The 116,729-nt window shown below is 39.7% G+C and overlaps 7 protein-coding genes across 21 annotated transcripts; 2 read left to right on the plus strand and 5 right to left on the minus strand.

Annotated features, from left to right (window-relative positions):
• Positions 1 to 4,268: 4,268 nt before the first annotated feature.
• LOC114548813 (WD repeat-containing protein 37) lies at positions 4,269 to 30,713 on the minus strand. Of its 9 annotated transcripts, none has more exons than XM_028568774.1 (14): positions 30,696 to 30,713; positions 24,361 to 24,635; positions 22,119 to 22,215; positions 21,860 to 21,955; positions 21,018 to 21,082; positions 17,200 to 17,338; positions 15,885 to 15,956; positions 15,537 to 15,581; positions 15,285 to 15,361; positions 14,800 to 15,034; positions 13,913 to 14,054; positions 6,437 to 6,571; positions 4,703 to 4,817; positions 4,269 to 4,623 (listed from the first exon to the last, which is right to left on the minus strand). In XM_028568774.1, exons 2-14 carry the CDS (start codon positions 24,511 to 24,513, stop codon positions 4,492 to 4,494), a joined length of 1,503 nt encoding a protein of 500 aa, XP_028424575.1. In that variant the 5' UTR covers positions 24,514 to 24,635; positions 30,696 to 30,713; the 3' UTR covers positions 4,269 to 4,491. The 9 variants fall into 9 exon arrangements, with proteins under 9 accessions (XP_028424575.1, XP_028424574.1, XP_028424567.1 ...); XM_028568773.1 differs by lacking the exon at positions 30,696 to 30,713 and adding an exon at positions 30,667 to 30,685; XM_028568766.1 differs by lacking the exon at positions 30,696 to 30,713 and adding an exon at positions 26,316 to 26,422.
• On the plus strand, positions 26,124 to 34,277 carry idi1 (isopentenyl-diphosphate delta isomerase 1). Its single transcript, XM_028568776.1, has 7 exons — positions 26,124 to 26,253; positions 30,819 to 30,973; positions 31,437 to 31,603; positions 31,688 to 31,780; positions 32,274 to 32,404; positions 32,682 to 32,786; positions 33,620 to 34,277. Exons 2-7 carry the CDS (start codon positions 30,822 to 30,824, stop codon positions 33,830 to 33,832), a joined length of 861 nt encoding a protein of 286 aa, XP_028424577.1. The 5' UTR covers positions 26,124 to 26,253; positions 30,819 to 30,821; the 3' UTR covers positions 33,833 to 34,277.
• On the minus strand, positions 34,274 to 47,871 carry LOC114548812 (copine-3-like). Of its 2 annotated transcripts, XM_028568765.1 has the most exons (17): positions 47,665 to 47,871; positions 46,814 to 46,962; positions 45,761 to 45,940; positions 45,229 to 45,303; positions 45,073 to 45,144; positions 44,901 to 44,981; positions 44,096 to 44,185; positions 43,048 to 43,146; positions 42,645 to 42,731; positions 42,084 to 42,143; positions 41,851 to 41,984; positions 40,062 to 40,116; positions 39,873 to 39,924; positions 39,608 to 39,741; positions 38,695 to 38,931; positions 38,310 to 38,422; positions 37,295 to 37,382 (listed from the first exon to the last, which is right to left on the minus strand). In XM_028568765.1, exons 2-16 carry the CDS (start codon positions 46,943 to 46,945, stop codon positions 38,312 to 38,314), a joined length of 1,599 nt encoding a protein of 532 aa, XP_028424566.1. In that variant the 5' UTR covers positions 46,946 to 46,962; positions 47,665 to 47,871; the 3' UTR covers positions 37,295 to 37,382; positions 38,310 to 38,311. The 2 variants fall into 2 exon arrangements, with proteins under 2 accessions (XP_028424565.1, XP_028424566.1); XM_028568764.1 differs by lacking the exon at positions 38,310 to 38,422 and having other exon boundaries at positions 34,274 to 37,382; positions 47,665 to 47,870.
• A 2,360-nt stretch (positions 47,872 to 50,231) lies between these two features.
• On the minus strand, positions 50,232 to 61,641 carry LOC114549105 (copine-3-like). Of its 3 annotated transcripts, XM_028569273.1 has the most exons (17): positions 61,559 to 61,641; positions 60,385 to 60,577; positions 59,995 to 60,174; positions 59,695 to 59,769; positions 59,084 to 59,155; positions 58,377 to 58,457; positions 58,170 to 58,259; positions 55,960 to 56,058; positions 55,718 to 55,804; positions 55,416 to 55,475; positions 55,079 to 55,212; positions 54,268 to 54,322; positions 54,097 to 54,148; positions 53,699 to 53,832; positions 53,221 to 53,457; positions 53,005 to 53,119; positions 51,084 to 51,171 (listed from the first exon to the last, which is right to left on the minus strand). In XM_028569273.1, exons 2-16 carry the CDS (start codon positions 60,541 to 60,543, stop codon positions 53,009 to 53,011), a joined length of 1,626 nt encoding a protein of 541 aa, XP_028425074.1. In that variant the 5' UTR covers positions 60,544 to 60,577; positions 61,559 to 61,641; the 3' UTR covers positions 51,084 to 51,171; positions 53,005 to 53,008. The 3 variants fall into 3 exon arrangements, with proteins under 3 accessions (XP_028425073.1, XP_028425074.1, XP_028425075.1); XM_028569272.1 differs by lacking the exon at positions 53,005 to 53,119 and having other exon boundaries at positions 50,232 to 51,171; XM_028569274.1 differs by lacking the exon at positions 51,084 to 51,171 and having other exon boundaries at positions 52,797 to 53,119.
• A 1,448-nt stretch (positions 61,642 to 63,089) lies between these two features.
• LOC114548937 (copine-3) lies at positions 63,090 to 71,567 on the minus strand. Of its 4 annotated transcripts, none has more exons than XM_028568967.1 (17): positions 71,332 to 71,567; positions 70,250 to 70,422; positions 69,857 to 70,036; positions 69,690 to 69,764; positions 69,208 to 69,279; positions 68,926 to 69,003; positions 68,752 to 68,841; positions 67,781 to 67,879; positions 67,375 to 67,458; positions 67,083 to 67,142; positions 66,644 to 66,777; positions 66,311 to 66,365; positions 65,362 to 65,413; positions 64,857 to 64,990; positions 64,303 to 64,536; positions 63,882 to 64,005; positions 63,090 to 63,559 (listed from the first exon to the last, which is right to left on the minus strand). In XM_028568967.1, the coding sequence occupies exons 2-16, from the start codon at positions 70,406 to 70,408 to the stop codon at positions 63,886 to 63,888; spliced, it is 1,626 nt and encodes a 541-aa protein (XP_028424768.1). In that variant the 5' UTR covers positions 70,409 to 70,422; positions 71,332 to 71,567; the 3' UTR covers positions 63,090 to 63,559; positions 63,882 to 63,885. The 4 variants fall into 4 exon arrangements, with proteins under 4 accessions (XP_028424768.1, XP_028424769.1, XP_028424770.1 ...); XM_028568968.1 differs by lacking the exon at positions 71,332 to 71,567 and adding an exon at positions 71,194 to 71,325; XM_028568969.1 differs by lacking the exon at positions 71,332 to 71,567 and adding an exon at positions 71,189 to 71,325.
• On the plus strand, positions 71,388 to 76,185 carry rmdn1 (regulator of microtubule dynamics 1). The gene is made up of 10 exons (XM_028568970.1): positions 71,388 to 71,895; positions 72,463 to 72,568; positions 73,364 to 73,448; positions 73,755 to 73,914; positions 74,133 to 74,222; positions 74,313 to 74,368; positions 74,803 to 74,890; positions 75,073 to 75,103; positions 75,279 to 75,412; positions 75,571 to 76,185. The coding sequence occupies exons 1-10, from the start codon at positions 71,773 to 71,775 to the stop codon at positions 75,610 to 75,612; spliced, it is 915 nt and encodes a 304-aa protein (XP_028424771.1). The 5' UTR covers positions 71,388 to 71,772; the 3' UTR covers positions 75,613 to 76,185.
• A 2,350-nt stretch (positions 76,186 to 78,535) lies between these two features.
• On the minus strand, positions 78,536 to 113,737 carry wwp1 (WW domain containing E3 ubiquitin protein ligase 1). Its single transcript, XM_028569768.1, has 25 exons — positions 113,461 to 113,737; positions 104,819 to 104,875; positions 104,410 to 104,501; positions 104,075 to 104,213; positions 101,182 to 101,306; positions 99,031 to 99,183; positions 98,710 to 98,782; positions 95,185 to 95,366; positions 93,112 to 93,535; positions 92,634 to 92,729; positions 91,166 to 91,340; positions 89,576 to 89,630; positions 89,112 to 89,196; positions 85,953 to 86,081; positions 85,491 to 85,563; positions 85,302 to 85,373; positions 85,049 to 85,137; positions 84,649 to 84,808; positions 83,101 to 83,234; positions 81,793 to 81,933; positions 81,577 to 81,697; positions 81,198 to 81,302; positions 79,719 to 79,815; positions 79,519 to 79,591; positions 78,536 to 79,220 (listed from the first exon to the last, which is right to left on the minus strand). Exons 3-25 carry the CDS (start codon positions 104,477 to 104,479, stop codon positions 79,121 to 79,123), a joined length of 2,871 nt encoding a protein of 956 aa, XP_028425569.1. The 5' UTR covers positions 104,480 to 104,501; positions 104,819 to 104,875; positions 113,461 to 113,737; the 3' UTR covers positions 78,536 to 79,120.
• Between the last annotated feature and the right edge of the window lie 2,992 nt (positions 113,738 to 116,729).

Consider the following 116,729-nt stretch of genomic DNA (forward strand, 5'->3'; position numbering starts at 1 on the left):
TTTTTTATGTCATACTATACTATGACTTTATGTCATACTATACTATGAATGTTTATGACATACTATCACATCAGCCATGTGTAAATAGTTAGGGTTAGTTCCTGTCTGCGTTCAGTACTCATACACCTTCTGGTTCCTTTTTCATTAACCCTCTGAGGTTCAAGCCATTTTTCCCCATCTTTGGTTTGTCTGGTCTCCTTGTGTAATAATGCTCATATATTCTTAACCCTGTGATGCACAATCAAGTTAAATAATTTCTTTAAGGGGAGAACCTGGGCTATCAGGATATGCAGGTTGCAGGGCCATGCAAAAGAAAAGATTAAACGGAAATGAAATGTATCATAATCACACAGAGAACAATAATGGCCCAGACTTTTGAAAAGTGTTCTTCTAGGTGTTGGCAATCAGGGGAAATAAAATAAACTCTGTAACAAACAAAAATATAAAACTAGGTTTTTTTCCCAGAAAAGTCCAAACTCTTTTATAAAAATGTTTAGTTGTGTCATCTCGAATAAATTTTCTGCCAGCTATCAGACATCATTACGCCAAATCACACTCATTTCAGCCTCCAGGCCTCTAGGGGTCCTCCTGGCCTGTCTGTGTCTATTTCCCCAATACACATACACTGAATACAAGTCCCTTCTGCTAGGGGTTTCTATTAGAGATGGCCCGATACCATTTTTTGCTTCCCGATACCGATTCCGATACCTGAACTTGTGTAACGGCCGATACCGAGTACCGATCCGATACCAGTGTGTCATATATTTTATTATGTTTTAACAACTGTATACTACTATCCCTGTATGGATGTGATATGATTTCTATCTCTGTTGTCTGTCTGGCTCAGGTTAAACTCTTTGTGAAACATTAACAAACACAAACAATGAATGCCACAGAACTTTCTTTTATTCTCCAGTTTGACAGTCAGTTATAACGGAAAAACAACATAAATAAACTACTTTAATGTAGATTTTCTTTAGGGTTTTATTACGAGGTATCGGATCGGTGCATAAACTCTAGTCCCGATACCGATACCAGCGTTTTAGGCAGTATCGGAGCCGATACCGATACTGGTATCGGACCATCTCTAGTTTCTATTGGCTGACTAAATGCATCTTTCAGCTGACAAACTGCACGTGATTGGTTCATAGACTCGTCATCTTGGATACTGGACGAATGGAGTGGAGTATTATTATTTTCATACATTACTATGACTAAACAGCCGTTCACGTTCAGATGTATTTATCGCTTTGCAATTACTCGTGCAAAGTCTCTGAAAAGTCCCTGTCTTCCAGGCCAGATTACTAAGCTTCTGGAAGGGCTACAAAGACACCAAACTAATTTCCTGACGCGGGGTTGATGGCCTACAATTGTCAGAGGACCTCATTGAAACGGCCGATTTAAGTAAGTAAGTCTCTACACACTATTGATCTGGAGATATTAAATAAGACATATGAAGTATGTTTTTCTGTCGTGGGCACCAACACCGACCTCACAGGACTTCATTATTACAAGCTACCAGATTTACATCCAGATGAATGAAGTGTGATTTTCAAAATTATAGATTTCTTTTTGAACTGAATAAAAGGGTGACAGGGGTTTGTGTTAAATAAGATGAAAAAGAGACGAGAGACTGGGAAAGGATATCACACATTTTATTGGAAAATGTCAGAGAGCACGTACCCGTTACAATAAAGTATGCAAAGTAGATCACATAATGAAGTTTGAGGTGAATGATTCGCTACAATGAAGCGAAGCCTATCCACATTTTACCCCCCTCAAATCTAGCACGCAATAATTTAATGTATCAATCCAAAATCATATTTCCTCAGAGTTGGAATTCATATGTGGGGTGCAAATCGGACTTGCCTTTCTACCTGCAGATTAAAATGACATTGATATCAGTAGGTGCGAGATTGAGTTCCATGAATGAAACAGGAATAAAAATCCTATCTGCATGGTGTGGTGGAACACAATTAGTTATTTAACAAGGATTTTGAAAAATGCATCAATGCTCAGATGGATAAGGCTAATGCACCCTTTTCAATGCAATGGTAAGGCATTTCAATATGTTAATTACATTTTTAGGTTCATGCTACTTTAAAATTCATCCTGACTCTATTGTTGGTAGACACAGCAGTAAAGTGTGAAGTCTGAAGCCAACTTTGGGGTAGGTTATGCATACTTGGCACCAGAAACATAAAGGAGCTGGGTTATTGCTTCTGAATTTGGATAAAAGAGTGCTTCTAACAGACTTAACAGCGCCATCTACAACAAAAGGTCCAACAGGTTTAAAAGTTCAATGAAAAGTGTAAACACTATAACTTTATATTGAAAGGCGTTACTGAAGCACAGCGATGACCAGTAATCAACAAGTTCACTTGATACATAACAGCAACACAGGGCTCTGAGTTAGCAACAGGATTCAGAGAATGGGTGCGTATTTCACTGAAACATGGGCTCATATTATGGCTAAAAGTAGTGACACCTAAACCTGCAACATATAGTAAATACTAAATTATGATAATTTTGAACGCATCCCAGTCAAAGACCTACAAAAGATTTGTCAACAACAGAAGTGCAGTTGTTTTCCCATTATTGCTATGCTCTTGACACATTGCAGTCTGACAGAGAGGCAGAATAAAGTAAAACTTTATAAATCATATCCTACTGTAAACATGGAACAAGGCAGAGTTACAGTATCATTTGAAATATTGACAACAAAATCTGGAAATATGGAGGCTGGCTATGAATTGAAAGCATCAAAAGGTAATAGGCAAAGGACTTGAGTCTTAAAGGGATTGCTCGGATTTTTTGAAGTGGGGTCATATGAGGTACTTATCCTTGTTCAGTGTATTACCTGAGTAGATGGAGGTCAGCACACCCCCAGTTTGGAGAAGCAGACAGGAGTATAGACACAGAAGCTAAGAAATATACTGCTATGGACGGGGGCCGCAGCAAAACGTAAAAAAGGGCTGTCTGAGGGCAGGGAAAAATATTCTAAATATAGTGTACAAAGATGCAGTAGGTAAGACTTCTAAAACTAACTTTCTGTCATATTTGCTGAAACTGACCCTATGTTCCAGTAGAACTACATGAAGCTGGTAATTAAAAAGAAATCTCTGGCACCACCTACAGCTTGTAGTGCGATTTGCAAAAATCCACCGCTCCCTGTTCAGATACACCAATCGGGGCCAGGGGGGGGGTCTGTGTGTGCACACGCATTCATTCTCCCTTGTTGGGGGAGGGGCTTAGGAGACTGTTTTGGGCTTTAGCGAAAAGGGGGGAGGGACTGAGAAGTTGTTGATTTTTTTGCTAAGTCCTGGATCTTCACAATCCTACCTACGGCACCTTTAAACTGATATTGATGTTTTTATGTGGCCATTTTTTAAAGTGGCTAAATTACTAAAAACTGGGGGGCCTGCCGCCTGTACTAATGTCATACACTGACTACGGATTAGTACCTCATACAACCCCACTTTAAAGAATCTGAACCTTCAGGCCTTCAGACAGGACAGCAGATCCAGTTTGAAACATTTTATGACAATTGAATGAACCATGCTGTGCAGGTAATCTGGTAGGCCAGAATATTATACGTTTTGTTCCATAATAACAAATATTTTACTAAAAAGGATAAAAACATTTCACAGAACCAAGCTATCTCTGCCAAACTCCACTTTCAAAATGTAGATAACTGTTAAGACACTTAATCCATGAAATAGCAACAACCTGCAACACAGGTCACTTAATCAGGCCATGACATAATATATACATAACTTCTTTCTATGATATTCTACACACTCTTCTGGCCTTTTAATTGTTCTCACATCTTTACAAGTAACATTTGCGAACAGAGATTATCTACATGCAGTAGCAACCATTCAGCAGTAACTAAACAACAGTGATGCGAACAGCAGCCTATGACTGTGGAGTCAAATATATACTTTTATACTTTAAAACAGAAAAGGCTAGGAATGAAAGAATCAGCCTAGCCACGTCACAATTCACAATGCATGCTAGATATGTGAAAGGGTCAAATGCAGGAGATCAACTCTGTGGCCTCGCACTCACTTAGACTTTAAAATGTTGGAACCGTGTCAGTCTTTTAACACCAGGAGATGTACTGCAGGATTTGACTGCAGATGTGCAAACTAAATGACGGACACACACACACACACACACACACACACACACACACACACACACACACACACACACACACACACACACACACACACACACACACACACACACACACACACACACACACACACACACACACACACACACACACACACACACACACACACACACACACATTCGCAGCAGCTGAAAATCTGTGAAATACATGACAACTAAAATTCTTCACTGGGTAAACACTTTAAAAATTCTGGCATGTGCGAGGCCACTGATTACAGTGTTCTGTCTCCTACTTTACTGTCTCCTACTTTACTGTGTGTTTCTGTTGTGTGTGTGTGTGTATCAGGGGCATCACTTCTCCTGGAGCAGGGCGGGGATGTTGATGTTCCAGCCGATGGCCTGTCGGTCGAAGCCGCAGGTGAACAGGTTGCACGACTGGTTCTCTTCATTCCACGCTGTACAACACACCATTCGCCTGTGACCCTGCACACGGACATTTAAAATGTTAGTTTTAATGATGCTGATTGACTGATCAAACACACACCTTCATGTCCTTTCTTACCATTCTGTTGCTGCGTGGAAGTCTGGCCAGCCTCACTCCACTCATGTCAAACAGTCGCACTTGACGATTGTCGTGTGGCAGAGCGATGATCCTCTGGTTGGCAGAGACGCTTATCCTGAAAGATTAGATAAAGTTCACTTTGAATCTGGATCACATTTTGTTTAATACTCCAAGATAAACTCTACTAAGCACTCCTGGACAACTGCAGTCGGGACTTTTATTCTACAGTATGTCACGTTTTGGTGACAGGAGTTACTGCATGGTGTACAATTCCGCACTAGATTTACAGAAAAATTTCAAGCACAAATTTACTTTCTAGTCTCCATGTGCATCAACAGCCCAACGCTGACATCTGCTGCCCCTGGAACCTGTATTCCCACACTGGCATTCAGGATAAATACTGACAATTGTTAATGGAGACATTTTCAGCACAACAAAAAGAACAAAAAGGTGTAGTAGTTCTACCGTTGGACTACTGCATAGAAACAGAGGGCATCGCGTCATACTCTGAAAGCCACACCCACCGTAGGGGAAAACAATCGGCGCCACAATGTACACAACTAAGGGCTGAAACCCTAACAAAGTGCCTGTAGCTAGCTAAAAACAACAGATTTACGCATGTCAAAGGATTATTTTAGCAACCTATGTCTACCAGAGAGGACAAGTTAGCTATTAGTAAGCTAATGTTAGCTAGGTGTTAGCAAGCTAAGGCACTTCAATTCAATTTTATCAAATATCAGTGGTATTTCAAGACACTTTACAGATAGAGTAGGTTTAGACCACACTCTATAATTTACAAAGACCCAACAATTCCAACATTACCCCCAAGAGCAAGCATTTAGTGCAACAGACCCAGGCACTTGCAAACATAATACTATAGCTTTCTGATTTATCTACATTCCACTATAACACGAGTTGCATACTGTGTACAAAATGCTTTAGCTAAATTACAGAAATATAGTCTATAGCCTAAAACTGATATATATTTATATATATTTGACTAGGTAACGAAATGCTTGCTGCACACGTAACGTTGGGCATAACGTTAGGTTAGTGTGAGGATCCCACCGTCTTCTCATTCTTCCTGCTGATTCCTCACTTCTGTATCCCCTTTTTTTTTTTTTTTTTTAAAATGTTTTTCGGTTTGGCAGCTTATAAAAACTTAGTTATGACTTCTTTACCTGACTTGCATCCCACCACACAGCACCTTTTAGCCATTTTTCTGTTGTTTGCTATCAGACTGAATTGACAAGGAGGCACCTTCACGCTATACAAAGTCGATAGAGGGCTGTTTTCCCACCGGTGGGGGGGCGGGTCTTAAATGCGCTCTGTCTCTATGCGGGACAGGACAGCTGATAATGGGGTCTCACTGATCATAAACCCTAAAGGGAGACAGTGGGCTTTAAAATGAGCACAGCAGCCTGGCCACACAGCAGCCATTAACGAGCTGTTTTTTTCCAACTTTTTTACCTAACTTTTTAAAAGAAGTATTTCAAGGAATTATATTTTTATCAGAAGTTTAAAACAGCAATTTTTTTGTTTACCTTGGACCAAACTATCTAACCTCAAAGTCCATTTAGTAGTTGATCTGGAGCTTTCGATCCTATCACATGATCATGAGCAACAAACAGTTGTCATGTTGTTGTAGATGTTCAAATTTCCAAACAAATGCGCAATAACAAATCAACCTACAGAGCCCGGCTCTCATCCAGTTGCATCCCTTCTTTCACCTACCTGTTCACAGCTGAGTCAGTGCGGATGGTTGCTATAGGCGATCTCATGTTCTTCAAATCCCACACCTTGACGGTGCGATCGTCACTCCCTGAAACCACATTGTCACCCACTGTGAACACTGCAGACGTCACCGTGCTACAAAAGATGGACAAACAGATACACACACACACAAAGAGAGGCCAGTTGTTACACAAAGAATGTAAAACGTGTTCAAACTGATTCACACTGTACTCCACAATCCAATTTAAGTACAGTGACGAAGGTTGATACAGCCAAAGTACCTCAAGTTCTCCCTATTAAGGAAAAGGAAGAAAGTTTCAGGAGTGAATATTATTTATAGCCAGTCTAGTCACCATCTCCCACAGACGCTAGAATTACTCATACACCTGAAAGATAAGACAGATCCACACATGCGTCACAGACAGTGTGACGCAATGTCAGGAATCCTTCTGAGCATTGACACTAGAACTTAAGAGAGGATGCATCAGCTGCCACTTTAGAAAGTTAACACTGTGTCGTTCTTGATTTAAAATGTGATTCTCCATTTTAAAACCTCATCATCACCTTCACACTGGAGAAAAAAATAAATGGAGGCAGGATCACACTCGTGCTGCGCTCAGCTAAAAAAACTCCTTGTTCAAACAATCAGCAGTAAACCTCAATTTCCAGTGGAAGCAACTGAAAGCTGAGAGCAACAGTACTGTACAAGCATTACATATAAAGGCAACTTAATATTCAAGATATGGAAGTATCTATATATGACGTATCTATATAGTATGATATAAGAACCTGCATGAGGTCTTTGGCTAATATTATCCAAACAGTAAAACAGTAAATGGTATTTACTTATTTCTGGCTATAAGCTGCCTGTAATTGCTTATGGTCTAATGGCAGCTGAAAAATCTGGATTTTGCTGAGGTCAGTATGCGAAGACAGCGCTGTAGGTGTAGTTACAGGCGTGTGAAAAAGCACAACTACGATCACATCCATCTTTGATGCTTGAAACTTTACACGAGGACAGTTTATAAAAAAAAAAAAAAAAAAAAAAACTTTAAAACAATGTTACTCTTTAAGTCTAATGCGAGCAGGATTTCCGCCTTTACATCAGGAGATAACTGATAAAAAAGATAATGATGCCAAATACACAATATATTTTGCTACATCGTATCATCAGCTATTTTGGGCACAATGGAGGCAGAAAGGTTCTATATATGAATACGACATCCCCCTCCTCCCACGCCCTTTATTCAACCAGCCGTGATGCACTGCTCCACATGATAGCACTACAGTCAGGCCTAGCCATTCATTTAATAGACCTTTAATACTTCCAATCTATTACGGTATGTCAGTCGCTCCTGTGAGGGATTTTTTCTTCTTTCCTTCCTTTTGTGCTTGTTCAATCGTGGAGGGAAGTTTAAAAAAGAAAAGAAAAAAAGCTCTGATTCTTGATTAAGATTAGGTTGAGCAGTGTGCCTTTACGCACAAGCATTGTCTAGAGTTCCACATCTAGTTTTTCTTTCTAAAACTGGCTTCCCTCCTAATTCAAATTGACGTGGCATTAAGGGCTAATTAGGGGACTAAACTTTGTCCTATTAGAGGGGCCGGGGCTCAATGAAACTGCTGTATCGTTACAGGCACCTTCTCACATTGCAGGGTACAGCCTACCTGGGAATACAAGAGGTCGAGAGAGACACACAGAGAGGGAGAGGGAGAGGGTGAGAGAGTGAGAGTGAGAGTGAGAGAGAGAGAGAGAGAGAGAGAGAGAGAGAGAGAGAGAGATAGGAGCTGTGCTAGGTGGGAGGTGTGTGGGGAGCGTAATCAGACAGGGTAATTGATTAAAAGGTTGATTAAGGTTAAAGGGTTTTTAGAATGGGTGGTGAGGATGGAGGGGAGTATTCAGTGGAACTTAATGGCATCTCTGCAGTGTGTCTGACAGCCAAGGGCAAGACTCCCTGCGAATGGCGACTTAGGGAGTTGGGAAGGAAGAGAAAGAGACATACAGAGCGTATCATGGGACCTCTCTACAGTTGGAGAAGTTAAGGTGAGCTGAATGAATTCCTAACCATAAAGCCCATGAGGTGGCGCATAAGAGGTATTTTTTTCATGGGTGGGCCGTGATTTTAAGAACAACCTGAAAGACAAGGAGACTTTATACCTCTTTTAGCAGTTCTCTTATTCCAGATTTTTTCTCCCCGAACTTTTCCACATCTAACACTGAAGTTATATTAGAGTGTAAAGTTAAGTGTTAAAGTATGCCAATCACACCTCAGCTCACATTTGGAGCTTCAGTCACTACAATGAAACAAACCTTTTATTTTATTGACCAACGATACAGACTGTGTGCAATTATGGCTTAAAATGACCTCCCTTTGTCTTTACGGAGAGAAGGAAAGCTCTTAAGTCTTACTCACTCCTCAAATGAAATAATGACTCTCACATCCATAGCTGATTGCCTCACGACATGCATTTGTATGCATGAACTTACGACTTATATTTAACAATGTTTTTACTTACACTTCATACAGTAAATTTACTTAATTACTTAATGCAATTACCATTGCATTAAATCCTTAGAACCCAATAGAACATTTTATATTGATACACAGGCAGAACAGAACAACAATAACAATCTGTGCTTTAAACATTCATATTGCAAAAATCAAAAGGAAATCCTATTATTTACTAACAACCAATTGGTACTTATTTATATTTCAAGCTTGTTTTCAGGAACCTCTTAAGCGGCTTTTTAAAACCTTTTGTTGTAGAGTCTTGAGATATAAATCATGGCAAACTGTTCCAGTGAGATATGACTCTTTTCATTACAGCTTGGTTGGTTGTGCTAACCCCTCTTTACCTGCCTTGTTTGAGGACTGTGTTTAGGTCCAGATAACAATATTTTCAAATACAGTGTGTGTGTGTGTGTGTGTGTGTGTGTGTGTGTGTGTGTGTGTGTGTGTGTGTGTACACACACACACACACACACACACACACACACACACACACACACACACACAGTGGTGCTCATAAGTTTATGAACACATGCTAAAGGTGACTAAAAAGAGGAATAAAAAAATCATCTTTTGGCCAGTTATTTCATGGATCCGGGATCCAGAGATTAGCATGGTTTTATTTAAGTTAGCCTAATAGCTGGTTTGATTTGCATTGAGAGATGAGCTTATGGAAAGTACCCCATGCCAATCTCTAGGTATGGTGAAGGGCATGTGATGATGTGGGGGGACTATTTTAATTCCAAAGGCCAAGGGAACTTTATCAGGATGCATAGTATCCTGGATCCATGAAATAACTGGCCTTTAAAAATAATAATAATCTGCCTGCCTCTATGGGAATTTAACATAAGGGTGTGTATACTTATGCCCCCTGTATTTTAAGGAAGAACATTTGTTATTTACGATACATTATTCATTCACAAAGAAAATTGGTGTCCTTAAAAGGTTGGATTTTTTAATTAAGGCATTAAGATCAATTTCCAAAAGATGATTTTTTTATTCCTATTTTTAGTCAACTTTAGCATGGGTTCATAAAATATATATAAACAATATGGTTGTTTCAAAACTATTATATTCCTTAACCTTCAGAGTTGAGAGATTGGCATGCATTTTATCTATACTGGCTTATACTGAACAGCAGAGTGTTTATCATGCTGCTCTTGACAAATGTTTTTAAGGGTTTCAGAAAATGTACTAATTAGAGAAATTACTAACTTTGACAAATATCCAACAATATCCAATCTCTCAATTACATCTCAGTGTAATTTAAAGAAACACTGGAACCAACAATGATGCAAAACAAAAAGAGACTGCAGGCAATGACCACCAACTCATCACAGTGGGACTGTGTTTTGTTGCGTGACTTTATGCCACATTTCCTGCCTGGATGTCATTTCTTTACCCACCAGCACATCTCCATCATGCATAAATCTGCTAGCTAAGCTGGAGTATTTGTTCTGGCACTGTGGCTTTGATCCGTATCCTTCTTCCAAAGGAGTGCTTTTAATGATTGATATATGAATTTATGAAAATCTCAAAGAATATTACAATGTACTCATTTGTAAGTGGATGAGCGTGTAAGCCAAATGCCTAAAAGGTAAAATTTAAAACAATTCAGGTACAGACAACTAAGAGGCTTTAGAGCACTCTGTTATTTTGCTGTGCTGCAGCAAAACTGACAGTCGCCGAGAACCTGGTAAGTGCTGGTGTATTCCTCCAGACACACACCCCACACAACACAGATGTGCATTTTCTATCAACCGCAATCAAATGTCTCCGAAAGCCACCGATGGCAGGAGAGACAAACGTGACATGGCATTCCGTTTGTTGAGCAAGTCTGCTGTCACTTCTCGTTTGCTCTCGGCTGTTTTGTTAGCTCAAGTGCAGTTGTCATTAATCTGCAATTATGGCGGAATGGTGGGATAGGGGCTGTATGCTGCACTTTTAGCTGCCACGGTTCACTGTCAGGAAGCGTTAGCTGTAATTACCAGTGAAGACTGTGGAAACGAGAGGCTGTCTCTCCTCCAGCTCTCAACCTCTGCTGCCTATTAAACCATTCACACTCTCCTCTCCTCTGCTGTTTTCACAGGAGGGAAGTGGAGATTGTGCCATTTATGCCACGTAACTGTGCCATATTGGAGATTCTGAAACATCAGCAAGAGAAATGGCAGGGAGACAGCCACGTGCTATTGTTGTAGGATCGGATTAAAATAAAAATGCTCACAAGTTGGAAAGTGAAAAATGCATGGCAATGAGTAAACTGTAAACTGTTTGGGTGACTGCTGATGCGACCTCTGACGATGGGACCCCAAACAAAAACACACATACAGTAAATAGTATCGCATGCACACGATGCTTGTTACTAGAGCTGGGCGATTTGTTTCCCTAAAAAAATCTGTGATTTTTTTATAAAAAACTCGATTTACGATTCCATTTAAAACAAAAAAACTGCAAACTGTAAATATATTTTAAAAATATATATTTATTGTATTTAATTAAAGTGCATCAACATAAACAAAATTGCACAGGCAAACCCTTTCTCTAACTGAAATGTCACTGTTCAGTGTGCAACAAAGATTGTTAAACATCCAAATTAGTTATACTGTATTTGGATTAAAAAAGAAAATCAATTTTTTGAAAATATGAATCGATTTGACCTACCAACTCGATTTTTAAATCAAATCGTTTTTTTTCCCAGCCCTACTTGTCACACACACACACACACACACACACGTGCAGCAGTATATAACAATGTGAAATAGTATTATGATATGATCTGCTCGTGCGCTTTCACTTCACGCACGAGCAGATCAGATTCTTCTCCTGGATATCTCTCCTTCCTGTTTAGCAAATCTGCCATCATAATAGCAATGCGCCAAGGTTCAAATGCGCCTGGCTTTTAAAGGGAATGGGAGATGACACTCTGGTTTATTGCATGTTAAGCTCAAAACACACCTATGATTAATTAAGACACTAAGTACAACCCTTTTGAAACAGGCACCTGGCGCACACTCTTTTTTTCTGCCGTTAAACCAGCAAAAGTGGATTCGTGCAGGCCCTAAACGCACCGGCGCTTCACGCTGTTAAAAGATCGTTAAAATAGGACCGTGTTCCTAATAAAAATTTGAATAAAAAAATTTATGAAAAATAGGGCCCAACATCTCCTTATTCACTGGTTCTCAAACTGTGGCATGTGAGCTGCCTCTAGGTGGCACGCGGATGAAATTTCGGATATTGTTTTTTTTTGTTTAAATGAAATAAATTCATTTAAAAACAATACTATGGAAATACTACAACATATCCAAAAATAATACTTAAAATACGATCAGTTAATAAGTGTTTAAGTGTAATCTTTTTGTTGTGATATCAGCTTGCTACATAGTTACGTTCATGGACAGAGTGCGCATACATCCGTAATTAGTTACGAGCTGTGATGGCAAGATAATAAGCAGAGGTAAAATGAATGGTTTAAAAACACTGCAATCGTGGCTCCAAACAGAAACTATTAGGAAGAGAAGTGTGGATGAGGAGGAGAATATTTCGAGCAGCCATGTTGAAACTAAAAGTGCTACTTAAGCAGCGGCTGTGAAGTCTCCACAGCACCTGCAAGTAACAAATGATGCAAAACAGTGAGGAGATATGACCCGAGTTACTTCCAATTTTAATTCAGTTGGAGCGGGAAAGAGGAAGTACAGTGTGGCTATGGCTGTCAACAATACATGTTTTTAGGAATAAACCTGCCCCCTGCGTGAACTGTCCGTAGCTGATTAGGGTAGGCCTATTCTACTCTATTTTAACGTGGGCCATGATGGTGGTTCTTAATGAGACTAATATTTTCTGAAGTGGTACATGGTGTAAAAAGTTTGAGAAATAATTAAAAATAAGCCAGTTCAGTTTAGTTACTAATTACCACCTCACTCAAACTTGCAAGTGTCAAGTGGCAGCACTACTCTAACACTAGAATACTGCAGCTAAGCTAAACAGCTTCTAAAGTTGTTTTTTTTTTCAGTCTTTCTGGAACTGATTTTATCAGTTTTTAAGCTAGACAGCAGTCTGTGTGTGTGTGCTGCTTTCAATGCACCACAGAAGGACAAGTAAGAAAGTTTTTACGTTAAAGACCATCAATGTCTATTCGGGAAGGAAAGGAGGAGGGCCATTAACTGTGAAACACTGGTGCTTAATCTCATTATACCAATTGTCTATGGGAGAGAATTAGAGTGGGATCTGCAGGAATTATACATGTTGGGGTCGTACATAATGAGCTCTATGTAATCCCCCCACTTGCAATCAAAGGCTGCCAGAGAGTACCAGCCAGCCAGCACACACATGTAGACATGCACATAAACAAACACACACACACACACACACACACACACACACACACACACACACACACACACACACACACACACACACACACACACACACACACACACACACACACACACACACACACACACACACACACACTTCTTAAGCCTTTTAAAGAGTGCTGCCATTGAAAGCCACAGACAAGCCTGACAGTCATCGTTTTGAAATAAGCGTCTGCAATTGAGTGTTAACAGCAAGCAAAGTGCCAAATTACACAGAGTGGGGGATTAACGCAGAAACGGACAGATATATGAACAGGAGAGTGACGGAAAGAGAGAGGAAGGAAGAGAAAGAGCGGGGGGGAGAAAGAGAAGCAAACCGTCGAAGTGAGGAGAAGTGCTCAGTAATGAATGAGAGGCAAGTGGAGGATTTGGCTTAGAGCAAAAGGTTCTGTAAATTAATGTGGCACAGAAAAAGGAAAAAAAAGCACACTGTACAGGAGGGAGTCACAGACCAGAGAAATGTTACAGCACCACCCTGTGGGCAAGATAAAGACTGCAGCAACCCAAACTGTTGAAACTTTCTTGTGTCAATTAATGATGTCTCAACCAAGGTTGAGTACACTCTGTGCGTGCGAGAGTGAGAGAGACAGACTTACTCAGTGTGTCCCTGGAAGACATTGACAGAGTGGATGGACGGGTCTCTAAAGTCCCACAGTCTGAAGGTGGTGTCTCTGGATGAAGTGACCACCAGCCGCTGGCTGGGATGGGTACAGCAGTGGGTCAGCTCCTGGTCATGTCCTGCATACACAGACACAAATTAGTAAACATAATCAACTCCTTGGGTTTGCACGTCATTAAATGAGATATATGGTGACTTGCTACAGTAAAAAAGTAGCAAGAGCATGTCAGTCAGAACTCTTCGAATTTGTGCAAACAAATTAACAGCACGTACAGTATCAGCGTATCTCGTTTCAATTGTTGAAAATAATTATGTTAAAAGTGCCAGAAGAGGCACTAACTGGCCATTCAATTTCTCTAACCAACTGCTTGGACTATTTCATTGTGCCGTCAAACTAAGTAGGGGCAAAAAGTGGTTTCTTCCGGTTTAGTCTGGGAACCAAAAAACACAACAGCCAATTTAGTTCACAACTGCTCCATAAAATGAACAGGCAGTCCATTTCGTCTGCCATTTGCACTCAGTTAGTCGTTACCTCGTCACTGAATACTACAAAAAGAGGTCAGTGTGGGGCCTTTTGGTCTCATGAGTTCGCAACAAAACATTGTGCTGTAGGCATTTCTGAAAAAATAAAATGCGTTTTTGCAGGAACTTCAAACCATGTTCGCTAATTTAGGATTGCTGGAAAGTATAAATTACTGGATCACATCTAATTGAATGACATGATAACATGACAAAATAAAAAAATAAAATAATATATCTGTAACAGAAGATACCCAAAGATATATACCGGAAGATTAAGATAACAGACACCATATTTTGCTATATATACACACTATGATATAATATGTCAGCCAGTTTACATACCAGTGAGTGTGTGAACCAGTTCAGACGTCTCCACCTCATACAGGTTGGCAGCACGATCCCAGGAAGCGGTCACCACCTGCCGGCCTCCCACCAACCAATCAGCTGCGATCACTACACCCTGGTGGCTCTTCAGGGTTGCTGTAGCGAGCCGGACGGTGGGCACCTCGCAAGGGCCCTCGCCATCCACCTCGCCTTCTTCTCTGTCTGACGAGTCCTGGTCGTCATCACACGGAGCCTATTGGTGTACAAATAAGGACACACTTTAGTTCAGTCAATGCACACAGATGCCTGCAGTGATACAGAATAAACTGACAGCTTAGTTTTGGTGATAAATTATGCAATGGGATGTTAAGTGACCTATTTGTAAACATACTTAATATTCACTGAATTGGTAATGTAATCAATCCTTTGACAGAAAACACACCTCTAAAAAAAAGGATGTTCCAGTAGAAACTCAGAGAAGGGAACAGTACAAAGATACTCACACTGACATCTGGTGGTGGCTGGGGGGCAGGAAGCTGCACCATGTAGCGCCAGATGTGAGCCGTCTGGTCCCCAGAGGCTGTGGAAACAAGAGTACACAAAGCAGACACACAGCACATTCAGATCTACAGGAAACTTGACTGATGGCGACAACAGTGGCAGGGAGAAGATAGTCAAATATTTCATTAAGAGAAATAAAATGTTCATACAAAACAGATCTACAAAAATAAACACACATGCATTTAAATACATACCTGTGAGGGCCATCTGCTCTGTAGGATGGAACTTGATGGAGTTGACTGTAGGCGAGAGAACAATGAGACATGCACATATGTTACATCACAAGTGATCAAATGTGGAAAGACACACTGTACAGTAACCAACAGCATATGTTTTAGACATAAGTTTAATAAAAAGAGATAGGACATGACAGAACCTGCAGCATGAATTGTCATCACATCCATTTAAGAAAGAAATGCCATTGTGTAGTTAGATTTCCTTAATATGAAAAGTACATATGCGGCACAGACTCATCGTGCACTGTGAAATGTCTCCATGGTTAGAGACAAATACAGTTATTTAAATTTCTTACGAATAATTACCTGATCCTGCATGGCCAGCATACCTCAGCAGACATTTCCCAGTCTCTATACTCCACAGCAGAGCTGAGTGATCTGTGAAGGGAGACCAGAGGTGGACCACATTAAGCCATTGACATGTTTTATAGTACTCAGGTAATGCTTTCATATTGTAATGTACTGTATCTACATAATGGAGTCTCTAGTTAGATTCAGTTCTGGACCACTCACTATGGTGAGACTGTGTACAACAAGATATAAGTAACACTAACTGAAGAGCTTATTTTCAGCTAGAGCTTCTAAAGTTTCAGCAATGGCAAATGACGAAGAAAAAAAAAATAAAATCATGTTTAACAAAACTAAAAAGCCATAAGAGTTCTGTCTTTTTTATTTCAACAGTATTAGCAGAACACTTCTGGTGTGCAATAGATGCTATCATGCAAATCAACTATATTCTCATATTTTGCTATTTGCACCAATGTATCACAATTAATGTGACAATGGTATAATGATGTAAATATTGCATGCAACGCCTTTAGTTCTGACCATTTTTTCATGGTGGAAACCACTATGTGACATGTAGGCTGTGTATAGAACAATAGTTGAGTGATTGAAATGTTTAAAGGAACACGCCGACTTATTGGGACTTTAGCTTATTCACCGTAACCCCCAGAGTTAGACAAGTCGATACATACCCTTCTCATCTCCGTGCGTGCTGTAACGCTGCCTGGCCAGTTCCAGCATTAAACTTAGCCTAGCACAGATCCTGCAGGTAACTGGTTCCAACTAGCCTACTGCTCCGAATTGTGACAAAAGTGACAAAATAACGCCAACATGTTCCTATTTACATGTTGTGATTTGTATAGTCACAGCGTGTACAAAAAAACAACATAACATGAAACACAGCCATCTTCTAACAGTAAACAAACCGGGAACTATATTCTCAGACAGGCTTGCTGCGAGCATATCACTCCGCCCAAGTACTATATTCTTCCGCCTGAGAATATAGTTCCCGGTTTGTTTACAGTTAGAAGACGGCTGTGTCTCATGTTATGTTGTTTTTTTTGTACACGCCAGACTCTATAAATCACAACATGTAAATAGGAACATGTTGGCGTGATTTTGTCACTTATTCGGAGCAGTAGGATTGCTGGAACCATTCACCTGCATGTTCTGTGCTGGCCTGATGCCGCTGGAGCCGTCAGACAGCATTACAGCACGCAGGGAGATGAGAAGGGTATGTATCGACTTGTCTAACTCTGGGGGTTACGGGGATTAAACTAAATTCCCAATAAGTCGGCGTGTTCCTTTAAATAGTCAGTAAAGTGACTTGGTGTACCTGCGGAGGCGGTGCCCAGGACTACTGGCTGAGTTCGGGTGATGCTGAGGTCCCAGATCCCATCCCGGTGGCCCACATACTCCTTGAGCAGCTGGCACAAAGCCCGGGACCCTGCTGTGGCTTTAAAACTGGACACAATCTGAGCAGGGAAGGAGGGAAGAGATGTGGGCATGATGGAGAAAAAAGAAATAGACAGAGGGATGAGCATTCCTCCTGGTGCTGAACCTCCTGACTTTCTGGTGATACAAAGCTGGCTCACTTTTTAACTGCACAGCTAAATTCCATGGTACAAGTGACTGTGATAATAAAGGTCTAAAGGTCGATATAATATCGATATATTGCCCAGCTTTATCCTTTACCCACCTAGTCATTATATCCACATTATTGGTGATTATTTATCAACACCTATCATTGTGTAAATATTTTGTGAAAGCACCAATAGTCAACCCTTCAATATCGACATTGATGTATTTGGTCAAAAATATCTTGATATTTGATTAGAGATGGTCCGATACCATTTTTTGCTTCCAGATACCAATTTTGATACCTAAACTTGAGTATCTTTCGATACCTAGTACCGATCCGATACCAGTGTGTCATATATTTTATTATGTTTTAACAGCTGTCCCTGTATGGATGTGATATGATTTATATCTTTGTTGTCAGTCTGGCTCAGGTTAAACTCTTTGTGAAACAAAAACAAACAATGAATGCCACAGAACTTTCTGTTATTATCCAGTTTGACAGTCAGTTATAACTCAAAAAGAACAGAAATAAACTACTTTAACGTAGATTTTCTTTAGGGCTTTATTACATGGTATCGGATCGGTGCATAAACTCCAGTACTTCCCAATACCGATACCAGCGTTTTAGGCAGTATCGGACCCAATACCGATACTGGTATCGGAACATCTCTATATTTGATTTTCTCCATATCGCTCAGCTCTACTGCAGAGCAGGCTAACTTCAGAGGATCAGATCAAAACCTGTCGAAAGCATGACAGCTCTCCTAAAAAACTGACTTATCATTCCTACAGGATCCTGACAGGGACATGAGTTTACAATCAAGTGAGAAGAAATAAAAACCAATAGAGACATTTTTATAGATTAGTAGAATCGTTTTGTTTTCCCTGGTAATTATGTCAGAGATAGAAAAAACTTTTTTTTGCACAATTATGTGTTCACTCTAGATTTACAACAAACAGAGAGATGGTTTACCACAGACTAATGAATGGCAGTTAATTAGCTCAGTTCATAATGAATGCAGCATTACGACATTATGAGCCATTCATTTCTTTTCCTCAGACATTATGTTTAATATGTGGATAATATTCCTAGTGTTTCTGCAGTTTTTTTCATCTATTTGACGTGTGTTATTATATTGCATATGTTTCACCTCACTGTAATTTGCCAGTTAACAGGTAAGTCAGGTAACCCAATGTTAAACTGGTCTTGTGATGCAGGCCCCTGATATGTTTTTATATCAGAGGATGTTTCTGCAACTGCCAAATGGGTAATGGTTTCACATTGCACCAAACTGTGTGTCAGTGGAGTATTAATATCAGGACTGCTCTAACACCAATTAAAGTATCAGGAAAATAGATCATCACTGTGAACGGATACTGCAAAAGAGGTGCACCTCTAAAAATATCTAGTGGTTAGATGTGGCCAGTAGTCACTGCAAGCTTCCATATGAACAAATTAAAGGCTGAATTGTAGTTTAAATTGTCACAGAGCTGTCACAACCTGTACTGTGCATGCTGCGGCAAGCAGACGGCTAACCGCCACAATAAGCTTAGATCATTGGTAGTCATTACATGCAGCAGCAAGCATCTGGTTCCCTTGTGTGTGAGACAGTGTTAATGTATGCTACCATTCTGTCCAGTGTGTTTACAGTCACATCACAACACAATACGATCTTATTTGTTTCCTGTCACTGAAACACAATGAGCACTGAGCAACAAGAAAAATAGCCCATTCCAGTCCAGGTAAATCCAGGAGTACAGATCATTAGTTTTAAGTACCATCATTCTTAACAAAATTAGTTTTTGGTCATGTTTCTTAGCCAGCTGATAGGGTTAGCTGTATATTATATAGCAGCTAGTTATGTTAATCTAAAAAGTCCTCCCTTGATCCTGTGTATCTTCTTTCCTAATTTTTATTTTTTTAATCAGAAGAGGATTGTGTCCCACTCTTAATCTAGCTCAGACTTCGGCTACATTCAGATTGTTTCTTTGCTTTAGAAAGGGAAACTTTTAGGTAAAGTGTAAAATAAGTAAAATAGGGAACAGAATAGAGAAGAGAAGTTCGAAGTAATGTTTAAAAGCCATACTACACTTACCTAAACATTTGAATGACACTAATACCATTACAGGGCTCTACAGGGCTTACATTTATATTTTAGGGGCACAGGGGCCCCTTAATGAAAAAAGATGTGGGGGCATAGTTACTTTAAAAAAAAAAAATAATAATAATAATAACATGAACGCAAAGAGTATGCAAAACAAACATAACTTAACTAGGAGATTACTAAAGAATTTTGAAACATAAGATGTATTTGGAACAAATGTTAAAACTGTATGCTGTAATTTTCACTTGCATTTGCAGCGAAGACATTTTGGGAAATTACTTAGTGGCTTTCTTGATAAGAGTTAGATAAGAAGATCAATACCACTCTCACATCTGTTTTTCGCTGTTTCACGGATGTTATATGCTGGACTATTTCTTGCATGGAAGCAGTTGCCAGCGGAGACAAGTTCCTGGTTCTGGTCAAGAAATAGTCCAGCACACCCCAGTTTTTGTAAGGAGTAAACAAGCTAGATATAACGTGTTAATAACTTGAGCTTTAAAGGTGCTGGTTGGCAAATTATTACCTTCAACAGGTTTACCCTAGTTTCCAATCTTTGTGTTAAGCTAAGATAAGTGACTGCTGGCGTTAGCTTCCAATTTAGCGTAAAGAAGACATTAAACATTTCCCAAAATGGTGAACTATTTCTTTTTGTCTAAACGTGACCATTCTGACTCCTGATAAACTTGTCTTGTGATGTGGGAAGAACAGCTTTTTTTTTACTATTGTAATTCCACATCACTTGTTTTGGCATTATGACAACAGACTGACCTATCGTTTTGCTTATGGTAAGGGACTCGAGTGGTCACCTGGGTAATTACGGTTTTACTCTATTGGTAGAAGATTTTGTTCAATGAATAAGTGACATAATGACACTGTAAAAATGTTGTTGTTGTTTTTTTTTACAAATGCAACCGTTCGCCCAAATGACTTCTGACAGGGTGCAGAGCAGAGAAGAGATGAGGAGTCAAGGTCAGACTGCAGTTAAAAACAGACTCAGCCCACAGCTGTCCCTGCACAATGTTTAGTGACAAACAGAGCATTCAGGAAGTTACCCATGAATCTCCTCCCCACAACTCCATTGGCCACACTGAAGTTGCGAGGTCCACCTATTCTGTCGTGGAACGTGTACAAGCGCTACATCGGCAAGAGATTCAAAAGGAAGAAGTCAAGGGAAATGTAATTTAGTGATAAACGCTTAATATCAAGTTTCCTTAACTTTCTGTAAGTCCAAAAATCTTTATAGGAATGCATCAGCACTTCAACAACAAAAGAATTTAACAGTAATGATTAATGGTCAAGTTTTAATTTGTGTCAGGACCTTAAAAAAAATCTTCCTTCTCCTCACTCAGCAACAAAAGGGGCTTTGGATAGTTTGATAGTTCTCATTACCCCCACAGCTCAAATAATTACACAGATGACAAATCTCAGGAGCTCTATAGAATAGGCTCAAATAGCTGGAGCCAGGTACCTTGCTGGTAGAGGCTTTGTAGGTTGTCTTCAGCTTCTGTGACAGTTGACTGGTGCTGTGGCTGGCTGTGTGATGGAAAGACAAAGAACAATGAACAAAATTCTCCACTGAGTGACAATCTCATTGGTTGCTTTCACTGCTGCCTTCTAAAATGCCAAAGCTTTTGACTGTGCACCCCACACCAGGGGCTTGTTTCATAAAACAGGATGACCCATTTAACCAGGCGTACTTCAGCAAACCAGGCTTGTTTTCAGTGAATTCTGTTTGGTGAAGGAGGTTTAAATAAGTCTGACCTAAGTCACCATGGAAACGTAACACTCCTGGTCAGGCTAGTTTTCAGGTTAAGCTTCACGTCACCCTTACAATCAATCTGCCAGACTGAAACACCTCTTCACTGAAGGTTCCTCTTCACTGCTGCACTATTAACATGAGTCCGTTTGTAGTACATGGCAGATTTATCACATTTTGACATAGGCTGCAATAATTGGGTACTTCACATCCGAGGTCATATTTTATCTGCACAGTATTCCAGTCAACATTTGGGCTTAAAAAAAACATGCTGCAATTTAAACTGCAATTAATATTAAGCTAGCTGTTGGTACTCTAAATCTGTTTATTGTATTAAAAACACAAGAGTGACAGACAGTCAGTCTGAAGGTTATTAAACTGTGTTTTCATCATATGGAGGCTTTTTCTTCATTGCGGCTGGTGCCCCCATAGAATGAGATATACAGCTTCATTTCAAAGCGACATCAATATTTTTCATTTGAAATTTTCAAAGAAGCAGAAGCATCTGCTAAATATATTGCGACCTGCAACAGATTGTTAAGGAAATACTGTACCTTTTGTTTTCAGAGCTCCCTTGGTGGGGTCTCCTCCCTCAATAGTCTGTCCATCTCCGGTCAGACGCTCATTCAGAGAGTCGATTTCCCGGCGTACTGTAACGTTAGCGCAGTGACAGGGCATCAGTAAGCAAACGCTGCCCAAGTTCGGAAACCATCTGGTTAGTCAATCAACACAATCAATACAGTAAGGTATGTGCCTAAGAAAGCTACATGCAATCTAAATACATTTGCTTGACTCTTTCGATCAGTCACTCACATTCAAGGTTTTCAATGTAAAGATTTTCAAACTCGCGCTCAATCTGGCCAAAAAGGTCAAGAAGGTTGTTCCGTACGGAGAGGGGCAGTTTCGAGTCCTGGACAGACAGATGAGAAAAAAAACAATGCTTGAATAAACCTGATGGTGAACTGGCATATAGGGCTACAAATTAGGAATCACATTGGCACAGGGAGCGGGAGAGCTCCACTGTGGTATTTCTCTTTTACTTACAGTATAATGATATACAGTATGTGCTTAAAAATCTGAACTTCAAGAACGTTTTAAAATATGTTCACAACTTAATATGTTCTAACATTAAAGCATCAAAACAATAAAATGCTGCTGACAGGCACAAATACAATTTTACAACGACAAACAAGTATCTAATGTATTACCACTATTCACAGAGAAGTGTGGGTAACTCATAAAATACACACCGCTTAAACAAACTGAAAGAAACATAAATCTCAAACACAGCATCACAGTGTCAAACACAGCCTGTATGTTTATCTTATTTAATCAGCCACCAATTGTGTAAAAACTCAGCCACATTTTGGGCTAACTACAACCTAAAAACCCTAACCACACAACAGCCAGGGTCCAACCATTTTAACGGATTTCAACTGACTTACCTCCATCGTGAACTCCTAAAGTACCCAGTTATCAGGTGATCACCAGTCTACACCAGACTAACATGGACGTAAAAAGCTGCCATGAAAACAAAGGATTCAAAAGGCTGCATTTGACAGCTCACCTTGCTGCTTTCTCTAGCCTCTCTGAAAGACGAGGAAACCAAATACTAAACTGTCACTCTTTCTTCTGGCACGCATTCAAAACCAACGGTTTGTCACAGAGACATTAACGCCTGACCATTTGGCTGTGCTGCATGTCAACACACTTAAATAACAATATATATTTTGTTCCATTAGCAAACAGGCCGCCCTTATGAATTTAAAGCTGCTTAGTTGTGGCCTTAAAACCTGCACCATACTCTGGCTAATAATGACAGCATTGAAAGTGTGGAAGAAAAGGCATTCTGTGTGTTATATATGGGTCTATAAAGCCGTCTGCGTGTGTGGAACTTTTGCTGTGGGGGGTAGACTAGGTGGTAGACACAAACAGAGCCAGCATGTCTTGGCAATAGATAAAAAGGCCTGGGGAAAAGACTAATCAGACCTGGACACACGGCCCCTATTAAATCTTGATGAGACAACAGGCCAGTGCAAGCTGAGCTGACATTGTCAAGCAGAGAAAGTAAAATGCTAAAGGACTTCCATGGCCAAAACTAGGACTGGGCCATACAATACACACACAATACCAACACAATAAAGCATCATGTTATCTGGACTGAATACTTTGTTCCAAAATCTGGATCATGAAAAAGGCACAGACAATGTTTTGTCATTCATTCTACCAGTTTGGTAGAATGGTGTATTTCCCATGACAGAAATACATCATGATACCATCTAAAATCACTCCCAAAACCTTTGCTCAGCTTATCAGAGAGATTCTGAATATGGTCACTCTACAGCCAACTCCCAAAGTTAACAAACAGGGTGTTCTTGATCAAACAAAAGCAACTTTTATTATCTCAGTAGTAAAGAAGCTGGACAGTTTGCTACAACTGGTTTGCATCAGGAAATGCCTCCTCATGTAAAGGCTTACGGTCTGTCTTCCCTTTCTGGGGGAAATAAAATCAATTGTAACTGTAATTTAAATAACCGCTTTGGAGATAGTTAATCACTAACGTGATGGCTTAAAAAGTCACAGTAGATCCCTTTGTTTTAACAAAAAGAAATCAGTAACCAACAACACGCAGTTCAGGTAAGTTTAGAGAATGTAAAATCTAGATGACATTAAAAAAAACTAAAATGCTACCTGAAAATAACTAACCTTTTCCCTAGGGGGAGAAACCACATCTCATTAATACATTACATTGGATGTTGCAACACCAGGCACGTACAAAATAAAAGCAGTGCTGCACAACCAGCTGGTACTGTACTTTTCTGACAAAAAAAAAAACAGCCTCACACCGCAACAAAATGACAATCAAATGCTTAGAGAATAACTCTCTGTATGTGTTTTTAGCAGATCCACAAGAGAGTCTGTGGGCCATGCCTACAAGATATGTTATCACGTTGTTTAATAAGCTGTATGTTTGCCAAAATGCTTGTCTGCAGCTGTCAGAGCATGCTTGTGTGTGAGTGTGAGAGAGAAAAAGCTGTTGGTGCATCTGCCTCACCTGTCCCTCCAGCATGTCTCCTCTTTGGAATCCTAGTGGCCTCTCCTCTGTGCTGTTGGTGCGCCGGATAGACAAACTGTGAGCCTTCCGCTTCTGCTTGGGGTGACGGGCGGCCGAAGCAGAGCCGCTGCTGCCTCCGCCCTCCACAGGCATCCCTCCTACTGGGTGGGTGGCCCTGCCCCCTGCTCCCCTTTTACCTGAGAGGCAGGTAAACAAAGGCCAGACTCCCTATTTGGCTGGAGGGTAGATTAGGTTGGTCTGTTCACCACCTGTCTCTGCAGATAAAAGGAAGTAAAGCTCAGGTTCACAGCCAATGAAGGAACTGTTCAAAGCAAAGGGTAAACTCCCCTTCATAGATCCAAACTACCAGCAAAAATTATATTTTTAAGAACCTGACTTAGACTTTTTTTTTTTTTTTTTTTTTTTTTTTTAAACAACAACATTTTGGCGAATACCTGATGTAATGAACCAAGCACTTTTTCCAATAAAAACCTCTTTTCGAAGTAATTCATGAAGATGACTAACGTTACGGAAATAACAGGTTAAATAAACGTAAATAAAAAGTTTGTCGGACAAACTGCCGTCCCTAGGTAAATTGTAAGTCATGCGAATTTACTATTGGCAGCCCAGGAAACCTGACAGACCTAAAGTCAATAAACCTGCATTTGACATGCGGTTTTGTGACATTCAATTCACAGTATCTGAATGAAGTTCAGCGTCACGGTCCTTAGACATGCTAAGAGGACGAGACATTTTGGGACTGTGCAGCTTCGTTTTATCGTTATGATGGCATATCACCATTTAACGTTATTGGACAATGCATACCAGAATTTAGCTAGCTAGCTGAGGACGAGACATTTTGGGACTGTGCAGCTTCGTTTTATCGTTATGATGGCATATCACCATTTAACGTTATTGGACAATGCATACCAGAATTTAGCTAGCTAGCTTAACGGTATCTTTCGCCCTGCATGGCTTCTTGAGAAAGTTTATTTTGTTGCTCTAGCTAGTTGGCTAGCTGTCTTTGTGGTGTCGTATTGACTTCTGTTTGTACACGTTCACCTGTGCTAATGTCGGTTTTCTGAAAATTAGCCGGCTTGCTAACACTGGCTCATTTACAGAAATGTTGATTAATGTGCGTTGTCCTTTATAAACAAAATAAAATGAAAATGAAAGTATACATTTACAAGCAAAATACTGAAACGTGCATGTATTTAACGTTAATCCCAGTAACTGCCAATATAAAATTAACAGGGTAGCTACGCTTTCAAAATTAATAATCGACGTTTCAACCTATCGCCGATTTGATTGACATATACAAAAAAAACAAAGACACTCACAGCTGTCACACTAACGTTACCTCAATAAATTCATACTTAGCTAGCACGGAGGTCTAGAAACGAAAGCTAAACGGTATAGCAGGCTACCTTCCCTATATGATCTTTATTCCGGGGAAACAGCAGTATCTAACCTTTACACATCACATAACGTTACTGTAGCAGCTAAACCACAGCACGGATGGGTTAACAGCCTCCCTAACTCGACATGCAAGTATGTAACGTTAGCGTTAAAGCTGTCAATTTGTAATTTTTAAAAGGTTGTCGACGTATGACATTGATATTGGACGGTAAAGTACCAGAATATCCAAAATTTGACACATCACGTATTTCATTGGTGCACCGACTTCCGTATCACGTGTTTTATGTTTGCACTTTGAAAGCCAATGGGTTGTCACACTCATGCTTAGGTATCCAATGAAAACCCGTGACCTCAGAAGCAGGGAGTGAAAGCTATGCTAGGTGGTTCAGTTTTCTGCTCTAAAATATCGTCGTGAGCAAACGCAAAATACGTTAAAATACGAGGTTTACCAACTTGAAACCGGACAATTGCTTTGTAAGTAATTTAACGTTATATCGGTTTCACTGTAGGTCATATATGTAGCAGACAATGCTTACTTATGTTCAGTTGTCAGAGGCCTAGGTGGTGCGAGCTGTGCAGTGGTCTGATGGCGTGTTAACGATCAGTGTTAGGAGGAAAACACGAAGTGGAGTCTGCTGGAATAGTACAGCAAGATCCCACCATGTTCTACTGTATGCTTTCATGTTAATGCATGCAAGTGATATCTAATTATATAATGCTATAATATACACTAGTGTAACCATAAAAAATAGAGTATAATCACAGGGGGCATTTTACTGGATTGAGAAGCCTACTTTTAACACATGAAATACACCACCTTGGTGATAACACATACGTACATCATTTTACTTGAGTAACAATTACAAGGCAGGACTTTTATTTGGCCATTAATTCACTTTTACCTAAATAAAAAACATGAAAGGTGCCCTAAGCAGTTGGGTGTACGATGCCCAGGAGGTCAAGTACCAGTCCACATTCTGTACTTGGTCCGCATGGGGACTTGAACCAGCAACCCTTTGGTTCCCAAACCAAGTCCTACAGACTAAGCTACTGCTACCCCCAACAGTCAAAAAATGTAGCAATTGATTTGGTGAATTAATTTAGCATGGCAAGCCGTTTTATCATTAATAGCTAGAATAGGTATTGCAAATATCCATTCAGTTCTTCCGAGTCAAAAAGAACATTTCAGATATCACAATGACATTCTTCCTATCCAGAATGAACATTTTAAATATTTGGAATAGAGTTCTTACTATAGTCCCAATTTTAATTTCCGATATCCACAATGTAATTTTCAATATCTAAAATGCATTTTAAATATATTTAAATAGTACAAATGTAATTACAGATATTCACAATTGACATTATGACTATTAAAAATGTAATTTTTTTCAGATATCTACAATTAGAATTATGACTACAAACAATGCAATGCAGATATCCACAAATGTACTGTTGGGGGAAAAAAATCTATTTGGATATCTAAAATTTAGGCAAATAGCAATGTTGACTGTTGACATATTGGTGCTAATACCATATGATATACCTTTATCAAACGCCTACCGTCTCCTGACATCTATGCAGCAGCTGAGTGACTCCTGGCACCCTGTGGCAACCAGGGGTATGGAGCTAGAACAGTCTCAATAAAGATAAATGCACACACTACATTCACACATGCACACACAGGATTCATACATGCACACACATGATTCATAAATACACACACAGGATACACAAATGCACACAAAATTCACAAATACACACAAAATTTAAAAAGCACAGAAGATTCACAAATGCATACAAAATTCACAAATGCACACAAAATTCATAAATGCACACACAATTCATAAATGCAAACAAAATTTACAAATGCACACAAAATTCATAAATGCACACACAATTCAGAAATGCAAACAAAATTTACAAATGCACACAAGATTCAGAAATGCACAGGACAAGATTCAGAAATGTATTTCTGATGCACACACAAATATATCTTGATTTACAAACTGCTTGCGGTCTGTGGACTTCTTTGCATTTGTGTGTGAATTTTGAGACTCCCCTGACGTGGCTCAACTCACAAATGCATTTTTTTAAACAGGGAATGATCTGCAACCAGATATCTCCCTTGATTTAGCCAATCACAAGAACGCACCCCACATGACATACGTCACGATTTGGGAGGTGCCTATGGCCTGAGCCCGTCCACCATTTCGGCATACCTACACTATCGGTAACCAGGGGCAACCATAGACTGTATAGGGGGCAACAGTGTGAATGCTGCATTTCAAAACACTTGAAGAAATGGATGTGGAACTGTGAACTGGGCTGTTTAATTTGTTTTGTTGAGATGGAGAAAGTGAATCAGCGTCAGTCTGCTTGCAGGAGGAGAATATTCTGTCGGCAACTTTGGCTGCAATGTGCAAAGGTAGGTAACGTTACTACCGTTTTCTCTTATTTATCCCATGTCAATGAATTAAAAACTTTTCAAACATTCATGTTTGTACTTTGTAGTTGTCATAACACTTACCGGTAAGGATAATTGCATTAATTAATCTAAATTACATTAAACTTACAGTAGCTAACAGTTTACATTAGCTTGTAGTTTACTGCATGTAACATTAGCTCATTGTCCAGTAGCTTCTAGCTTTCAAACAAATGCGGTGCAAAATATGATCAGCAACTACAACAAGGTAAACACTACCAGCTAATGAAGGTTGCCACAGGTAATATGATATGCAGTAAACTGTAAGTGAGAAAGGTTAAATAGTACTGTAAACGCACAAGCTACAAGGCTACAACCAACATAAGAGCTAGGTGTAGCTAAGTGTGTTAAATGATCAACAGTCAGTTAAGACCATAAACTACACCACTACACATTTACATGAAGTACCTTCATGTTACAGTATGCTAAAATATACTTGTGATACAATTCTAATCTTACCAGGACAGTTTGGATAACTACTGGACTAACCTAAAGCTTTCTCTTTCTGTCTGCAGCCTGGAAGCAACACCATAATCGGCAGCTGAGTCTGATCGTCGCTTCGTGTTGAATATACTTGTGTACAGTATATAGTCATGTTTGAATAAATGTTATAAAAAAGATACACGTTTCGTTAATGTCTTTTAAGAGCTTGTATACCTAACTAGTTATTAAAACAGGTAACATCTGAGTATAATTATTCAGCTAGAAGTTTCCTGTCTCCAGGTCACAATTTGATGGAAAGATAGACATTGAAAAACTGTTAACATTATATATATACACACAAAAGACACAGACAAATCAGTTAATTTGATGCATTTATTTTTTGAATAGCAATCTCTAATATAGCAAATAATCTATTCAACATCTTTTGCTTTCCCTCTCCTCCTCATCTCTCCCTTCTGGTGATGGTAGTGCAGCCTCCGTTTGTTCCTTAGTCCCTGTTAAAAGACAGCAGCAAATACAAGACAAATGTTTACCGTTATGAATTCACATGGGAAACTACTTATACATTTTAGCTTTCATTTAATGTTGCTAGTGAAGTAAACAAGGTGCAACTTTACTTCCCATCCTGCAGCTACAACTGATAAACACACATTTCTAAGTCACTGCTAACGTCACGCATATACAGTAACCGCTTATAAAAAGAGATGAAAATGCCACCGGACATTAAACTTTACAAACACAAATGGCACAAAAAACAGCGACCCAGCTAACAGCCTTGTGTTAAATGATTAGCATGGGTGTGTTCACTTATGCTTAGCAGGCAAGGCCACAACGTTAGCTAGGTGCACTTTATGGCTTTAAGAGCCGACAACATAAACACATTTTAAGAGAACTTACCCGAATGAATATGCAGAGAACACACTCCCATCGACTGGGAGATTAGGTCAAAAGTAAAGTCCTTTCTTCTAATTGCAGCCACCAGATAAATCCGACGTCTCTAGAATAAAGACCTCCACAACCAACATAAACAATGAACGTGAGCAGTTCAAAATGGAGGAAGGGGGATCTCTGGGGGCGGGGCGCTGTGCCGTGACAACACCTCCTCATTCTCAATTGGCTAATAAGTAAACAATCCCCCACGTGGGGTGCGTTCTTGTGATTGGCTAAAACAAGGGAGATATCTGATTGGTTGCAGATCATTCCCTGTTTAAAAAAATGCATTTGTGAGTTGAGCCATGTCAGGGGAGTCTCAAAATTCACACACAAATGCAAAAGAAGTTTACAGACCGCAAGCAGTTTGTAAATCAAGATATATTTGTGTATGCATCAGAAATACATTTCTGAATCTTGTCCTGTGCATTTCTGAATCTTGTGTGCATTTGTAAATTTTGTTTGCATTTCTGAATTGTGTGTGCATTTATGAATTTTGTGTGCATTTGTAAATTTTGTTTGCATTTATGAATTTTGTGTGCATTTGTGAATTTTGTATGCATTTGTGAATCTTCTGTGCTTTATAAATTTTGTGTGTGTATTTGTGAATTTTGTGTGCATTTGTGTATCCTGTGTGTATTTATGAATCATGTGTGTGCATGTATGAATCCTGTGTGTGCATGTGTGAATGTAGTGTGTGCATTTATCTTTATTGAGACTGTTCTAGCTCCATACAGGGGCACTCTGGCAGCTTTTGGCATTTACTGACTGGCCAAATCCTAGCCTATTGAAGTAATTCAATAAAATGAATGGAAAAACAAAAAAGTAGAGCTTTAAAAAAATCCTAAAAACCACTTATGGCAGCTGACCTGTAGCCTAAATGACAACAAACCATGCATGCATGTCACAAGTGTGACAGGTAACTGATCATGCTTTATGCTTTTCACTTTACTCAACCCATAAGCATATGTGTAAGGATTCAATGGGTTTTATCATTTATTCGATGTATAACATTTTCAAAAACTCACATTTTATGGGCATTCGTGTTAGCGTTTACCATCGGGCCCGACTTCAGTTCAGGAGCAATAGTATCTTCCGATCCTGACCGAGGGAACTCCTCTCCGGGTTTTGCCAACGCCCACACCTTCAGACGTTGTGATTGGTTTTCTGTTTTGGTCAGGCGATGGTGCGGGGTGTGTGGGCGGTGCTTCGGATGGTGTCCTGCGAGGGAGCCGCTGTGCTGAAATCAAACGTACCTGGCGCTGGAAGAGTTGCTACACCGCGACACGGATCTATTTACACACCTATTACTTACTGCTGCAGAGCTATATCAAGGTAAGGTAGCACTCTATAGGTTTCTAAAAACAGCTTCAAGTCATGGTTTGAGGTTTTAAAGAAGGCGAAGCCAGAGATAAGCCTGTTGTTGACCCTAAGCTGAGGAATGATGTTTGTCTGTGCTATTGATAGCTCAGCTCTACTGACTGTCTCTTTGGTTAGTAAGGAAACAATAGTCATGCCAAATTATACTTTACAAAGTCTTGCACTTCATGTGGCTTTGCGTATTGGTTAAAGTACAAACTTTCAAAATAGCAACGGAAAGCCTGAGGATATTCTCTTCAACAACTTAAGCAAGCTGCACTTAATGCTATAAAAAAAAGCTAGTAAGCCGTAGGCTTTTTGGTCAAGTACTACCTACCGTGTTCAGAATGTCATATTAAAAGTGCACAGCTTCTGTTTGGAAGTGAATACGCACTGGGCCTAACTGTTGTTTGCCTGCTCCTCTTCCTGTGCCCTGCAGTGAGGTGAGACCGTCTGCAGTCAGAATGCCCAAGATAACCACAGATCACCTGGACGAGAAGCAGGTACAGCTGCTGTCCGAGATGTGCATCCTCATCGACGAGAACGACCACAAGATTGGAGCGGACACGAAGAAAAACTGCCACCTCAACTCCAACATTGACAACGGTACCTGTCTGTCTAGTAGTTGAACTGTACACACCTGTCTCGCCTCTAGTAGCTTAAACATAAATTGTTTGCTCGTTTCACCAGGTTTATTACACAGAGCTTTCAGCGTGTTCATTTTCAACAGTGAGGAGAAGCTGCTCTTACAACAGAGGTCTGATGCCAAAATCACTTTTCCAGGTCAGTGACAAATCATCATCATCAGTTTAACCAATATCCTAAATCCCTTGTGATCCACCGCGATACACGAGGTATATCTCACTTTCCTTAAATTGCATCGCTCCTCCACTTGCCTCCCTTCCTTGCGTCTTAGTCCGTCCCACCTAGGAAGCACGGGAGTGACGCGAGGAAATCATGGGAGGGGGGAGGAAACGAGAAAATGTGTTTTTAGAGGGGTGAGACGTCCTGCACGGCTTCAGGGAAGGCTGCTCTCGTGTATCCTCGCTTATAGCTCCTCTGTGGTCCCTCCTCAATCCTCCCTCCTAGTTGAAGACATAAGAGCTTTAGGATGGCCTTCACGAAGGAGGGACAGAGCAACTGTTCAGCCGAGGATCGAGGAGCTATCAAATAAGGGATGTGAGATGGTGTCACACGTAGCATAGCAAGTGAACAAAACACTTCCGGCATTGGCACTGTGTTTAACCATCCCCTGCGTCCGTGTGTGTGTGCCCAGGCTGTTTCACAAACACATGTTGCAGTCACCCTTTACACACAGAGAGTGAGCTGGAGGAGAAGGAAGCAATAGGAGTGAGGAGAGCTGCTCAGAGGAGACTCAAAGCTGAACTGGGTATCCCTATGGAACAGGTATTGTGTGTGTGTGTGTGTGTGTGTGTGTGTGTGTGTGTGTGTGTGTGTGTGTGTGTGTGTGTGTGTGTGTGTGTGTGTGTGTGTGTGTGTGTGTGTGTGTGTGTGTGTGTGTGTGTGTGTGTGTGTGTGTGTGTGTGTGTGTGTGTGTGTGTGTGTGTGTGTGTGTGTGTGTGTGTGTTGAAGTCCCGGCTTCTGCACTTAATGGAGGATTATTGAGGATTGGGGAGAATCTTTTCTTGCGTCTGATCTCCTCTGCCTTCCTGTTGCTCCACAGGTGACACCAGATGAGATGACGTACCTGACAAGGATCCACTACAAGGCCCAGTCAGACGGTGTGTGGGGAGAACATGAGATTGACTACATCCTCTTCATGCAGAAGGTAGCGCTGTACTCTGTTGGACTTACAGCTGAGTTACATTAGGATTTGGGATGTATCTGGCCCCGGTTTGTGCCTCTTAAGCTTGCATTATGGTTCTGCGTTGGATCTACCTAGTAATGTAACTACACGCCGAGGCAACGCAGACCGCTGTGATTGGTCTGCTTGGCTGGGCTTGGTAGCGTCGCATTTCCTCTACTGATTTCTGGGTTCTCGGGAGAGGGTTAACTTTTTTCATGCTACAGCTTTCCGCGGTCAGAAAGCACAGGGGAGACACTTTGTTTCTCCGTCTGCTCTGCCGGAGTCAGTACTCACTCCGAAGCTAATCCCTGTCACTCTCTCCCTCGCTCTAACACACTCCCCACGCACACACACCGGCTCTGCTATTCTCTTAAAGAGATACGCTAGAACGACGCAGACACACCAGCGCACAAGTACAAATCCTCACAACAGCGGAGGCCACTTACGTAGGCTACAGCGTAGACTCTGCATAGAGCCTACGCTACTACATACTACTATAAATCAGCCTTTATTGTTTTATCACTACATTCAAGTCATAGAGATAGGCACCAGTTTTTCTGAAAAATGAATACCCGGCAATCTGTGAAAAACTCTTTACAAGGATCTTTAACCTTCTTCTCAAGTTGCTACTTTATTTCCTATCTGGGTAACCAGACATAATATCTCCTTGCTGGTTTTATACAACACAAAAAAATATAAACTTGTTATTTTGGTTCACCCTTATACAAATACCATCTACATTTGGCTGTGGATACCTTACATTATGGACAATAACATCTTTTTTTTTATTTTATTTTTTTTATGTTTCTCCGAAGGACGTGGAGTTGAATCCAGACCCCAATGAGATTAAAAGCCACTGCTATGTGAGCAAGGAGGAGATGAAGGAGATGTTAGAGAAGGCCAAGCGCAAAGAACTGGAGATCACACCCTGGTTCAGTCTCATTGCAGAGACCTTCCTGTTCCAGTGGTGGGACAACCTGCAGAACCTCAAGCAGTTCATGGATCACAACAATATCCACCGCATGTAACCAAAACCAGGATTGGGCTCTACCTTCAGTCATTTCAAACTAAAGGTTTAAGGTTAAGCTGCTAGAGACCCCTGACACTCTGAGGTGCATTCATCTACACGAGTTAATGCAAGGAGGGCTGTTAGGGTGACTCCCAGTATTTATGTAGTATTAAGAAAACATATACATCAGGTAGTCTGATAAGATGCACACTAAAGACATTCAACATCTTATTTTATTAGGAAGAAAAATGCAATCTTGTTATTAACAACTTAATGAAGAGAATAGCCTATTTTTATATAAAAACATAAAGTGCCTGAGTACAGGTCACTAGGTTAAGAAGAATAGTGTCTCCAAGTACTGAGGTGATGTCACAACTACTGTCAATTTTGTATATTGTCGACAATATCAGTGAACAAGCTTTGTCTTTGCACTCTTTTACACAATAAAGTGTTGTCATTGGAAACTTAAAGAAACTTTATTCGTCACATACACACAGTACAATGTAGTGAAATTGAATCACTGCATTTAACCCATCTTAAGTATTAGGATGCAGAGGACAGCTATACATACAGCATCTGGGGAGCAACTTGGGGTTCAGTGTCTTGCTCAGCCACACTTTGACATGTGGACGGAGGAGCCTGGGATCAAACCGCCAATATTGTGGGTGAGGGGCGACCACTCTACCTCTGAGCTTCAAGCCACCCTGGCAGTAGACGGCTGTATTTTGCATTGGATGGCTCTGATTTGGAAAGTCAGGAAGACCCGTATGATTAAATCATTTTATCCCCCATTTAAGTTAGCAGAATGCTAAACTGGAAGTAGCGGGCGAAAGTTTATGGGCCCCATAGTCAAGAAGGATAAGGGTAATTAGAGGAGATTGCACACGTCATATCATTGGGGTACAACACAGGCGCAGTAAAATCTGGTCTGCTCTTGCCAAAAGGCTCAATAGCTGGCGCACTCTTCAGTTACAATGTTGCAGGCTTAATATTACAGGGGCATCACTGTAGGAAATAGTTGAGTAAGGCAACCAGCTGCAAAGTATTTTTTGAATATATTTAAGGGACAATGTGTGCCAATTTAGGTTAAGAAGTTTGCACAAAGTGTTACCTTAAGTTCAAAAACGTAATACTGTTTAGATCTACAGATGAACTTGTGAATACTTGCATTTTTTTTTTTCCAAGAGAACCTTTCTTTTACCTACAAATGTTTTGTTACCTCACTTCACTGCACATTAGTTGAGTATATCAACTCAGAGTTCAGGATTAGGCTCAGAGTTTATTAAAGGTCTCATATGGTTCAAGTGAGATTTCAATGTTTTTTCAACACAAAAGCCCTTTTAACACAATGAGTTACATTTATATCTAAATAAAAACCAAAATACAAGTTAGAACCTGAAAATGAGCATGGGAGCACTATGGGACCTCTAAAGTTGTACCCATTAGGCCACTGCAGCTTTCTACAACTTCACATTATCAAACAAATAAAAAATAAAAAAACAATCACATTGTATCTTTTGTAAATTCATATGCTGCAGTTATCCCAATGACCACAAGTAAAGTTAACTTTTGGTCATTTCTGTTAGGTACACACTGTTGGTAGATATAATATACAAAGGGCAGTAGACATTTTCTTTTTTTTTTTAAAAAGGTGTTAAATTAAGGTCAAGTTCAATTTGTATTTATTAAGATGTTTTATTAGCAAGCTTATGTTGATAAGGCACATTGCCCATTTCTATCTGAGCACTAAAGCGGATATATGAGACATAATTTTTTACAGCTTGTCTTGTACAACCATATAAAAACAATTAAAAAAATAATAAACACTTGCACTAAACATGCATAGATTTCAATAAGCAGTACTGTATAGTTTCTATGGTGAAAGCATGTTTAATACTCGTGTGCATATATATATATATATATATATAAACAGAGATTAAGTCAACAGCCATATCATTGGAATAGAAACGTGTTAGTCCTTGTCCAGGGAACTACCCAACGGTGTCTTTGAAGGGAAAATAACCAAAAGTAACTGGCACAATGGTAGACCACAGTAAAACATACACAAGTGATAAGACTGGCACAAAACAAGCACATCTGACACTACTACAATGAGACTTTCTAGTTATTTCAAGATTACGGATTTATACTTAAGGTATAAATAGCTCTGAGTTTACTGGATTTATTACCCACACACAGAATTTAGTATTTCATTGAGTAAAACATTACTATAGGTAAGTGCATAGGAAAGCATGTGCGTCAAACATTAATGCAAATAAATTATCTGTGCCAAAACAGCAACAACGCTACTTGGCTACATGTACATAATTATGCTTCCTCCATTATGCTTTCACTGAGGATGTAAACCTCATATATGGGGTAGAGCTGTCTGTCTTCTTCTGTAATACTATTCAAATATAATTTTTTTGATATTCAAATAATAGTTGAATATTTATGCTCAAACGCAGCCTGTTATAAATATGTACTACGCTACTCAGGCTTATGCATTGTCAATGCCGCTATAAGCATGTGGTTGTTGTTACACGTTCTGTCCACTAGAGGGACCGCCAACATTAGCCTGGCCTTGAAGGGGAGCTACGTCATGGCGCATTACATTTCTGGCACACCGCTCGGTTTACATTCATTTCCCACCGCGAGCACACAGTGACAAACACATATCAACAGAGAACTCTGTAATGAAACACTATATAAGAAGTGTAGTGAAGCGGCTCTGTTGTAAAGGCTAACAATGCCCGGTTAGCACAATGACATTATGTTAGTAAGCGCAGCCGAAACCAATTTTCATAAACTAAGTAACAATATGAGTCACCTCACCGTTTATTGGTGCCATGATTAAAAGATCATCTTTGTTATCTTGTGTAAAAGTCTTTTACATAACTATTGTAACTTCATGTTGGCATAAAAATAAACTGCACACTCCTATGATGCATTAAAAGAAAAAACTAGCAGAAGCAGTGCAGTGTTACTGCAATGACAATTATTTTGATTTACTGTATCTTGTTTCAGTTAGTACTACAGAAACAACGAATGCTTCCTTGTTTATCTCGAATACTTAAAAAAAAAAAAAAAAAACTATTATTAAAAGTGCAATTCCCTGCCTATCAAATTTATCTATCAAAAATGATGGATGGAATGATTACTTTGTTTATTTTCAGGTTGCAGTAGCACTAAATAAAAGCTAAAATGAGCACACATCAATATTAATATTGTTGGCATAGTGTGGAGTGCTTACTTTTGCTGTATTGTGTGTGGTTTGGGTGGCTATCTTTGACTAAGCTGCATGCTGGTAGGAAGGACATTTGTCTAATTGAGTGATGAGATTATGCTGGGATCTGCTTTATATATGCAGGAGATGAAATTAGGTCTACTGTATGTCTGGTTTCCTCCTTGTAGTATCAGATGGTCCCCGCAGGGTTTGGTACAGGGTTTGGTGCAGAGTTTGCTGCGGGAATGGATGTGGGTGGACTCAGCTTCATTGTAGTGTAAAAGTCCACCAGCTGACCTGGTACTTCTGCCAACACACTCTTTGCCAGTGCTTCTTGAGGACCCTGCAGTACGAAAGACAGAGTTTAAAAAGCACAGTGCAGTGAACAGTGAAGAGATGTTTTAATATAATTAGCATGTGATAATTATCACAGCTGATTTAATTAGGCGAAGGGGAGCGTGAATGAGAAGTAGAAAGTCATACAGATGAAGAGTTTAAAAGGAAAAGTCCACACTTGCACTTTATTTTGAGAGTATTTTTGTCGGGATGCCACCTTTCTCTCACTTATTTTGGAAGCCTCCAGAGGAGTTGCTTATACTTGTTGCATTAACAGATGGAGGGAGCAACAACAGTGACAGCATTTGCAATTACAACAGCAATATTGTTTCGTCATTTCCTCATTTCCTCTTAGTTTAGGACTGTTGGCCAGTGATTGACTGAATAGGGTGTACTACAGCATAGTTGAACAGCTGTTGAGTTTGTGCCTGGTGCTCATTGAGGCTTGCAACATTTTGATTACAACCCAGCCATACAAACAATATTGATTGTGTGATAAGGCCTTAAATCCAATAACTCACACCACAACCTGAAATATACTGCTAATGGTGAAAATATGATGCTCTTACTGTAGCTGTGCTGCAAATATATTAACATTATGTTTGTCTATTAGAAACTAAAAACTGAAAATTGTATCACAAACTGATCTGTGTTTGTGATCTAGAGGGGACTTTTCCCTTTAATATAAACAAGAATGTTTCTGAGATCAGTCACAGTACTTCAGATCCTCAAACAGAAGGTACAGAATGTATTGTACTCTCTCTCACACACACAGCACTGACGATGGATCTTTAGCAAAACAGAGTTGGAAAAGTTGAAAGGAAAAAAGAAATGAGGATAGCACTACATGCTTCATGCAGTGAAGCAGTTATTGATATAGGCCAAGCAAAGGCTAGGGTGGTGGTGGGGTTTATGACTGAAATATTTGGGGTACCCCTATGAAGGACTGGGATCACGGGGAGGCTTCAGTTTGAATAAACTGAAGAAGGAGGCCACTTGCTGAGGTAACTCGGCCAATACGCTTTGGGCAAGAGCCTGGCTGGGCGCCTGAAAAGAAATAAATACACAAGTAAGCTAAGTGAGATTTACTAGGTTGACAGGCTGGGAACCCCTGGGTTTGGGCATGTATACTGGTTATTGGGTGGGTGGACACTACTATAGTTTGTTTGGATTTGTAATTTTGAAGCCAGTTAAACTGAAAATGACGGCATGAAATGCTTAGAAAAAAGGTTTGAAATGCATGCAATTTTTTAAAGAAATGAGCTAGCTTATGAAAAAAAAAAAAAAAAAAAAAAAAAAGTGTTTTCACTGGGACTTACATTTTGGAACTGCCTGAATGGCACAAACTGGACAATGTCTCGCATGGCAGTCTCGCCAGTCTGAGAGCGCAGACGTCCACTGTCTCCATCCAGGAACTCCATGGCACTGAAGTCCGCCCCCCCTACTCCAACAATGATGATGGACATGGGGAGACGAGAGGCGTTGACGATGGCACTGCGTGTATCATCCATGTCGGTGATCACTCCGTCAGTGATGATCAGCAGAACGAAGTATTGCTTCGGGAAGATAGCGGACAATGGTAGTAGATCATTAATTAAATGGCTGAAGGGTTTGCAAGATTTAAGGACCCAAATGCTTCTTACATTGTAGTCCGACATGATCAAGGTGTACTCGATTTCAAATCAAATCCAAATGTATTTGTTAGTTTCTTTCCATCCAATTCATTTAAGCCTAATTACTAACTAGCCACTGTCCATGGGTGGTATTCACCTGTTGTTAAGCAATGACATGCATGGAAGGCAAAGAGGCGAGTTGTACCAGAGCGAATATTTCAGACTATTATGACCATAATTTCATTCAACACAGGCATTACTTAACACTTTGAAGAAGTTATTATACCGGAAATCAAGGGGTTCACAGAGTTCCACGCATATCCAGCTAGTGTCAAGCATACAACTCAAGGCAGTGCCTCTCAGGGCATCCTAATGTAATACCTATGAGCCTGGCTTCTGAAAATAGCTTGAACAGGCAATCATTATGTTATAATTCTAAAACTCCTGTTGCTCTGGATCAAGCTATTATTGAATCATGTTGTTCCATTGTGAAAATAATGCACAAATATTAAAGGGAAAGGAGTACTGAAAGGCTCCTTTCCCCATCCTGCTCAATGTTGCACAACCACATGAGAGCCAACAGTCATAACTGGTGATGGCTGAACACACAAACACTCACCGATGCAGTGGTCTGCTGGATTGCTTGCTTAGCAAAGCAAGCTACGTGGTTGATGATAGGGGAGAAGTTGGTAGGACCGTAGAGTTTGACCTGGGGCAGACACACTCTGTAGGCCTCCACCACACCTTGAATGCCTAGAACACACATACACACATGTATAAACACACTACAAACAGTGTACTGCTGCATATTAAGCTGCCTATGGTCACTAGATAATATGCGTTTCATCGGTCTAAATTTACAGTGCAAAGATTTGTAAACATACCTGTACAAAATGGATTTGCTGGGTTGAAATTCAGGGGAAACTCATGGGAAACCTGTTAAGCAAAACACAATACCCTTATATATCAGTTCCTGTGCTAAACTATCAATTTACTTTTCAATCTGATCCATGCAAACAGCAGCCTTAACTTTTGCATGCATTTTTAGTTTCATATTTACATGTAAGTGTTACCTGCCACGTGGGAGGGATTTGGGCTCCAAAGCCAAAGGCAGGAAACATCTTGTCACTACACAGGAGGCACAGAAAACACTGGTACATAAGTGGCAGAATATATTTTTTAAACAATATTTTTTTATTAATTTTCTTTGCAAATACAATTGTCAACAACCTTTCCTGAAGATTGCTAAGAGTTTCTTAGACATTCCTGCAGGTGGCGCGAGAAGGATATTTTGAAATAAATACATGAATTTAGGCAAGATGTTCATTTTTAATAGATTTTAAATGATCAGTCTCCCCGTGTTGGTCCAAAAAGTGCCACAGAACACACCAAAGAGACAAGACGTAATATGCCTCCATAACAGCAGGCGGCGCTAATCTGTATTGTTGCCCAAAAAATGAAAACCGGCAGCTGATTGGACGAACGCATCACATGGGTTTGTTTTCTCCGGAAATTCAAAGCCAGACTGTCACGGCGGCCGTTCAGAATACAATATCATATTGTACTAAAATAGTTCACTGAAACATGTTTCTGAAAACATTTTAAGCGAGAAATAGGCAACAAAGGTCAGTTTAAAAGATTTTCGTCAGATTTTGAGAGACTCTTGTTACCCTCATTCCGCTCGCCATTCCCGGGTGAGTCCCGACTGCCCTGCTGCCTACTGAACATGTCAGGTTGGCCAAAATGAACGCCGATAGAGCCCCTAAGACTGACGACGGCACGGGACACACCAAACAGACTCGAGTCACTGACCTGGCCAGACGGTCCAATGGCCGTTTTTTCATCATCATTATTACTTCATAGTTTGTTGGTGCTCTAGTTTCTAAACAAGGTGTTATTTTGATGCCCAAATATGTCAAATTAGATGAGAGCTTGAAAGTAAATAAGTATTGGTTCATATATTGTCTTTAATTTCTATTAAGCAGCATTAGTAATGATTTTGAAGCATTAACTTTATATCAGGAGATACTACCAATTAGATCTGCTGGTATGGATGCGTTTAATTGTTTTAAGAATACAATTATGTCGTCAGCTAAAAAAGCTATTCTATGATCTCTGTTGCCAATTGTAATCCCCTGTATTCGCTTATTAGATCTCATTGCTATTGCTAGTGGTTCAATAGCTTGTATGAACAGAAGTGGTGATTGAGGTGAACCTTGGGGGCAACCTCTTGTAACAATGAAGGGCTCAGACACCACTTAATTTGTCAGAACCTCAGCTATTAGGGTTGAGATGTAATAGTTTGATCCACTTAAGGAAAGTATTTCCAAAACCAAATCGAGCTATAACGTCAAAGATATAAGTCCACTCAACCCTTATATTTTGTCAATTAAATGCAAACCATCCCAGCCATAGCTGGCACAAAGAAATGCAAGCTAAGCTGCCAATAGGTTGATACTCTCACCGTCACAGTTGTTCTGCTGTATTTATTCTTATTCTTTATTTTATAAAAGGACAACACACATTAATCAACATTTCTGTAAATGTGCCAGTGTTAGCCAGCTGGCTAATTTTCAACTGTAGTCCTTTGGCCAGATAATTTTAGACCAGAGCAACAGAAAAAAGCAAGACATTAGGACAGGTTATTTCATTAATGCTTCTGTCATCATGGCATCTCAGACAATTAGGCAAAGATCTGTATACAACTAATGGGAACTTTGATGATGGGTTATTTCTTCAAAATATTTGGAAGTTAGCACTAATTTGCATTAGTATATTACATAGTATTACAAATAATAATACTATGATAATTCTGTCTGAAGTTTTGAATGTACAAGACTGCGTTTTATGTGTCATACATACCTGTCATAGTCCTGGATGACATTGCCAACAGACCAGATAGCAGAAAGGTATTCGTTAACGCCCTGAGGACTAATGTAATGCAGAGACTGAGGAGACTTGGGATCCCCGTTGGAGCCTGTGAAGTCAATAGCCACCTGACATTCAGCGAGCCAGCAGACACAAAGGACTGATTAGTGACCCAGGAATACATATGAATAACAAAAAGAGGCATTAATAGAGAAGCCAAAACTTACAGTGAAGTTGATTTGACAGCCTCCCATAATATAATCCAGGAAGGTATACTCCTTCACCACCTAAAAGATAAAACATTTGTTTTATAGAAGTGTATTGGAGCACATGTAATCTCAAATCCAAACGGCTAATTGAAGTCCCTGACAAACCAAGCCGACGGCCAGGAACTAGAGGCGACGAAGGCTGACAGTGGCGTCGGCCCTCGTCATCTTTGTCAAAAATTAGCACTGGAATACACTGCACAGACTACAGCCGACGGCCAAGTACCACGTACGTTCTGTGCCTGTGGTAGAGGAAATAACTCTCCACACCAGCAGGCGGCGGTAACTGGATAAAAACGTTGCTATGATACCCACAACAAACAGCATTTGCTTGATCAGCAGCAGAACCAAACAGAGCCTACGGTCCCTCTGCTTCACACCCTGCCGGGAAGAGAGCTGACACTGGGAGATGGCTAACCGGACTGTCCCTCTCCCAGCCTGACATCCAATCCTGTCCAAGGATTAATTGCACAAGTTAGCACATTCAACATCCAAAAAAAAAAAAAAAAAACAGTACTATACCTCGCAGAGCTTCACGCTCACAACACCAGAGTTCTTGTAGCCTTTCTTCTTCTGTTTCTTTTTACTGTTGATACATTCAAACTCTGCCTGAGGACAAAACACAACAGCATAGGTGTCAATGCCAGAAGACCTTATAACTAAAGTAGTGTGTTGTACATTTTGCTTGGAACTAGTCGGTGCTCTAACGCTAGACTAATTCACTATGACTAGTAGGTTCTGACCATCACCAAGATTATTAGAAACAACATTTGAAATGTTAGTTATTACATCCAAACAATGTAAACACACATAAATACATACATACATACATACATAGGGTTATGTTTTTAGATTTGCAATCCTAACTCTAACCCCCTAACCCTAACCCCCACATACATACATACATACATACATACATACATACCGGAGAGGTTCGTGATGCTTGTTTGAAGCGTGTCATTGTTGTCTCAAAGGATCCAATAAGATCATGTGAGCCATCGTTGTCATAATCATAACACTCAACCTGGAAACAGGTAAAAACAAAAAGTGATGTGGCAAATAAGAAAACTGTTTTACAAAGAGAATACAAATATCAATCAATCGATTGTATTTTTCACATGAAATGGTACGAGGAACAATTCCAGTGAAATGTAATCCCATCAGCTGCTTCAACTAAAGGGTCCGTTCACCAAAACTAGAAAAAAAAATTATGCAACAGTGTTCACAGCGAGATCTATGCATTATCCAAAGTAACTGGGACACTTCAAAATTCCATTCGCCTCCATTGTATTGGGCTGGAAGCAGATCCTAAAAAAAACTGGGAAAATAAAACCAAAACTATCTGCAAAGCAGTGGGAAAAGGTTTTTTGGAATTTGTGCAAGCTGACCCTTTGAGTTAAAAACTTGGGACTGGAGACGTAGAAAACAGAAGAAACAAAAACATGCAGAAGTGATATTCCAAACATAACGGTTTGTCCTACTAGATAAAAGCTGGTAGCAAAATGACTACAAGAAGAATGTGTAGTTTCAGACATGCGTTCTGTGTCAGGATTAAGTTGGATGAAGAAAACTCCAGAGGACCAGAGACCTTACTCTGGCTTTTTCCATTCACACACTTCACCCATTAAGTGATGGTAAGATGATAAAAAAGACAAACACTGTAACACGCTGGTAACTCACTTGTACTGTATAGTTGAAAACAGCTTCCTTCCTGACATGCTTGCTTCAGAAGTTAAAAAACATACATATCATCAAGCTAGTACTAAATACACTACAATCATGTTTTAAAATATCTGAAAGGGTCAACATAATCGGGCTCTGAAAACTATTTACACCTTCAAGAAAGGTTGTATTACTGTATGTCATGCCCATGTAAACACATAGTACCACTGAATGCAATTCCCGAAGAAAGCGTCAGAAACACATTCCAGATGTGCACGTAGTTACAGTTAGAAAAAAAGTATTAAGGGTACTTTTATAGGTGTGTCCATGTCTCCTCCACAGAGAGACTGCAGGGGAATTCGAAAGGGTTTCCATGTTGGATTCAAGTTGTTGTTCACCACCTGAGGACAGAATTAAGGAAAATTATACAGGTGCAGACTACCCCATCAACAACAAATTCATATGGAACTTAAGCACATTCTTAATTTGGTCATCCTTTTTGCAGTCAAAATTAATGTCAACTTGCTTTTAAATTTGTTAATTCATTTTTACTATCAAAACGGGGAGAAAAAGAGATTAGCGGGCATTACTTTCCCCCGGTGAATGTTTGTTTGATCGTTCAGGACAATATAAATCTGTGGTTCTGGAGTTGTGTAGCAGGCTGCCGTCTGGATTAGTGTGACCATCTGCCTGATGCAACACGGACGTTGCTGCTTTGTGCAAATATGCTTTGAATTTTATTGATTTGATTGGCTGTTCTCTAATTCAATCACACCCGTAAATGTGATTTGTGTGCTCCCTCATTCTAAATAACATCAGATTTAACATTCAATCGTAAAAATCAATTGGTCCCAGGGGGTCTGTCAGTGCAGCTGCTGAGTGAGGGCACAGGAAGACGGCTACAGTCGTCTTCTGTTCCGCTGGGCACTTATTCCAACACAGATGTGAGTTTTTTGTTCACACAAACAGTTATGAGTGAAAACCAAAATGTGTCATTAAGTTATAAAAGAAAAGAAATTAAAGGTTAATATAACAATACTTGTATAAGAATTGTAACTTTCTTTCCATCGCTGTTACACAGCCATTAGCAGCAATGGGATTTGCATTAGGGTTTACCTCGGTCCTGTGAGCCAGCTGCCATCCAGTCGCTGTCTGCTTGTAGAATTCCAGGTAAGGGTCGGACTTCCCAAAGAAATCCTGTAAATGAAAAACTCCAATAAGTAAAATGCACCCGAATATTTATAAATGAATGACAGCATTTAATATTTAAACAAACAATCACCCGTACCTTGTTATCTAGTTTCCTTGCTTCAACTTCAAAATTTGCCACTCGGTTATCTTTTATTTCTTCTGCACTAATCTAGCAGAAGAATAGAAGAGAAAATAAATAGAGAGAAAAACTACAACACTGCAACATTTCTCTTTAGTTCTCTCTGCCACTCACTGTGATGGTCCCTTTTCCTGCAGGGGAATTGTTCTTCAAGACAAGTGGCCGGGTCAGTTTTTTACTGGACACAACCTGAAACAAAGTACAAAAGCAAGCAGTTAAAGAAGCAGCAGCCGCAGCGAAAGCAGCGGGTGAGTACAACGCAGCAGCCTCCTGACCACGAGGCAAACATCCATAAAGCCAGGCAGAACAAACATATGGGGTCAGATTACACTGAGATCGCCTACACAGCAAATACTTATCAGGGATGATAACTCGTGATCTGTAACAATAGTATGTTATTACAGCACAGGATCTGTCCTGCACCTGTCTGACTGACTCCACTGTGATGTCAGTTTATAATAAATCGTTATACTGCTGGGAAATGGGAACCAAACATAAACCAAAACTAAAAGTAAGGAATTGAAACATTTAGCACACCACAGAGCCAAACACCCACAAGTGGATGTATCTATTGTCTTTAGAAGCTAAAAGACGCCCTTGTATGAACATGTATTGTGTCCTTCTGTAAGAAGACAGAAAGCCTTACCTGGCCCAAGGTGCACTCCAGTTGCCCCAGGAAGTCATCGTCACTCAGGTCAATAGTTTTGTTGTCGATGTCATAAATCCCAAACTTCAGTTTCTGCACTATTTCAAAGAAGTAGTCGACAACAAACTTTGTTGCAAACTTTGGGCAGAGGCAATTCTGGACTTTCTCCGTGCGCCCCACCTGTTAGGAAAGGATGGAATGCTTTGTTGTGTTTTTTTTGCAACATGCACCCATTTAAAGAGATCCAGAGGTCTGAACAAAGGTATATAAAGTAGTACGTATTGGCACACATGCACTGATGAAACAGGAAATGGACATGATGTGAATGCTCTTTTACAAAACACTGACTTTTCCATTTGAGGGTTTACAAGGGTTTTCTCTAGCACAAGCAACAGATTACTGTAACTGCCACACCTAGGTAAAGCGTATGTTTAAAATATCCAGTATAACTAGTTTCTTAGAGCAGGGAACACCTTTTTTCCTTTTCAAAATAAATGTTATTTTGGAGGGTCATGACCGAAAGAACGAGATCCAGGGTACAAGCGGCCGAAATGGGTTTCCTCAGGAGGGTGGCTGGCGTCTCCCTTAGAGATAGGGTGAGAAGCTCAGTCATCCGTGAGGAGCTCGGAGTAGAGCCGCTGCTCCTTTGCGTCGAAAGGAGCCAGTTGAGGTGGTTCGGGCATCTGGTAAGGATGCCCCCTGGGCGCCTCCCTAGGGAGGTGTTCCAGGCACGTCCAGCTGGGAGGAGGCCTCGGGGAAGACCCAGGACTAGGTGGAGGGATTATATCTCCAACCTGGCCTGGGAACGCCTCGGGATCCCCCAGTCGGAGCTGGTTAATGTGGCTCTGGAAAGGGAAGTTTGGGGTCCCCTGCTGGAGCTGCTACCCCCGCGACCCGACACCGGATAAGCGGACGAAGATGGATGGATGGATGGATGGATGTTATTTTGGAATATCGACTGATCGCGGTGTTTGACATTCAGACAAAATTAAATGAAACTGATTTTAACAGCTCTATACAAGTCATGAATCCAGATCCAGCCATCCTACCTACCTCATACCACTGGGAATCAGAGCTGCTCATTAACAGGACACACAGCGGGTCGGACTTTGAGCCGATGTCTTTGTCCAGAAGATTCTCACAGGACACGGTCAGCTCCACCTTGGTTACACACTGGGCAGCCATGTCTGTGTGGTAACAAGCTGGGGAAACAAAACAGACAGAGAGGGACTTTACCGTGTGAACATAACGCATTAAAATGCATTCGTTTAGGCTTGTTCGCGGCACAAACTTGATATAACGATGTGAGAATTGTTTAGATGCTGGTCAAGATTTGTTAGAAGGTGGAGGACATAACGTAAGGTTACTTCTGCGAATACAAATGTGTTAAAACTTGCAGTGACGTTACAACTAAAAGGTAAATTACATTAAACATATATTTTTAAAAGATTTTTACCATGCATTCAGGTGCTGGCAACACTAACAATAAGTTGTGACAGACGTACAGTAAATGTCCTGATATCATCTAGGGCTGCTACATACCCGACGTTAATGTGACGTGACGCCACAAACATCAATGTAATTTTAGGATTAGGGTTATTAGGACGTTTAGTATGACTCTAGGTTTAACGTGAGCTATTAACGTTAACGTTACAACACGTAGCTAGCTAGCACAACACAGTGGGGAGTATCGTGGATAATGCGACAACTCAAGCACTATAGCTGGGTCTTCTAGTCGGTGTGAAGGGGAAAAGCTGATGGGTTAACATTAGCTACACTAAAAGAGAAAGTACAATGGCTAGCTAACGTTAACTGGGCTAGAAAATGCTAAAAAAAAAAAAATACATTGGCAAACCACGTTAACTTCCACACACAAGCAGCCGCTGATTTAAATTCAAACTTACCGTTAAAAGTGTTTGGACGCGTTACAGGACTCAAAACTAGAAAATACTTTGTGAGGCGGTGTTAGTAGCTCGAAACGTTAACGTTACACTGTAGCAGTATGGTATCGCCCTTTCAAAAGTATCGCGACTTTGCTTGGCTGCTCTGTCTACTCTGCAGTACCTTGACATGCCAAAATTAAGACCACGCCCACCAAAACGAGATCGTGACGTCTGCTCTACAACTGGGAGGAGGATGATGACGATGATGATGATGATGATGATGATGATGTTGTTGTTGTTGTTTTGACAACCCCGTTTTATCGTGAATTTATAACTCCTAATCTGAAAAATGAATCTTTAATTTATTTACCGGAAGTTGTAGTAAACTATTATCTGCCTGCCACTCTGTTTAATCACGTGAAGTTAGGTCACGAGAGTTTCATTTTTGAAGGGATTACCAGAAGAGTGATCAGCCTACTACTTTTCCCCAGTGGTGTGTGCAACATTAAACAAGTAACGTAAATCACTGTGACCACTGGAAAGCAATATCAAGATCAATATCATGATTTATAAATGCGCTTATCTCAACCATCAGCTTTACACTGCAACAAAAACCTAATGTCAAATTCACAGTATATAAGTGGCAGCAATCGGCAAGTAACTTACTAAGTTACTTGTCAATTTCTGCAACTACAGTATCACTGAATAAATGTTATTTCATATGTATTAAAAAAACTGAGTGAAGTATGTTCATTTTCTTTTGGATGCGCATAAGAAGACAAAGTCCCAAGTCTGTTACAATTTGGTTGTGTGACAAAATTGGTTGTGAAAATACATTCAGTATTTCTTTATTTGCATGACAAGAAGACAGCATCAAACATAAATAAAAAAAACGTTTGACATATTTGACATACAAATATTGAAGTAGAAGCTGGCTATGGTTTTGTAGGTTAAATTTGATTTTTTATTTGTACTTGCATTGCATCTCATATTTACGATAAAATTAAAATATGAATAAAATCAAAGTCCATGACCAAAACATAAACAAAACATAAGAAGAAAAATGTATTAAGCCATTTCCATAACAGTCAGTACATTTTTACGACCTGCTCTTAAGACAGAGTGAACTTCTAGTGTACATCGTTGTAAACATGCGTTTTACCAAATGAAGCTTAGGCTACTGATGATAATCGCTTCCAGGGATTCTCCTTATTTAACATTTCTAGCACCAAATAGTATATCAAATCAATCATATAACAATAAACTTTATTTATAAAGCACTTTTCAAAACAATGTTACAAAGTGGTTAAAGTAGTAAATGGTTGAACCAGGTTTAAAAACCAGGATGTAGGCAAATAAACCAGACCAACCTTCGTTACCTAACTTAAGTAGACATTTTGGGTATCCATACTTTACATATTTTACAGCAGACTTTTTACTTCTACTCCTTACATTTTCACGCAATTATCTGTACTTTCTACTCCTTACATTTTAAAAATAGCCTCCTTACTCCTATTTCAGTTTGGCTTGTTTTCATTCCGGCTTGTCATCGTTCCAAAACACACACACACAAAAAACCTATCCAGATAAATCACGCCATCCGGAGAGAGTGAATTTGATTGTGGTCAGATGAGAAGTATAAACATATACCATTCCGACACCCTATTGGTTTGTACGCGATCCATCGCACCTGCAGACCCGGTGCTAATACGGCACCGGTGCCTCAACGACCGTTATCTACCTATTTAGGTGCCACTTAAATGACTGCGCTTCTCTCTGATGCTCTGAAAACGGACGTTAGAGGGAACTGAAACATCGCCGCAAGGGACGCTAGTTGACAGCAGCTAACGTTAGCCTACCATTAGCTAGCAGCTGGAGTAAACACGGTTAAAATGCTGACAGCTAAACGGTGTTAAAGTGTGTCCGTATTTCACTCAGACGAGTAACTATCGGTAAGCAGGATAAGCGGTGCTTACAGGCCCGGACCAATCAGGGGACCGAATCACTGGAAGATATTGATTGACAGCTGGGGCCCCCTATCGCATTTTCATTACTCGCAACAATCCCAGCAGGACTCGAACTTCTCACATTTACCAACAAAACGTACAGACCGTGCAAAACTTTTCAGATGGCATTTTTTTCGCCTTACATTACTTTTACTTGTATACTTTAAGTAGTTTTGAAACCAGTACTTTTACACTTTTACTTGAGTAAAAAGCTTGAGTTGATACTTCAACTTCTACAGAAGTCTTTTCAAACCCTAGTATCTATACTTCTACTTGAGTAATGAATGCAAATACTTGACACCTCTTGACATTTTAAGTAATACAAAAATTGCTTGTGTCATCTGCATAACAATGGTACTGGAATTTGTGTTTGTTTATAATATGTCCTAGGATGGAGCCTTGGGGAACACCACAGGTCAGATCAGTGATGAGGAGGCATTGTCCATTGCTACGCAGAAACACGTGTCTGATAAGTACAATTTTAAACATTTTAGTGTAGTATACCTCAAGGCCATCCAATACTGAGTGATCCACAGTGTCAAATGCAGAGCTCAAAGAATTCAAAATGAACAATCCTCAGCATTAGCTTTAAGTAAAGGGTCAATTGTTACTTTGATTAGAGAAGATTCAGTACTATGACGTTCACGGAAACCTGATTGAATATTGTCTCAAATATTATACGTATTCAACTCTAAGTAAACAATATGGAACTGAATACATTTTTTTTTTAAAGAAACTGACTAAAGTACAAAACCACAGTGGGGACACAGTGTACGTTTTTTTGTGTGTAAAATCTACAAAAGGCATTTAGGCAAACTTATTAATCCATTATGTAAACATTAGCAAATTGTATCTGATATAGTCATTGCTTTGTCCAATGTCTATGATTTCATTAGAAATGTGTACAGCTTCATTTCCCAGGGACCAACAAACAAGTGGACATTGTAATATGATGACATGCTGGAGGAAACACCGATATTAGCAGAACCATGGAGAACACATTAAGTACTCCCACCCTTTCATGTAGACATTCTGACTAATGAGATAGATGTTACTAGCTGCTGCAATTTTTCCACAAAAACCAAAGACCTCGAGTCAAGCCACACTAGTTTCAATTAATGCCTTGGAGACTGTGCAGTCCAATCAAACTGTGCACCTAACAAACTGTTACCTAAAGTCTTAATAATATTGGCACTTGAGTTACATAAAGTCATATGTTAGTGTCACATTAACTATCTACATGTTAGGATGTTTGACAATATCAGTATCCTATGGCTTTATACTATTGGAACATAGTATATATAAATTGTAGCATGGCAGCCAGAGTAGATGTTGCATGCTCATGCGGTATTCTGAGGAGAATCGTTGGTCCTCAGGATACATCACTGGAAGGGGCAGATGCTGAGAGGTCAGGGAGAGGTGTGTCGCTGTGAGGTGGCCTTAAACTCATCATACTGAAGAAGCTCACCACCTGACCTGGTACTTCTGCCAAGACGCTCTGAGCAAGCATTTCTTGAGGACACTAAAGAGGAGTAGAAAGAGACAGAATGATAAAAATATACAACAAAATTTACAAGGAAATAGCATCCCTACAGATGTTCCTATGGTTACAGGCTTAATAAAAAAAAATTTGGCAGAAGATTGGAAAAAAAGCCTTAGCTTTAAATTAAGTAAATATATCATTTAAAAAAAGAAGCAGTTGGACTGCAAAATTATCCTGCAAAAATGAGTTATGCTAATGAGGTCAGTGACTACACTAGATATAGATCATAAAAGTGTAACATATAAATGGTATTCGTATGTATTCTGATCACCCAAGGTGAAACAGCTTATATCTTGTATCTTGTTTGTTTAATTTGTACAAAAACAAACAAGGGGTGTTAAAGGGTAACTTTGGTTTTTCTCAACCTGGACCCTATTTTAGTTTTTGTGTGAAAGTAACTGATGTGAACAACAATCTTTGAAATTGGTCCAGTATTGAACGAGAATGCTGTGACCCAGCAGCCACAAACCAGGCTGCAATATAATCCTACGGGGCAAATGTGCATTGTCAATTTCGTCACATAAAAGTTCTGTTTTTGACACTGACAGGCTCAGATTACTATTATTATAAGTGTCTGACACCATCATGGAAAGGATCACTAGAGAGATATACCTTTTTTAAAGAGTAAAATCTCTTATTTAACCAGAAACAGCTTAGGGATCGCTATTGTTAAACCCACCAGACTCCATTTGAATAATCAATACTTTTAGTGTGTATAGAGCCAGCATATTTCCACATGTGAATGGGTGAATTAAGGGTTTATTTCAACCAAACCAGAATGGTGATTGTTGGAACACTCGACAGGAAGTGCTTGCAGGCCGGGTTGAAACTGTAAACAAAAAAGGAGGAAGACTGAGGGCTAAAGACTAGGCTAGTGCTAGTCTCGCTTTGCCAGACCTTCCTTTACAGCGTTGCGGAGGAGGGTCTGGCTAGTCCACACAGCATTCCGGGATGGAAGAAAAACATGCTTTGGTTTATTGCCATTTCTTTAAACCAATCACAATCGTCATGGGCGGCGCTAAATTTGCACGGAGCTGCTGCAAAATAGCCTTGGGAAGGAACTTGTTTTGGTGGAACGTGTGTACATTCAAAAGTTGTTTTAGTCGTGCAACAGAAAACTCAGATTGGACAGATAGTCTAGTTAGCGCTCATAAAATTAAAATTAAAAACAAAGAAAGCGGAAGGTACCAGACATCGGCAAAAATACATGCATCCGGCGGAATTTCCTGCGGCACCGGAGCAATCCCAGTAGTGGAACTTTGTGGATATAGACTAGGCTAGAGCTAATTCCTTATCAGCAATTACTACGCAGCAGTCTGTATTAGGCAATATCTAGGTTATCGGTAGGGGAAAAAAACAATTTGTTGAAGTTGTGAATCAATTCAGAATCTTAGAAGATAAGACTGGCAATTCTTCTAATGGATTCTTTCCAACACCCCTAGTGAAAACCACTATTTGCAGTTTTATGGAGCATTATGTGGCGGACTATATCTAGGTTCTGAGCAGTCTCCAGGAAACCACCGAGAAATAGTCCTGCAAGTAATCCCACTGTAAAAGCATTCTTGAGTTAGAATTTTAAGCAGAGTATGTCCACGCCCTGACAGTCACACTTATATATAGACCCACAGTACATGATGACATAATGTCCTACATACTGTGAATAGGAAAGGATATTAACAAAAAAGAAAAAACAGGATGGTGAATTAAGCCAACTGGGTTGCATAACTATGCTTCTACTGAAACGTATTCAGCTTTGGACAGATGCAGGGAAGAAGAGGAATGGAGTTAGTTAGGTGCTGGAGGTCCTCCTACATTTCTAGGAAGGAGTGGGTTCGCTGGGGGGCTTCAGGTCAAATAATTTGAAGAAGGATGCCACTTGGTCAGGCAACTCTGCCAGTACGCTTTGGGCAAGGGCTGCATTGCCTGCCTGAAATAAGATGTTTAGACATTCAAATGTATGCAGTAATTAAGAAATTAATTTTAAAGAAACTTATGTCTAAAAACACTTTGCTTCATGATATAGCTTACATTCTGGAACTGCCTGAATGGCACGAACTGCACGATGTCCCGCAGGGCAGCCTCGCCTGCAGCAGAGCGTAACATTCCATCGTCTCCATCCAGGAACTCCATGGCACTGAAGTCCGCCCCCCCTACTCCAACAATGATGATGGACATGGGCAGACGAGAGGCGTTGACGATGGCACTGCGCGTCTGATCCATGTCTGTGATCACTCCATCAGTGATGATCAGCAGAACAAAGTATTGCTGTGAAACATTGACACAAGAGGGAACAACAAGAGGGGACAACACAAGAAACAGCATGAATTAAGTGGAAGTGGCTTTCACCTTCACTCACTCGTATTGTGTGGAAAAGAAGAACTGATTACTGAGATTATTCTGTCTCTGTTTGGTGGCTACTTTCAAGCCAAAACTACGGGAACAAACATTTGTGCACAACAGCCACAACTATACTACTTTGATTGATTTGAAACTTCCAGCAACTCACAGAGGCCGTCTTCTGCTGTAAGGCTTGTAGGCCAAAATTGGCTACGTGGTTGATGATTGGGGAAAAGTTTGTGGGACCGTAAAGCTTCACCTGGGGCAGGCACTGCTGGTAGGCTTGGACAACACCCTCTATACCTAAAACACACACACACACACACACACAGGTTAACAAAAGTAAGTCTTACGGGACATTGAGAACCATTTTATACATATTTCCATGTAATTCAGCACAATTGCAAATTGACAGCCCTCTGCTACATGATGATCCATTTATAGGACAAACTGCTGAGTATTTCAAATTTCTGGTGAAATGTTGAAACAGAACAGCGAAATGTCCTACATGTCACGTTCTGTCTCATGAAACACTCAGAGCAGTGAATTCACAGCGTCTATTATTACCTGCACAAAACGGATTTGATGGGTTGAAGTTGATGGGAAACTCGTGGGAGACCTGCAAAACACAACAATTTATCTGAGATGACCTTAGTTGCATCGATACATATCAATATCCAAGTATGTTTTGAACTAACTACCACAAACAATAACTAAATAAATAACACAAACAATCACCTGCCACGAAGGAGGAAGCTGGGCTCCAAATCCAAAAGCAGGGAACAACTTGTCACTACAGGAGGTGAAACCAAATAGGTGTTATTGTCAAAGTAAGTTTACACATACAAAGGATTCGACTGGAGCCCTTGTGAGGGACATTTAAGGAAAGAGCTGCAGGCTCTAAATGACATTCCTGCTTCTCATAGTGAAATAGTCAATACATTTTCACATTGATTTCATCATTGAACATTACAGAAGGAATTTGGTTGCGTGTTTTATAATATCCAAAAGAACACAAACATTGAATGTCGGGACGTTAAAGCTATAGTGCGTAGTTTCTGTCTCCACCATGAGGAATTCTAAGTAATGATAACAAAACTGTTGGCGCGTCCACATTACACAAGCCTTCTGTGACCGTGCACCGCCCCCTCCTCCACGCAGTTACCAGTAGCCAAGGAGGACACGGAGGATTAAAAAAATATGATGGGCTCTTCAGAAGAGGTCATTATCTTCACTCGAGTTTCTGCGCAGGAAAGTCACAGGATGCCACAATCTTCTGAACATAGTCATACTGAGATATACAGAGAGAGTTGTGTGGAGCTGATAGTCTTAATTAGCTTTGTAGCAACTCATTTGGCAATGGTTTGAATGTAACAGACGTTCATTAATGTCAAAAAGTTACGCACTAAAGCTTTAAATATTCTAAATTGGTCTGTCTGACTAATCTGCACAGGGTAGAAAAAGAAAATGTTATGCCTAAATGATTTATGGTGTATTTTTAGTCTACTTTGATACCAAAATAATACTTAATGTGTAACAATTTATGCACCTGTCGTAGTCCTGGATGACATTACCCACTGCCCAGATAGCTGCCAGGTATTCATTATAGCCCTGAGGGTTGATGTAATGGAGGGACTGAGGGGAGGTGGGAGCCCCGTTGGAGCCTGTGAAATCAATAGCAATCTGGCCCGGATAAAAAAGGAGAATATTATTAGATAATGCTTTGCCAACATCATTATAAATGTTTCCTGAACACATTAAATCCTCAATATGTACTGTAATAAAAATAAATACATTAACATGTAAATATTAGAGATATTTTTCGTTGTTTCTTCAAAGATTCATTAAAAAAAAGACAGAAGTTCACAAAAATGTGTAGTACTCACAGTGAAGTTAATCTGACAGCCGCCCATTATGTAATCCAGAAAGGTATAGTCCTTCACTATCTGAAAGTAAGTATTGGTGACAGAAAAATATTTATTTGTTCAAAAATAAGCAAGATAAAAACACTATATATATATATATATACATCTGTATACAATATTTTAAATAATTTCGTGGTGTAAAAAAATCCCAGGTCAATTGTTTAAGTCATCTGAACATCTCTAGATATTGTAACTGTCTTCATGTGGAGTATGTATGTACTGAACAAAGAAAACAAATACAGAAATATATGAAACCACAGTACCTTGCATTTTTTTACAACGATAATACCAGAGTTTTTGTATCCTTTCTTCTTCTGTTTCTTCTTACTATTGGTGCATTCAAACTCAGCCTGAGAGGAACACAAACACACCACACAACTGTCAGACACAACTACTTTAGCTTGGAGAGAATCCCTTTTTGTTGTTGTTTATGCATCAGGAAAAATTCCCAAACTGACAAACATGCACACAGAGCGCGAGAGAGAGAGAGAGAGAGAGAGCTCACCGCATATGTTTGTGTTGCCTGCTGTATTTGGGAGAGTGTGGTCTCAAAGGATCCAATAAAGTCGTGAGATCCGCTGCTGTTGTAGTCATAACACTCTACCTGGGAAACGTGACAGTTAGGAGAAACAAGACAAATCCAGTCAATTCTTTTGAGCAAAACAATATGTTTATATTTAACTGATAAACTATCATCAGTGTGTAATACATCAAAGCAGATGGGATGTGAAGCTTCAAATGTGAGGCAACACCCTGATATTAAAAGAAATCTAATAAAAACACACACACACACACACACACAAGCCTCCTATTTGACAGAAGGGTAAAGGTCCCACTACCTCCCCCTATCTGCACACTGCAGCTACTGAGTGCTGTCAATGTTGGGAGAGCAGACAAAAGACAAACAAGTCTAGACAGCGTATGGAGCAACAAGTACGGATTAGACAAGCTGTGTGATGCTACAGTCAATCTACAAGATGAATAGCTAAGAAAGTTCATGAATAACTATAAAAAAGGATCCATCTTAACGGAAAGCATCTACCTTTAGGGAAATTGTCCCGTTGGTTGACTTAAATGTTGATCCATATAATTACTTTTTTTAATCAGGTCATTTAAATAATAAATATGCTGAATGTACCGAGTCGATTGTTCTCTGGGATATGTTTTCATGCTAATCGAATGTGACCAGTTTTAGCGCAAACCACTAATTAGCTTATAACACTAGTTGTCCGGGCACGGGTAAAGTAAAAAGAAATCGCTATTTCGATACCACTAACAACGCCATGCTTGAGCTATGTTACTGGTTACTGGTTGCACGGCGTTCGTCGTTTCGACTGGTCATGACTGTTTTCCCAAGATGGCATCTTTCTGTAAACGTGAACCGTACTGTCTTTATAAACTGTCTTTTCAACAAACTGTACTGTCTGTACACTTACAAAGTTCTCAATGCTTCGGTATACATGTAGGGACCCTCATTATGCTACCGTGGAAGTGTGGTGTTATTTTGAGCCTTGTTAGTGGTATAGAAATAGCGATTTCTTTTTACTTTACCCTCTGCCCCAACGACTAGCTTTATTAGCTAATTAGCGGTTTGCGCTAAAACTGGTCCCAGAAAAATCCCAGAGAACAGTCAACTTTGTAACACGTTATTAACCCATAGGTTCATTTTGCGCCGGATTTGTCCTTTAATGTTCTTGTTCAGTCCATTTTGAATTAATGATAGTGCCTCGCTGTGTCATCAAATTGTCAACATGGACCACTGAATAGTCAATGTTCAACCAGGGACACAAGATGATTGTGGTGACAATGCTTTAACAGGTAAGTTGACCAGTGAGCCAAACTCCTCAAGTTGTTTGAAGTATTCCTTTAAGATAGATTTATAGATGCGTCAAGGACTTAGGCCCGTCCTATCACAGACACTGCATCCTTCACGTGAAGGGCACTCACGGTGGAGACAGTAAACTCACTTGCACTGTTGACTGGAAAGCATCTCTTCCTGACAAGTGTGCTTTTACAGGGTTAGAGGATGGAAACAAAACACAACATACATAAACTAATGCTAAAATACATGTCCTTATTTGTACCAAGATTATCAGACCCTTAGATATGCAAAAGAGGCAACCAATAAAACATAGGCAGGGCTCCCATTGTGGCCTTGATTTGGTCTTTCTGTGATTTTACATGACAAAATGAAAATGCTTCAGTGATCGAAAATGTTTTTTCATTGTTGATGTTCAAGCAAAAAAAAATCAACCTTGATTTCCACTGCAGCTGGGATAAAAAAATAAAAAAACATCTTTCACCTTCATGTATGAAACAAGAATCTGTAAAATACATTTGGTCTATTCTTTAAGCTGATCCTATTGGTGACATTCCCCTTATCAGTTTTTGCCAAATCTCACAGGCTTCTGCACATCACTTTTGCTTGGAAAAGAAAACAACTTCAACTCAAACAAATTCTAATAAAGCTAATAAATAAGAGACTGCCATTAGTAATTAGTAGCCTATAAACTTTTACATTCTAAAAATTTCATAAATTTCATATAAATGTACACGACTAAAGCCAGCATGAAACTCCTCCCAATAGCAACCCTGCATATGAGAACATATTGTCTGTAAGAAGACAGACAGTAGAAAAAGGCTGCTGTGTCATTGGTCACAAAGCCATACATTCAATATGTGTGTGTGTGTGTGTGTGTGTGTGTGTGTGTGTACCTTTATCGATTTCTCCACGTCACCTCCACAGAGTGACTGCAGTGGGATTCGGAATGGTCTCCATACTGGGTTTAGGGTATTTTTGATCACCTGCATAACAGCACGGATTAAAAACACCTTTGACAGTTGTAATGCATGCAACTGTAAAAAAAAAAAATGTGTCGATAAAAATTCTAGTTATGAGAGTTAGGGTTAGTATATCCATACCTCTGTCCTGTGAGCAAGCTGCCATCCAGTTTCTGTCGGCTTGTAAAATTCCAGGAACGGGTCGGACTTGCCAAAGAAATCCTGGAAATATGTAAGAAAATAATATGCAGCTGAATCAAATTAATTACTTACTACTGCTTAGTAATTAGGTAATGTGTTAGCATTTGCGGAATGAAAATTCCAAAGTGGTGAGCGGCAGCCTCGCCATAGATACCTAGGGCAGAGGTTATAATTTATAGTTCAACATCAGATTTCATGTGTTGATAGCAGCACTGCAACACTCGACGGATGAATAATAACCCTTTCAATCATTCATTAACTGTTCTATATCAAATGAGCTGAAGGTTAGCAATGGAATGGCTTTTCTAGATGTGTGTTACAAAAAAAGCAACAGATAACTGAGCCTTTTTTTTCTAAACTTGCTTAATTTGCCTTCACTGTCAACAAACTTGTAGGAGAAAGCCCCAAAAAGCCAAGCTGACCAATCACAGGCCTTACAATCTCCACATGGTGTGGTTGAAGCTGCCGTAGCCCTGAAGTGTAGTTGTTTATGTAGTGAAAATAACAATTTAGAGAATACTTTTCTATTCATAAAAACGTATCTCCAGTAGCAAAGACCACAGCAACACTTCAGATTCTCTCCAGTAGGATCTTCTACAATATTTTAATATTTCTGAATTCCTACAAATGTGCAATAGCAATCATACCTTTTTATCCAGTTTTCTACCTTGAACTTCAAAATCCACCACTCTGTTGTCTGTTCTTTCTTCGGCACATATCTACAAAACATGACACAGCATTGTGTTAAAAATGTCAAATAAGGTGCAAATACACCAAGGGACACATGTACATTTACACTCAAATAGCTTTAATGCTCTACAGTAGTGGTTCCCAACCTGGGGTCCGGGCACCCCCAGGGGGGGCGGCAAAGATCACAGGGGGGGCGCGAGTCTTTATCTGGTTTAAGGTTGAGGTAAAAAATAAATATTTGCACGTTAAACAAATTATGATAATACACTAAAATATATTATGTATACAAAAGTCTGTATGAAAACTATATATTTTGTTGTATCCTCGTCTTTCCTGCCGCCTCGGCATCACTATTTTATGAATGAAACATGGCGGAGAAACGTAACAGTGCTGATAACTGCTCTGTATCAAAAAAGAAAGTAAGGCTCTATCTCGAGAGTTACCTCAACTTCGGTTTTTGGGGGGGCTCAGCTTTTCTCAGACATGAGTAGGGGGGGCCAAGGAAAAAAGGTTGGGAACCTCTGCTCTACAGTAAATGTCAGTGCCAATCTGAATGAAAGTGACTTACAGTAATGGTACCCTTCCCTGCAGGTTTCTTGTCCTTCATGACAAGTGGTCTTGTTAGTTTACTTGAGGACACAACCTGGACAGAAAAACACTTTTCTGAACAACAGAGTTATCTTATTAATCACTGGAAATGCCACAGCCCCAACACCACTTCCAATGATAATTCTACAGAATAGGAAAATGACTTATATGTGTTCTTTTGATATGCTTAACCCGGATGAAGAGAACGAAGCATGCTGAATAAGCATTTGTGATTGAATGACTATTTGTTAAAAAAAAAAAAAAAAAAAAGGGGGCTAACCTGTCCCAAGGTACACTCCAGTTCTCCCAGGAAGTCAGCATCTTTCAGACTGCAGTTGACGGTGTCAATGTCGTATATTTCAAACCTCAGCTTCTGCACCATCTCAAAGTAGTAGTCAACGACAAAAGTCTTGGAAAACTTGGGATTGAGGCAGTTCTCGATTTTCTCTGTCCGGCCAATCTAACACAGATACATGTTTCAGAGTCAAGGACTTTTCTTGTACATAATCAAACCCCCTTTGACTCACAGCAGCTACCGACATTTCCAAAGTGACAAAAAAACAGTTGAGGTATCTCCCTTCAAAAATGTCTCTAAATACTGGAAACACTTCATTTTTTTGAATGAGGAGAATAATTCTGGCCTTGTAGATCAGCCTTTTGACCTACTAACCTCACACCAGTGAGGCCCAGAGCTGTTCATGAAGAGCACACACTGAGGGTCAGACTTTGAGAATGCATCCATGTCGAGCAGATTCTCACAGGTGATGCTCAGCGCCACCTTGGTCACACAGTCAGTGACCTTTGGCGCCGGGGTTCCAACTGCTGCCATCACAGCCTGGAGGACACACACTCACACACACAAACTGACCAACAGAAACACAAATAAACAGTCATACAAAAACGGAAGGGAACATACACACACCTAGTGCCCTATACTACACACACCCATAAAATTTGTCATCCAGGTTATGACTGAGCTATGACTATACTGAGAGCAGCAGCCATCTGCATTTTGTGAGAGTGAGACACTTGTTCCATCCTCTTGTTTATTTAGCAGACGTTATATTGTTTAGCCTTACAACATTACTTTTCGAGTTTTTACCTATCTTATGTGTAGCCTACAGTTTCCAAGGTTTGGCAGTTGACACGCCCAGATGGAGCCAAAATGTTGTTATACATGTGTTTATTAATATAAATGTATAGCGTGTAGAACACATAAGAGATCGTATGATTCGTTTTGTAAATTCGCAAACACATAATGTAGGCCTACTTACCGCCCCTTTAGTTTAAATAAAAATGTGACGTTAGGATTTTTATAACGCCAGTGCGCAGTGGTGACTACCGGGAGTTGCGATCCAGTAAATGAGTCATGTGATCGTACCAACCCAACTAGCGTTAGCGGATGCCTGAATACATGTCGAAATCAAAGTAAAACATTCGCCCTTGTTTTATGTGGTATGTCCCATAGATGTAGCTATCTAGCTACATATGCTCTGTCCATTAAAAATAGAATTGTCAACGCTAGTTACTTAACTTAAGGAGCGTTACGTTACAGCGGCCGTCCCGAAAGACACTTCACAAGCGTTTATTGCTGTTAAAATAGATAAAGTGTAACTGGTAACTTGTGTGTAACGTGAACGAGTTTACAATGCCTATTTTGTTTCAGCAAACGTTAACGTTAACGGCCAGATACGTAACGTAGCATGACGTAAAGTATCGTTACAATTTCAGTCCTTTAAGTAACATAGTAACGTTAGATAGTAAAACCTTTAACGTTACATCTATATTTATTTTGGGAACGAAAACGACACATTGTAAAAATTAGTCTTTATTTTATGTCTTACCTTGTTAGCTAACTTAGCTAGCTGTGTGTGCTGTGGTTTGGTGTTTGTAGTGTTAACAGAAGAGCTGGCAAGCTAAGTGGGCGGTGCCTTGTGTACTGTTTCCAGTAAAGAGACATCCGCTGCAGACAAGAGCAAGAGAGCACTTATTTTGTAGGTTTTAACCATAGGAAAGCTTGTCAAAAAAGTATAAATTACATCATTCGGTGTATAAAATGGTCATAAACACAGCTTCAGAGAAGTGGAAATTTGATTTAATATTAAAAATGTGCAGAGACTGTGTAGTTTCACTTTGAGAAAGTCATGCGGTGAACCCAAAGGCCTAATTTTCCCAGTCATACCTTAATTTTACTGTCTATGAGTCATACAGAATTACCTGGATATGACAATCAGTCAAAGCTGTGATCATGTCAGACAAAAAGGGCGCTCCACAGACCATAAGATGCCCCACATAAAAATGAGCACCAAGAGGAGAACTGTTTTTTTTAATTATTATTATTTTTATTATCAGAATCTGAAAAGATTTATTGCCAGGTAAGTAGTACTTACTTGGAATTTGCTTTGGTTTGGTGCATACATATACACATATTTAAACATTAATATGAAATAAACAAACAATAAATACAGAAACAAATAACATTGATTATCTTTCTTGATTTCTTCCTGCCAGCCATCAACTTGTACCCCCAACCATCTTGGTATAACAATCCAAAGACTACAGATACAAATTAATTCAATAGTAGTAGACTATGTCGTTTTAAATAACATTTGAATAGTGTGTAATATATTCTGTTAGAAAGCTATTTGACCTAAATAAAGCTTACTGGACTGTGATGTTATGTCTACTAGCTGCAACAATCATATTGATAATAGTGTTCCATTATTAAGAGAGCTCACAGTGGAATGTTTTTCCTAAGGCAGTTAACCAAACTGAACGTCTCCAGCTCTGTTCGGTCTAGGTTTTACAGAGCCACTGTGGAAAGCCTTCTGTCAACATCCATTACTGTATGATTTGCCTCAGCATCGGCCCAGGCGAAGAACAAACTGCAGCACATTGTGCGCACAGCAGAGAGGCTGACTGGACAGAGGCAGCTGTCCATCAGTGACCTGTATGAGGCCAGAGTGAGGAAGAGGGCAGCTAAAATTGCTGCTGATCAGTCCCATCCAGCAGGTGACATTTTTAGGCTGCTTCCCTCAGGAAGAAGGTACAGTGCAATGAGGACAAGGACCTCACGCCACCTCAATAGCTTTTTTCCAAGAGCCATTTCCCTCCTGAATAGCTGATCCACTTTTTGGTTTTGGTATAGTCTGCTCATTTTTTACTTTTTCATTTGGCACACTCAGTTTTGTAGGCGTTGTTGAACTTATTCAACAATAAAGTGTTAGACTCAGACGTCTTGGCGGACCTCATCATTTGCACCATTAAAGTTGGAAATGTCTTCAAATTCCCTCCAGTGGCATTTTTTGTTATTACATTGCCACAACAAGTTCAGTGTCTTTGTGGTGAACATACATTAGTTGACAGCACTGATGGTATAGTGAAAAAAAGATATATTTACACTTTTTAGAACTGCTTACACATGTTTCCTAAAATGTAACATCTGCCAAAAACCCACAGTATCAGGGAAAAGCTCAAACTTGGTACTAAATTAAACATCACGTTAAAAATTAAATAATCTTATAGATATATTAAATTTTGGTCAAATGTACAGAAGCAACCAGGACTTGTGAACAAGTTCTGAAAAAACAGTGTCATATCAGGGTGATGGTGCTGACACAACATGTAAGAAATGTTTTAAAAAAAGATATGCACATCCCCATGCCAAATAGGATGGGTGCTGGATCAAAGACATATCATTTAAATAAATAGATCCTCAAACCAAATAGCTCCCGTTAGAAGGATTTTTAATGCTGTGAAACATTTCGGGCACCAGGCTCTTCCTCAGACTTCTCGCTGACACAACCGGTCCAACGCCCGACCACGACCCTTTCCCAGCTCAGTGCCTGGACAGACAGAAAACACCACAGATTAGGACACAGAATTCATCTCTAAGAAATATGGATTACAGCGTAGAGAGATTGTGCAAAGAAACAAGAAAGTAATACAGCGGAAAAGAAAGAGAAATAATGACATTTATTCAACAAAGCCATACCACGTATCAAGTGTTCCATTTGTAGAGTTACATGCATTATGCAAACTACTATATCTCACCCACATTCATTTCTTGGCATTTATCCACACCATTTCATACACTCAATGCAGAAAGAGGGTGCGGGAGATGCAGACAAGTACTAAGTGTGAGGTATTTGAGTTGATTTAACCAACCTTTCTAGGACGTGTCAGAAACACTGAATGTATTAGGGGGTTTCAGCTTGTAAGATCTGAAGAAGGAGGCCACTTGATCAGGCAGCTCCGCCAGGACACTCTGGGCAAGGGCCACGCTGTTTCCCTGCAATGGCAATGTTACAAGAATTATAGCTACTGTAGTCTTAGCCATGTGGGACCATGCTTGCTAACATTAAAGTGTGCATATGTCTGTGCTATTGACAGCTCATTCTGATCAATGAAATCAAAGGAAGCCTAAGAGAGAAGGCAGGTGGGCTGGGCAGTGTTACATTAATGTGAAGAGCAATTAGCAGGGAGGGGCAGTGGGAGCCACTGCCAAAAACAATAATAACATCAACCTGAATAGTGAAATGTGTGATTGTACATGTATTGCATCATATTGGTATGGGCTGCTGCTTACTTGGAAATCTCTGAAGGGCACAAACTGGACGATGTCTCTTGAAGCAACATCGCCCCTGGCTGAACACAGCAATTTGTCATCACTATCAAGGGCCTCCATTTCGCTGAAGTCTGCCCCGCCCACACCCACTATAATGATAGACATGGGAAGACGTGAGGCCTCCACAATAGCAGTGCGTGTCTGATCCAGGTCTGTGATCACTCCATCTGTGATGATGAGCAGCACAAAGTATTGCTACAGATGGAGAGAGAAAATAAATTAGACAACGTCTAATTACTGAGAGAGAGATCAGGAGAGATCAAAATATGCTAGATCAAAAAAGCATGCTTCAGTGCTAATACAGGGAACAAACTGTCTGATACCATGTGAATAAGGCAAGTTAACGGGTATTACCTATCCATTTTCAAGATTGTTAGTTTTTCTATCAGCTAAGCTTGCTCTCAAAATGGAATCTATTGAACAAATATTTGATTGGAAAAGAGTCCTGAGATTTTACATTGACCACAGTATTTAAACAAGTTTTCTTTAGAGAAAAAAAGAATTTGGCTACTTACTGAGGCCATATTCTGCCGGAGAGCTTGTCTGGCGAAGTAGGCTACATGGTTGATAATCGGAGAGAAGTTGGTGGGGCCCCAGAGCTTCAACTGGGGTAGACAGTGCCGGTAGGCCTGCACCACACCCTCTATGCCTGTCTCGCACGCACGCACGCACGCACGCACGCACGCACGCACGCACGCACGCACGCACGCACGCACGCACGCACGCACGCACGCACGCACGCACGCACGCACACACACACACACACACACACACACACACACACACACACACACACACACACACACACACACACACACACACACACACACACACACACACACACACACACACACACACACACACACACACACACACACACACACACACACACACACACACACACACACACACACACACACACACACACACACACAAATGAGAATAAGGCAACTCCAATGCCACATAACTGAACAACTTTTAACAACCAAACACAATCTTCTGACATAAGGTTTGACTTACCGGCGCAGAATGGATTTGCTGGATTGAAATTGATAGGAAATTCATGGGAAACCTGTAAGCATGATTCATAAATATATATATATATATATATATAAGCTTTAAAATACAGTCCATGACCATTTTACACCAACTTTTGAATGCAATGTCCTTGAATATTAATTTTATAAGAAACCTGTAGTCTTACCTACTGTATAAAAATGATTTCACATCTGACACAGCTAAAATCACAAAGAGACCAATAATTGTGAGCTGTTATGAAAGTACAATGCACTGCCAGCCAGGTAAGTCTGCGTGACGATAGTATGAGTGTTACCTAAATGAGTCATTTAAAGGTACAATATGTAATATTTCTGCATTAAAATGTTTAAAAAGGACCATACCTATGGTATATATTTTCAACACTGGGCTAACCCACAAATAAGTTCACCAGTAACGTTAGCTGTATAGATAAACAACAACTCTAATACTAATTTAGCCAGGTAGCACACCGCGGTCGGTCTGCCTCACTACCCCGGCGCAGAGAGACTTCAGTCGGGATGAGACATAAAATATATTGTGATAGTGTGGTTTTAGCTGCTGCTAAAACCACAATGTTAGCTTGCTTGTTCACTAGTTAGCTAACTGGTCAGCTACCAATACAAATCAAATCAAGAAAAACATAATTATGTTGGAGAAACTGCAGCTATTTTATTAGAATGACATGAATAAACTTGAATGGGTAAACTCGTCCGTGAACAGATGCATTCTAATCGGTGACGGTGTTTAACAATAAAAACTACAACTCCCATAATTCCACGCAACTTCCCAATGTCATCAAAAGTCTGTGTTTACCATCCATTGTTTTGATTGAGACCCCTAGCGGCAGAAACATATAGTATGTTTAAATGTCTAATGTCTAGTCTCTCTAATGACGGTTAGGATTTTAAAGTTTTTTAGGATGTTTTTATACCTGCCCAGAGGGAGGGACCTGGGCTCCAAAACCAAAGACAGGAAACATCTTGTTACTACATAGAAAGACAGAAAAAATACATGTATAGGAATAACATTAATTAATAACACACATTACACAGGGCCCATCAGTCAGTAGAGTGTGATCACTGTAAGCAAGCAAACTTTATCATACAGATGTTTTCAAATCAGAAGTTAGAAAATGGCAAGTTACATGGAATCTGACTGGCTTAACTCTTGCTTGGCTTTGCTTCAACATATTTTGTAAGCTCTGCAAAAGTCACGGAGAGAATTAAAGAGCTAGGATAACGTAGGACAAAGCAGTTTAGTTTACCTGTCATAGTCCTGGATGATATTACCCACTGCCCAGATGGCTGTCAGGTATTCATTATAGCCTTCAGGGTTGATGTAATGGAGGGACTGGGGAGAGCTGGGATGCCCGTTAGAGCCCGTGAAGTCGATGGCGATCTGGACAGGGTCCGAGAGAGGATAAGGATCAAGATATGAGGAGTTGCTTGCTCAGTTACCAAATGACAATAAGAGATATTTAGCACAGTATATACCGGTACTATGATTCTGCAAGGGTCATAGAGGCACAACACCTGGATATCATTTGGGCTCATTAAAAGAAAAATCTAATCAAATAAAACAATTCATTTTACTTATAAGACAGTACAGTCAGTTAGTATGTGTGGTGTGCCGATTAAAACAATGTGAACATAATTAAAAGTATTAAAGTAATAACATCTTGGGTCTGACATTTCCAAACTCACAGTGAAGTTGATTTGACAACCCCCCATTATATAATCCAGGAAGGTGTACTCCTTCACCACCTGAAAGGGTAAACATTGTGTTAACTGTTTGCAGCAGTGCACAATGTGCTGTGATGCAATCAAAATCAGTAAGAGTGGTAACCTATTTACGAGTCAACAAGAGATGTTTCTGGTTGTCTTAAAAATGCATGTTCTAATAATGAAAGAGAAGATGCGATTGCTCAGCGAGAGAAAATATACTAAAAATGAAGGTAGAGTTAGATTTTAAATGTCCTAATTTATAAATGATTACCTGACAGTTCTTGATGCAAATGACCCCAGAGTTTTTATAGTTTCTCTTCTTTAACTTTTTGGGGGAAATGCACTCAAATTCAGCCTGCAAGTGAGAACATGAATCATATTTATGCCAGTTAAAATAACAGGCCTTTTATTGGTAGTGCTGTAATCACACACACACACACACACACACACACACACACACACACACACACACACACACACACACACACACACACACACACACACACACACACACACACACACACACACACACACACACACACACACACACACACACACACACACACACACACACACACACACACACACACACACACACACACACACACACACACACACACACACACACACACACACACACACACACACACACACACACACACACACACACAACCCACCGGGGAAATGTGTGTTCCCATTTGCATCTCCGCAAGTGTGGCTTTAAAGCTCCCAATAAGGTCATGGGAGCCGTTGACATGGTGATCAAAACAATCAACCTGCAGACAAATGGAAAGATTTTCTGTAGTGGTTGACAAAATAAATAACCATTGTCCTCTTAGTCATATGTCTCCATTTTAATAAAAAAACTGTGCACATTTTTTTGCCGACATGTAAACATTTTTGAAATTGGATGTAGATAGTGTGTCTTTTTTTGGACTACTAAGGAAAATAGACCTATACTACAATGGCAAGATGTAATATAAACATAATTAAAACATACAGTATTCACTATTTGTGGTCAGCAAGGAAGCTTCATCATATTTTCAGTGCACTCTACAGGTGTTAATCTTCAATGATGTTACGATTTGATTCGATTACGATTATCATTATAATTATTATTATTATAAAATCAACAAGTAACATCAGTAGGCAATAATCCATTATGGTTTGTCACTGCATCGATGCTGAATCACCCAGGTCCGCATCACGATGCAGTGATTCATTTTAACACCCCTAGTGCACAAGTGGTCCAATACCAGTCACACCTCACATGCACAAATAACAAATCACATTTCACCCTTAGTTATCAATGCAAATACAGTAAATTCAATGGAAGTAACTCAAGTGACTAAAAAGAACATAGCAAAAATGCACACCTTCAGGTGGGGATGTCAAGAATTGTGCATAAATACACACATCACTTTTCCAGCTGGGTCGCAGCATGTTTTTAAGTTTGGAAGCATTGTAAGATGAAAAGAAAATGCAATTACAAGATAAATCATTAGTATGTTAGAGTAACATGGTCAATCAAGCTGATCCAAAAAATTAAAGGGACTAAATAAAATCTACTGTTAAGGGAACAGGTATGGACTACATTTTACAGGGCTAACACACTTAGACAAATAATTACAATGGTAAACAAAATTACCTTTATAGGTCTCTCCACATCTCCTCCACAGAGAGATCGCAATGAGATGCGGAAGGGTCTCCATATTGGGTTGAGGTTGTCCTTTACCACCTGTATAAATGGGTAACGATGAGCCAAAAGTCAAATAATAATTCTGTGCAAGCAGAGGAATGAGCTGTTGGTAAATATGTGTACCTCTGTTCTGTGAGCCAGCTGCCATCCAGTTTCTGTATGCTTGTAGAATTCCAGGAAAGGGTCGGACCACCACAAAAACTTCAAGATATTTCAAGTAAATCAAAAGGCAGATGAAATAATAAAGAACCCAAATGTCAGACTTAACTCATTAAAGTTATAGTGAGTAGTTTCTGTCGCCCCCATGAGGAACTCTAAGTAACAACAACAAAACTTCCGGCAAGTCCACATGAGACGAGCCTTCCTTGACCGTCCTGCCCTCCACTTTAAAGTGATCTTCATTACCTTTTTGTCCAGCCTGCGGGCTGACACCTCAAAGTTTACCACTCTGTTATCGGTTATTTCTTCAGCACAGATCTATTTGAAAAAAAAGAAGAGAAATCAAAACTCTTGGACAGTGACATAACTCTTTTTTAATTTGTTGGTCTTTTCACACCCAGAAATTGTGTAAGTTTACATTAGCTGAGCAGTGATGTTGTATTGTATTGTTTTTCTTTTCTATTGTACTAAAAAGTAAGAAGCAATGAATCAAAGGTCACTATAACCAACAAAACGATGCTGATATATAATTGTCTAATCCCAGAATGATTGTGCTATTTTTTATAACTATCTGGTGAAGTGATTTCCTTTAACAAACACAACTAGGATCCTTGAGTCATGGCTGTCTGAGCACCTTGCAGCCATTCTGTCCAGATTGTCTATGGCCACAAAGAGAGTGCCTCAATCGCAGCTGACAGCTTAGAACAAATGAGAAAAAATCCACTCACTGTGATGGTCCCATGACCTGCAGGCCTCTTGTCCTCCAGCAATAAAGATCGAGTTATCTGCCTGCTAGAAACAATCTGACCACAAAATACTGGCAGTGTCAAAGAACAATGAAAAAGTGGCGAAAAGCCCAATGTTTTCTCTTATAACTGTACAAAGTGAAGCTCACCTGGCCCAGGGTACATTCAAGCTCCCCCAGAAAATCATCATCACTCAGGTCATAGGTGGTATTGTCAATATCATACACGCAAAACTTCAGCCTCTGCACCACCTCGAAATAGTAGTCTATCACAAACTTCTTGGCAAACTTTGGATTCAGGCAGTTCAGGATCATCTCTGTGCGTCCAAACTTCACAAAGAAGGAACATACAGTATGTATAATCTAAGATGTCAGATCAGAAGCCAAATACATCCATTGAAATATATAACAGGCACATCATCAGCTACCCTGCCAACAATGCATACAGGTATGTCCGTTAGATTTTTAGGTTTATATAGATTGCTTATTCAAAATAAGGCCTTACTCATATACATAGCCACCCACCCATGACCTAATACAGACCTCATGCCAGTGGGAGCCTGAAGTGTTGATGTACAAGGCACACAGAGGGTCAGACTTAGACAAGATGTCCATGTCCATGAGGTTCTCACAGGAGATGGTCAGCTCCACCTTGGTGGCTAAATGGGTGGCCCCTGGCACTGGGGCCCCACCTGAGGCCATGGCAGCTGGTAATACTAAGATGATCAAACAGATTCACCACAGATAATCAACAAATATCGTCAGAAGTCAGAGTGACTAAGTAGGCTACATTACTCGACCTCATTTTGAGGTATTTGTACATTACTTAAATATTTCCATTGTCTGCTAGTTTATACTTCTAATCCACTACATTTCAGAAGGAAATATTGTACTTTTTCTACTTCATTGACAGGAGCTACTCATCTTTTAATAACTGCTTTAACTAACTGTTACTTAAAATGGTGTTACTTCTGTAGGATACTTTTACTCTTTCAGCTTGTGACCTGTGACGGAGTATTTTTACTAGTGGTTAACGTTACTTTAAAATAATGGTAATTAGCTAATCTGAGTACTTATTTTACCACTGGATATTGTACCGACAGTTTACAATAAAAAACGGAAATAAGGACAGCAATAATTACGGATTATTATTTGTACTGTTATATGAGCTAACCCCCGTTTTAGCTAGCTGATGACATGCAGACAGTGCCTTAAGTGGGTGTGTTGATACTTAGAGCACCAAAACTAATACCAATTTATACAGTCTCCTCCCAAGTTACACAGCATTTTCTTATATCAGTTGAAAGCTTACTCAGACTTATTTACCTGTTGAGTTTTTGAAAAATAAACAATTTTGCCTGCCTCTGGTTATACATGAATGCGTAACGTTAAACGGTTATCTGACAAGAACAGCTGAGCAACCTGGGGGTGGAGCCGAGTCTCAGCTAGCTAGCTAAGCTAACAGTTAGTGACGTTAGCAACCTCACGTCTTCTGGTCGCATTAGTCGTCCATTCCAACTCGCGACTAATTTCTGTGTGTCTGGTATACTTGTGCTAAAATGTATGAAACTTTGTAGTGTCACTGCGTATCAATAAACATGGTAAAATTACGACGGAACTCTCACAAGTTTTGGTTGTTTCTTGTCGACTACGTTACATCAAAGGGAAAGACTCCGGGTGCATTTACGGGTTGCATGCTGCATGTAAAGCTAAAACCGCCGTATTGTCTGGTTAACACATACTGTCTATGGGTTAACAGGGATACATAAAGCTAATTAATTCATCACATACAGAAACAGTAGTGAACTTGGATGTATTAAGAGAACGGTGGGAACGTGAAATGTTGCACGCTGCGGTTGTGCTAAACCGTGTGAAAAACATAGGTGAAAAATATAGAGGCGAGAGTTCCTCCCTTTCCGGTGGACCTCGGACGCATCCTACTGGATATTACTTCGAAACGTTTTCTGTTTGTCATCTTGAATGTTTCCTGTTTGTATTTGCGGACCAGCCTCTTTTTCGATGTCGTCTAAAGTTCCCGATCATTGTGCGTTTGGGCTTTGACACAAATGGCTGGAATAATTCTCAGGAGATGTGTGAGCAGGACTTTACTGTCAGCATCTGGTGCAAAAGGCATGAGAATAAGAGGGACAAGCCGGTACCACTGGACAACTTTAAGAAGGACTGTCACTGTAATTATAACTATACCTTTTTATTAGTACTCATCGGACAGTGCTGTTATCCTGCATGGAACTGTTAGAATCATTCACTTTTACCTACTTACAGATGCGCAAATGTATGAATTTATGTTTTGGAAGAAAATGGTGCCATTGTAAAAGCGATTGCTTATATGCTTATGTAGGTAAAAGGGCAGTAGGGATTTAGTACTGTCAGAGAGCTGCTTTAGCCCTTTGTATCAGGATCTGTCATCGCTGTCCATGCGTAAGGTTTAGCATAACTGGTAAGGAAGATTGTGTATGAGTTAACACATTTAACATACTTAAGTTTAACTGATAATAGTCTAATTCAAACTCTACACTGGGTGCAGTGACCCGCCCGATGCCTTCTAACGTTACTGCTTTTCAGGTAGTGTCAGGTTACCTTGGGTCAACTGATACTGGTCATTGTAAATAATAGCCATGAGTCAGAAATCACTTTTAAGTCCCATTTTGTGCGTGTCTTTTTTGTCTCTATATCTGAAGTAGTTCCTGCATAGGTTTCCCTATGTGTCTTTATCTCACTTCCTTTCTTGTGTACAGACTGGAGGAGCTGCATTCCTCCTCGGGTTCCCCACACTATCCTGTCTGGGTTATGAAGCTTATCACAAAGTGCAGAGTTCGGCTGTGGTCCACGCTTTAGAAAAAGGTACTAGGCAAACTGTGTGATGTCTTTCAAATACAGATTTAGGCAAACAAACATGTTTGCTTTTCAGGAATTAGGTGTAGAATACCACAATCCTAATCAACATGTCATTTAAGGTCCCATGACATGGTGCTCTTTGGATGCTTTTATATAGACCTTAGTGGTCCCCTAATACTGTATCTGAAGTCTCTTTTATTTAGACCTTAGTGGTCCCCTAATACTGTATCTGAAGTCTCTTTCCCGGAATTCAGCGTTGGTGCAGAATTACAGCCACTAGAGCCAGTCCCACAATGAGCTTTCCTTAGGATGTGTCATTTCTGTGTCTCAAGCTATTTAGGAGGAGAGAGGGGGGGTGGGGGGGGGCAAGGTGGAGGGTGGGGGTGTGACCTTGACCAACTGCCACTTTGCTAGTTTGAAAGCCATGATGTCTCTCTCTCTCATGGGTGGGCCAAATTCTCTGGGCGGGCAAAGCAGAGAAAGGGGAGGTAACCTTGCTCCTTATGACCTCATAAGGAGAAGATTCCAGATCGGCCCATCTGAGCTTTCATTTTCTCAAAGGCAGAGCAGGATACCCAGGGCTCGGTTTACACCTATCACCATTTCTAGCCACTGGGGGACCATAGGCAGACTGGGGGAACGCATATTAATGTTAAAAGAAACCTCATAAAGTGAAAGTTTCATGCCATGGGACCTTTAATAAATGTACTTGAGTTTTTTTCAATGAGAACTTTAAGTTAAGGTTTAGTCTAGTGAGACCATCTTTGGCTGAATTTGCTGCTGTGTTTTGTGTCTGTGCAGAGGAGGTTTTGGAGCAGGCTGACTACCTGTACAGCTGTGCAGAGACAGAGAAGCTTTACCAGCTGCTGCTGCAGTACAAGGACAGGCAAGGAGAGCGTTTAATCCCCATAACCAGCTCTTCTCTGTTCTCTCTTTTCATATCGTCTCTATTTTCTTCTGTTCTCACTAGAAGTTGTTGGAATGAACCATGTTTTGGTGCATTGTATTATTTATCGGATATGTTTTTACCCATGCTTACTGTTTTTTTGTATTATTTATTATTCAAAGTTGGGTGCATTACCCTCTGCCTCAGTGTCTTTTTGTAATACAATAAATCACCAGAGAGCACCCGAAGTTTAACATTGTATACACATTGTGGGTCTAAGTTGTGATTTTGTTTCCGTCCATCCAGTGATGATGCAGAGTTCCTGTGGAGGCTGGCCCGGGCGTCTCGTGACCTGTCCGAAATGCCCAACATGGAGGACGGACGGAAAAAGCAGCTGGTATTCGAGGGCTTTGAATACGCAAAGAAGGCCCTGGAGAAGGATGAGAAGTGTTTCGCAGCACACAAAGTAAGACGACTGGTTTCACTCAGAAGGCACTACTGATTCACCTCCATCAGGGCTTTAATCATCACAGTCCAACTAACTTAACTCTTTGCACACATTTGCACCTGCAGCGTTGTTGCCGAGTTCATCAAAACATGACGTGACGCGGGACAGTTTCTTTTTAAAAGAGCTTTAAAAGGTCTGATTGGACCAAGCTGTCGTCACTCTTTCTCTCCTAACAGTGGTACGCAGTATGTCTCAGTGATGTCGGGGAATACGAGGGGGTCAAGGTGAAAATAGGAAATTCGTACATCATCAGGGAACATTTAGAGGTGAGAGGACATTATGGTCAGTGTTATATTATCATTGTGTGACAGTTAACTACAGTATATTCTGAAGTGAAGCATGTTTCTTTGTCCTAGAAAGCCATCGAGCTCAATCCCAAAGACGCCACTTCGTTACATATTTTGGGTTACTGGTGAGTAAACCATGGGTGTAAGATTATTATTTTTCTTTTTTTTATAATACAGCTGCTACATCAAGTCAAACATGGATACAAGCTTGGATTAGCCAAGTCTGTTACACTTGTAAACTCAGTCTTCCAAGACGGCAGAGGCTAAAGGAAAAGGAATTTGGCAGTAAGTTGTTGCGTTTTAGGCCCAAAGAATGCAAACAGAATGGGGTGTAAACCAGATGAAAAGAAACTGTGTGTGCATGAGACTTAAATGTGCCCTGTCACACTTATTTCATTACTTTGTGGTTATGTCTGAAGTTCTACCATGGACTCTGTAACATTTTTTTGCAGTCGCAATCTCAGACCTTTTGTCCAAGACGTAGCTATTGTGCCAAATAATTCTACGTTCTATCATTAGAGCTTTAATTCACTAAGGCTTTATGTCTTCTCCCTCTTAGGTGCTTTGCCTTTGCTGAGCTGCCTTGGTATCAACGCAAGGTTGCGGCTGTCATTTTTTCATCACCACCTACATCCACATATGAGGAGGTGAGGACTGCTCTGTCTCGATCTCTTTCCTTTGTTTTTTGTTACTAACTGCACAATAGCGGACTGTTCCAACCGCTTCAGGCTGTAATGACCAGTTCATTGTTACTTTTTGGTTTGGGCTTGGAGAGATAAACATTTTAACAAAGTTGGATGAAGTCATGTTTTTTTCTGCCCCTTTTCAGGCTTTGGTATTCTTTTTGAAAGCCGAAGAAGGTAAAAACGCAGCATACTCATAAAGTCACTGAGACATTTACTGAAATATTGCTGATCTCTTGTTGGCCGCGGCTCAGATTCTTAGATCAAAACAGCACTGTGCTTGTACGTGATTTCTTTAAACGGTTAAAAATGCATTCAACTAACATACATTTCTTTTTTTTTTTTCTCTCAGTTGATCCAAACTTCTATAGTAAAAACCTGCTAATGCTCGGGAAAACCTACATGGGCATGAAAGACAAACAGAAAGCACTGCTCTATCTAACCAAAGCAAAAGAGTACCCTGCTCACACACTGGAAGACAAAGAGGTACATAAACTAAGACTACTAGCTTTGGATTACTTGTGTTTTCATATCTACTTGACCCAGATGTATTATAGTTTAATTTCAGGATTCTTGATGCATGAATCATAACATGCTGATGTGAACATCCTCAGTTGGTTTACATTCGATTTGTTCCTTTGCAGGTCCATAAAGAGGCTGTTGACCTCTTGAAGAAACTAGGATGAAGCCGTTATTACCACTGAGTGGAACAGGATGCCTTTGGGGACTTTTGGACTCTTAAAAATAGCAAAAGAATGCTCCGTTTTAAAATGGGATTCTGTTATTATTAATACAATAGAACCACAGTATTTGTAATCATTCAGCTTTTAGTTAAATTAAACCAACACCATGCAACGTTTGATATTGCAGACATATCGTAGATATCGTAGACAGGATGTACATGGTCTATGTATTATTTCATGCCTGAATTCCTCTTCCACTGAAAGCTAGCTTAGGGGGGAGCACATGCTGGGCTAAATGTTTTAAAATGTGAATTTTGTCCCATTTTTTTTTTTAATTCAGATTGGTGTTCTGATGGAGGAAACATGTGGGACGGTGAAGCATACAACAGATATTATACTTTGGGAAAAAAAAAAAGGATTTTAAACTTAGCAGTTTGACTCAAGAAATGTAACCAATTTCATTACCAAAATGTAACTGGTTTGGCAAATCAAATGTCGATTTTATTTAAGTTGGCTATACACATGCATATTTTTTTCAGATCAAAAATAATAAAATAAATGTTGGCCACAAATGCACCTTCAGCTTAACTATGAATGCTGTTTTCCTCACCAGCATAAGGTGAACTGAGCCAGTTTCATGAGACGTTAATCATGTCATACTGACCGAGCTAAAAGTAAACTCAACCAGCTGTAAACATGGTCAGATATACATTTATTAAATGTTTTTCCACAGGCAAGATCCAATCAAAACAAAGGATAAACCAAGAACACATTTGGTTTTTGTTTTTTAAATTTAAGAACAGAAAACAATTGCCAACAGTTTTGTTGTGAAAGCTGAGCAGAAGGCCTCTCATTCCCCCCGATTATGACACAACAAAAAAAGAAAAGAAAGAAAGCATGGTCGTGGAGGGCGGTTTATTCACTTTTTTTATTTGTATCTCATAAATCCATCTCTCTTCATTAAAATGGGTCAAAGCAGATAAAAAAATGAATCTTCTATACACATCGTCTCCAGTAAAGGGGCATTCTGTACAGTGTAGTTGGTGTTTACAGTGTGTATCTACACGCGATATGTTACAGTTTGGATGCGTTTCAGATGGCCTAAACTGCAGTCAGCACAGAAATAATGTCCCTGCTGCATTATCATGTACTGAAATGATGTGCAGTATCATGAATCAGCTTTGCATTGAGAGAACTGTCCAGGTGATACTTCATCTTGTTACAGGCTACACTGAAGGCAACCTGAAACGTCCCATCTATTTCTGATAAGAACAAAGGCATCACAGATTTCCATCAACGGAGCGGCGGCTCTGTGTAATTAATTATAATATTTAAGTACTTTATTTACTTTCATTATCTTTATACAATGAATATTCACATACACAGTTGATTTTTCTTTGATTACACGTTTCTGTTCAAAAGGAAGCACAGAGTTATGCAGATTTGACCTCTTTAAAAGTCGGCTCCTTTTGCTACAGTAAATGGTTTTTCTTCATACTGTCGTCCCGCCTTCCAGCTGAATACAAGTTATATACATGACTGATAACTTTGAGTAATCGCAAGCTACTCCTAGAAAAAGTCTAAAGCAGCTTGCTGCTGTTTGCAGTGGTCTGAAAAAAACACATTGCTAGAGAAAAACAAGGAGATTGGCCTGCCACTGCCATAGCTGCGTTTAGACCACTGACTGAAAGAATACGCACCATAGTTTAGAGACAATGGAGTTAGACGCGACGCTGTGGAAAAACAAAGGACATGTCCCCTGAAGCATTAAAAGGAAAGAAAGGACAAGGGGGAAGTAGGGGGGTGCAAAAACAAAAACACACAACATGTAGCACTGCAAATGCTGCGTCAGGCTCCAAACAGGCCTTGGGCTGCTGAGCGAGTTGCGCCGTGGAAGGTTTCCACTTCTTATTTGGTCTGTGGCACTTTAGTGTCTTATAAATCACTACGTTTTCAGCACTATGGCGACTACGCGACAGAATCATTGTTTTCTAACAATACCGTGCAAGTTTATGACCCAGGTAATACTTTCAGCAAAATTCTATTTTATTTTACTTGGCCAGTTTCCACTGTGCGCTGCCTGCATGCGACGTTTGTGTATGTTGCTTTCGAGACATGACATTTTATATATATATTTTTTAGTCCATAATCTCCTTTATGACCACTGACCAAAAACTGAAAGAACCATAGAACTTTGAAAGACAATTAGTGCAATGATAATGAGATTTTTTTACAACAATGCTAAGATTTCTATGCAGCATTGGCTTCATTTGTAATTTAGTTTAATGGTTGGTAATAAGTTAAGCTGAGAACAGCTTCTTTCAGTACATGTTCAAATGTACATTCATATGAATCAGATAGTACAACACAAGATGGCCAAATATATGCTGTCTTTGATTTTTATGATTAATATGTCAGTTTTATGTGCTGTATGGGTATTTGTCTATTGTGATACCTATAACTGAGAAGTACATGTGATGTTTCATGTTATCATATAAGCATAATCATGTTTGTCGCTCTGTAAACCACAGTGACTTCATGGGACTGGAGACACTTTACAGTCCAAGATCACAAATCAAAAGAGGCAAAAGAGAAATCAGCCAAGCACACACAACCCATTGAGACGGAGTCGGTCATTTGTCTCTTTTGTGACAATTTTCCAAACAGCTCAATCTTTCAATGAAAACTGTGAGTGTGTGATCCCTGTGTGGATCTCACTTGCCAACTGAAGCAGGTGGCCTGGGATATGTCCAGTGTCCATGGCTTAAACAACAACTATAAACCACAGGCACCGAAGGACTATCCAATTGCGTACGGGTGTATGTGTGTGTGTGTGTGTGTGTGTGTGTGTGTGTGTGTGTGTGTGTGTGTGTGTGTGTGTGTGTGTGTGTGTGTGTGTGTGTGTGTGTGTGTGTGTGTGTGTGTGTGTGTGTGTGTGTGTATGTATGTATGTATGTATGTATGTATGTATGTATGTATGTATGTATGTATGTATAGGTGATGGTAGTGGGTGGTCACAGCAGTCTTATCTTCAGAGGCAGCCATGCAAGCACACAAAATTTGCAACAATTACTATGGGTCCATTTGGGGGAGAGGTGGGGGGAGGGGGGTAATCAGGCACCAGACCCCAATACTACTCTCGCTATTTAGAAGCTCTATAGAACTAGAGCTTTAAAAGAAGATTGCTCATCAACTATAAAATCCTCTCGAAAAACACTTTTAAGTCTCTTTTAAAATGCCAGACAGCAGTGGGGGAGGAAATTAAAAAAATATCCATGAGTTCTGTTTTCAAACAGAGGAGCAAAAATGCTGAAATGCTTGCATATTTCATGATGGGGTATCATATAATATTTAAGGGCTGGAGGACAGGATTGCGGCAAAAATGATGCTGCAAATTAAGATTTGGTTTTAAATGACAAAATAGCTTATATACATTGGTGGTTATCTTGTGCAATTCTTTTTTTAGTTTGTTTTACTTGGGGAGGGGAGAGAAATACGAGGACTCCTCCCTTTATTCTTGGCCAAATCCTTCCGTTTCCTCGATGGCAAAGAGCAGCTTCTCTTTCAGCTGTTCGAAGCTCTTGTAAGGAGGCAAGTCAAGACGGTTGAAACTGAAAGACAAAGAGTGGACGAAATATTAATATCAAGGGTCAGATGCTTAAAACATGAATTGGTTATAAACAGTGTTGCCATACTGATTACATATTCCCTCGGGGACATTAACAGCTTTCTAAGTAAATTGCGGCTGCTATAATTAACTTTTCTGCCAAACTTCATGAACCAGTGTCAGTGATTGCAATAAGTCACTAAGTCACAGTCCACAATAATATACTGGAGTAACCTTCATTGTGGGCAAATCTGTGAGGGGGGAATGAATCCCATAAATCAGAGGTAAAACATTCTACTCACCAAGTGTGGCTCCGAGGAAGCCATGTGTCCTTCCCCACCTTCTCAATGCAGAACTTCTGGGGCCCGTTACTTCCTGCAATGCAAAAGAAGAGGAACGGGTGAGAACACTGTAACAGAAAACAGTATGCATCTGTAGCTCTTAGTGTCTGAATGATTATGCCCTGCATGGGTCACTCTTCGTGTGTCTGTCTGTCACTGACCCATGAGTTCAGCGAAGCCGCCCAGAGGAAGCCTGCAGGTTCCAGTGACAAACTGCATGAGCCGCAGTCGCACTTCGTTGTCCACTTCTTTCACCAGCTGCAGGGGAAGAAGTGGAGACACACACACACACACACACAGTCAGTGACCACATACTTAAATAAACATTAAAAAGGAGTAACAAACTCAAAAGAAATGTCATCTAGAGTACAGGGTAACAATATAGAAAAAAGTCTGCTTCTGACAGGATTGCTGCGGGAGTTGCTGTTACCAGTGTTACTCCGATTTTCCACATCGTGTCTGTGCTGCGTTCTGGTTTTGTTCCGTCCTCCGCCACGCGCCACACCACACCGGGAGCGTCTCTGAAGCGGAGCGTCTTGCTGCTCGACTCTCAGATTATATTGTCTCTACAAGTACTTTACAGAACAATGACTTGTTTATTAAACTAGTATCTACCTTCCACTCCAAGCACTCCTCCAAATAAACTCCAAGCCTTCTCTTTACTGGCGTTGTCCTGATGAAAAAGGATCTGTGATGTCGTATTATGTTTTTCCACCTCCAAGATGAATCTCTCGTTGTCCGTGGTGTTGTAAAGCCAAAAACGATATTTGGGGATGTATTTTGATAAACTGACTGGATGTTCTCGCTGTTTCACTTCCTGACCAGCTGTCCGAATGGCCTGCGGCTCGCATGACAATAGACGCAGCGCGTATCTTCAGCAGAGTGGAGAGCTGCTTCACACACACTTCTAGGACGCGCTGTGGCGCGGCTGGTGGAATATAAAGCATCGACTTGAATGGCAGCGATTGCTCGCGGCGTCTCCGGAACTCAGCGCAGACGCACGCACCAGGTGGAAAATAGGGGTGACATGGTGTTCAGGCATACACGATTACATTGCTTGACCACCGCCGTCCCTCCCTCGGGCCCTCCCTCGGGCCCTCCCTCGTCGCTTTTCTTCTTTTTTTTTATAGAAATAAAACCCATGGGGCGCCCTGGTAGCATGCGCCCCATATACTGAGGCCCAGTCCTTCCCGCAGCGGCCCAGGTTCGAGTCTGACGACGCAGCCCTTTGCTGCATGTCAGCCACCCCCCTTTCTTTTATTCAGCTATCCTATTTTATAAAACGCCCCAAAGCCCAACAAAAAAAGAAAGAAAACACATTTAGTTCATTTTGCAAAATGCTACACTTCTGAAACGCTCCCAGTGTGATATGAAGCCGTGCACAAGAAAAAACTGCACACAGTAAGATTCTAAACTAAAAGGGTCTGCTCTGTACAGCAGCAATAGAGTCACAGCACACAGATTTGGTATCAAAGCCAAAAGCAAAAGCACCTATTTGGCAATATTTCGGGTTGTAGACCCAATCCAAGAATATCTTTTCTATTAAAATGCTTGGTGTAATCGACAACACTGGTGTTGTGACAAGTTTATTAACCAGAGGGAAAATTTCCTGGCATCCCAAGTGTTTTGTATGACCGTACCTGCCAGAACCAGATGATCTGTTTGCTGTTCCTTGTGTAGTGACGGTACACGGTGTTCCTCTGCCAGTCTTGAAGATCTACTTCCTGCATGCCACACAGCATCACCTGGGCATCACAAGTACATAAATGATACGTAGAACACAAAGCAAATAAACTGAAGTAGAAAGAATTCTCCCACAAGGAGCGAGTTCTACAAACAACCATAGTATTTCATCTTATTTGAGTAATGACTAATGGGTTGAAAGCTCTGTGGAGTGGGGTAGGCTATTGGGATTAAAACAAAAATATGACACCACAGGTCATTAACATCACCAAATAGAACAGGGCTTGTTCTATTATCTAGGCTTGTGCATTACCAGCATCAGGTTAAGCTGCTCACCTCAAGCTCCTTTTCGTCAAAGTACTGGAGCCACTGAAGTGGGACCACCTCGTTGAAACCGTCCAGGAAAGCTTTGGTCTGACCTTCCACCCCGCGGGAGAACCTCCACTCTGCCATTAGACTGCAAGCAGGATAACAAAAATGGATTTACTTCATATGATATCCTGATGTCAGACATAGTTGCTGTTAATGATGAAAACAGTGGTTATACTGAACCCAATATATTCCTCCTTGTTCTCTTCAGTAACTAGAACATTGACGCCATCAGGTTTGAGGTCATGAGAAGTGATCTTTCCCAGGATCTCCATGTCCACTGAGAAGTACATCTCCAGACCACACTCTTCAATGTTGTTGTCCCTGAGGAGAGATGATATTGTGTTGCTGCCACAGCATAATCAAGTGTGAACAGCTCATTATATCCAAAAGTTTATGAATAAATAAATATGTCACACTGGCCAAGTCTCCAGCGTTTGTGCCTTCTTATTCAAAACTGTACTTGCATCTCGTGGAGTCTGCAAATAACTGCTTCATCCCCTCGTAACATCTGTTCTCTTCTCCCTTTGTGTTTTACCCCTTCAGAAGCATTCATATTGAATAAATAAATAAATAAATAAAATGATACCGTGATATAAATTTTAGGCCATACCAGTCAGCCCTAGTTGGTTCTAAGTATTAGGTGAAACTGCAAGTGGAATGGCCTAAGACAAACCATGATCTCTGTGCGCTAGTTTGACCACCTACAGTGTTCAATAAAAACAGTATATCTGTCTAAATAAATTGAATTAATAGTGCACTCACACAAGAGGGAGGTCAAGGGACCTTGGGAGATTATCAAAGCAAATTTATTTAAGAATGCACATAGTGGCTCTTTAATCAAAAGGTTACACTCAGACTAATGGCGTTTTTTCATTACAGGATACTTGCTCGACTCGCCTCGACTCTACTCGCCTTTTATAGTTTTCCATTACGAAAAAAAGTCCCTGGTATTAGCTAACAGGTCCTTTTGTTAGTATCACATCCGTCGAGGTTCCAAGCGAGCTGAGGTGATACCAAAAGGTGACGTGAAAACCTGTAGACTACCGATTGGTCAGAGAGAATTGTCGTTTTTTTTCTGCCTCCAGCTTCTTTTGAAACAAAATGTTTCTTCTGGCTGTGGCAACAGCCACACACCAAGAGTAAAAAACAACACACCTTCGACGTTGTGTGTGTGTGTGTGTGTCGCATTAGGTCACGGCAGTTTCCTGCGGCGTTGCTATGACGACCAGCCACGCTCGCCTCAGGCGGTACTAAATCTGCAATGGAAAAAGGAGGACGGGGCACCGCGGTCGAGTTGAGCCGAGTAGAGTCGAGCAGGAGCATGTAATGGAAAACCGCCATAAAGTGCTGTCAAAGCAACAATAAAAAACTGGCTTTCACTCATTAAAATTAGCATACGCGCATGTTCATTTCCGTGCCATGCTCTCTACGGTCAGAAAAATACACATATACATTCTGAAGGCTGTGTAGACTGAAGACCCAAATTACCTGATCCATATAAGTGAGTTGTAGAACTCTGGGTCGATGGACTCCAGGTCTTTGAGTATTAGCTTCTTGTTCAGCATGCGTTTGTAGAAAGGCAGAGAGAAGCCTGTGTCGATGAACTTGCCGTGGAAAAGTGCCTGTGGCAAGAGATAAATAAAAAGAACTTTTTTTCACTGTGCTGGTCAATCTGAAAATATGCCATCTATGGTGATATATCGATCACATGACAGATTTATGTATTATGTATACAGAGAAGAGTTGTGCGATGTGTCTCAACTTTCTGAATCTGAACAAATATGAACACATGCAGATTGTGCACAGCGTCAAAGTACATTTGAGTTTGTAACAAAATAAACCTCAACTGTTTTTGTTTGGACAAGTTTTATTAACTAGAAATGCATTTCCTGCAGAAAATGGGGGAATGCTGAATAGCTGAATTGCTAAAGCTAAACTGGATGAATAGCTAAAATATGTAAGAAGAAGTTGAAGTAGTGAGAATAGTTGAAAAAGTGGAAATCGTTTGAATCATTAAAAACTTAAAAGCTTATGCTAAACTGAACTGTTGGCTTTAAAAGTTGAATAATGACAAAATATGTAGAACACTGAGGTCTGAGTATATTTTCTAACTGATAATGACTCACAAATGCAGAAATTTGTGATGGGGCCTTCCCGTGGGGTGTGATGTAAGTGCTGTATTTTTCGTTTGTTTTTTTTGTTACTATTTGCCTGTTTTTGCCTGGGATGGAGTTTGAGATTGAGGATTTTGTTGGTGACCCAACATGGGGCAAGTTGGATGCATGCACTAAGGAGAATCCGAAACTCGTTGCGGTCAGATTTGAGATTGTTATCAGTAAGCATGGCAAGAAGCAGGTGATTAGGGATCAGCTTGGGTCTGCCTTGTTGGAGCAGGGGGTGCTGTCAGCTGCTGGGGGCATGGTTACGTCTCACAAGGTTGAGGATTCATTCTCTGATCAGGTGAAATTAAAGGAGCTTGAATTGCAGTTGCGTTGGGTGGATGTTAAGGAAAAGGAAATTGATTGTAATTTTCAGATACGGATGCTGGAGGAGGAGACTAAGCATGTTGTGTGTTTGAAAGAATTGGAAGTTAATTCGTTGGGGTCTCAACAGGTGCCGCAAATGTCATCTGGAAAATCAGCTGATTTTGACGTGAGTAAATGCATTTGTCTTGTTCCAGTGTTTCGAGAAGACAATGTCGATAAATATTTCACTCTTTTTGTGCGTGTAGCGACAACTTTAAAGTGGCCTGTAAATGTGTGGACGCTGTTATTGCAGTGCGCACTTACGGGTAAAGCTCAGGAGGCTTACGCAGCATTGTCTCCTGAAAGTTGGCTCAATTTGTGAATAAACTTTGATTTGCTTTTACTACCCTCGGGTTTGGTGTTAAAATATGTTGATGGTCACATTTTCCATAGTGTTTATCTGCTGTGGCCGTAACAATCTGAAAAAAATGTCAGCTTGTTTCCCATATGTTTGCGTAGGTGTAACGGTATCAGGATTGTTTGCATGTGTGTGGGCAGTATGTGAACTTGCCATTGCAATGAAGCGGCCTATGAAGCAGAAGTAGGAGAGGTGGTCCGGGTTGATAGCAGAGGCCGGATTGATCTGCAGACAGTAGTTGCTCTTTCCAGCATACTCAAACAGACAGTACATGGGGTTCAGCACTTCATGGGACAACAAGAAGAACCACTCTCTGCAAAGTGAGGTGTGGGACAGAAAAACAGAAGCAAGGAGAGAGGACGATTGTATGTGAATTAGAATAGAAATGGGGATGAAATGAGAGGAAAAAAGGATGGAAAATGAGAGAAGAGAGGGGGAGACAAGAGTTCCACATAATCATTACTGCTTATGTTTAGTAAAAAGCTAGTTTGAGCCAAAAAAAATAATAATTATATATGAAATAACATTATACAATTTTTATTGTCTTTATTACCGGGCTAAGCCACCATAGTCTAGACCCTCCTCGCCTCTGAAGATAACATAGAGTCTCCTCCTCAAGTCGTAAGGCTTCAGGGCCATAATCTAATAAACAGAGAAAACAGAAGATCAGCTAAAACACAACATCAGCAAAAGACAAATGCACAGTTGGCCGAAATGTTTGAATGTATTCTTTTAAATAAACAATGCACGTAGGCTGTGATGCATTTCTGCACTTGAACCGGACAGCAGTTGAAGGACCCTCTTACTTGCTGGAAAGAGTCTTCAAACAACGTCTGTCTGGAGACTGTGATCTTCACATGGCTAGGGAGAGCATTGGACTGAGCAAAGACAGGAAAAAACATGAATGCATTTAGGGGGGAGAAATAAGATTAAGAAGAATGATCAAAAGCAAGAAATTACTGCAGTGATTGCATACGAGAGAAAAAAACACATACCTGGCACAAGTAGCGAAAATGGGCAAGCTTCCATCGAAAGCTGCGCTCATAAGCAATCTGAGGGCCTTTGGTGCTAAGGGGAACAAAAAAAATTAATTCATCACAGCGTTCTCCTAGGTTGGCTGTTGAACGGTAGGGGAAACAGGCATCATAAAATGAAAAACAAATGTGGTGCAACGTCCTTGCGTAAAATAGAACCCTTGAAATGAAATACCAGTGGGAACAATTTATTTTCTGAAACAATATACAGTATATTTTCTTTAACTTACTTAAGCAGTATGTACAAAATTAAAGCAAAACATGACTCCATCTGGTCCCAGTTAACATGTTCTCTTAAACTATGCACAAGCTCCCATAGCTGCAGCGCTTCAGGCTACTGGCAAAACACAGCTTCTAGCATGGCTTCCTGTTATGTAATGTAGAACACATGAACAAGTAAATTGTCTAAGAATGCATTCTTACACAGAGGACTTTCCAGTGCGGGGGTCGCTGAAAGTGGTGGTTCGGGTGTTGTGATCCACAAAGTAGCGAACCCCTTCCCTTGTGTAACGGATCTCCCAACCTTCAGGAAGAGGGTCCTCATTCTGTAGCCTACACACACACACACACACACACACACACACACACACACACACACACACACACACACACACACACACACACACACACACACACACACACACACACACACACACACACACACACACACACACACACACACACACACACACACACACACACACACACACACACACACACACACACACACACACACACACACACACACACACACACACACACACACACTATTTACATGGACTGAAACATGTGGAAAATGGAAACTATGTCCAAGGACAAGTCTTAAAATCCAAAACATTACAAAAGACTTTAGCCCTATACTAGTTCATGAACTTGTTTTTGTCAAACTATAACTTTGGTAAAATCGAGACAGGCCAGCAACAGTTGACACAAAGCTACTACAAAAAAAATTTCCCTTAGGGTAATGTGTGAAAATAACATAATGAAAATATTGCCTTAAAAGTGAATGTGGGAAAACCAATTAATTGCTGAACAGGTTTTATCTTTTAAATGGTATTCCAGTATATGATGCATTGCCTTAAAGGATAATTCCGGCGCAAAACGAACCTAGGGGTTATTAGCTGATGTGTGGAACTTTGACGAGGCTACCGCGGACCGCTGGTTAGCTTACAATGCTAGTATTTGGGGCATGGGGACACTCAAATTAAATCGTTATTTAATACCACTAAAAAGGCTCGAAATATCACCACACCAAAACGTTAGCATAATGAGGGTCCCTAAATGTGAACCGAAGCATTGACAACATTGTAAGTGTACAGATAGTTTATTAAAAAGATAGATTATAAAAGACAGTCGTGTTCATGTTTACTTGCGGGAGCCATCTTGGAAACCAGTCATGACTGGAAAAACGAGCGCCGTGCAAATGAGTCTGAGATTCCCATACGGTCTATAGAGATTCCACGTTGCACGGCTAGTTCCAAACTTATGTCCTCTTATACTGACATTGTAGAAAAAGACCATAGGTACATTTGAAATTTGAAGGAAATTAGCAAAATGTGCTTTGAGGATAGCAGGTCGGTCTTTTACTGTAAATCATAACATGTTGTATGTTGTGCTAAAATACTACTAACATTTGTTTCAAGAATGTATTCTTAGACTACTGATTGGTCAAATTGTTGCACAGTAAAGTTCATGGTTTAGACCAGTGTTTCTCAACGGGGGCGTTCAGAGGATGACGGGAGGCGCTGGAAGCAATATTTTGGAAAGGGGGGCATTGAGGTGCCCTTCGGGGGTGTTTGTTTGAAGGCTAGTTTAAACCAAAGGTTGACAATAACATTACATGTTTATACTTTAAACTATTTGCAAAAAAACAGTGGATTGCAACATTAAAACCTGCCAGTTTACGGCACTGCAACTGGATGAGACGGTGTATCATAACTCCTCTTCTGTCAGCTTCGTTTGGCGCAGCTCCGTACTGCCTTCATGGAAACGGGACGTCAGAGAATCATTACATTTGAGCGCCGTACTTATTTACTACGTTGTGTTCTTTAACAAATATAGTTTTATAGATAGAGGCAGTGATGTAACCGTTTACTGTACGGGATTCTCACACCTCCTCAAAACGCAGCACGACGTGGGGTTGCGTTTCTCCAAAAGATTTTTCCAGCTATTTACTCGCAAGACAGGCGATAGCAAACATATACTCTTCTAAGCACCATAAAACTTGTAAACAAATAAAAGCTGAGTCCGAATGAATCGCCTGTCACTGGCATGGTGTGCCTGCAGGTGAGTGAAGCTGTATAGCATATTATTATTATTATTATACAGTATGTTTAAACTTTTGTCAATATATGCATGCCGCACCTCGTTATGATAGTTAGATTCTACATATTTAGGTTCTTCAGTTAATTTTACGGAAACAGAGTATAATTTTTAACTAGCATAGTAAACATGAGACCGAAAAAAAAATGGTAGCTTCATAATTTTGAAGCATCATTAAGTCTGAATAATTGTTGATTCCTCAATTATGTCTTTGAATGTCAAATGGTTGCATTTTGTAAATATAATTTTTATTCAGATGGATTTTTTTGATCCCTGGGAAACTAATAAATCTGTTGTTTGTCATTCAATGATATGATTTTTTTATTATGTTTTATAACAATAGTAACAACAATAATAGGCCTAATATTAGGGTGTAAATCATTAACATTCAGGGCAATTAGCCTACATCTTATTTGATGGGTTAGGGATCTGGATAATGGATAGGGGGGCGCTGGCCCAAAAAAGGTTGAGAACCACTGGTTTAGACCCTGATACTAATTTGCATCATGACTGATTTACCTTTCGACAAATCCAAAAACAAGAGGTATTGTTAAAGGATTTTGTACTATGTGTATCTGAAGCTCAAAAGAGTTATCTGTATAGGAATCTGCATATCCTGTTCTTGTAGATTAAATGTTACCGTACATCATGGTGTGTCACAAGGATTTCTTGACATTCTGTTTTGATATAATAACTGTAATTACTAATCTTGGCTTCATTGAAAGCATGTCAGACAAGCAGATGTTTCCCCTCCTACATCACACATTCAATGAACTCACTATACCACAGTTGCTGCCTCAGGATTTTCTTTGCTGAATATTTATTCAACAACTTAGTAAAATTATAGATGGATTTGAGAGTTATGCCAAAGTTCCTTTTAAGCTTTTATATCCCCAAAGGAGGGGAAAAGAGTCCTTATGGATTGAGTATTTCTGTCTGAGTAAATACTAAGACATTTATAGAAAGTAGACTTCAGCCAATAGACAGTAAATACAGAATATAATTTGAACCCTTTCTGGGGGAGCCCAACTATAAAAAGTTATTAGTAAAAATATTGTACAACTGGTGAACACTGTTCTAAGAAAGAAATATTCTATTTTAGCACACCAGTTTCAGCTACTGCGAACATGGCCAGTAAAATCACTGTTAAACCTCAGAGAGAACTGTGCAATCAATGTGGCACAGAACAGGAAAAGCCCAATAACTTCTAGATGGCCTTTCATATTAACAAATATAATCTTTAAAAGATCCTTCGCTTACCCTTGGGTTCGGGGGTCTTCCCACTGTGTTGTCTTGGTGTTATGGTTGACAAAGTACACTCTGTCATTGGAGTCCACACGCCTCTCTAAAGTTGATGAAAACGCAGAGAGGAATCTGTAGCTTAATAGACCGAATGGCCACTAGGCCCCACAAAGTGGCAACACATGTCAGATTATCATCAGCGCTGACTCATGCTATAAACATAGACTTATTCCACTAGCTGCAATTTGTAATATTTGTGAACAGCGAGCAGTGACAGCAGAGGGAAGGATTTAAAGGGGAGGACGTTGAGAGCAGTGTCAAAATTGTGGAGTCAACAAAACAATTTTGGCATGGAAATGGGTTAAATGTAAATTGATACAACTGTGTGCTTTTCTTATCAGCAAAACTTCTATTTCCCATTTAAAAAACAGTACATACTGACAAAATATGTACAGTATTTAGAAGAAAGAATGTGAACTCACCCCATCCAGGAGGCAGCGGGCCAAGAGGATCATTCTCAGCAGACATCATGGATGCCTGAAAACGAGGGATGCACACATATACATCCATTTAAAAAAACAAAGAAGACACAAATGTGGTAAAAAAAATAAAAAATAAAATAAAAAAAAATAGATATATTCCAAATATGTATATTTATATAAAAAAAATGTAAAATAGACTCCAACAGCCTCTACAAGCATTGGGATAATAAGAACATTTCCAAATGAAAACTGTGAAATGTGAAGGCAAGAAGGCCTCTGTGGCTGGTTACTGCTCAATACTTCTCAGCTGTCTGTCTTTGATTTGTGTTGTAAGCTAATCATCATCAGTGAAGATGACATCACTGCTGAGATCAAAGATTTAGGAGAGGGAGCCTCACCAAGATAACCAGATTAGGTTTGAGGCTAGGGTGTGAATATTTTAAATTCTGGCAAGGTAAAGTTCTCACCTTCAGGCTAAATGAGTTGAGCTGTGTATTGAGTGAGTGGGGTTGCACCCAGAGAAAGAGATGAGATTCATTAGGCAAAAAAATGGAAAGGACATAAGTTACATAATTTGTAACCACCATCAAAAGCTGGGATTTGATTTCTAAGCTCATCATGATGAAAAGATTGACATTGACTTGTTTACCCTTGCCAATTAGGAGAGAAAAAACATATTGGGGTGAGAAAATAAAAATGTTTACTTTTCTTTGATATACTCTAAAATACTTTACAATAAACTTTACAGTAAGGCTAATCATTTTCAAAGCCTTCTGTATGTAGGGTTTTGGAATGTCTTTTTACCACCTGTAATGTAGTTGCTGGTTTTCATTAATTTCACTTTAGTATGAAAATCAACTTGCAATGACTTGAAACTTGCTCGAGTTAGGTATAGCAATAAAGTAATTTCGGGTTTCACTGTTATCAAAAGGTTTCAGTCAGAGACACATGTCTTCTGTAGTACTGTCTAAGTACCGAGGAATGGTTTGGGCTAAATGCACACTTAAAAAGGCGACGAGCTGATAAAAGCTAAAACTGGATAAATCCAGTGTGGTCAGGTGACACAAAAATCCATACAGGTTCTTTGAGTGTAAGAGCTAAAGATTGGAGTTTTGCAGACTGAAAGCATGTATATTTGGTCACCAAAATTGGAATTATATAGTGGCAATTACAAATTTACTGAAGGTGTTTATTTATTTATTTATTTATTTTTTTAAATAGGTACAAATTCACAGGTTGTACATAATTGCAAAGATGTTTCAGTCCATGTGGACTTTCCTCAGTGCCTTTTGAAAAGTGACATGAATAGGATTACAAGACCATGTACTAATATTCTAAAGTAATTCTGAAGTAATCTAAATTTTACAAATTTACAAATGGAGGACACACTGGCCATAATGCTTTTTGCATGCACTAGTGTGGCCTCTCTTTTAAAGGGGTATGTCCATACTTCTTGATTATTAGTGTGTGAAATGTTTGTTTTTTTACAGTTAAACTAAAACTGAAAAGTAATAATGTTGACAAACTGAATTACTAGTAGGCATGAAAACAGTAAAAAAAATAATAATCTTGGGGTGAAAATTGTCTTACAGAGTAGAGGTATCTCTGGTTAAACTGGTGCATAGCTCCCTGCAACTGGCTGCGCTGGCTCTGCCACTGCTCAAAATTGCGAACTGATTCCATAGTGGGACGCTGCCATGTGGTAGTGCGGGTGTTGTGGTCCACATAATAGATCCTCCCCCGGTCATCCACTCGGCGCTCCCATCTGGCAGAGCGAAGGAGATGCGGTACAATAAACAAACACAAAAAGCAAGCTGGTAAGCAAATGAATGAGCCAGTCTGGACTGTCCAAAGTTTTAAATAAAGGTTTATTTTGTTATTGATATCATAGAAACAATAGTTCTTTGTTAGTGCGTTACAAGACAACAGTAAAAATACCAGGGGTGGGAATCTCTTGGCAACTCAAGATTCGATTCCGAGGCCAACGATTTGATTCTAAACGGATTATCGATGCAACAATTTTTTAATGTACATTTCCGTGTGATTTAAAAAAATATTCATATAAATCCAAGTTTGCTACTCAGTTTGTTGTAGCAGTGTCTTGCCATTGAGAACGAGCTAGCATGCTACGGTTAACCACCTCCTTTCGGCTACTGACGTAGAAAGCCCTGCAGATTTTGAACAGCTCACCCGGAGACTGAAGGCAGGACACATTAAGGAAACTGTATCTCACTCAAAACAGCATGGATGGATTTTTTTCAAAGTTTGTATGTGTGTGGAAGCACCAGAGACACAAAAAAACACCCCAAATACCAGAAAAAGTGATTTTTTCATAATCTGGGCACTTGAAACATGCTTGTGAAAGTCACTTTCTCTCACAGTAATCTTCCATGTCAGAGGCTGTCATGTTTAAAGGTGGATAATTGGCTTCTTAGAACATGAAGGTGTCTGATGTAATGTCATACAGTAGATGAACAGCCTGTATGTGTTTTGCCTAATTATTTTATGTATGTCTTATTAGATCATGTGTATATATACAAAAAAAACAAAAAATGTCTTCCTTTTGGCCATTTTTGTGTGTTTTTTTTGTTGTTGTCCATTATCCCATCCTCTTTCAGTTACTCCGTTTTCTGATTTGTACTTGTCTGGAGACAGTAACTTTTAAATAAAAATCAACACATTTAAAAAACAAAAAACAAAACAACTATTATTAACTTATCTGAATCGAGAATCTAATCATTCTAGAGAGAATCGCAATGCATCGAAGAATCTATTATTTTTCCCATCCCTAAAAAATACCACGGCACTTCATGGGACTCTTTTCATTCAGCAAATTGGTTATATTCATTTATCAGAACACTTCATTATGTAGTATCAGAATTTTAAATATGTCTTAATCTATAGAGACTAAACACAAGTGCAAAAATATTAATTTGGAATAATGGAGACTTATGTATAAAAGCCCAAAAGAGACTTCTAAAACGGCCAGATGAACCTGGTAAAGTTACAGATACAGAAGGGGCGAAAACAGAACGTCAGAAAGAGATAGATAACTCACCCTGGTGGTAGTGGCTGTGGTCTTTCCCAGGTTGTAGTTCTGGTGTTGTGGTCTACATAATAAGTTCTTCCATGTGGGTCTTTCCTCTGCTCCCACCTGAAAGACACAACAATGAACAACAAAAATAAGCAGGATGCAAACAAAAAGCTACAGAAGTTTGTGCAAAAGGACAGAGACGGATAAAAATAAAATGACAGTCAATATACAACCGATTTTGCTACATTATTGTTAAATATGAGTGTGCGTGCGTCTGTGCGTGTTTGATACTCAAATGATTTTGGCTCAAATCTCACCATAAAGTGGCAGCCGCATCTTTACTGGGAGGCTTTACTATATTAATCCTTATGTTATTGAAGTTGTTAGACAACAACTAAAATACAGTAAATGCCTCGTAATGTAATACTAGCTAAGAAGAAGAAGAAGAAGAATGTAACAACAGTTAGGGAATGCAGAAAAAGCAGCTGATGGTGTTTTTTACCCCGGTGGCAGAGGATCTGAGGCTCCAGCATTGGGGGCCTGCTGCCTGGGCTTGGCCCCGTCTGTAGTTACAGTTGCACTGCTACTACAGCTACCACCACCACCGCCTCCTGAAGCATTCGCTTCTCCCATTGCTGGGGGGGAAGAGGACGATGATGAGGAGGTTGTGATGGTGGGGGCTCCCTGTGCTGGGGAGTTGAATGTGGAGGAATCAGCAGCAGTGCCATCAATAGGCTTAGCAGCAGAAGAGGAGGATGGAACCTGTGTGGAGGTTGGCAGGGTTTGAGATATGCTATCTGGGGCCATTTCAGGGTCTGGCAGGGCGGCATCTTGATTGCAGTCCTCGTGGTTATCTGCAGGGGGCAGCCCATCACCTGTTGTAGCAGACGACGGCCTGAGAGCAGCATCACAGGACTCACCATTGACTGTAGAGAAAGACATTGGGGCTATTAACGTGCATGGACTAAACACTTTATCCATCCATGACTTGATATTAGTGACGACATGCGGAAAATAATTGCCTTAAATGGCTGACTGGACAACAAGAGCCCATTAGTCTAGTAGTTAGGAATCTAAATACATACTGTATAAATGCATCAACTAATAGCAAATGGTTGATCAGCAGGTGTCTCTCTGAATGTAAACATATCAATTCACAGAAGGAATTAAGCCATCAAGTTCTTAACTCAACATTAACTTTTTAATTGAAATTCGAAATGTGCATTCAAAAGTGTGGAAAAAAATAAATACTCTCAAATATATTATAACACCAATCCATTTAACAAGTTATGTGTAAAAGTATTTTGGACCCAACACTATAGCTATATTAAGGTAAGGCTATTTGCTGCCTTTTAAAAATGCAACAGTAACAATACCACAACAAAGTGAAAGTGAGTGACTTTCTAGCAGTATAGGCACCACAAATAAGGGAAATAATGCCAATTCTTTTGATTAGGTAACTTTTTTTTTTTTTTTTTTAGCGTAGCCCTAACTTAGATGTATGTAAATAATTGATATTGTCTCATCAACCTAGGCTTAATGTGCTATTGGTGCCCTGCCTGTTCTCCATAGCATACTACACTCTGCCTTCTTTTCAATTGGTTTATCTCTCCAGGGAGTTTTCTACAGAGGAGCTGACAGAAGCTGAGATTATAGGCCTCACTTAATAAAAATAAATCTACTGTTATACTCTACTGTTTACTAGGACAAAGTTAGTCTCGCATTGCCAGACCTTCCTCCACAGTGCTGCGGAGGAGGATCTGGCGAGTCCACACAGCATTCCGCAATGGGAGAAAAACGTGCTCTGGTTTATTGGCATTGCTTTAAACCAATCACAATTGTCTTGGGCGGTGCTATGTGCCAAGCGGAGCCACGGTGCCTCTGCAAAATAGCCTCGGAAGGGAACTTGTTTTGGTGGAACTTGTACATTCAAAGTTTGTTTTAGTTGTGCAACAGAAAACTCAGATTGGACAGATAGTCTAGCTAGCTGTCTGGATTTACCCTGCAGAGATCGGGAGGAGCAGTTAACCATAGTCCTCAGAAATCCACCAGAGTTTAAAATTACAACACAAAGAAAGTGGAAGGTAACGGGACATCCGAAAACGGCTATCCAAAAAGAGTGACATCCGGCGGAATTTCCGGCAGAACGAGAGCAATCCCGGAAGTGGAACATCGTGGATGTAGACTAGAACGAAGTGAACACTAAAGAAGTAAAACTTAAAGTGGCCTGAGCCCTGCCCAGGCAACATAATGAATACCTGCTGGAAATATGCACATGTATAACTGAGGTGTTCTGATTATGGTTTGCATTAGTCCATCTTTTACATTAGCATATGGTTATCAAATAAAATCAGGAAAAACTGAATTCTCAAGTGAATCATATTTATATACTGTATATTCATATACAACGACATTACCACTGAAAGGGGATTAAGTTGTAAATGACACAACAAAGCATTTTAAAAGGTCAGACCACCACATACAAACACACCATACAAATCTGGGATTCCATTTTAAACCATCCAAGGTACTGTAATTCAGACACTGTGAAATGCAAACTAAAGATCAAGCTCACCCGTCCTACTCTCTGTGTCACTGTCTGAGGGTTGGTGGACTGGGGTGGAGTTGGGTGTGGCGTCTCCATTGACGACGTGACCAAGGGCAGGGCTGCAGGAGCTGGAGGGCACCGGACTATCCACACCATTGGAGACCGAATAGGAACTTGACCTCGGGACCAAGTCTGTACCATTCACTGTGCTTTAAGAGAAAACACAAAGGAATTCAAAATTATTTTATCAAATCTGAATCTGGGGATGCACACAACAATTCCTTAACTACACAAATAGATCTTAATTCTAAGAATTAAAAAACTCAAGTTTTGATTGTTTGTCTGCGGGTGCCAGATAAAAGACCGACTTGTGACATTGAGACCATTGTCTTGCAGGGGTAAGGACAGCACGTAATAGGATGACGTAGTGACATAATGGGCCTAGCTGAAGAGGTCCTTTTGTGAGCTGGCATAGTTCAGACGGTGCCACAGACGTGCCCACACTAAGACCAATACAAAATCAGCCATATGACTTAAGTCCAGGCTTTGTCTAGGCAAAAGGTGGGTAGGCAGTCAGCAATCAGACCAGCAAGCAAGCAACCAAAAAGAAAGACAACTAAGATTAATGTTGATTGACTACTCAGCATGTCCACAAATCATAAAAGCTCTTACTATACTTAATACACAATATCCAGTATGCTGCATTGCACAGAAAGTGATGCCAACTAATTTCTCACCATATCTGCCACAGTTTAGGGTTATTTGTTCATTTCTATCTATATCTTTAATATTTTATTTTTTACCATTATACTGATGTTTCAATATTTATAAGTTAACTACAAATACTTAGCCAAGGGCAACTGGACTTGGTGTTTTAGAATTTAAATCTGATGGAGAGAAATAAATAAGGTACAAAGACAAAACAGACTTACAGCAATTACTGGAATTATATAAGAAGGAACACACATGGTTTGAACCAAATACAACATTGTACTCCTGTAGCCGGCATGGAGGCCAGTATCAAATGTTTGGACAGGCTGTGAGACCAGGCGCCTTGGGCTCCAAAGGAAGGGTCTCGCTACTTGACCGTCTGAGAAAAAAGTAGCAACACAACCTAACTGAAATGGAGGGAAAGAACGAAGAAAAAGCAACAAACCAAAGCGGAGCAGAGTAAAAAGGAAAAATTAAGAGAAATTAAAGGCACAGGCAAGGTGAGATTTCAGAAGTGAAAAATAAATAAAGGGAGGTATGTTGAAAGAGGTGAACAGAAAAGAGAGGAGAGGCAACGAAGTGAAGACTGACAGTTAAAGCAACACTAAAGCACTTTTCCTCTTCGGTCCCCCTAAGAGGACGCAGAATTGTCCATTACCGCTGTCGTAATGTCTCATTAGGTCTCATTCGAACTACAGATCCGCTACCCGATCTGGCAAACTTGCATAATGTAATGTAATGGACAATTCTGCTTACAACCTGTAAGGGGGCCAAAGCGGAAAAAGTTATAGTGTTGCTTTAACATCCAAGCATAACAGTGATGTAAGACCATGAAGGACGATAGGAGAGTAAAGAAGTAGGGCAACGAGTGCCCCAAGAATCGTCACCCAGCTAAATAGTAGACTCACCCCTGCTTTTATAAGCTGCAAGTGAAGTCACATTTTTGGGGAGAAGCAGGGAGGCTAAGGCCAAGTTCAGATTGAAACTACACTTTAAAAAAATCCAAGGGGGGGATAAATGCATCCACAATTGTAGTTCCAATTTTGAAGGCCTTCTTTTTGTAAATCAATTGTTTTATTTTGAACCAGAGCTAATCCTCTGTTTTATGTTTAAATTCTATTATTGTTATTTGAATAATTTTGCTTTCATAAACAAGATTTCATAATTAAGGTAACAATAACAAGGGAAAAATTAGTCTCGCCAGCACAAATACCCCTCTGATAGCTACCTTTCCTGTCTGGCTGACTAACATTTTGGGGACTCCCAGGGAGGAAAAATGCTACCAAGTTTTAAATATACCAGTTTGTGTATTGCAGTCCTGCAACTGCAATGCAGAGAGGAGCCAGAGAGAAGCATTTCTTTTTTTAAGGATTAGCATGCTCCATGGTTTCAAGGAGTTATTCTAACCAGGCCAACAACCATTTTAGGAAAAGTCAAGTGGACAGAATCTTCCTCATGAAATACGTGGAGCAGAATAAAATGACCCAAAAAGGCTGGTTCGTTCCCACCAATGATCAGGGTTAGACCAAGTTTATATGGCCCGTGATCAACCATTTTTTGTCAGTTCAAACCAAGCCAGTCAACACAGGTAGATCTCTGGCCATGACAATTCAGATCCTACCAGGGTAACAACCCAGGAGCAATGCCTGCCAATGACCTCAGGTTTTGGAAATCGGCAGGGGGAATTGTATGTCATATTCATTGAACAGCTAACGTTGCATACTCCAGTCCAGCTGTACTAGTGTTTTGTACTTAAATTCCTCATTGCGCAGTAACAACTAGAACATCACAATTAAAACACAGTTAACTTTGACATTAAAAAATAATGAACTGGTTTGGCTTGTAATATTATGATTACTTCATTTCAAACAACATTTCAACATCAAAATCAAAAAACAACCACAGACTTGATAGGTTCGGAGGGTTTATTCAGCACTAGCTATGTAGGGTATGTTTTACAAACACAAAAATGTGCCAGTGTTGTTACATGTATAGACATAATCAGTGGCTTTCTTACCCTGTTTTAAGCACAGAGTAGGATGCAATTTATTTTTACTGCTAGACTGCGGTTGCAATGTAATTTAGACAGCAGCATCACAATTAGATAGGGAAAAAAAATGCAATGTTATGTAACAGTTGTTATGATTGAAGCAAAGCATTTGACATAATATCACAGACCCTATTACATGTAACTTTAATTCCATCATTTCTACTGGCGATGGCGTTTCTACGCTTGCCTGTCCGACCGGAGCTGGAGGAGAGCGGACCAGATTAACGAGAGCAGTCTGTCAATGCCTTGTTATGGTAACATATCCCACGTTGCCCCTCGCCTTCCCAGTCATCTGCCGCTTAATTTCTTCCTCACTGCTGACTGCCAGGAGCTCCCGCAACTTAAAGTTTTACCACGTATCCAGGTTGTTCAAATTGTCACTCGTTCACCTCTAGTGTAGCTGAAAACATGCTGCTGGTTTGTTTATGAGCTAAGGCGACCTGAGACAATTGCGTGACAACCATTTGCAACTGACAGATAATTTGTCACACCCCCTGATGAATTTACCTGATGAAGGTCTGAGACCGAAACGTTGTATTTTTCAAAATAAATTATTGCTTACGTAATGGTCAGTGTGCGGGACTTTCTCTAAGCTTTTGATCTGCTACTTTTGATCATATTCTACGCACCTGCCCGACAAAAGAGGTGTGCAAAAAAGTTTTCCTACATTACATGATAAATTAAATGAAATTATGAATGAAGCTGACCTGCATCGGTTAATGTGGGTTAACCTTTATAAACACAAAGTCAACCCTGGTTCAACCCTACGTGTAAAAGGGGTATTAGTTTACCTGTTGGCAGCCCTTGAGGAAGAAGAAGATGAGTCGCCATTTTCATGGATGGCATCGCCATTCTGTTGGACTTCTAGAGTGGATTGAGAAAATAATGTTAGCCTACACATATGTGTAAGTATATATTAAGTAAATCACTTCAAAGAAGAATTGGTAAGTGCTTGATTGTACAAAATAATAGTGTACCAGTATTTTTCAGGACATCTGTGTCATTTTTCTCTCAGTGTGCTTGCTTGTTGACTGTCATTCACCAGTACACATGGTAAATAAAATTGGTAACGCCACTATCACCCACCCCTAACAAATAAATACTCAGCTCACTGGTGCCATTTGCCGCATTGCCGTTGGTAAGCGGTGCCAGTTCCTCCTGGTCAGTGACAGTCAGGCCATCTAGGTAGACAGTCAGCTCCCCAGTGGGAACCAGAGCTCCCTTCTGCTCCACGCTCAGTTTCAGCACCTCCTTCACATTCTCCACTGTAGAGCCAAAACAAGGATGGTGTGGGAGGAGGCATTACAATAGAGTAACATCCAAGCAAAAACATCCAATCAAAAATAAACAAACCACTTCCATAGAAATGCTTCATTTAATAATGTTCACATTAAAGAAAAACACGTCGACAACAAACTTGTGTTATAGTGATTCTGATTAGGGCTGCAACAACAAATCGATAAAATTGATAAAATTCGATTACTTAAAAAGTTGGCAACGAATTTAATTATCGTTTCGTTGTGTCGCGCAACTATTAGGCAACCTAGTCGCGGAGATAAAAAAAGCGATAAATTGAGTTGAGCGCAGTCGCGGAGCAGAGCAGCGCAGAGCGAAAGAAAAGAAAAAAAGAGCAGAGCGGCGGTAGAGGAAATACGGAGAGAGACCGGAGAGACCCGTAACATTGTTCTGAAACACTCGGCGGAGGCAGAGAAATCAGTACGACCTAATATAAGTCATCCGAGGTGTGGGAGCATTTCACACTAAATAAATCAGAAACGTGTTAATTGCAAGATAAGCAAAAGCGACACGGCATGGCACGGGCGCACCACGGTGATGAGTCAGCACCTAAAACGTAAACATGTTGGAGTCCTTGATGAGGAGGAAGGGAGTTCAACAGCAGGGTAAAGTCACTACACTATCCTCCTTCTGTTCCGGTCTGAAGTGAGGAACGTACCGTCCCTCCAGTAGCTCTTCTGGTGCTTCCGTTTACTCGTTATCCAGCAGACTAGCATGACAAGCTAGCGTTAGCTCGGTAATAACAGTAGTAAAGCAGGGGTGGTATACTTTGCAAGACTAAAGACATGGTTTTATTCACTCGCCTTTTTTGGCCCATTAATTTTTCAATCTGTTGTCATGTATAGATTATGTGCTTTGTCCCATATCAGTTATTGTTGACAAATATAATAGTGTGTGGTGTATAAACTAACTTAACTTGCACTTACTACAATGATGGTAATAATTTAATGAATAAGTGTGCGTGTGTCTGTCTGTCTGTCTGTGTGTCTTGTCTGTATCTGCTATTTGGGTTACTTACCTTTACACAACTATTAACTAAAACAACAAGTATGTATGAATTGAGTTGATGTAAATTAATGCTTTTTTATTTTTATCCGATTCATCGATTAATCGAAAAAATAATCAACAGATTAATCGATTATTAAAATAATCGTTAGTTGCAGCCCTAATTCTGATTTTAACAAACTAACAATACCTAATATAAATCAAGAGATAAGGGTATGTAAAATAGACATGACAAGTTCAGAATACGTTTTACTGATGCTGACTAATCTACATAAATAGTACTTCATGAGTCTGCTGTTGTCTGGTACTAGGGAAGCAAATTTTGAGAATTTTTTTTAACCAAAAGTCCGCCGCCTTAACAATCAATAATAGATTTATTTATAATTCATGAAATACGTTGGATGTTTTTCCATTATAAAACCGTTTTAACAACCGACCTATGTTCAATGCTATATCACAGTAGGACACATTAGGAGTTAAAAGAACAGATCACGTAAACAGCAAGTTTCTTAAATGATAAACTAAATAAAACTAAATAATGACTTTTGACGGAGCTCCCGTGTTTCACTTTTTCTGCTGCTGAAAACAGCTGCTCAGCTATGCGGATGTCCCGGGGACAAACAATACTATTATTCCGACTTTATCTATCCATTTATCACCACTGCTGAAATGCATTTATAGGAACTAAACTAAACTGCACAGACACCAAACAACAACTCCATCATAAGTTCATCAACAGGACTGCCTCAGTAAGCTCCTTTGAGGGCAGGGAGGTGCATTTGTTTTACAGTTTGTGCCGCAATCAATCTAATTAAAAAGTGAGAGGCTCCACCAAGTGGCGCAACTGCAAACAACAGCAAAACTACATATTTTCTGAAAGTTACACCACATTGATAAATAATGAACACATGCCACCTTGTATTATAATATGGTTCTGTATGTTTGATGTAGCTTAATCATACATTTTCTGTCATGCTGCTCCAAGGCTTGACATAGGTCCAGAGTGGCTTTGCCCAGCAGAGCGTCTGCCTTCAGGGTATGGTGACTCCATACTTTGAAATCCACCTGTGTGTGCCGTGTTACATTCCTAAAAAAGGTCAGACAAACAAACAAAGACATGGAATTCTTAAAACGTTTAAAACACAAATCACACAAATTTACATTTTCAGAAAAAAGGACAAAAGAAAAAAAAAATAGCATTGCTAAAGCATAGACTAGCTCATTGTGTTACAAATATTTTAACACCGATATGCATTTAGCTCCTGTTTACTCGATTAGTAGTATATTTAACTTTATCCAGGTTGGATTTACTAAGCACAATGGATTATATGTTAAAGATTAATTAAGTATAATATGTGTTTTATAACCCTGTGAGACTTCACTGTGACAATTCTATAGATGTTTGAATGTGAATACATTTTTTTGTGTGGAGAACAAAGACCAAAACACGTGGTGACATATGTATATTTAACAAATAGAATCACCATTCCCAACATCCTACTTTCAGCATCTGCTCCCCATCAGAAAAGAAAAAAAGTGACAAAGAAAACAATTATTTAGCTGCTTCTCATTCTGCTCTCCTCCTAAAAAAACTCTTGCCCTTGCTGCAGGCTGAGCGACTGATGTACTCAGCTCACATAACGCTGCTTCCTTGCGTTTTCTGTGCTTACACAAAATGAAGACTACAGCACACTCATTGTATTCACGGATGAGCAAAAAAGCCTAAAGAAAAACATTATTTTTCTCTAAGTTGTAGCTTAGATACCATGTGCAGGACTCATCACAGCTTGCAAAAGATCCATGGGGCAAACACAGGATCACAAAGACAGCATCACTCTCTCGTTAGCAATAATTACCCAATCAAGACAATTAGCATTTGCAATGACATGTCTCTGGCATTTAGCCGGGCTATTCGGAAGCCAGAGAGCTGTAAAAGTCTCAAATGGTACAGAGAACTCGGTGTGTTGCCATTCAGCCTTTTCCCTTATAATCCCCAATAATTATCAGATGAACCACCAAGCTTATGTTTGTTACATAAGGTATACACTGTCAGACAGATATAATTCCTGCACCAAAGCCAGCATACTAAAAGATAGGGGTGCACCGATCCGATATTTGGATCGGGTATCGGCCCTGATATTGACAAAATAGCTGGATCGGTAAATCGGAAAAATTTTATAGTTTTTCTTTTTTTTTTTTCCCACTCTGTCGCAGCACCGGGACCCCTGTTAACTGCGTAGCCTTTTCACTCATGATAACTTCATAACACAACTATTAATAACCCACAACTAACTCTCTTTAAAAGGATAAAACGCCATAGCATATAACAATTTGAGACAAACAGTTTCTAACACTAATAATTTTACATTTACAAATATAGCTACACCGCCGAATGGCATGCTGGGTAACATTACAGCTGCTAGCCTAGCTAGCCAGGTAGCATAACAGTCTGTTAAGCTGGGAGAGGCTCCGGTCGCTACACATTCAAGAACCGAGAAGAAAGTTAGCTAGAGGATGAAGAAAGACCGGAGATACACCAGAACAACTATGCTCAAGAGAGGAGCCGTCTGTTTTTTGTTTCTAACAAATCGGACATAATTTAGCCACTGTTGTTGCCCGTCGCTCTAACGTTACTCGGCCGTGCTAACGTTAAAGACGTGTCACTTCAAGCATGCAGCGGAGCAACATTATGAACGCAATCCACCTCCGGTCCCGCTACAGACCGTTGAGAAAGACGGGTTTAGAGCAATGATTAAAACTCTGGATTTAAGATGTCTCGCCTCGCTGAAATACGTCCGCCAACCTGCTAACATTATTCATACAGCGAAGGAGGCCGACAGCGGAGCTCCGTTCACTAGCCCACTACAACACTACAACCTAACTTACCTATGGCCAAGGTAGTGTTTATACAACTAGCTTACAACTATTTTGTTTTGAAAGGGAAACAATGTTAAAGTTGTTTGTATGCGTCTTCATTCAATTTGAGTTTATTTGACTACTTTGCAGTTTGCACAATACAAATAGTTTAGCTTCTGTAACGGTTTCATTGATTCCCCTTCATATAAAGTTATTGCATAATGTCGTGGAGCCAAACCCTTTAGTAATAAAAGCTTTTAGTAAACATGATGACATTAACCTGTTTTTGAGATATTCTATGTACTCCTGACAGTAGAATATGCCATTATAAACCTATATAAAGGTGGCCCATTATTATTTATTTAAATTTATTTTAAGAAGTTTGATTACATTTTATTTTCGATTTGAATGCACAGTTGTTTTTTTAAATAACAAATAAATAAGAATTCAATACATTACATCTATGTTATTTTGTCTTAGTTAGGAAGGTCTGGTACCTTTAGTCTCTTCCACATGGTGGAAGGAAGGTATAAGGTGGAAGGTATACAGTTTATTATTAATTCAGCAACGGTATCGGATCGGTATTGGGTGTCGACAGATACACAAAGCCCTGGCATCGGTATCGGGACTGAAAAAGTTGGATCGGTGCATCCCTACTAAAAGACCTAGAGAAGAGGACAGAACTGTTGCTCCATCTTTCTCTCACAACAGCTTTTCATATGAGCATGGGCTATTTGGAGATGAATATGCTATCTCTAGGAACATTCTCTTGATGGGGGAGTATGAAAAGACAGATGTCTGTGGTAGATTAGACTCAGAAAACTTCAAAGTCTGTTTCTCATTTTATCTTCTGCAAATATTAAAGTGACAGGGCATTCATGAGTTGTCCCAACATTTATAAAGCAGACTGTGAACATAAACTTGTGTATATAACATGCTATGACACACACATAGACACAGACTGTCAGCTACAGAGGAGGCAAAAATGTTGCTTCTTACAGAGTGAGCCTTTCATCCCATTTAGGACTGGAGGAACTGTGAGACTTCGCTGTGCGGCGCGACTCCCCCTCCGCTGTCACCTCCACATAAATGGCAGTCCCAAACAGGCTCTTCTTCCTCTTGATTTTGGCACAGGAAACTGGCGGTGAGTACATGAAGGAAGTGATCAGAATTCTTCTTTTCAACATTTTACATTTTCAGCATGAAGTTGACACTCTTGTTCATATAATTGGTAACAGTGTTTCAATGTGAGCTCTCTGAGGGAGGGACTTGGTCAAGACCCTGAGGCCACCCTGCCACTCCCATACATTCTAACCTACTGTGTTTGGACTCACCAATGGCATGGAGCTGTGAAGTTCCCCTGTGGTTATGGCTAGACTCTGCTCTAGATGAGGCCGTGGCCATGTCATACACCACAGTGGGAAACCTTCAAAACCATACACACACAGTCAGACAAATAAAACAAACATCAAACATACAAGACATATACCCAGTAAAATCCCAAATAGGAAACAGGTGAACTTAAAAATGGGTTCTAATAAAAATATAGATGAGAAGTCATAGAAGCGTTTTTTGCATATTCTGAACATTTTTTTCAGGTTTGTGATCAAGGTCCTAACAGCTCTTAGCTAGTAATATTTACCTAATTTAAGTGGAATATTACTTTATTTACCTAATGTTTTCATTGTTTCCCATACTATAATTCTACATGGACATAATGCCGTAAAAATAATTTATACTCACAATTGGGGTGTGCTGCTAGACCCTCTGGTTCAGCCCACTCCGTGTCCCATGGTTCCTCTGAAACCGAAAAGACTTCATTTTTAGGACAAGGCACAGCACAATCGGTGCAAACTGCAGCAATTCAAAGAATGACCTCTGATTAAGACACTTATTTATTATTTTGCATGTATATTTCATATAGCAGCAATTGTTTCACATATACCAACTGTGGTGTTCCCCAACATGGACAAATAAATGGAGCACTCTTTTCACTGTCACACAATAACATTAGATCTAGTGGTATGTTCTATAGTTGCACATTGCATTCACTACAACTGATCACCAATCACAGCTACATCATGTTTGATTCTTGTTTTAGCAGTAGTCAACCATAAAGCTCTGTGTTTGTCAGCGCTGATTTCTCCCATCATAGCCATAAACCGACTTCAAACTGCAGCAATTTTACATTCTACTGTGTCACTACTGTATTTTCTAAAAGGTCAACTACACTTGTGAGTAGGGTTGGCCACCGAAACCTAAATGCTCGGTATCTACCGAACGACAATTCTATTTTTTAAGTATCGTTTCAGGCACTGTTTAAGCCCATGCACAGTTTTGAAAGGATCGTTTCAGCACCGGTAACTGAAAAAACCCAAATAATACCCAACTCTACTTTGGGAATTGTCCAACTTCTTTTGTCAGCAGTGACAATAACATCATCCCAATCACCAATGTCCAGGCATGGTAGCCTCCTCCACAGAAAATTAAACAAGACAGCAAGGTGAAGACAACATTCCCATTAATTGTGGAGGTCTCTGCTCCAGAAGTCACTACACCCTCTTGTACCAAAGTTAGCTAATTAAGGTCAAGCATTTAACATGATTAAATGATCACAGCACCAGGTTGACACATAGGCTGGTTGATCACCCAACATGAATTGCAAGTTGGAGCAGACAGCTTTAAGCAGCTTAGGAGGAACCCAATTAAGAAGTCAGGGTCAGTCCATGGCAGAATGAACTGATCAATGTGCATGCTACAGGGCAGATAGAGACAAAAAAATCAGCAGCACAGTGCCAGGCAAAGTTAAGTGTGCTATCTTGCTACTTAAAGTTTCATACCAAGTGAGTTCACTAGTGATCTACATTAAATTTCAAAACCGCTTGCAAAACCTTCCACACGACATACAAAAATGTCCATTTTATCTTAATGTTTCAGAGCTTTGGAGTTTATTTATTATTTAATATTTAATATGTTGCTAAAAATGCACTTTTTTAAAACCGTAAGATTAAAAGGAAGAAGAGCTTGGACGTTTAACAAGAGCTTATTCATTATTTTACATACCAGCCTACTGTTAAAAAAAAGCAAATACAGGCTACTCGTTTTGCACTTGTTCGGTTTACTTCAAGTTTTTATTTTTGTATTCCTCCTGAAAGTGACTTTATTTTGCTGTTGGATAGATAGCCTACATCTGGCTTCAGGTTGCACTACAAATTCATTTTACTTGAACAGTGCAGTGTTTTAATAAAATAAATACATTTTAATAAATAGAGATTTGAACCTTATTGAAATTTGTTTTGTGTAAATTGTTAATAATTGAGCAATGGGAAAAAAAATCGCTAATTGAAAAAGTAATCGTTAGATTAATCGATTAAACGTTAAAAAATAAATAAAAAAATTAAAGAAAGGCTTGTTTATTTATTATATATTATTATTAATACTAAAAACGCATAAAATGGTAACTCTGTACAGTTTATATGTAGGGCTGGGTACCGAACGTCGATACTTTTATGGCACCGAAAAGAATCTTATGAGTATACAAACAAGGGATTGCGCCTGCTTTAGAAAGTTAACTAGTTGCAAGTTTGCGGTAAAATTCAGTTCAGTTGTCAAGGTCAAAACACTACATGTAGCAGCTCGGAATCAAATAAACATATTATAAATAATGTTATGTCATTTTTTTAACACGGAACGTTTGCTGCTTCAATCCAGAGGAGTATTGAACAGTATTTTCCACGACTGAAAAAGGCACGTGTTGAGGATGAGGACCAGGCTGAACTGGATGCATCAGTCTGAAATAGAGCTGAACAGTCCAACCAGTGTAATTAGTTAGGTTATTAATTTGTTTACAATATTTTCAGGCTTCAACCAGTGCTGCTGAAAGACAGACGTTGATGAAAGAGTAGGAGAGGAGGACAGCATCCAACAGCGTATCCTCCTCAGCTTTTGATACTCGATTGTTACGAAAATAAGTATCTTCGCCCCTGCCGCGCCCACCACAAATTGCTTTCTAATCTATGGGAAACACTGGTTTATTTTGAATATCTACTGTGTGTTATTTTTTTTCTTTAACACAAAAACAACCAATTGTTCAATGAGACAGATGGGGATATATTAAAATCCAAAAAAACATGAGTACATTGTGGCATCATTTCTAATATACCTGGCAGTCGGGAGTTAAAGACTCACTTCTGCAAGGTATGCCTAATGAAGAATGCAACAGCATTAAAAAAATAAATAAATAAAAAAATAACAACCACAGTGGCACAGTGATTAGCAGTGTGGCTTCCAACAAGAAGGACGCAATCAATTCCTGGCCCTATCACCATCCATATCAGGTTTTTATGCTCTGCCTGTGTCAGTCTGGATTTCCTCTTGGTGTTCAGTGTATTCTGACAATCAACATACAAGTCATGTGTGCTGCAGACTATCAATATAATATTTGTATTTTCTTACACACCATAAGAGATAAATCCTTAAGCACATTAAAAACAATGTAGGTAAAATACACTTGACAATTGAGTAGATGTGCTTTTAAAAAAAACAGAATGCATTATAGCTCTCCCTTAATGGTTTTCTAAAGTGTAAATATAGGCCAAGTTCATTTTGTAAATATCCCTTTGGCAAATCAGCTTGGGGCATCCCAATTAAATTCATTACATTTCCCCGAAGCATGAATGTGGACTAGCAGACTCTGAGGCATAATTTAATGAAGAGCCTTATTATTATATAAATATATGTATTGAAACAAGAAAACAAAAATACAATAAAAATTTGCCAGAAGCAAACTAATTAATATAATAAAATTAATTAGAGTCAGTGCCAGGATGTTGACAAATTGTCTGACAGGGCACAACCCCTCAACTCGTTCAGGGCATTTGATCAGTGAGTTATAGGATTAAATGTAGGGCTGCTCCCTCTCAGTCGATTAGTCGACTAATCGGTCGTTTTGGTCTTAAGTCAACTTAGATTTTTTTTGTGTCCATTAGTCATGTTTTATGTTTTTTTCACGCTGAATGACTTATTTCCAAGAAACGTACGTGCACATCTCTGGTAAACACAAGAATTAAGGGTTGACATTTTACCTAATAATAGATATCACCGTGAAACCTACTTTGATTACTTTCATTAAGGAAATTATTTGTTGTATTACAAGTTTTCTGAAATGTTGTGTTTAAATATGTAAAGGAGGCATTATTTTATTCAATATATGCATCCTTTTGCATGACTCTTTGCAAAGAAACTCAGATTTATAGATCTGTCGATTAAATCAACTAATCGATTAGTCAATACAATTGAATGAGCGTTTAGTTGACTAAGAATTTCTTCAATCGAACACAGCCCTAATTAAATGCAATCTTGAAAATATTTGAATTACCACACCAGAACCCAAGTCATTTTAACTCCTGTCGTCCGTGCATTTGTCTGATAATGCATGGCAGATGGCAAAGCGTTGTAGTTTCCTAGTCTCAAGTCTTGTGAAGACAGCCAACCGTAAGAAACTGCCATCATTTGTCAACTAATTGATTAGTTGAGCAATAGAAAATTAATCAACAATGTTAGTAATCGATTCAATTGTCAAGTAAAAGTCATTTACTTACAAATGTACTAAATTTGTACAAATGTACTAAATTAAGTGGTTTCACCTTTTTTAGTTTTCTATGATAGTAAAGTTATCTTTGGCGTTTGGACTGTTGCTTGGACAAAAGAAGCATCAACTTCAGTTGTGTGGCATTTTTCACCATTACCTGACATTTTATCTAACAAACGTTTAAACAAAAATGGTCTAAATACAGTGCTTTTCTAAAATGCCTGTTTGCCCTTGAGGAATCACTTTAATTGTCTCAAGTCCAAGAGATAATAAACTATGAATATGTAGGATCATGCTCAGGTGAGAAACACACAACTCTGGGTTTAAAAGTGCAATTTGCGCAATAATATTTAACCTTGAACTGATTGCTTATACTGTCTAATGTGCTGGTCAACCTGTAGAAAGAAAAGCTGGTAGTAGTGGTTCAGGGATAGATTTGCTTAAAAACAGCTAGCACCCTACTTACTGCTAGGCAATCACTTAATAGCTTGTGGTGCATGTGCGTTTGTGTGTCTGCATAAATGCCAAAGACTTTTGAAAGTTTTTTGACAGATCTTAGAAACTGGGCTCATACATGGAGTATTTAGGTTCTTCATTTCACACACACACAAAAATGTACACACTAACATGGACGACTGAGTCGACTGCACTGGAATACATCTGGGCAGCAGACCATGATTTCGGGGGGTGTTCGCTTTCATGAACAACACTCACCCCAGCTCCACAAAAACTGTGCTTAAAAAAAACAACAAAAAAACAGTAACAGAACACAAGACTAAGCCATAACACACTCTAGTCTTTTGGCCCAGAGAGCGTGTTTCCCTGCTGAAGAGGACTTTGCTGTAGCTGGTGACTGGTTTTTGTTTTCGAGCTGTGTTTCCTGGACTAACAGCTAACTGTAAGTTGGATTTCTCTGCGTTTGCTTCACTGAAGATAACGTCGGACGCATCGCACACGAGCTACCATCAAGCCTGCAACTTTTTTTCCCCTCTTGCCGTGTGTGTGTGCGCTCTATGTGGTAACAGTGGTTTAATAGAGTTTGAGTAAGATTTACATTGAAACTGCTGTAAGGAGATATAATTGTGTGTAGCTAGAGTTTTTAAAGTGGAAACTGATAGAGAAAAGGGTAAAGGGGTAGTTGTGTGTAAGTTACCATATTTGAAGGGTGTGATATGTGTTATGTTTTTTTTTTTTTTTATTTTTTTAAATATTATTTGTACATTTAAGTTATTGTTCAGTAAACGATAGGCTACCTTTTTTGTTAAAGAGTTGTCTGGGGTCAGTTATTCCAATACAGCACAATAGATTTGCAGGTTAAAAGTAGGATGGTTTATGACTAATCCAAAATAGGTAAACCTTCTTGGTAGCTACCTTAAAGAAACAAACCCAAACACCTTATCATTCCAGTCTAAAGTTACTTATTGCAGCTTGGGCATTGCACTTGACAATGCAAGCTCGTCAAGTCAAATATCCTATAGGCTTTACTAGAAAAATGTTTTTGACGCATCGTAATGCATCGAGATATCAAATCGAAGACATGATAACCGTAATCGAATCGGGAGATCAGTGAAGATTCACACCTCTATTTTCCATTTCATTCGAATAAGTTGTTTGGTCTATAAAATGTCAGAAAATGGTTAAGTGTTTTCCAAAGCCAATGATGACGTCCCAAAAAGGTCTTGTTTTGTCCACAACTCGAAGATATACAATTTACTGTCACAGAGGAGTTTAGAAACTAGAAAATATTTAAATTTTAGAAGCTGGAATCAGAGAATCTTTCCTTCTTTCTTTTTTTTTTATAAAAAATGACTCAAAGCGATAATCAATTATCAAAATAGTTGGCGATTATTTTAGAGGTGGGCGATATTAATTGATTAATCTTTGCAGCTCTATTTTACACAAACCTTACCCATAAAGTACATTTCAAATGTAATCGTATAACAACAGGAGGCAGCCAGAGGTTTTGATCAGTCCAATTAGACCACATAGGGTTCACGGTAGCAGTCTACTGACCATCAGGCACTCCACATTTGGGATAATTGCATAGTTTATCCTAGGTAATGAGACAGCGATCGTTCCCTGCATACAGTAAAGGCTGTTGTTTAGCCAAAACATTAGCAATCTTTAACCTTGCTCTACTTTATCAACAACAACAATCAGGAACTGTTACAGGTCCAATATGTAATATATTTACTGTAATAAATCCAAAAATGACCCCAATGCATCAGATATTAAGGAAACAGGTTAAGTTGAAATACTATCTTTTCTGACAATAATGCTAATGCCAGTATTTTCTCCTTTTGAAATTTCCATTCTGTGACGGAATTTCGGTTTGTGTTTTGGCCTGTGTGCTGGCATCAACTGCCCAGTTTGACAGCCAGGCCGGGGTTGCCAGATATACTTGTAAAAAACGTAAAGTCAGCTCGCTACAGCTGTAACGTTAGTACAGCCATGGAAGTAGCAAACAAACAGGATCAACGCCGATAGATTCTACCAGACCTAAAAAAAAAACAGCAAATTTGTAACAGTTGTGTGACCAGAGACGTAACAAACCATATTGGGGATGTATTTGAAAGATGGAGACAGCTTAGATCCCAAAAGGACGCTGAGTTGGTTCATTTCTTCCTGAACATGTAGCTAAGCATTACCTTCATGCTTATTTATCATGGGTACAAGGGACGGGCATTTTATGTAATTTCAACATCTGTGTACTCACATTGAATTAAATAGCTAGAGTACCCGAGTTGGTTAGTCGCAAACAATTGAGCCAGTAAAGTGATCCCGACTGGTCCTGGCAAACCCTGCTAACTGCAAGGTTGTTGTGTTTTTAGCGGCTCCGACCATAATTCTAAGCCGAAAAAGTGTGTCTGTCAGCTGGGTACACTCGAGTCTGGGGAGGAGAGGGCGGGGGAGACGACTATCTCCAGTATTTTTAATTTGTACTGCAGTAACTATTTTAAACACTAGCTGTCAATATTACATATTGCACCTTTAAATTCTTACAACTTTTCTTTTTTCATACCACGGGCAATTAAACTTTTTAACACTTCATCACTGTGTGTGAGATAAGACTCATATACATCACTAAATGCACCTTGCACAATAGGTTCTACATCTTTATCAATACTAGTGAAACAGTTGTAAATTTTTATTCCCAACTTGTATATATTTTAAATAGTTGTTCTTGCATTGTATTCTATTATTATTTAATGTATATTGTATCCTGTTATTTAATGTATATTCTGTATGTGCGTTATGTGTCTGATATTTTGCTGCTGCAACCACGTAATTTCCCATTTTTTTGGGATCAATAAAAATCTATCTATCTATCTATCTATCTATCTATCTATCTATCTATCTATCTATCTATCTATGTTGACATGACACACTAGCTTCAGACAGTGGCGACAGGCTACAACTCCTACTTGCTCTCCAGCTGCTTTCTTGCTTTTCAAAGGTCAACGTGTGTGTGTGTGTGTGTGTGTGTGTGTGTGTGTGTAAGTGAGTGATTGAGAGAGAGAGAAAGAAACACTGAGAAAGGACAATAACAAGTATATTTCAGAGCCAGACAGCCAAGGTTGCTACTCAAGTGACAGCTTCCTGCCAGAGCTGAAAAAAAAAACATTGGTCATAGCTGAGAGAAAGCAAGCCGCTCACTGAAATACAATTGCCAAGACTGTATAGAAAATCTTCAACAGTCACTGATGTTTCACCATTTCTCTGTGAGACTGAGCCTATGCACAAAAAGGGAACTTGACCTAACTTTTATTGATAGGGATTCCCATCAGAATTGAATAAGTATTAAATAGCCTATGTTTACCTGTGTCTTAAGTCAGGTATTGTGCATGACATCTTGATAAACACCTTGTAGACAACAGATGCCAACACATTTAAAAGTTAGAGGTAGCTAACTTAACCATTGTTTCCTTTTCGTTTCAGATCAAGTTCAGTAAACAAGACCATGGATTACTGGATAATAAAGATGCAGATTGCTCTCACTTTCAAACTATATTCAAATAATTTAAGCCGTTACGCTAACACCTTATTGATACAAACGCAAACACTCATCAGCATCAAACACACTGCGAACATTGGCTAACTGTTGATGATCTACTGACATGCTAATGTTGACGTTAGCTCAAAAAGTAAGAGTAATTTAATAGGCATCTAATGTTACTGGCCTTTGGATAACAATCTCCTAAATCTGAGCCAATGTTTGGTAATCTTATATTCACACCAAGCATATCACATAAGTACAGTAAGTTATACGGCTAACGACATGTAGCTAGCTATGTCGTAGCCACTAGCACTAGTCTGCAACGAAAGCTAAAGTCAGTTAGCAAGCTAGCCAGCTAGCCACAGAAGAAAAAAAAACGTTTTAATGTTATTTGTTTGAGTTAACGTTACTAGCTTACCGCTAGCGGACTATCCTACTACCGTCACGATATCTACCTATCTAACTAGCTAGCTAAAAAGTGATATCCTCAGATAATTGAAATAATCAATGTGTTTGTTTAATATTTAGCTCTACAACTTGCAGCAAATCAGACACGGCTAGTTTAGCAAGCTAACCCTACAAACTTAGCCAAGCTATTTTCCAATTGACAGCCGGCTTGCTAACGAATTTTTCCGTTACTTAGCTGCTTTGCTAGCTAGCTAGTTGTCCGCCATCATAGAGCTAACGTTAGTCAAACAGTTTGGTTAGATGTTGAAGACAGACTTGTAAAGAATACATTTGGGACATTACGAGAAGGTAGTTCGAAATGGTTTGAGTTACATAAGCAGCTGTGTTTACCTTGTCCGTTGTTCCACTCCTTTCCTAGTCGCTGCGTCTCTGCTGTTCTAACGTTAGCTACGGTTGTCGGTAAAATGACGAACCGTATAGGCCCCACAGTCTGCTACGGTCCTCTTGCCATCTCTGTGCAGAAACCTCCGAGCAGCAAAACACTCGGGCTACAGGCGCGCCCCCCCCCAAATATTGCTGTGTAATAACACGGGACACAAGAGTTAACCATCTAAGTCAATACTTAAAATATATACGTATGATATTGTTACTGTAGCACAACCTCACTACCCAGACCATTAGATTAGGGCTGCAACTAACGATTATTTTCCCAGTCGATTAATTTGTTGATTATTTTCTCGATTATTCGATTAGTTGTTTGGTCTATAAAATGTCAGAAAATTGTGAAAAATGTGGATCAGTGTTTCCCAAGCTGGAATCAAAGATTTTTTACTTTTGTCTTAAACAATTAGTCAAACTGACTAATCGATTATCAAAATAGTTGGTGATTAATGTAAGATTTGCCATAATCGATTAATCGATTAATTTTTGCAGCTCTACAGTAGATAGACAGTTAAGACAATATGTACTTTTCCCGTGCTTATCATCTACAAGTGTAATTTAAATATGCATAATGTGTGTAGTTTTTTACAGTGCATAAACCAAGACACTATCTTATCTAAAGTTACTTTTCAAAGTGAACGCGAGCACATCATTTCTACATGTTATGTGAATTTTGTTTTCCAATATTGATATTTCTTGAATTTCTCTTATTTTCATTTATTTATTTATTGTGTAAATGGGCACTCCTCCACACACATTTTTGCATTTGTTTTCACTCAGAGGCACTAGCTGCTATGTTTGTCATTTTGGCTGCTTTAGAGGCTGCTGTTGTAGTCTGGCAAGACTGGCAAATATCATGAAAAGACTCATGATTCTAAGATACACCCGACACATTATCTGTGATATAACCTGGGGTCATTGTGTGTTTTAGGTCCTTCAGTATCAGACACCCAGCAAAAGCTTGGCACATGTAAGCTCTAATTCCCTGAGTAATAAAAAAAAGGATTTATCGGGTTGGAGGTTTGAAATCCAGAGTTTACAGTGAGGCTTATACATTAGTCTGGCAAATATTGGACCACAATACCATGCCAGGTTCTTCTGTGTCCTCATTCCAAAATCTTCTTTCGGCTAAAGCTTGTGTCTATTTAATTAAAAAAACAGTATGTGACAGCTCAGATGAAGTTTGGACTTGTTCTGCCAATCTGTTTATGATTTGATCTTCCAGCTTTTATGCTTTTCCCTTACAATAATCACATTCCTTTGAGTGTAAATACATCCAGAGATTTCTTCAACAATTTATATAGAAATAGACTCACTGAGTGGCTATATTAGTGAAAAGAATCTTGCAGTTTTCAATGCTGGACTGTATTACATTTTTTTTCAATTGCTTAAGCACAATTTTGAAAACAGGGCCTGGTTTTTCAAACCCCTTCACACAATCAGCACAACACTACACCAAAGTAGCACAACACATCAGATCATTTGCTAAATGGAACACTTTTGTCAAAACTATACAATGTCTTATAAAAAACTTATTCTGTTGTCATAACATAAACACAACCATCATATGGTCTGATTCAGTTTGAATCAGTTAAACACTCCTGTGCTCAACCTAAAACACTTTTAGCATTTACACAGAAAAAGTGTAAAAATATATTCACCAACACCACATGACACCAATTGTGCAGACTAGTGAAAATATTTCTTTCTTTCATGTTCTCAAGTCAGTCAATACTGAACATTTCCACAAAACATTTTCCAGTTTTCATACAGTATTGCTGAACGTACCATTGTACTGTAATCTTACAGTAATACTGTAACATAAATTACATATCCAGTTCAGTACAGAATAAAAAAAGAAAAAAAAACTAAACATCTCTCCGCCTAGCCGGATCTGGCCACAGGGCCTCGTCAACATCACAGGCTATATTTTCATTTGCAAGGCAACGTGGAAAGAATCTTTTGGAGTGACGACTTCACCCTTGTATGGATGCTGCTTCAATTTGATCACATGCTTCCTCCATAGCTTGAATGAGGGCCATCTGGACATAGGGCCGGAGATCATAAACCTTCCACCGCCATGCTGAGAAGAACTCCTCGATGGGGTTTAGGAAGGGGGAGTATGGTGGAATGTATTGAACTGTAAATTGTGAGTGTTGATGAAACCAGTTTTGGACCAGAGCAGAACGATGGAAAGCTACATCGTCCCAGATGACAGTGTATTGCATCTGGTCCCTTTGGTTTGCTGCTGTGATAAAATTGTGTAATCTGTCTAAAAATGTAAAAATGAAGTCAGTGTTGTAAGGACCCAAGTTGGCATGGCGGCGGAGGACCCCATTTCTGTGTAATGGCAGCACAAAGGGTAATGTTACCACCACGTTGCCCTGGTACATTGACAATAGCCCTGTGGCCAATTATGTTTCATCCCCTTCTTCTCACTGTTGTCAGGTTAAATCTAGCCTTATCAATATATATATAAACTCATGCGGGACTTCCTCCGCATACAATTGCAAAACTCTCTGTAATACAGCAAAAGATCACATTGTGTAGATCAATATACTGTAGGTCTGCTATACAGTAAAATTACATTTACAGTAAAAAGGTTATGTGTGCAGTACACACTACTACAGTCAGTGAACAAAACATACCACCACATATTCACGCCGCAGGACTTTCACCCTGTCTGAATTTCTTTCAAATGGCACTTTATATACATATCAGGACTTGATGTTTTTTAAGGATATGGGCTATTGTTGAGAGACCTGTTGGACATTATTGAAAATTTGGTGATCATTGACTATATGGGCTTGAATTTCTCTAAGTCTGATTGCATTATTGGCCAAAACGAGGTTTATGATCTCTCTCTCTTGCTCCTGTGTGAATATGGGGCCCCTCCCTCCTTGGTGTTCTCGACGTTCAATCCTATGTTGGCCAAACAAAATATGTGTAGCTTACTGTAAAATGATACAGGAATAGATAACAAAACTGTCGATATAGTACTTGCAGTAAACTATGGATTATCTGTTGACAGAAGATACGTTTCTCAACTGTGCTCTTGACGAAATCCACTGTGTACCTCTGTGTATCTGCTTAGGTTAGGCTGTACTCTCAGTCCAGCCTCCCTCAGTGTTAGTCTGTGGTTTATTACATTGTCCACAATTGTAGCATGAATTTTGTTACACTGATTTGGTTGTCTTCTTCTTTGTGCATGTCCTACC

This window comes from Perca flavescens, chromosome 22 (genome assembly GCF_004354835.1).
Source record: "Perca flavescens isolate YP-PL-M2 chromosome 22, PFLA_1.0, whole genome shotgun sequence".
Lineage (NCBI taxonomy): Eukaryota > Metazoa > Chordata > Actinopteri > Perciformes > Percidae > Perca > Perca flavescens.

What these genes read in the sequence shown, in the direction of transcription:
- LOC114548813 (XM_028568774.1), bottom strand. Translation starts at nt 24,513, where the DNA reads ATGCCTGTGGAGGGCGGAGGCAGCAGCGGCTCTGCTTCGGCCGCCCGT. An exon ending in AGAGCAGATGGCCCTCACAG is followed by an intron (nt 15,362 to 15,536) that starts GTATGTATTTAA and finishes TTGTTTCCACAG; the next exon opens with CCTCTGGGGACCAGACGGCT. An exon ending in ACTGACTCAGCTGTGAACAG is followed by an intron (nt 4,818 to 6,436) that starts GTAGGTGAAAGA and finishes CTAATCTTTCAG; the next exon opens with GATAAGCGTCTCTGCCAACC.
- LOC114549105 (XM_028569272.1), bottom strand. Translation starts at nt 60,543, where the DNA reads ATGGCAGCAGTTGGAACCCCGGCGCCAAAGGTCACTGACTGTGTGACC. An exon ending in AGCTTGCTCACAGGACAGAG is followed by an intron (nt 58,260 to 58,376) that starts GTATGGATATAC and finishes GCTGTTATGCAG; the next exon opens with GTGATCAAAAATACCCTAAA. An exon ending in TCGTTGTAAAAAAATGCAAG is followed by an intron (nt 55,476 to 55,717) that starts GTACTGTGGTTT and finishes ACTTACTTTCAG; the next exon opens with ATAGTGAAGGACTATACCTT.
- rmdn1 (XM_028568970.1), top strand. Translation starts at nt 71,773, where the DNA reads ATGGCTGGAATAATTCTCAGGAGATGTGTGAGCAGGACTTTACTGTCA. An exon ending in CTTTTTGAAAGCCGAAGAAG is followed by an intron (nt 75,104 to 75,278) that starts GTAAAAACGCAG and finishes TTTTTCTCTCAG; the next exon opens with TTGATCCAAACTTCTATAGT. An exon ending in ACACACTGGAAGACAAAGAG is followed by an intron (nt 75,413 to 75,570) that starts GTACATAAACTA and finishes GTTCCTTTGCAG; the next exon opens with GTCCATAAAGAGGCTGTTGA.
- LOC114548937 (XM_028568967.1), bottom strand. Translation starts at nt 70,408, where the DNA reads ATGGCCTCAGGTGGGGCCCCAGTGCCAGGGGCCACCCATTTAGCCACC. An exon ending in TTTGCATCAAGAACTGTCAG is followed by an intron (nt 67,143 to 67,374) that starts GTAATCATTTAT and finishes TTACCCTTTCAG; the next exon opens with GTGGTGAAGGAGTACACCTT. An exon ending in AGGTCCCTCCCTCTGGGCAG is followed by an intron (nt 65,414 to 66,310) that starts GTATAAAAACAT and finishes TCATGCTTACAG; the next exon opens with GTTTCCCATGAATTTCCTAT.
- wwp1 (XM_028569768.1), bottom strand. Translation starts at nt 104,479, where the DNA reads ATGGCCACGGCCTCATCTAGAGCAGAGTCTAGCCATAACCACAGGGGA. An exon ending in TCCTCAAGGGCTGCCAACAG is followed by an intron (nt 95,367 to 98,709) that starts GTAAACTAATAC and finishes TTTCTCTTAAAG; the next exon opens with CACAGTGAATGGTACAGACT. An exon ending in ATTTTCGCTACTTGTGCCAG is followed by an intron (nt 85,374 to 85,490) that starts GTATGTGTTTTT and finishes GTCTTTGCTCAG; the next exon opens with TCCAATGCTCTCCCTAGCCA.
- idi1 (XM_028568776.1), top strand. Translation starts at nt 30,822, where the DNA reads ATGGTGCGGGGTGTGTGGGCGGTGCTTCGGATGGTGTCCTGCGAGGGA. An exon ending in CAACTCCAACATTGACAACG is followed by an intron (nt 31,604 to 31,687) that starts GTACCTGTCTGT and finishes TCGTTTCACCAG; the next exon opens with GTTTATTACACAGAGCTTTC. An exon ending in ACATCCTCTTCATGCAGAAG is followed by an intron (nt 32,787 to 33,619) that starts GTAGCGCTGTAC and finishes GTTTCTCCGAAG; the next exon opens with GACGTGGAGTTGAATCCAGA.
- LOC114548812 (XM_028568764.1), bottom strand. Translation starts at nt 46,945, where the DNA reads ATGGCTGCCCAGTGTGTAACCAAGGTGGAGCTGACCGTGTCCTGTGAG. An exon ending in CAAGGAAACTAGATAACAAG is followed by an intron (nt 44,982 to 45,072) that starts GTACGGGTGATT and finishes TTTCATTTACAG; the next exon opens with GATTTCTTTGGGAAGTCCGA. An exon ending in ACATGGACACACCTATAAAA is followed by an intron (nt 43,147 to 44,095) that starts GTACCCTTAATA and finishes ACCTGTTTCCAG; the next exon opens with GTTGAGTGTTATGATTATGA.